Raw genomic sequence first — 126,391 nt, 5'->3', positions numbered from 1 at the left:
ACACACTTCACTATACATTAAAGTTATTTGCTTTAGAAATTGAAAGAATCAGTAGATTAACAACTTCAACGTTAATTATCCGCCTATGAATGCACAAATGTAAAATCAGTAATAAATTCAGTCGGCCTCAGGATCGCTGTAAAATAAAAATATTTCGTAATTCACTACTAATTTTACCTGCTCCCGATTTACGGGTTTGGTTAATTTTATTTTTTTAAATGTGCCGCAACTGCAAATCTTTCGGTCGTGGCACAGCCCAGCAACACCAACGATAATCGCTAAAAGTGCTGAAAATTCTTTACAGAAATATTATAGACGACATGGACAAGCTAGTAATACACAATTTTGATAAATTATAATGTATTTAGACCATAACAATAACACAAATAACACACCTTTGTAATTTCTCCTCTAATGGCGGCTAAAGATAGATACAGACAAACGAAGTCTACTCATTCATATAATGCTACGTCACAGGTTCCTCTCTCTCTCTCAGCTCTCGAGGAAGACGACAAAGAATGCACATTATGTAGCGCTATTTATATTATTGCTGATTGCGAATGTCTCTTTGTAATCTTACAACATTATTTTCCTCTGTGGCTATATTTTACATTTTTTCATCACAGATATTAACATATTTCTTAATTACATTATGAGTATAGAAATATTACAATCATAAATACATCGAGAATATTATTACAGAAAATATTAGAATAATAACCAACGTCCTTTACACAGAATTAAATAACATTTTTTGTTAAACAATTACAGTACATACGAACTGCTGCATAGCGGCGTACATAGTACAATTAAATGCCATTTCATTTTATTAAATAGTGTGTGTTCTGCCAGGGAACGTTACAATTCTTAATAGCTACTTTATGTAAACAGGAACATAACTGAGCGAGAATTAGATGTACGGAACTTATTCTGAGATAATCTTTCCAATGTATGGTGAAAATAAAGCAGGACGTAAGTAAAAGAAAAATAGGAAAAATTTATATTGGTCTGAAGCGTTCTTTTCACAGCACATGCTTGAAACAGGGCTCAGTGCTCGAAACCTAATTCTTATAAGCGAACTATAAAGTACCATAAAACAGTTGAGGTGAAGTTATTTCCTTGTTTTGTACATTTCATTTCTCTTAGGACCGACACCTGGCGTTAATGTTGCAAAACGACCATGCCTCTGTGAGATGTTTCTCACACACCGTGCTGTGATCGGTGATACAGAAATCATAGAGTAATGTCTTCAATGGCTGGGGCATTAAAACGCAGGTAAGTAATCATCGTGCTAAATGCTATGTAATGTGACCGGAATATCTGCATGTGCGCCAAAGGCTTGTGATGTATATCCCTTACGAACAAACGAGCGCATGCTGAAAAGTAAAGCCTCCGAATGTTCTACCTGAAAACTTTTAAAACTTTTTAAATAAAACAAACCTCACTAGTATTCTACATCTTTATTCTTCATGTGTACACGTTTGCAGCCCTCCGCCGCAAGATGGCTCCCAATGGTGGTATGTAACATGACGGTCTATAAGGTAACTATATTGGTGAGTGATAAACAGGGCGCTGTAATCGGGTTTCGAATTCTTAGAGTGCGTCCACACATGGAGCAGCCTCTCCTTCACCATGACTATGTCAGAGCACACACGACGGCTGGGATTCACTGTGATCGATCATCTTACATACAGTCCCTACTTCGTCCCATCTGTTTTTCATCTGTTTCCAGAACTTAAAGAACACCTTCGAGGACTTCACTTTGACAGCGATGAAGCCTTGGAAGCAGATGTGAAATTGTGGCTCCGTAGTCAAGTCAAACATTGTGCAGTAATGCTTTCAAGAAACTGGTCCATCATTTGGAGAAATGCCTTCGTCCCCAGCGTAACCATGTTGTGAAATAAATTTGTAGACATAAAGAATAAATTGTAGAATGTTAATGACGTTTGTTTTATTAAAAAGCTTTAAGAGGTTTCACGTAAGGAATTTGTAGGCATTACGTTACAGCATGCTCTCATATAACCTTAAAACTTTCCTGATATTTTGTGACACGGACACAACAAATAAACTCGCAACGAAGCAGCAGAAGATTCTGACAGGTTGTCCGTTGGTAGCAGGGGGCTGCAGTTAGCACCACTGAATCCTTAACAGTTGCCCTGACACACACACACACACACACACACACACACACACACACACACACACACACACACACAGACAAGGTCGTGATAAGTCGCTGCAAGCAAGCACATTATTTATCACAGGTACACAATCAGAGTTAAAAGCTAGCTGCAGTCTACATGAACGAGCCAATGACAGACTGACAGTAACCAACGTAAGTCCTTATGTCACTATCTTTCGGATACTGCCCTCGCTTTAGTAGCACTGAAAACAGACAAACTTAGAGAGCGATTTGTTTTCTTTTCTTATCATTTCATTCCCGCATTGGTGAGGGGAGGGAAGGAATGAAGGCAGTTTAGTAGCAAGAATGCAGCTGTACCACACCACAGTTCTATCAAAAATTGGACATACAGCATTGTGCAGATGAAACGAACAAAGTAATGAGGATAAAATACAACAAAATTATTATTTCTGTACAATCATAGTCAGTGGTGGTTTAGCGGTGTTATGATGTAGATGGAGATGCTGCTTGTGGGCACTCCCTGGTGATCATTTTGTCGTAAGGGCAAGAAGGAACAATGAGGGACTGTGGGGAAGCATCTGTGTCTGAGAGCGGCCGTTAATGTTCGACTGGTATTTGCCTGGTTGATATGTGGGGGCTGAAAATGAGAGGAGTGCGGCTGGATTTACACTTCTGGAAATTGAAATAAGAACACCGTGAATTCATTGTCCCAGGAAGGGGAAACTTTATTGACACATTCCTGGGGTCAGATACATCACATGATCACACTGACAGAACCACAGGCACATAGACACAGGCAACAGAGCATTCACAATGTCGGCACTAGTACAGTGTATATCCACCTTTCGCAGCAATGCAGGTTGCTATTCTCCCATGGAGACGATCGTAGAGAGGCTGGATGTAGTCCTGTGGAACGGCTTGCCATGCCATTTCCACCTGGCGCCTCAGTTGGACCAGCGTTCGTGCTGGACGTGCAGACCGCGTGAGACGACGCTTCATCCAGTCCCAAACATGCTCAATGGGGGACAGATCCGGAGATCTTGCTGGCCAGGGTAGTTGACTTACACCTTCTAGAGCACGTTGGGTGGCACGGGATACATGCGGACGTGCATTGTCCTGTTGGAACAGCAACTTCCCTTGCCGGTCTAGGAATGGTAGAACGATGGGTTCGATGACGGTTTGGATGTACCGTGCACTATTCAGTGTCCCCTCGACGATCACCAGAGGTGTACGGCCAGTGTAGGAGATTGCTCCCCACACCATGGTGCCGAGTGTTGGCCCTGTGTGCCTCGGCCGTATGCAGTCATGATTGTGGCGCTCACCAGCACGCCGCCAAACACGCATACGACCATCATTGGCACCAAGGCAGAAGCGACTCTCATCGCTGAAGACGACACGTCTCCATTCGTCCCTCCATTCACGCATGTCGCGACACCACTGGAGGCGGGCTGCACGATGTTGGGACGTGAGCGGAAGACGGCCTAACGGTGTGCGGGACCGTAGCCCAGCTTCATGGAGACGGTTGCGAATGGTCCTCGCTGATACCCCAGGAGCAACAGTGTCCCTAATTTGCTGGGAAGTGGCGGTGCGGTCCCCTACGGCACTGCGTAGGATCCTACGGTCTTGGCGTGCATCCGTGCGTCGCTGCGGTCCGGTCCCAGGTCGACGGGCACGTGCACCTTCCGCCGACCACTGGCGACAACATCGATGTACTGCGGAGACCTCACGCCCCACGTGTTGAGCAATTCGGCGGTACGTCCACCCGGCCTCCCGCATGCCCACTATACGCCCTCGCTCAATGTCCGTCAACTGCACATACGGTTCACGTCCACGCTGTCGCGGCATGCTACCAGTGTTAAAGACTGCGATGGAGCTCCGTATGCCACGGCAAACTGGCTGACAGTGACGGCGGCGGTGCACAAATGCTGCGCTGCTATCGCCATTCGACGGCCAACACCGCGGTTCCTGGTGTGTCCGCTGTGCCGTGCGTGTGATCATTGCTTGTACAGCCCTCTCGCAGTGTCCGGAGCAAGTATGGTGGGTCTGACACACCGTTGTCAATGTGTTCTTTTTTCCATTTCCAGGAGTGTATGAAGGTCAGGAGGCTGAGAAGGGTATTGAAGCCTTCATATAGGATATTTGGACGAGTGATACAGCTGATGGAGTGAGTAAATTTTGTTTCGGTGTTCTGAATTAGGAAGATGTAGTCTTAAGCTGGAATATGGAGGTCGTGGCACTGGACAGAGACTGGAGGATTGGCACGGGCTCATCAGAAGCTTGCGCTTGCGCAGACTTAAGAGAACGTAGGAATATAGGTTTCAAATTTACAAGATGTATGAGATTTACGCAAGAGTTTCTTCAATTTGAAGGAAGGATGAGAATTTAATCAACTGTTAGACAACACGTGTGCAGCAGGTGCTGTGGCGCGTTTCTTTCCGTCCATTACCTGCACCTACCTGTGAACTCGTTGCAGCAGATCGCCGGTTGGAAAGCCGAGCAGAAACCTACCGTACTGCAACTCGCACAAGGCTGCATACAACGTAATTAATCCAGAAATCTGGAAAAGATCTTAATTTTTAATTAAAAGTGGAAATCGTAGCAAACTTCGTTATATTCTGAACCTTGATAAGTTACTCGTTCACTACCAAGCTGTGCTAAACGTAACACAGCCATTCACAAACCCTTTCATTCATGTTAGCAAGTTTATGGTAACATACGCGAAGTCTGAACAGCTACTAAGCAAGGACTGTTCTTAAAGGAAAATGCTCGCCATACTATTAAGTTTATCGGTGCCTAATGCACTCAGGTTTTTAGTCATCGATCTGCTCAATATTCCACGAGGAATTACTGTTTTTCCTCATACACAAAAACACTTGAAAAATTTCGTACTTTGTTAAAAAAAAAACACGTCGCAATAAATATGCCTTCACATTAAATCACTTTTGAGGCATGTAGCACAACTAAAACCGGCAAACGATAACATCCTTCAGAGCTCATACTACACACGAACGGCTTGGCTCCGACTACTTAGACTGCTGTAGGTATTCTATATCCCAAGGCAAAAGACGTGCAAAGAATACTCCGTCCTGATTGGCCGGTTTTCTTTAAGGCCAATAGAAAAACATTAATCTCCCGCTTTCGTCCACGCTTTTCATGACTAACCAATCAACAAATAACACACCTTCGAACTTTACTAAATGGCTCTGATCTATCATCTGAGGTCATCAGTCCCATAGAACTTAGAACTTCTTAAACCTAACTAACCCAAGGACATGAGACATATCCATGCCCGAGGTAGGAGTCGAACATGCGACCCTATAAGTCGCGCGGTTCCAGACTGAAGGACCTAGAACCGCTCGGCCACGAACTTAACTTTTTCCCGGAATAAATATTTTACAGACTAATATTTTGTTCATACTTTACGTTTTTAACTACTTTCATTTGCACTCGAATTAGCTTCCCTTTTACCATAAACTTACTTAACATATTATGATACAAAATTCCTCGTCGTTTGCATTGACTGTCTTAAAAATTTCTCACGCTAGTTCGTACAGCTTTGGATATCTACAAAACCTTAGACCACATTCACGCAAAATTCACACTACTAGAAGCACGCACAAAAATGCACATGCACAAATAAACAAAAAAGTCTTCAAGAAATAAACAGAAAAATTCACAAAAACATTCTCTTGATCGGTTTCTTGAATGTCTCTGTCCGTTACTGTCCTCTATCGGATGCAAATTAGAACTACGTACTCGATTGATCTCGCTTCAGACCATATGTTACTGACTACGTGCGAATCAGTTTCCCGAAACACAGGCTCCAGACAGGAGCAATATAAGGCGCCACGCCTCACACAGACGACTTATTAGAAGTCGGAGAAAATTATACGGCGTTCTAGGCTATGTAAGATGTGGTAATATTCTGAGGAAGTAGAATACGAGCTTGGTAGTGGCATAGAACAAGAAGAAAACCATTATTAAAAGGTAACTAATGAGTTGATGACTGAAAGATTTGTAATGAAGCCAGAAGTTAGACTGCTAGTTCAGCTATGGAAATTCAGTGCCTCTTGGATATCTACAGTAGACGTATTCGTTGCCGAAATCTGCGTCACGCTACCTGGAAACGTTATATTCTTAGTTAAATCCAACGAACACCTCAAAGTTTAGGTCGGTGCTCTTTCCACAAATAATTCAAAACCATTGAAATCAATTTTATCTATGCAAAAATATCACAGATTCTGACCAATATTCCGTTAGAAACAAGGATATATGGATATTTATTCCCTTTTTGAATGCACAGCAGACGGTAAAGACATCGCTCACATATAGATATTTGACGACGAGGGGACCCCTAGCAATAATATCGCAGACCTCTCTCAAAAAGTTAGTAATATCTAAATGTAATCGTTTTTATCATTTGTAGGATAAAATGTCACATTCCCCAAGAAAATAAGGAGAGATCTCTGCAGATGGGATCGAACTTTTGCAATCATCTGTATGGTGATGTAGATTAGGTTCTCAGTTAGAGTATCATATGCTACATTCATTCATCATTTTAGGCCCTAGTTTGCACTTAATCGATGAAAAAGCATTTCGTTTGATCGTCTATTCTATTTAGAATCTTACTTATCCATTGTAATATTTAAATGTTAGAAAAAGCCAATCTAGGGTTTGAATGACCAAATACGAAATAATTTATTTACATTGGCTGTTAAATGATGCACAAAATGTATTTTCCTTTACAGGATGTATCTTTTTTGCATGGTAACCTTCATACAAACAATTAAAACAAAAATTATTGTTGTACCAAGCACAAAAGATACAGATCAAGATTTACACAAAAACAAAAGATTACAAAGAAAACGAAATTCAAGCAAAATGAGAAACAGAAATGACATGGACATAAATACAGTATGATAAAGTGGAAGAAATTAAGTCAAAGTTAATGCATAACAGTATTTAAAATCCCATGCAGAAAGATTCCAAATGGAAAAAGTATCTGAGGAAGAAAAACTGACACAAAAATAAAAAGTCAATACGATAATGAAAGTGAAGTTGAAAAGGGTTATAAAAATTTCATTTTAACTTATTAATTGAATAAAAATAACTATATAAGTTATTTGGATCAAGATTTAATAATAAAACTTACCAATGCACGTGATGAGATTCGAACCATGAACCATTTCCACATCTGGAGTTCATCTTAACCTCTATGCTACACCACTGTTCTGTAAGGCATTTTAATTCTGTAAATAATGTAGATCTTCACACGAAATTCTTGAAGACCCACAGTAATGGACGGCTGCACCTACACCAATGTGCAGATGGTTTCAAAATGTCCATTTCGCGCTTGAAGACCTCTGCTTGTCAGTTAACTGCTTGCCATAATTTGGCAAATGCATCAATGAGAAGAGTGTTCCAGTAGCGGCTACATATAAGAACTGTGTTTACAGATTCTACTACAAAATGCAGCGATTAGGCGTTTTTGCACTTCCGCTAAGACTCTGCATGTTTGTTGAAGTAAGCACCTGTTTATAGCAGTAACTGCTCATTTTGGAAGTATTTTCTCCTAAACTAGGACAGAATTTTTGACAATAGAAGTAAATTTACTGTGAAATTGTCAGGAAGTGATGACTGCGAGAGCTATTGAAGAAACTATGATTCGCCGAAGGATGAGCGTGACATACAAATTCGAGTGATTAAAGCTGAAGTGCTGGAGAGTTATTATTTTCCATTTACAGATGTCGTCTTCGAACGTAGCTAGTCTGACTCCATTTCTTTTCGTTGTTCTCACTTTGATTTAGGTTCAAAAATGGTTCAAATGGCTCTGAGCACTATGGGACTTAACTCCTGAGGTCATCAGTCCCCTAGAACGTAGAACTACTTAAACCTAACTAACCTAAGAACATCACATACATCCATGCCCGAGGCAGGATTCAAACCGGCGACCGTAGCAGTCGCGCGGTTCCGGACTGAGCGCCTTAACCAGGAGACCACCGCGGCCACCGATTTAGGTCTCATCTGTGCTAACTTCCATGTATTGTCTCTCTCTCTAGGTAGAAAAGTAACTTAAAGCCGTTTTAAAATTGTGTTACCTATGAGGGTAACGTTAGTTGAACCTCCGACGTTCTTCTATTTACTTAAGCAGATACAAAAACGAAATAAATGAATTCAAGTAAAATTTTTGCAAGCACCCTAATATGAGCCTACATTTTTTCTAGCCCCACATAATATTTTAACTGTCTGTGTACTTCATGCTCAGTATTACTCTGAACAACACCAGGTGATTTGGGAAAATGGGTGATCGACAGACTTTTGCACCTCACAGGCTTGTGTATATGGATGATGCCGTGTTTTACAGTTACCACTCTCAGAGAAGACTTGGAATTAAAGGAAAACCATACAGTGGAGTGCAATATATTCCACCTGCACGCACGAACATGGGTCATTTTCCAGTTGTCACCCACTCTGAAGACGCAGTAGCGGTTTGCCCTAATCCTTAGCTCCAACCCACTTAGGAATGTAGTATTGAAAACTGATTAGTCACAGATCAGTAGGAAGGCAGCTTGTCGTATTTTATTAAGTCAAAACAGAAAGAAAGTTCTTCTGATGAATCAATCAACTCAATTGCCGTAATGCATACCATTAGAAGAAACAAAATTATTTGGCATTAGATATTATGATACCAAATTTTGTCAGTGCCCTTTTGGCGTTAATTGTCGATGAAAATCTGGGCTTTCGATAACAGCCACAAATGTCAATTGCCAGGTTGGCAACTAACAGTCGAAGATGAAGACGAATTTGACATACATAACTGATGTAGTATTCACAGCAACTAGATATTACAATTGACCCAATGATGTAATCCCTATTCGCAGTAGACACTCCTACATCTACGTAATTCCTTAATTTCATCGTCAGTCGAATGGCTTTCTGACAATGACAATGCTAGATTTTTATCGAGAATTAACGGAATAAGTACACCGCTATCTTTTAATGCAAGAGATACCTCGCGAAAGACTTAGTGGTTGTATTACAAACTGGTATTTGAGGATGCAGCGTTTGATTCGATAACGGTTCCTTTCAAAGAGAAAAGGCTAGTTTAGTGCGCTAACGTAGTTCCTTCTGAGTACAACTTGCACTGGAGTGCAGGACATGCGGGATAGCCCCCACGGGGCACATTGTGCCATTGTTTATTGATTTATTTATTCTTTCCTTTATTGATTTTCGATTCCCCCCCCCCCCCCCACCTGGGGTGGGGTGGGCTGACAGCAGCTTAATATGCTTATCTACAGCCAAGAGAAAAGCTAAACAAACAATGGTGAGAGAACAAACGATATATAAAAAGGCGATAAAACGATGACTTCGTTAAAAACAGTAAAATGGCGGAACGCAAAATACAAAAACATGGCGTTGATGATGCTGATGAAGACACACAGGAATGAGACATGCACAATAAAAAAAACATGGCTACAGTCTGGTTCTGTTCACATGAGATAAAAACACAAATATTGACAATATGGTGGCTGCTCGCGACACTGACAGGGGACGCACAACACTGAACACTCACTTAAACCAGCACTGGAGAGGCGACACAGCGGCAGATGGGGGGGGGGGGGGCGGACCGATGAGGGGAAAAGGGGGGGTGGGAGGAGAGAAAAGGAAAAAAAGGGGGCAGCCGATGGAGGGAGGGGACATAGAAAGAAAAAAGGGAGCTGGCAGACGAGATAGGGAGTGAGAAAGGCAGTGGAGGGTAGAGAAAAAGGACACGGGGGAGAGAAGGGAGGCAGAGAGAGGGTACGCGGGGAAAAGCAGAATAGTATGGGGGGAGAGGGAGCCTGGGAAAAGGACAGAGGAAGGGAGGGGCAGGTGAGGATCAGAGTTGGTAGGAGTAATAAATGGAGAGAGAGAAGGCATCATCTGGGAGGGGGAGTCGATGGAAGCCACCTTGAGAAAGTAGATGAAGGGTGTAGAGGTGGAGAGGAGACATAATGGTGAAGATGCGGCTGAGGGCGGAGGTTGGAGAGGACAGGAGCAGCCAGGGGACAAGGGAGATCAAGGCAGTGAGTGGTGTAGAGCACAGGGATATGTTCGAGGATGTTTATTTTTTATGCTTATGAGAAGGAAAAACTCTTATACTTTTGAGTGGCCTTTACATATATTTCTAGATGGCTGTTTCATTCGATTCATTACGCCATCAGTCAGGCATAAGTAGAGATCACGAGGACGTGCTGAAAAGTCATGCCTCCGAATATTTTATGTGAAAACTATTCAAGCTTTTTTAAATAAAACAAACATTATTAACATTCTACATCTTCATCCTTCATGCTTACATATTAGTAGCACTCTGCCTCTAGAGGGCTCTAAAGTGTAGCTTGTAACATGGTGGTGTGTAAAGTAACTATCTCCATGTGTGAGAAACAGTTTCCTGTAACCGAGTTTAGAATTGGAAGAGTGCGTCCAGACATGGAGCACCCTCTCCTTCGAACTGACAGTGCCAGACATCGGCAGCAATTCGACGCTTTGGCTTCACTGTCATCGCTCATTCTCCATACAATTCTAACTTGACCAAATAGGCTGTAGGCAAAGATTAAAGAACACTTTCGAGCAGTTCTGTCTGATAGTCTCGAAGGGGAGCAAGCAGAGGTGAATACGTGGCTCCATGAATAAAGTAATTCATTCTACAGTGACGGCGTGTGAAGAATGATGAATGAAATGTTTGCATTTGCAACACTATGCACACAGATACTGGTAAATGTGTTTAATCTCTTATCCTTGTGTTTTGTAAATGACCTAAAATTTGACGCTGTGTACCATATTGAGCAGCACTCAAAAATAACAAATATAATCAAATCCTGTAGGCTACAATTCTAATGCTCAGTTCGTCGACGGTTTGTTACCTGTCCTTCCTATCTCGAATATTAATTAACATTTACACGTATCTCTTGCTGTCTTAACATTAATTTCATTGCGTCTTCTGGAACGATTCAAAGTAAAGTAAATGGCTTATGAACGCCAACAAATGTTTGGTACGAAACGTTGCAACATCCAAACTGGTTGAAACCTACATTCCTGTTTTGGAATAATGCAGTGAGGCACTAAAGGAAGTGAATGTAGCATCACTATGTCCCTATAAAAAGTCAAAGCTGTGCCGTCAGCAGGCAATGTGATGCTCACCGTCTCTTTCAAAGTACGAGGTCCGATACTCATGAATTTCTCGAGAACGGAAAAACCGCTAGCAGTGGCGTCTACTGCGAGACACTCCGTAGCCTATGCAAGTCCATCAAGAGCAAACGGCCTGGGCTGTTCACGGAGCGAGTGATTCTGCTACCAGATAACGCTCGTCCACTGCTCTCCAACCAAGGTCACACAAAGTGAACTGCCACGTTCAAGTGGGAACAGTGGGAGCAGAAAAAGAAAGTTTCTTAGGGAAGCTCTTCAACTCTAAACTTCGGCTCGTGAAACAGTGAGATACTTGTGCTCAGGCCCCTAGTGATTACTTTTGAATAAATACTGCAGTTATACCCACAGCGCTGTTTCGTCCCTTTTATGTCCCTGTTATGAAAACGCAGGCATTCTCTGCGAATTCTATAGATGAAACCTCTCACGTTAGCAGCCGGCTGAAAATGTTTCAACGAGTTTCCTAATACTCATGCTCAGAGGATAGACTGCATCTAAAAATGACGAGTAGGAAAGTCACAAACGTTTCTTCGAAACGACGTTGTCATCAAGCAGGCAACTCAAGAAGATTTCATTGTTTAAGTAATGTATTGTTAGGTCACCAACAGGGTCAGGATAGGCACATAAGTGGTGTAATGCTGGCCTGGAACACTGGACGAACATCATAAAATCGTTTCTAGCGCATCGTATTTCTCTCACTGTGTAGTGTTCAAGACACCAGGAGCTGCATTAATGTATTTTAAGAATTTCCTGTTGCATTGGCAAAATAAATAAGTTAAACTCAGCAGCTGCATTGTTTTAGCGAGACATGAAAACGTGTGGGACACAATAGAAATAATTTTATGCCAGTCATTCATGTGAAATTAAATCGACACCATCCTCTTTGTAGATGAATACTGTGTAATGGACCGTGAGTCGAACCTGAACTCTTGCCTTTTTCAGAAAGTCTCTTACCTACTTTGCCAACCACGAACGCGGAAAGCGATTACGAGACATTGATATATTGAACACAGACAGATCACATTAAGATATATACATGTAACATGGCACATTATGGAATTTCAAGTTACAGATATAAATGAAAATTGTAAAACTTGCCATACCAGTTCCGGGGTTACATACCGCTTTTCCTTACCTAGAGCGTTGATGAAATGTCCAACCTGGGTTCGGTTTGTGTTCCATCCCCCCCCTCCCCCTCCCCCACTTTTCGATTTGTTTTGTTTCGTTTTGCGATATTACATACGGAACCAAGACATTTGCTTATGTATAGTTACATCCATTGTACACATAATTTATAACACATTGCTCTGCTTTCACTATGTGAATTCTGTATAATGAATTGCAACGAGCATGTTTCATTTGCACCACCTCTCTGCGAGCAACTATCTATTAGATATACTTTCAGCGGAAAACATTAACAGATTCACAACGTTTGTTACTACAGTTACAAATTGACTTAATTAATTAATTAATTAATGGCTTTGCCTTAATCATTCGCTATAAAAACAATATATATCCTTGATTTCATCCACACATCACTAAATGTAGAATAAACATGGAAAATGGAACAAGTCATATTTTTTTCTAATTGCTAAGGCGAAAAGCAGAAAAGAACGAATATACATTACAGAGGGGCATGGCACAGCTTAGTATGAAGTAAATAGAGGCAGAAATAAAAAGGAATGCCTTTCGGTACTAATAATTAATGTGGTTGCGGATCTGAGTGCAGATTCACTATTCAGATCAGTGCAGCAGCCGGGGGTTTATTTAATAATGCATCATAGAGTGTGTTTATAACTGATGGACGATTTAATCAGGCTATATTTTTACTAGGCCAAAATACTTAACATGATATCACTTCACGTCTCGAAAGATAAATTAATATTCACATATAGTGACATTCTGCACACTTTTTCTATTTTTACAAAAAGAAAAAGAGACATACAGATGTATGAACCTATTACAATAACAGAAATTTCTCTATGGAGTAGAACGAGTTGTCAAAGAGAAACATTCCCCCTTTGTTATCAAATTCTACTTTATATCTGTCAAACCTTTTATTTCACTGGATAAATGAACAAAAATTTTTGTTGCAGTATTGTGCACCCCCTTTTGTGCTAAAGACAATCTAAATGTTACGTAATTAACGCCATTTTTTTCTTCTGGTATTGTAATTACGTACCTCACTGTTCCTCTTGAACTGAAGTATATTATTTACAACCAGCTTCATAGGGGATCAAATATACTGTGAATCAGTAGTCAGAACGCCCAACTAATTAAACAGATGTCAATAAGATTATTATTCTCATAGCACGTTTTGGCGCAATGAAGAATTTATTTCTTAAAAATGAGTTACCCCAGAAAGTTATTCTATATGACATTACTGAATGAAAATATGTGAACTTACTGACTTGTCTCTGCCCAAAATTTCCTATGATTCCAAGTGCAAATGTGTATGAACTAAGTTGTTTTAGGAGTTCCTAAATGTGTATTTTCTAATTTAAATTTTCAGTATGGACCACTAAGAATTTTGAAGTTTCCGCCCTATTTTTTATTTATTCACCCTGTGTTACACTTATCATTGGTGTTACATCTAGGTGTGCAGAACTGAACACGTTGGGTCTTCTTAAAACTGAAGATGAGACCAATGGCAGAAAACCAGTCAATGATTTTTTAAGAACTTTGATTACAGTTGCTTCTGTTGCTGCAACAATGCTTGGATTACAACAATACTAGTGTTCTCTGCAAAAATTACTATCTTCGGTTGTTGTGTACTAGACAGAAGATCGTTTATGTATATATGAAGAACAGCAGTGGACTTATGATTCAATCTTGGGAAACCCCATACGTGATTTCTCGGTCACAATTATGTCTCTGTGCTATACTGCTTGAATTACTTATTACAGCTTTTTGCATGTTTCGATTAGATATGACATTATACATTGGTTTACTGTACCATCAGTTCCATAAAACGTTAATTTATCTAAGAGAATGCAGTGATTTATACAGTCAAATGAGAGGTCGTAGAAAACGCCAACCGGTGCTATTTTATTATTTAATTCTTGTAAAATCCGGTGAGTGACATGCAGATGGCGTTCTCAGTAGAGCAACCCTTCTGAAACGCAGACTGTAATTTGCTAAGGATACTACTGTTGCTAAGGCAAGACACTATTCTAGATGACACCACCTTCTCAAAAAGTTTGGAAAACGATGTCAGCAGTGAAACAGCTTGGTAGTTATTGACATCTCCCTCATAAACTTTGTTAAAGAAGTTTTTAGCAAAGGCATATTTTTGTCTCTTTGGAAAAATACCTTGAATTAGTGATGCATTACATATTTAGGCTAAGTATGGGTTTATTGCACAGGAACAAATTTTCAATACTGTATTGTAAACACCATCAGAAGCAGATGACCTTTTGCTTTTGAAAGAACGTATAATTTTCTTAGTTACAGGAGGCAAATTTTGTGATATATTCACATGAGTCAATTATGTGAAAGTTACATTTTCAATATACTGCTTTTGCTACCTGTCACTCATCATTTATAAACCTTCCATAAGCTCAATAGTGCTGTTGTGTTGTTCTGTGGCTGGTTGACCTGTCTACCGCTTCACCACATTCCACACTATCTTATGTTTGTTGTCGGAAGTACTGATTTCTGCCATTATGTGAACGCTCTTGGATTTTTTAATAATCTTTATTTGTAATTTTGAGTATTTTTTGTATTGTGCAATTACTGCAGGATTCCTAATCGTTATTTCCAAAATATACATTTTCCTTTTCCTTTCAGAAGATACTTTAATCCCTCTAGCGATCCATAGATTTTTAACTTGCTCTTTAGAATCCTTTCTGACTAGCTTATGCAGGAAGCTATTTTGAGCTTCATCAAAGAATACGTTATCAACTGGGGTCCTACAGTTTTCATTCAATGGTGTTGGGACGTTAATTACTCAGACCAAATTGTAGGATCAAATTAAGTTTTCCACAGCATTTTTCGTATCAAAATCCTTTAGAAAATCAACATTAAAGTTACCACAGACTATTAAATGGTTTACTGCTCAATGACGGATAGCACAGTAAAGAATCCAGCTACGTCACAAATAGTTCAAAATTTCCCAGTGGGAATCTATATACAGTTACAATTAACAAGGAATTGTTTTCGAGCATTAATTATAAACACACCCTTTCATGAGCTAGTTACTACAAAATTTATTTCACTCGGTGTTTTTGAACTTGTGTTGTGTTTAAACAACTTCACCTTTTCTTATGTTATTTCTGAATGAATGAGTTGCAATGGTTTTATCTTTTATATATAACTTACCTGACACTGTGATTATGTAGTGTTCAAACACAAGATGTCTCTCTTTTCAGAGATTTCTAAATTTTCCAAACAGACAAGAAGCTCTTCTATCTTACTACTCTATCCTTTAATATTTTGATAAAATAAGCTAACCTTATTTTTCTATAATCACCAAATCCGGGTAATAGGTCTGCCAAAGTACAGGTCCACTGTGTCCAATCCAAAGATCTGTAGACAATTAGTGAATGTATGCTCTAGTATTTCGTACGCTATGCGCTGGACAGCTGTCATGTTGGTAAGCACAGGTTCCTCCTAGTCTGCAGAGGAACATCATTTAGCATCCGTGGAAGATGATCTATTAGGCGGCTGAGGCACTTCTGCACGTTCAGTCTTCCATTTATGAAAAACTGGACCATGAGCTGATGGTTCATTATCCTATACCATTAAACTGCAAGGTTGCTGATGTTCCTCCTGATGAAACCAACAAGGATTTTCAACTGACCAATAGTGCATGTTTCGGCGGTTTACCTGGCCATGACTCGGAAACGTGACTTCACGACTGAACAACACACGATACATCTGGATACCCTGTCTTAACGTTCATATAAGGAATGCGTCTATGGAAGTGGAAGAGACTACGGAAAAGGCAGAGAGTGTTAGTAAAATCATCGCCGCAGAGCAAGGGAACGGAATGTAGGGCGACATAGCGAACAATCAAAGTAAATTAGCACGTCAGGCTGCTATCATCCTCATTGTCAGCCGGCAGGAGTGATCGAGCGGTTCAAGTCGCTTCAGTCTGGAACCGCGCGACCGCTATGGTCGCAGGTTCGAATCCTGCCTCGGGCATGGATGTGTATGATGTCCTTAGGTTATTTAGGTTTAGGTAGTTCTAAGTTCTGGGGGACTGATGACCTCAGATGTTAAGAGCCATAGTGCTCAGATCCACTTGTTATTCTGTACATCAATAGTGACTAGTTCCGTAAATATGAATAACAAATCGAAAAAAAACTAAAATATGTAATATATGTTTATAAAACAAGAACTACCCTTATATTCGCTCCACAGATATTAAGATGAATGATCTTTAAGGGTGCGGAAGGAACAGTGAGTATAGCATTTGGAGTGGCGTCCCTTCTTACGCCAATGTACTCCTAATTATGTGTATTATTAAGTACAAAGAATCCAGGGATGTGCAGAATGAGAAACGAGTGAGAAACACAGTGCTCAGAACATCAAAATCAATTTCTTACCAAAAGTAAGCAGTCCAGAAAGCATGCGTAATAACAACTGCCAAAGAGCTCAACGCTCAGAAAATAAAATATGACTTTTGAACTAACACTTTCCCCAATACAGTGAATCAACGTTATAATCAGGAGGCAAAAATTAATATACAAATTACCAGGACATTATTACTTAATACAGTAGACAGACTGTCAATAAATCGGAACATCTGAGTTCATTCAGACTAAACGCAAGTCTATGAATGAAGATACACGAATATCAATGCACCATAAAAGAATAGCAGCACTCACCCCAAAACCAATTTCCAGAACTAACCAACCAAAGCCAACACTAAACAGAAGGATTAAGAGAGACAAAATCCTCAACGGAACCCGCTATCTACACACTTTGCAGCTCACAGAATATCAGACCGGTGAAGCACTGAAATCCATTAGCCATGACACAATTTTAGTAGATATCCCTGCTTCAGGTAGTACACTTTCAGGTGAATACCAAGGATCCGGCAACTGCCTTCTTGTGCTTTACGACGTTATCAGTAGGCCACTTAAGCAGACCTGTTGTGCGTCACTCGTTATCACTACAGCCAGATCTTATCACAATAGGCAGACACTTCTCTAACAGTTATATTCGGAAACACTGCAGCAACCAACTCTCCACTCCCGGGTGCTCTGCATTACTTGCATCCGCGAAAACCCAGCGCCGACCGCTGCTCCAGCTGGAACGATGCCCCGTGTTGACAGCAAACATCTGCCCGCTTTGGCTGTTAGTCTGCCAGACTTCGTCGCTGCTCCGCCTTACGTTTCCCTCCTCGTGTCTCCAGGAGGCGCTCCTCATCCCCAAATTCTAGTAGTGTTCCGTTCACTGGCCATTTCTCAGGTGCCTCCATTCCAAAGCCTCTACCTTTAGGTAACTGGTGGTGGTGCTCCGATTACTTGTCGCGCTCTGTTCGTGACGTCACGCATGTTTAGCTGCCAAACCAATCTGAACACGCACTGGTGGGAACGACGAATCTGCCTCAATTCACGGTACACCCTTTCTCGGCGTAACTTTTCACCATGACGGGATTCAAACTCATATAAGGAAATCATTTACATAAGAGGCCAAAACAATACCTTACGACCAAGTCACACAAGCTGAAATTATACAGTAGTTCGGCGTGGTTACATGTTGATTTTAGCCGGGATACGTAGACCCTGCACTGCTTTGCTGAGGCTACATCCTCCAATGTGACTGTGACCGAAGTCACAATAATAGTGCTTGGTAGGACCTCTGAACGCGTGACAAAAGCTTATCCATCAGTTTCGCATTTGCTTTTCTCAACATTCTGAGATTCCTGAGATACACCCTACCTTCCACCAAAAACATATCTGGCCGTCTCCTTTGAAACTTCCCCTTTGAATGTAAAGGACTCTGCTGGAAAACTTCTACGTTATTTGACACAGAAACAGCTGGTTAAAACTGAACGTATTCAGACAGTTTTCTCTTTACTTAATCTGATCATATATAAACTAACACGCAATCTGACTTTAAATAATCCCAAAAAAATAGCCTTGGCTACAAATAACCTATACCCTTCATGAATCACTTGCCACACAAAAAATCTTCGTTACTCGAACTACTGCAATAAAGCAAGCGCCAATACTCCCAGCTACTTAAAAGATTCTAACTACTGAAGGCGCTAACCACTGATAGGCATATAGTTAGCAAATGAAAGTTTTTGATAGAGTTCAACAAAGTATTTCCCTTAATAGTACTCAATAGTCATTATATATACAGGGTGTTACAAAAAGGTACGGCCAAACTTTCAGGAAACATTCCTCACACAAAAATAAAGAAAAGATGTTATGTGGACATGTGTCCCGAAACGCTTAATTTAGATGTTAGTGTTCATTTTAGTTTGTTCTTCCACCTACGCTCAATGGAGTACGTTATCATGATTTCATACGGGATACTCTACCTGTGCTGCTAGAACACGTGCCTTTACAAGTACGACAAAACATGTGGTTCATGCACGATGGAGCTCCTGCACATTTCAGGGGAAGTGTTCGTACGCTTCTCAACAACAGATTCGGTGACCGATGGATTGGTAGAGGCGGACCAATTCCATGGCCTCCACGCTCTCCTGACCTCAACCCTCTTGACTTCCATTTATGGTGGCATTTGAAAGCTCTTGTCTACGCAACCCCGGTACCAAATGTAGAGACTCTTCGTGCTCGTATTGTGGACGGCTGTGATACAATACTCCATTCTCTAGGACTGCATTAGTGCATCAGGGAATCCATTCGGGTGGATGCATGTATCCTCGCCAACGGAGGACATTTTGAACATTTCCTGTAACAAAGCGTTTGAAGTCACGCTAGTACGTTCTGTTGCTGTGTGTTTCCATTACATGATTAATGTGATTTGAAGAGAAGTAATAAAATCAACTCTAACATGGAAAGTAAGCGTTTCCGTCACATGTCCACATAACATATTTTCTTTCTTTGTGTGTGAGGAATGTTTCCTGAAAGTTTGGCAGTACCTTTTTGTAACACCCTGTGTGCAGGGTGAGTCACCTAACATTACCGCTGGATATATTTCTTAAACCACATCAAATACTGACGAATCGATTTCACAGACGAAACGTGAGGAGAGGGACTAGTGTAATTGGTTAATGCAAACCATAAAAAAAATGCACGGAAGTATGTTTTTTAACACAAACCTAGGTTTTTTTTAATGGAACCCCGTTAGTTTTGTTAGCACATCTGAACATATAAACAAATAAGCAATCAGTGCCCTTCGTTTCATTGTAAAATGTTAATTACATCCGGAGATATTGTAACCTAAGGTTGACGCTTGAGTACCACTCCTCCGCTGTTCGATCGTGTGTATCGGAGAGCACCGAATTATGTAGGGATCCAAAGGGAACGTTGATGGGCCTTAGGTACAGAAGAGACTGGAACAGCAAATTACGTCCACATGCCAACAACTTTTTATTGGTCTTTTTCACTGACGCACTTGTACATTACTATGAGGGGTGAGGTACACGTACACACGTGGTTTCCGTTTTCAATTACGGAGTGTAATAGAGTGTGTCCCGACATGTCAGGCTAATAGATGTTCAATGTGGTGGCCATCATTTGCTGCACACAATTGCAATATCTGGCGTAATGAATGTCGTACACGCCGCAGTACATCTGGTGTAATGTCGCCGCAGGCTGCCACAATACGTTGTTTCATATCCTCCTTTAACGTACCCCACAGAAAGAACTCAGGAGAACGGGTTGGCCAATTTATGCGTTCTCCGCGTCCTATGAAACGCCCGTCGAACATCCTGTCAAAGGTCAGCCTAGTGTTAATTGCGGAATCTGCAGGTGCACCATCATGCTGATACCACATACGTCGACGCGTTTCCAGTAGGACATTTTCGAGCAACATTGACAGATCATTCTGTAGAAACGCGATGTATGTTGCAGCTGTTTTGGCCCCTGCATTGAAGTGAGGGCCTATGAGGCTTTTGACGATGTTGACTGGAATAATCTCTTTCAAATTCTGAAGGTGGCGGGGGTAAAATACAGGGAGCGACATGCTATTTACCACTTGTACAGAAACCAGATAGCAGTTATAAGAGTCGAGGGGCATGAAAGAGAAGCAGTGGTTAGGAAGGGAGTGAGACAGGGTTGTAGCCTATCCACGATGTTATTCAATCTGTATATTGAGCAAGCAGTAAAGGAAACAAAAGAAAAATTCGGAGTAGGTATTAAAATCCATGGAGAAGAAATAAAAACTTTCAGGTTCGCCGACGACCTTGTAATTCTGTCGGAGACAGCAAAGGACTTGGAAGAGCAGTTGAACGGAATGGACAGTGTCATGAAAGGAGGGTATAAGATGAACATCAACAAAATCAAAACGAGGATAATGGAATGTAGTCGAATTAAGTCGGGTGATGTTGAGGGAATTAGATTAGGAAATGAGGCACTTAAAGTAGTAAAGGAGTTTCGCTACTTCGGGAGCAAAATAACTGATGATGGTCGAAATAGAGAGGATATAAAATGTAGACTGGCAATGGCAAGGAAAGCGTTTCTGAAGAAGAGAAGTTTGTTAACATCGAGTATTGATTTAAGTGTCAGGAAGTCGTTTCAGAAAGTATTTGTATGGAGTGTACCCATGTATGGAAGTGAAACATGGACGATAAATAGTTTGAACAAGAAGAGAATAAAAGCTTTCGAAATGTGGTGCTACAGAAGAATGCTGAAGGTTAGATGGGTAGATCACATCACTAATGACATGGTATTAAATAGGATTGGGGAGAAGAGAAGTTTGTGGCACAACTTGACTAGAAGAAGGGATCGGTTGCTAAGACATGTTCTGAAGCATCAAGGGATGACCAATTTAGTATTGGAGGGCAGCGTGGAGAGTAAAAATCGTAGAGGGAGACTAAGAGATGAATACACTAAACAGATTCAGACGAATGTAGGTTGCAGTAGGTACTGCGAGGTGAAGAAGCTTACACAGGATAGAGTAGCATGGAGAGCTGCATCAAACCAGTCTCAGGACTGAGGACCACAACAACAACAACAACAACATTCTAGGTAATTGTTCGTTCGGCTCCTCAGCGCTCATGAACCTCAGTATCTAACATCAGAAACAGGTAACACGCCTTCTCATAATCGTAAAAGACGATCTCGCATATCTAGTATCCTAGTGGTAATCTAGTTAGATACAATATACCTCTACCGTCAGTTGTAAGGATCTTGGAATCCGTCGGAATATGCTTCTTGTGAAATGGCTTGCAGCACTGTGGTCAAGCGTTGTTGGGCATCCACAGCGTCTTTGAAGCGCAAGCCTTCCAGCTATTATTTAAGGCAGGGAAACAGGAAGAAATCTGTCGGCGCCGTATCTGCAGAATGATGAGCATGTTGAAGAAGTTTCTTCTTGATGAGCGTGAAAGTTGAGCACACGGATCGCAGTGTGCGGTCGGATGTTGTCGAAGAGAAAATTCCACGGTTGGCTCCAGAATAGTTCAGATCTAAATCGTCAGGGGCATTGGCGTAGTCGTTTGAAAACTCACTTGAAACCATCGGCATTTCTGACCCTCAGTCAAGCTATTTTTGTCGAAAACTGCGATCAACATCGTCTTAATCTTGAATTTTGTCAGAAAACGTTTTTTGGGAGGAGGGGGTGGAGGAGGTTGACGATGATGAGATGGTGCGGGGAGGGGAGGGGGGCGATAAACACCACGGCGATGACCGTCGCTTGGTCTCCTCACATCAAGTCTGACATGTAACGTTGGTTTCCAGAAACTGTGGATTCCGGTCGGACATGTCGATGAAATCTCTGTACCTTTCCATACACACATTCAGTTCTGCTCGTCCGTCATCACGTATGGCGCAAACCGGATACAGGTCTTCCGCCTTTTCTAAATTTTCGCAAGCAACTGTGATTACATTGTCTTTTCTTGTCTTTAACTCTTCAGCAGTAATTTCTAAATGCAGCCGCCGATCATCCGTAAGCATCTGTCGCACTCGTTCGATTTTGTCCTGCATTAAGAGTAAACAACTGAAAAAAAAATATTTCACACACCGATCCAACACTGCACACTTTTACTAACATTCCGTGGGCCTCAATCCCGTTTTCGATAATTTCAAGAAAAATCCCACATGGCTCCGTTTTGTGCTCAATTTTGCAACGACACGAGTTCTCACACTGACTGTGTTACCTTGGCAGCAACGTGCACCACTGCTACAGGTCGGTGATCAGCATGACAGGGGGCGCTCGTTAACATGTTTCTCTCTATGCGTGTGTGCTGGTGCCTCACCTCAACCAGCACATTTTTCTGACGCACCTTCCACTGCACCAGTGCTTCACACATCCCCCTTGACGAGCTTACCCCCCACGGAACTCAAGAAATTATCCTCCTCTCTAGGCTTCTCAGTGCCCTTAAACAATGCCGGAAAATGTCCTAATATAGGGTTAACTACACCAGCTTCATATTCTTGTGCTCTTAGTATCTCAGTTTCACCCTCAATAAAATCTCTTTCGAACAATCTGCTCAATCCGTCCGTTATCTGTTCCTGTTACTTGCTTATACCAAACTGAAGCGCTGAAAACCGCATCGATCATCTGCCTATTCTTTCCATGTGCCTAGGACTCGCTAACACCAGCTCAAAGTCTCATAAAACTTCTCGATCACAATCAATACATCCAAGGCTTCCAGCTCATAAATGATTTTTTTTTCAAATGACGATAATTCAGTTGACTCATATGATACTAGCCACCATCCTTCTGGACAATCCGGTACACATATAGCTGTCGCCCTTGACAGGGAAGCAGTCATCTGAAAAATGAACGTTGGAAATTGCCACTAAGGAAGTGCATACTATGGTATCCTTCAACACTCAAAATTCACATATTGTGTTATCCTCCACTCAAATTTTCGCCCCTTGTTGAGCTTTTCATTTTACGATATGGCAAGGTGGGCAAAATTCAAATTAATTTTCCTGAAGAAATTCACTATCTCGAAAAATCTGACCACTTCTTTAGAGTACCGAGACACTAGTCAATCTCGAGTCACCTGCGTGGGTTCTGAGTCCATTCACACTTCCGCAGGCGGCAGTCCCCGTCATAAAATGTGCTAATAGATTTCCATTCACTGGCCAGTTCCCATCTGCCTCCTCTCCATCACGATTGCCTGTCGCCGATTGTTTGTGGTACTGTGATGTCTTGTAACATACAGTTCACACGTCCCCAAAGTCAGATACTTGTTATTTGATGTTATGAGTAATATGAGCATCACTTGACTGTACTGAGAAGTGGTTGACCAACAATATACCACTAGATTCTTTTTAAATTGTACTTCATTAGTACTTAAGCGTTTCATGGTTCCTAACAAGCTACTGAAATGGCGTGACTTACAATACGATGTGGGTTCTTTTTATTTACAGAATGAGATTCATGATCTGAACTGTGGTTTAACGTCGCTTCTTGAGTTGCACAAATAGATTATCCAACATATGTATAACTCTCTATAACTCCATTTATTCTGAACTGTCCATCTTAAATACGCAGCACTTACGGCTTTCTTCTCCCTTCGCGCTTTTGTCAGTAGTTCTTTGCTATGTACATGCTTGCAAGGAAATATTCTTAGCTGTTTCACGCTGTAGGAAGTAAAGACGGTTCATCCAGAAAGGGGTGTATCTTAAGGGATTCGATCGTTGATAAATACAAATAAAACGGTTTTCTGCGTCTGTTACTTATTTATTTTGCCACTGAGCATTTAGGTCGTTCACGCCATCATCTCCAGTTGGAAAATTGTTTAGTTACGTCGCTTGTGCTAGTGATGAGCACAGACGACTTTTCACAGCAGCTGACCAAGGGCAACATTACTTATATTGCCTAATTTAGAGGGGCAGTAGAGTCAGAAAAAGTCAGCATACTGTGACTCACTTGCAAGATAACTGAAACATATATTTTATTACACTTTTTTCACAAAGAAAATTATCTGACGCAGAATCGCAGAGGATATTGCAACATACATCAAACACTACTGAATGGCCTGTGAATAATAGAACCTCCTTAGCAACAAGAATGGATTCTGCAGACATTATCCACCCAAAAGGTGGCTCAATGTGGGACTGAGCACTGAAGTCGTCTCTAATCTTGAGGGCGGTTATGAGATGCCTTTTGCACAGGGAGGTTGAAGACTTTTTGGTACTGGCCGGATGTTGTGCCTATTTTCCACGCGGTAGACTCAAGCTGTTGTTGCTGTTTGCGCTGGGATCATACGTCTTTTATTTGAATATAGATTCGATAGGTTCAGTTGGGTCAAACACAACGCTATACAGAGTCTCAATGACGAGCACCAGAGAGGTCATGCACAGGTCGGTCGCACAGGATCGTGCAGTCTCGTCACGGAACTTCAGTCGGGAAATGGTCTACTTTGCAGCAAGTATCGACACAAACAGCATGGACCATCAGCACGACTTCCTTTTTTAAGCTTTCCTTGACACGGCAACAGACAGGGACAGGTGTGGTATAACACCAAGGTCACTGGTCTGCGTATATCTCCACGATGGGCGTATCTATATGTGGGACTCCGAGTAGAAAAAACGTCGGCCTGGTGGTTTGTGCTGCTATTGGTTACACACCACGATCTATCAAGTTAAAATAGCCGATATTTGGAGAACAGCAGTGACATCTCTGATTTATTAAGGGCACTTGTGGTGCACTATGTCCTAAGTGTCCCTGACATATTTCTATTTCGTAACCTAAGACTGAATGTTGGCCTCTTGTCTTATATCGGTACAGACCATGTGTGACTATTTGCCTGTGTAGCAAGTTCTCCAGAGCTCTCAACCATTATCATATCGGGTCACCGTTTGCCAAGGGTCGTCCGAACAGCGAGGTACTGTGGCAAAATTGGTACCTCACAACGGAACTACAAGGAAACATAACCGCTACCAGAAGCAATGGTGAATGATTGACGGAGGTAGAGACGTGCGGCACTGCCTCAGCTCGCTTACTTACGTCGGAGCGTATTGCCGCTTAGCCAAGTCATGAGTCGTCGCCGAGGACGACAGTACCGTCTTCTACCGAACCAACAGTGCGATAAAGGCATTAGTCAGAACTCTGGATAAAAATTTATACCCAGTTGTACGACTACTGCTCAGTGTCACAGTTGCTATCTCAGAAAACAGCTAGCCATCGGTTCTTGCACGCAAGTTTCAGCGGTTCAACGGTAATGAACAGGATCGGTCAGAATATAACGTGCAGATGGAGTTCCATTTCGTCTCATACAACATTGCAGATTTGGCGCCCAATGCTTTTCTTCTTTCGATGGTCGGAGCCCAAGTGTACCTCCTGAGATAAGGACTACGTCCGATTCTCATCCAAAAACTGTTATTTACGACGAACTTGTTCGGTTGCTCAGTGAACATTATACTTCCTGCTGCAGGAAGAGTTGATTTTTTCGACTGAAGAAGCAGTCTGTATAAAGTCTGAAGAGGACTTGTGTGGACTCAGTTACAGTCATGTTACGGTATGTGATGATATACAAAACATCCCAGACGTCTGTATTCGTGCTGCTATTCTCTAATTGCCAGATCCCTATCGGAAAAAAGTTTCGCCTGTTGGGGAGTCTCAAGCTGTTGTGGACCCAACGCAATTGAATTTGAAATCCTGTAAACTGATGTTGCTAAAAGTACGCGAGACACTATCTAAATAGATTTGCAGCATGCTGGTTTATTGGACAACAGCAACTTGTGTTAACAAGTTCTTTGCAGAAATAGCCAAAGTTTCAAGATTCAATTTTTATTTAATTGATGACTAGTTTCGGGTTACATGAACCCATTTTCAAATCATCCAGACAGGCGAAAAGTATTTTTCAAAGTGACATACAGACCATATCAAGATTATACATATTAGAAAGTGAAGTTAAACTTTGAACTGTGACACTTACACGTATAATCTGTCAGTGATGATGTTTACAATTGACTTTGGTATATGTATATGTGTAACTCTTCCAGAGTCGGTCTCAAGCCCTGCTGAGGAAAGAGGAGTAACACCTCGTTAAAAAAAAATCATGGTTCACCTGGGCCAGGTGATAGTACCTCGTGAGAGCCACTAGCCAAGACAACGATGAAGATCTCAACAGCAGTGATGACGGAGAGGAAGGTCATCGTTCCGGATGAACTGGTGGAAGAGGCAGCCACAACCATTAGCGTCCGTTCTGGTATCCAGCGGTTAGTTGTCAGCGTCTGTTTACCTAGTTGGTGCAGCTGATGCGTGCTCTTCTTGATCTCAACAGTTAAGATGTAAACATGTGACCTTCACAGAAGACCACTACTAAACGAGTTTCAACTTGAACAGGCATGATGTAACTAAAGGAAAGAGTTCAGCTACCCTGGGTATCAGTCTCCAGACTGAATTTTCCTGGTCACTGGGGGCTGAGGAACAGCAGGCACAGAAGAATCGAAGTTTCTCAAAACATCTACGACTAAAACAGAATAACTTAATAGAAGCCAACAACACGAAAACTCTCTCTATGGTAGGTAAACTCAAACAACTCACAAACACGATGGAAAAATTTCAAATAGAAATGCTCGAGATTCAAGAAACACGATTTACCAATGAAAATAATTTTGATTCAGGAAACTTCAAAATCGACAAAGGAAAACCTGCAGTCCAGCTTAGCAAGTGACCCAAACAGTTTAGCACAGCTTTTGTTGTGCTCAAATCAATTATAGAATCAGTAATAAATGCCACTCAACATCAGAAAGAACGCCAACAATCTCAGTGACATCCGCAAACAAGGCATACACACAGATAAATGCAAATGCTCCCACGAATGACAACAGAAGAGATCCACAGGTAACGGATGACTTCTGGGAACGACCGCCGGAAACCTCAAAATCTGTGCAAATCATGTGAAAATTCTTTTAGTAGATTTCAATGGACAACTGGGTAAACAGAAAAAAATTAAGGAAAACAACAGGAATTCACACGGCTCATAAGAGAACAAATAAAAATGGTGAGAGACTAATCAACTTCTGCGAAAATTTTGACTTTAAAAGCATGTCCACATAATTCCTAAAACAGACTTACGAGATCGATATCACCAAATTCGGCTTTGGGTGAGTGTCGGATGGACCATCTTGCAATATCCAATAAGAATACCAAAGAAATACTCAACGTAAGAAAGGGAATTTTTTGACTCAGAACACCATTTGCAGCAAATAAAGATTAGAATTCAACCTAGCAGAAAAAAGTACAAATGAATGAAACATTCAGAACTGATCCAGAATGTCTGAAACTCATCAAGAGGGAAATTCTTCGGGAAATTAGGCAATCAAACAAAACGAACTTGAAGTAACTTGCAGGAGTAATGAAAAACTTTATGAGATTAGGCAAGCTCTCTCGCCCCTACACCCTAAAAAAAAAAAAAAAAAAAAAAAAAAAAAAAAAAAAAAAAAACGCAAGTGGTGTAACAGTGCATTTGATCGAGCAATAGAAGAGAGAATACAAACATGAAATACTTACAGTAGCAACTAAACTCCAGAAAAATGAGAGGAATTTTTGAGAATAGAGAAAAGTTCATCTAAGGCCGTACTAAGAGCAAAAACGTAGATATGGTATAAACCGGATTAAGTAAATTGAATAAGAACTTATTTTTCACGAAATTTTAGAGAAAACCTTATAGAATATCAACCACCTAATCTGAGCTTTCGCCGGCCTGACGGATCACTGGGAATCAACACCAGAAAAAACTGTCAAATTTTAGCTAAGTATTTTCACTCACTTCACAGCTGCGAGCCTTCAATAGAACAACTAGATTTTGAGAAACCCCCATCGAATCGGGATAGAAACCACCATATCGCAAAGAAGTAAAGGAAATAATCAACTCTTTGAAGAACGACAAGTCTCCAAGGGGAGACGGAATCATAGCAGAAATATGGAAATTAAATGACAATAATCTCACAGAAGCAACTCACAGAATAATATATAACAGTTGGGAACTGAACAAATACCTGCAGATTTGAAATGTGCTTTAATTCATCTTCTCCACAAAGGGAACTAAAAAGGAGCCAGACAATTACACGAGAATTTCACTCCTACTGGTAGTATACAAAATTCTTGCAAAAGCCCTGTTAAGTCGACTGGAAGAACAGGCGGACCAATTAATAGGAAAGTATCAGACAGGGTTTCGCAAAGATCGATCTTGCGTTGAACAGAGATGGAACCTACAGACAATCTTGCAAATGAGAGGGTGTACAAATACTGTGGTAATTTTTGTCGATTTCAAAAAGGCTTATGATACAATAGATAGGCAAGCATTATTGCACACTTTGGAGGAATTGAAGACTTACAGGAAAAGAAAATCAGTTATCCATCAGACATTCACAGGTACAATTTCCAACGTTAAATTCATTCGACGTACATCAGAAGCATTTCATATTCATATTGGTAATCGCCAAGGAGATGGCCTCTCCTCCCTTCAATTTCACATGGTTCTGAAAAAATTGTGACGACATGGGAAAAGGAAATAAAGGGAATTCAGCTCGAGATTAAAATGGAGCACAGAGTGAATATGAAGTGTCTGGCTTTCACGGACGATCTTACCATTCTGATGAACAATACAGAGCCAAACTTGCACTGGAGAAGCTTGACGAAATCTCACAGGAAAGTGGCCTACTTACTGGCCTACAAATATCCTACGAAAATACTCCCCCATTACAACTCACTGCGGGAAAGTGGCACGAGATGCGTGCTTCAAATATCTAGGAGAGGTAACCCGACCACCAGGGTCAATCAAGAAAGAATCTACAAATTTCAGAAAGAAAATAAGACCACTTGGAATCACTACAATAAAAAAATCTATTTCAGTACATGCAAAACTAAGGCATTAAAACACAGTGGTTCTACCAGAAGCGCTTTACGTTGCAGAAACTACAGTGATTCATGGTCATATGAAAATCAGAGAGAAGAAAAATTCTGAGGAATATGTATGTAGCAATGTTTCGTGAAGGAATTTGGATAAAGAGACCAACAAGAGAGGTCTACAGGGAAATAGAAACAATAACGGACATATTTAGAAAGAAAAGGATGAAATTTTATGGACAAACAGGCTAACGAGACAAATCTCTGTGATAGCAAACAATATTAAGAACAAGACAAAATGGATCACTGAAGCATATGAAGGCATTAAGGAACTGAGAATCACAAGAGACAACTTAAACAATCGAGAGTAGTTCAGGAACATTATAAAGAAACACACACTTAAACAAAACAAAACAAAAAACACCGAGAAAGGAACATGAAATAAATGGCCAGGAGAGCGCAAGAGAGAGCACAGCGAGCACGTGAGGAGAATTTGGGAAGGTCGATGGAAGAAGAAGAAATTATAGCTACTCAAGTTCAGTCGCTTTCTTAAAAGGGAGTAATCGAAAGTAAATTTGATAAATATAATCTCGACTCGGTTTATATTTCATTTCGGAAAATACTGTTTTGTCTGTCTCGATGATTTTAAAATAGGTTCAGATAACTGGAAATTAGTCTTCACTTAAATAAGAAATGTATGTTGCAAATTCGACTGTTTCTTTATCGAACTTCGTCTAAAGTTCACGTTAATGTTAAGGTGAATAAAAACAACGAATAGACTAGTAGTAAACATAGAGATAAAAATTTTCAGCCTTGTGATACACAAAATATACCTCAGAATGCAGTGCAAAAGTCTTGTTTTCCAATCACAACAGAAAAGTTTGTCCTGGTCATGATGTCGCAAAATGGTTCCAGTGTGGTAGGCAAAGTTACTTTCAAACAGTGTGTTTACAACGCAGCCGGGGCTTGGGCCAGATCCGTCGTTAGACAGAGTCACGTTATCAGCGAAATTATCAACATGTGTATGCTGTGTTTGCACTGCCATTAGAGCCGAAGCAAGCTAAGGTTTGCATTTCCGCGTCGCGGCAATCTTCTGCTATAGTACACAGACAGGAGAACAAACCTCTTGTCCAATAAAGATTTGCTCACGAGACAGTTCTGAGTTAGTTAGCCCGACGTTCTTCTGTTTCTCTTGTCATTAAACATTCATATGAAAGGATCGGTAGACGACTGCTACTGAAGCCTAATTGTGTTTGCCTATAACACAAATAGAACACCATTACTTGGCGTTTGCAGTATGGCGGCAGCTTTTCATGACATTACGAAACGTTTCATGTACTCAGTTCTAGGAATAGTGCTCATTCTTTTAGTTAGACTTGTTTGATTTGTCCAACCTCTGCATTGCCCGCCCCCGCTCGCTGAGTGGTCAGCGCGACAGAATGTCAATTCTAAGGGCCGGGGTTAGATTCCTGGCTGGGTCGGAGATTTTCTCCGCTCAAGGACTGGGTGTTATGTTGCCCTAATCATCACCATTCCATCCCCGTCGACGCGTAAGTCGTCCAAGTGGCGTCAAATCGAAAGACTTGCGAACGGCCTACTCGATGGGAGGCGCTAGTCACACGATATTTACATTTACCTCTGCATTCAAGGCAATGTAGTACAAAACCAATGTTCCAGTGACTGACACTGACTTGTATAATAAATAAGTGAACAAATTTGGGAAAGGCTAACAGCTCTGAAACACACATCACTGTTAAAGACCATTCGCAGCTGCCATTTGTTTGCACATGACCTGTCCCCTATGCAGTATATGAGCTATCAAACCCATTTCTGCAAATCTGTTGGCATCACCTTTGGTCATCCTTAAAAAGCCATCACTATGTTTAAGTATGTGTGCTGATTTTAAAGTAACAGCAAATTCACAAACTTCTGTGGATTTATTTAGGACACAGAGGAGTTAATGGACAGATTGGTACAGGACAAAATCTTTTAAAATATTGACTTACGTGAGACGTACATACAGTTCCTATTGCACGACCAGTCCAAGCGATGTGTCGTGGCCAACACTCACTTAGTCTTCTTCCAGTTTCAAAGACTGCTATTAGGAAGTGCTTCAGCTCCAGCCGCTATTCAACGGTTCTTGGAACAATTATCAGCAAAATTTTCTTCCTGTAAAAAGTATTTCGATAATATTGTCTCTAGTCCTACAGCAGCTGAACGTTTGGCAATTTTAGACTGCTTGTTTCAAGTTCTTTCTGCCGCTGGCTAATAGAGTGCAATGAGGAAAAGCGCCCGTTCTTCCAAAACTAACTTCAGAAGTTAGGACATGATGTAAATGCTAAATATATTCATTCTGCTAATTCGAACTTGTCTGAGGCTAAATATCTGCCACTTCCCCATGATATTCAGGAGCTCCGAGCTGTGACGGGGAAGCTTAGTTATTATATTAAATTCATCGCAAACGCTGCGCAGATTACCGCTCCGCTGAACCGGCTGGTTTGAGAAGGTATTCCCTTTGTCTGATCCAGGACTCATTTCAGCATTAAAGGACACATTATGGAATCGAGGTTGTTTTATTCATTTTTAAACAGCTAAGCCTGATGTTTTAGCTGTGGATCATTTTCTTACAGTACTGAAGTATTTCTCTACCATGCAATTGGTTCTTCTCATAGTCCTGTAACCCTTTCTTCGAAAGACCTAAGCAAAGCGCAGTTGATTAGTCAGCTTTGAAAGATACGGTGCCCATTATCTAAGACATTACCAAGATCTACCCTTACTTATATGGTAGGAAGTTCTATTTGTTCACCTCTCTAATGGCCTTTTACGATCCTTCCAAGCCAGTCTCATCATGGAAAGCGCAAAAATTGCAATATTGGGCCCTGATATTGTCTAATCATCAGAATGAGTTGTTGTACAGGCGCCTGTACAATATTCGACCGCTGAATTGTTGTCTCGGTTACCAGTCAGTATCGACACGGTGTTTCATTCATCTGAGTAATCATGTCATGAAATCGGTACTCAGGATTTTAAAACTCTTCAAAATATTTCTTTCGATTTTCATTGTGCTTCACAGTTACTGCTTCTGTTTTAGATATGCATTTTGTTCCACAATCGACCGCCGCATAGTCTGAAAGAAATTTCCTACACAGTGGTGTGTCACTATTTTTCGCATCGTCACGCACTATCCGCGCGAGTAGGTGTTCTGCTGTTGCCTAGACGGTATGACGATGCACGTGTTGTAATTCCTCTCTCCCTCCAATGGGAAGTTTTGTCTCTACTCGACAAAGTTCGTTGCCGCATGTTTCGCATAAACTGCATCGCCTGACTTCATTGTATTTAGCAGGACATCGATGCTCAGACTGAGCAAGAGACCTCTTGTTAAAATGTTTCTGTGGATCATGAATCAGCTCAGCCACAATGCTCATTTGAGTGGTAACGTCCGTCCAGACTATGACAACGCATCCCTATTGGTCATGCACGTTCGTTCTAGAACATGCGGATCGCTGTTCATGGTAGATGCAGACAGTAAATTTCCTTTTGTTGTCCCCACGCTGTCCCTTACTACTGCTGGCACGCTGTCGGCTTTGCCTTCTATTCTTTGTCTTGAAGGTATTCCTGAAGTCCATCTCTCAGACAACGGCTCACAAATCACATCATCCACTTTTCAACAGTTCTGTGCCCCCAATGGCATACAGGATTTGGCTACTGCTCCTTTTCACCCTCTAACAATAAAGATGGACGTTAAGTCTGAATGTTCAAGAGTCTCATAGGAAACCGTATTCCTTCCACATACGGAAGCAAGCCTTGAAGATTTTTCTTTCCCCCTACCTCGCCTTGCCACATGAGGGGTAAAGACAACAGAATTATTTCACAGTTGTTCCTAGCTACCCAGTTGAATCTTCTGCAGCTTCCGCAGAAACTATTCGTTCCACCTGTTCAGGAAAAATTTCAGCCGCAAGATGAAATCTTTTTTAACGTTTGCGGCAAGAAGCAGCATTAGGAGCACGGTGTTCGTAACAAAAGCTTTAGGACGTTCTTCTTTCATTGTACGAGGTTCTACTAGATTGGATCAGCGTCACCAAAACCAGCTGTGGCTGTGTTATGAGTATGTCAGTGAGCCCATTGCAGAAATTTTGCCCTCATATCCAGCGTGCCGACGGGGCACTCAACGGCAGTCACGTGCCATACCCGCCACTCCGCTACCGACAGTGGCTGGCACCATCCTCAATAGTGGCCATGCGGACTGACGTTGCACCGCCGTCCGGTGGTCATATCCGGATCTCCAACAGTCATGGCTGGCACCACCTGGAGTGGAGCCCTTGGGGATCAACGGAGCACCGGCGCAGCCGTCGCTGATGACGTCGAGTGATCCGAAGAGTGAAGGACCGTGGTGAGGTGGACTTCTCCAAACGGAACCACATGGAAACATGTCGCTGCCAGCACCAACGAGTGAATGACAGACGATACCGCAGACACGCCCAGCCAATTTTTCCTACGCGATCACAACAGTTCGCTTACTTACGTCAGAGGGCAGTGCCCAGTCATGAATCATCGCTGAAGACGAAAGCATCATCTCTCTAACGAGCCAGCAGTGCGGTAAATGTAGTCGTCACAACTCTGCATGTAAGTTTATAGTCAGTTGTACTCTGTGAGGAGAGACTAGTATCTTGTTCTGTATCAAGTGGCAGCGATAAATACTCATGAAATTCCTGTGGGCATGGATTGTTACAAAGTTAAGTATTTCATCTTGTTCATATTTTACATGTTGTAGCATCATATGGGCCCTCAAGGAGTAAAGCAAAGAACCCACAACTGTATCAACAAGTGTTATTTCGTCTGGTAAAACAAAATGCAAGATGAATTTCTCGTTACAAACAATCAAACTTCTAGATAAATCATCGGTGTAATGAGATCTCACGGTAAAATTTTTACTTCGGATATCAATCGATAACCCATATAACGAAGGTGTCACGAAGCTTACATCTTCTCGCAATGATCTATTCTTTGGGAATATCATATGTCCGTCAGTATTAAGACATGCCTTACGGAAAGATTGAGAACACAACAGGGGTTTAAGAGCCCCTTCACTACATTTGTGGTCATAATACTGGAGTATGATTATGACAATACACGTTCGTCAGAATAAATAGTATGTGTGTCATATGACTGTACATCACATGATCTGATGTTGAAAAGTAATGTATGTTAGTCTGTACATTATCTTGAGATTTTGTCGTCAGGGAAAACTTGCAATTAATCTTTATTTTCAGAGTACGATAAATGGACAATAATTGATTTTCTGATAAAATTATCCACTGTAAGTGATATGTTGATGGGCGTCGCTGGTGACTCACACATAGTTACGAAGTCTGATTGCTGATGAGCACTTCAGAATTATCTGAGGTGACGTGACGTTACACAGCCAATTGGATCGGTGGAGTACGTAGGGATGTCTGTAGTGACGGAGGCTGTGACGGTTTGTGCTGGCAAGAAATGTTGGCTCTTAATTGGAAATACCGGAACTACGTGCCACAAATCTGTCAGTTTGCTCAAACACTGTATTTGTCAGCTGTAGACGACGAAATCCTTTTGTATTTCTGAATCGTATGTCGAAAAGTCTTCAGAGCTGTGTGAAAGATGGATTAGTTAACGGTTTACACTTCTCTGGCTTCCATCCGCGTTAGTCTGCATATATGGCACGACGTTTGGTGGAAGTCACCGCAGTAGAAATGAGAATTCTTTTAATTCAACTCGACAGGAATGAGAGAAAGTTAAAATTATACTATACAACATATCGCAAGCTAAATAAAACATATTACTTTATAACTGCCTCTTGTAATACCAAAAACAAAGATGAACAAATCGGAAAAAAATCCCATTACTTTGTGCCTCGTTCATCTCACAGAAATACAATTAGGTCATATAAGTCTCATGTAGTTGTTAATACTGAATTCGCATAACCTTTTATTTCCACGAATGTGCGTATTCCTCGGTATTTAGGTGAATTAGATCGCCTCTCCCTGACATTTTCATCAGAAAAAGCAGTCTTGATCATCTGTTTTCCTTATCCTGCTGTGTAACTATTCTCCGAAACTGGAAGTGCGGCAACGCAGCATTGGCGTACAGTATATTGCGATAAAATTGTAGCTCGGCTTGAGTATCGTCAAAGTGCTGTACCATGTTGCATCAAAGTATAGAGTTTTGCAGCAGTCAGACCTTCAGTACACAATTAGAGATAGGTAAAAGCCTTTCGACTTTAACTCATCGTCATTTAGCGCAACAGTGTTTACTTCTTGTTGTTAATATTGTCTTCAGTCCGAAGAATGGTTTGATGTTGCTCTCCAAGCTACTCCAGCCTGCGCAAACCTCTCCATCTCGCCGTAACTACTGCAGACTACAACCATTTGAACCTAATTACTGCATTTATCCGTTGGACTTCATGTACAAATTTCACATCCCACAATTTTCCGCATTTTGACGATTACTTCATGTCGCAAAACGTGTTCTAGCAATCGATCTCTCCTTTTTACTCACGTTGTCCCATAAATTTGTTTCTCCCCTGTTGGATTCAGTACCTTCTTCTTACACAGTCTATCCATCTAATCTTCACCATCCTTCGGCAGAATCACATTTCAGAAACATAGATCTCTTCTTGTCTGAGTTGCTTATTGTCCCCATTTGACACGCATATAGGACTACACCGCAGAAAAATACTATCAGAAAAGACTTCCTGACGATTACGTATATATTAGATGTTAACAAATTCACTCTTTTCAGAAATTCTGTTCCTTCTACAATCAGTATTCATTTTGTATCGTCCATACTTGGGCGATCATTTAATTTGCTATCCAAATAGAAAATATCATTTATTGCTTTCCGTGTCTCACTTACTAATCAAATTCCTTGAGTGTCATCTGATTTAATTCGACTACATTCCCTTATGTTTGCTTGAATTTTATCGATGCCATTCAGTTCAACGCCCTCCTCCTTCCTACTGAAATTTCTGGGGTGTTTTGCAATCTATATGGCTTCTCTGTATAGCCTTTCATGGTACCCGCTTGTAGCTGCCAGTACTAGAGCCCTATCAAAATGAATGTGGTGGTCTCATGATTGTAAGGCATGTTCCGCAACAGCTGACCTGTCAATCTCCCCTCTTCTGCAATTTCCATTGAAATCTTCGAGTCGTTTTTTGACTTCATTTTGTAGTATCCACCCCACAACTACAAGGAATCCTATTAATTCCAGCTTTATTCCAGTGGCTGGAGAGCATCCTTGACCGATTTTATGCGGTGAGTCACGTCCTTAATAAACGGCAAGAAAACTCGATTTAACCGGCGCTTGAGCATAGCTGTAATTTCCACACGGTGGTCCTAAAACTCTTTTCATATCAGTGAACGAATAACCATTCTTGAGCAATGCATTAGTGAGATGTTTTAATTCTGCGTCAAACAGCTCTGATTCGCTGATTTACTTTGCTCTGTCCGCCAACAGCTTTATGATGTCTCGCTTTTGTTGTGGGTGGTGACTTGAATCCCGGTGCAGGTAACGGTTTGTGTGCGTGGGGTTTCGATAAACCATGTGACCCAAGCTACCATCTTCTTTCTTGAAAACTAGTACACGAAGAAAATTTAGTCCTCCACCTGCCTACTGTTCCTTGGTAAATTGAATCTTCGTATTGATCTCTTTCAGATGTTTGCGAAAACGATCCAGTTCCTCCCTGCCATGCGGCCACAGAACAGGTATCGCCCACGTAACAGAACCAGATATTCGGTTTCTTGTTTGCAGATTCCAGTGCCTGATTCTCAATTTGTTCCATAAAACGATCGCTGTAACTGGGCTTAAGGGGCTCTCCCTAGCGACACCATCCGTCCCTTAGTAGAACTCTTCTTCCATTTGAAATACGTGGTTGCGAGCCAATATTTAAACAGTTCTGCAACATCGGGAGCAAAAATCGGATCACCTGTTGCAACACTTCATTGAGTGGGACCATAGTGAACAGCGACTAAGAAGGAGTAGGGGGTGAAACTGAATGACATTTGGATTCCGTTGTTGAAGAATATGTGTACCTATCTTCCACCATGGGATTACAGTAACAGTGGACGACGGCAGTCGACAACGGACAATTGCGCTCTCGTTTTCAAAACATGTGACGTCACGCCACTACTCGGAAGCCCACGGAAGCGAATTTTTTACTGCAGTCAGTAACTAGCCAGGGTGTGAATCGGAAATACCAAAGCTACGATACACCTTTAAAATGTTCACAGATTGGGACGAAACGTCGGGTTTTAAAGTGAAATCCATTCGACCACGGCATAATAGCCAGGAACATTTTATTAGTTGTGACATTTCCGGCTGTGAAAGTTTACATTTTGGAATCAGTCCACCCTATTAAATGAAAACTTTTAAAAAAGAAACGCTAATGAAACAAGATGAGATAAACCGTTAATTAAGAACTAATCACATAAGCTTTTCAATTCATAACTATTCACATGTGCAAGTTGTGAACTGCCGCTGCTTCAGATGACAATGAAGCTACTTTGTTTCGTAAATATCAGTATCTTCCTTGCAGCAATTTTATTTTAATTCTTAATTTTTCTTTCCTGTCAGTTTGAGCTAATCAGTCAACTTGCACAGAAACAGTCGTTATGAGACTCTGCAGGACTTTCACCATTTGTATCAGTGCTGCAGTTTTCATAGATGTTTTGAAAGCAACAAATAGGTATTACCTTAAATAAAGACAGTAGATCGTATTACAATTTAATTAGTAAAATAGTTTGAACTAGGCCCTTAAGTTCACTCTAACATGTATTATGAATCATATTCATTTAATAATAATATGGCTGAGAAATGACTCAAAGAAACTTTTGACAGATTTTATCCTAAATGAGATGCATTTGAGCTTTTCCATAATGCTACCGTTAGTAGGGAATTTCTTCTTCTTCACGTTCTTACAGCAGCAAGTATAACTATAAATCGCGATCATTAATTTCAGGAATGTGCAACTACTCGCACGAAATGTTCACGACTCAGATGCAGGAAACTTCCAAATCGCACTGTGAAGCAGAGTGCTAGGCGCCAGTGCGCTCAAATTAAATACTTCAGCACCACGTTGCCGTAAGAAGAGGTTTTCCTTTCAGTTTTAAAAACAAGTTAGATATGTAAGATACATGTAGTGGACAGCAACGTATCATCTAAAATGAATAAAACGCAAAGCAACCAGTGACCAAAGTTTTTACTGTACCTTCTCCAAATTTTATGCTTCAGAAAGATATGAAAATATAAGATACGAAAGAAATCAGTTTGTATGCCAAATAATTTCCTCAGTATCGAATGAGAGATGATATACAGTAGTGAAGAAAAACGTGTAAATGCGAAAAAAAGTCATTTTAATTTTCTTATACCAAAGGGAGAACCTCTACTGAAAAACTAAATCCAGGAATTATGTAACTTTCCTTCATTTACGTACATTATTTTTTGAATTTTAATCAGCCTTTTCTGTCTACAGCAGCAAAAGTTGGAAATTCATTTTTCTCATGCACTGCTATGATCCGCTTTGTGGGAAATTTCCGTTACTTATTTGTTTCTAACTTTAACAGTACATCAAACAATGGTTTACTTATAGGTAAGCCTAACAGCTAAAATGCACAATTAATAAAATAAGCAAAATGTGTACGTTCGCCTAATGTGCACTAAACGTTTTTGCCGCATGGATTGTAGCCGAATTTCCGTTGTGTATACTCTCCATACTGTCGTACTGACGTCCTGTCTGAGATCCTGATATTCAAACAGCTGATGCTGTGCTCATCAAACGTCTTTTTGATTTCCGTATAGGCGTCTTGTATCTTTCCCCTAGTAAAGCAAATTCCTACAACTTTGCGTTTGTCCTCTAGCCATTCCTCCGTAGTCTTCTTCCCTTCTAGCTGCTTCAAATGCAGCATTTTTATGTTTTCTCCTTTCGTGTGTTAAATTCGGTACCTCCCGTGTTATCAAAGAGTTTATACTAAATTGTTTGATTTGGGCGAGGGGACCAGACAGCGAGGTCATCGGTCCCATCGGATTAGGCAAGGATGGGGATGGAAGTCGGCCGTCCTCTTTCAAGGGAACCATCCCGGCATTTGAAATCGAACATAAATACCAGTGACATTTTGAACTCGGATTGGACAATGTTTAGGAAGGATAGGACTGATGCTATGGGAGGTGGTGTGTTCAATGCAGTTAAAAGCTGTTTAAACGCAGTTGAGATCGATACTGGGTCGGACTGCGAAATAGTCTGGATAACGCCGTCATTCAGACAAGGAGTGACCATTGTATTAGGATATGTTTATAGACAACCAGCATTCGCAACAAACGTCGCAGAACATGTCAGGGAAAGTCTTGAGAACATAGGAAATAAATATCCAGAGGCTTCTGGGTTCAAACGGGGACGCACAAATGACGACAACCGACGATTAGGTGGGATTCTTGCGCCTGTGAAAAGATCAATTCGCGAAGCATACAACAGCTACCCGATTTTAGCAAAAGATCTCTCAGAGAACCCGAGAAAATTCTGTCAATATGTAAAATCGCTAAGGTCTAAGGCTTCCACTGAATCCCTGGTTGACCAGTCTGCTGTGGCAGTTGAAGATAGCAAAACGAAAGCCGAAGTTTTAAATATCACGTTCAAGAAATCATTTATGCAGGAGAACAGCACAAACATATCCTCATTTGAGCATTGGACAGAGTCCCGTATGCACGACAAAGAAGTAGGCATACCTGGAATAGGGAAACAACTGAAAGACTTGAAAACAAATAAATCACCAAGTCCGGGTGGAATCCGAGTTAGATTTCACAGAGTACTCTAAGGCACTGGCACCTTACCTAGCTTGCATTTATCGTAAATCTCTAGCCCAGCACAAAGTCACAAGCGACTGGAAAAAAGCGCAGGTGACTCCAGGATATAAAAAAGGTAAAAGAACGGATCCGCAGAATTACAGACCAGTACCCCTAACTTCTGTTTTCTGCAGAATTTTTGAACATATTCACAGTTCGAATATAACAAACTTTATTGAGATTGAGAAGATTATGTCCACAAATCATCATGGTTTTAGAAGGCATCGGTCGTGCGAAACTCAGCTTGACCTTTTCTCACATGATGTACTAAGAACTGTGGATGAAGGGCAACAGGCAGATTCCTCCTTTCTAGATTTCCGGAAAGCATTTGACACGGTGCCCAACTGCAGGCTATTGACGAAGGTATGAGCATAGGAATAAGTTGATAAATATGCGAGTAGCTCGCAGACTTCTTAAATAATAGAACGCACTATATTGTTCTCGACGGTGAATTATCATCAAAAAAAGCGTATCGTTACGAGTACCCCACACAAGTGTGATAGGACTGCTGTTGTTCTCTGTATACATAAAGGATTTGACAGACAGGATGGGCAGCAATCTGTGGTTGTTTAGGGGTGATGCCATGGTGTCCGGTATGGTGTCGAAGCTGAGTGACCGTAGGAGGATACAAGACGACATAGACAAAATTTCCAGTTGGTGTGGTGAATGGCGGCTAGCGCTAAATGTGGGAAAATGTAAGCTAATGCGGATGAATGGGAAGAACAAACCTGTAGTTTTCGAATGCAGTATTACTAGTGTCCTACTTTCCACAGTCAAGTCTTTTAAATATCTGGGCGTAGCGTTGCAAAGCGATATGAGGTGGAAGGAGCGTGTGAGAAGTGGGATAGGGAAGGCAAACGGCCGATTTTGGTTTATTGGGAGAATTTTAGGAAATAGTGGTTCACCTGTAAAGGAGACCTCATACAGGAAGCTAGTGCAACCTATTCTTGAGTAGTGGTCCAGTGTTTTGGATTCGTACCAGGTCGGATTGAAGGAAGACATCGAAGCAATTCAGAGACGGGCTGCTAGTTTTGTTACCGGTAAGTTCAAACAACGCGTAAGTGTTACGGAGATTCTTCAGGAACTCAAACGGGAATTCCTGGAAGGAAGACAACGTTCTTTTCGAGAAACGCTGTTGAGAAAATTTAGCGACCCGGCATTTGAAGCTGATGTGTGTGTGAAATCTTATGAGTCTTAACTGCTAACGTTATCAGTCCCTAAGCTTACACACTACTTAACCTAAATCATCCTAACGACAAACACACACACCCATGCCCGAGGGAGGACTCGAACGTTCGCCGGGACCAGCCGCACAGTCCATGACTGCAGCGCCTGAGACCGCTCGACTAATCCCGCTTGGCTTTGAAGCTGATGCCGAACGGTTCCACTGCCCCCAACATGCGTCGCACATAAGGGCCACGAAGATAATATATGAGAAATTAGGGCTCATAAGGATGCTTATAGATAATCATTTTTCCCTCGCTCTATTTGCGAGTAGAGCAGAAGGCAAAATGAGAAGCAGTGGTACAGGGTGCCATCCGCCACGCACCATGCGTCGGTTTGCGGACTGTCGATGGAGATGTAGAAGATGAAGAAGAAGAAGAAGAAGAAGAAGAAGAGGAAGAAGAAGAAGTCAAAGAATAATATGTTGGTCTAGAGTGTACATTCCTTCATCTTCCTAATAGTACTTCCGGTAACCTGCAGCTCGCCAGATGCAATTAATGTAAAACTTTGAAATGAGTTAAAATAGAATGACGGTCACAAATAAACCTCCAGCTATTAGAAAGAGGGTCATAATTAAACGACTATCTTGATGGACACCACCATATAATATTAAAGCTCCTGATAACCACATCAACGACTTGATATTTAAAGTAATATAGATAGAAGGAAGAAAAACACAAGAGGATGTTTTCAAAAGCGTCATGCGTGAAGCTTTACGAGGATATTGTGCAGTCAAATAACGCCATAGCCTGTCTAAAGCTCAAAAGCATTCGTGTTAGTTGTTGCTTCCGTAGAAAAGTCTTTTGTACAGAAGCTTGCAGAAGGAGACCGTTATCAGAGGTAGGCTGATACCCACTGAACGCACACTGAAAGTGAATACAGCTCAGGCCAGATCCTAAGACCCAGATACTGTCGATAATGCACTGTCGATAATCCCCTCCATCTTTACCGGGCGGCATACAAGTGTAACACTACGATAGCTACTTGGCATCTGCGGTCCTTCAAAGGCTTCATAAAGATAATTAAAATAACTTGCTTCCGTGAACCAAGAAACCATTTTTCTCATAGTGCGATAAAAATTGTGCAAACGATTCCTGTAGCATTCTCAGCAGAGCACAGGATCATGCTGTATTGGATTTTGTCGCAACTTGGGCCCGTGCTCGTGTTGTGGGCCGGCCGTTGTGGCCGCGCGGTTCTAGGCGCTACAGTCCGGAACCGCGCGACCCCTACGGTCGCAGGTTCGAATCCTGCCTCGGCATGGATGTTTGTGATGTCCTTAGGTTAGTTAGGTTTAAGTAGTTCTAAGTTCTAGGGGACTGATGACCTCAGATTTTGAGTCCCATAATGCTCAGAGCCATTTGAACCTCGTGTTGTGGTAGACACAGAATCCAGCTTCCCCATAATAATAAGGGCCAGTTTTATCAACTTTATCATTCGTGAAATCAAAGACTCAACTGTCCCTCTTAACAGAAAGTCGGCACTGACAGAAAGCCAGATCCGACTGGCAGTACCAGTGATCTGAAAGAAATTCTCCGCCATGGTCTCGAAAATTGCTCACTCGCTGGTAAGGAGATTTCCATTCTTTATCACAGCATTAGTATGTATGGCACCACCCACTTCCCTGTAATACCCCTATACACTCCCGGTGCATAGTATAGTAGAACGTTTGATGGAGTCCAAAAACTGTTGCCACGATCTCCTGTTGCCGTCGTCAACTATACGCCATCCTTTACGTCTCACCACCCAGAAAACTGCGAGGTTCTTATCAAATGATCTCCATTTGAATCATTTGCACATCCACACAGCTGCACGCACGCCAAGCGACATTCATTATACCTCCAAGAGACAGGTGATCTTTGGCATGCAGGTACCAGTAGCGTCAAGCATTGTTTTCGTAATATTATCCATCCATATTACCGCTCGTGGACTCTACTCCGAAGCATAGTAAGCAGGCTGTACCGCTCCCAGCTCGCCTTGCAGAGCATTTACCTGGGCTACGGTATCTACAACTTCATTAGGGAGCATCTGTAGGAAGTATACGCTCACAAGAAGGGCACATACACTGCTGCTGTAACTACTTGCACACTAGTGTGTGGGAAGGAATCGAGGACTGATGTTTTTCTTTGATGCTACGACCTCACCGTACAGAGGCTTGAGATAAATCTCGTGGAGATAAAAAATTTCGTCCTCTTCATAAATGCCAAGGTCTGGTTTTCTGCTACATGTATCCTTAATCTATTGAAATTCCATTGGTTAAACTTTTCTACTTCTGGCCCCTTTTGTTGCCAAGTTCATAAACTTCAAGAAAGGACTGGTTGCTTACCTCCCGTAGGCTTCAAGCAAACCAGACTTCGTTGGGTTCGTGTGACATCATCGCGCAAAATTGGTCAGAGGGCTCTGGAGCTCTGGGTGTTAGTTTGTCGGTTTTCTTTCCGCAGCGAACTTGTATGCGCTGAACGCTCTGGTACAACACCACAGAGGTGAAGCTGCGACATCGACTGCCTCAGCAGCTCACTTGGTGAGGGCATTGTCTGCGAGAGTCAAGATACTGGCTTCACGGATCGGTCTGACACAAAGTTTTCATCTGCCCACAAGTTTTAAAAGCACACACATTCCGCCGCAGAGTGATATATTCATTCTGGATTCTGGTTGAATGTCTCGCAGTTTCTTGTCGGATTGCTGTAGGCACCTTCGTAAGGCTGTTAGTGCCCGCTTCAGCAGAACCGATGGATAACACAGTGGAAGCAGTACCCTAAAAAGTGTACAGGAGAGCATAAATATTTGTATTGGTACTACTAGTTTCTGTCTGTTCGGCTATGCCAACGATTGTCATAGGTATTTTTCATATAGGAACTAATGATGGCGGCTTTAATGAACTGGACATTTTGTCCACTTCGTTATAAGGAAGCCTCTATGTGATTTTAATCTACTGCAACATCTTTTCTTCAAGGTTTCGAAAATTGGTTTATGGTAGATTAACACACCCATACATTCCTATAGGTACAATGTGTTACTGCTGTCTAAATATTGTTTCTCACACCTTTGATTGTGAAGTGTGGTAATGTGGTGAATCTCTTACAATAACATTACAGTTTGTGGGATTTGGTGAGTTCCTAAATTTGCCCCAGATACGAACATTTTGGTGGGTTGTGGATATGCAGACATTTCAAAGCTAAAATTTTGCAGTAATGGAAACAAAATAAAGGGATATTTTATTTCAACCAGTGAGGGCCAGTGTGTTAAAATGTTATCATTCAAGGTATTAGAATTTTCTTTTATACAATACTTATACTCAGCTGCTCGTGCTGTTGTTTTTTACAATTCCCTTATAAGATACCTCTTGCTGTGTGGAGGCGTAAATGATACTATGTCTTACATTCTTAGTAAAACAGTTCGTTATTTATCACTTCTATTTAATTCAGTAGAGGAGCACATTTTCGAAGGCACTCTGTTAGTAAACATGTATTCTTTGTTACAGGTCGATTATATAACAAATCTTCCTTCTGTTTCACAAGACATGCAATAATGTGATAACATGATAAAACTTTATCTACTGATTACTTCAAAAGAGCCATCTATAAAAGGAGAAAAGGAACGGGACTGGCTAACTATTTCATCAGATCGTCTCTTGTTAACTAAAGCCGAACAACATCGGTTATTTTCATTATAGATATAGATTGTTTCCTTCTCTTCTTGTTATCGTTTGGTTAAGCGCATCATTACTGAAGTTAGTTTTTCTATGAAGACTCAGACAGAGTTACCCAGTTAGGTCACCAACAGCTATCGTTGAAGTAAAGGAGATCGCCAAGACAATGGCGACACTTCATTTATTTGCAGTTTTACACCTCTGTTTAATGCCAGTCGCCATATCAGTAAGTACATTAATTTATTCAGCATAACTAATTACTTTTCGTACAACGCATTCTGCATCACACAGTGTGTGTATTTGTTACAACAAGAAAAACACACTTTGCTATGTCGCTAAAAAGAATCGTTTTTTAATCGCTACGTATTTCAAAAAATGGTTTAAATGGCTCTGAGTACTGTGGGACTTAACAGCAGTGGTCATCAGTCCCCTAGAACTACTTAAACCTAACTAACCTAAGGACATCACACACATCCATGCCCAAGGCAGGAAACGAACCTGCGACCGTAGCAGTCGCGCGGTTCCGGACTGCGCGCCTAGAACCGCGAGACCACCGCAGCCGGCGCTACGTATTTCTCAGGGGTTTAGTTTCAATTTCACAAAAGAATCTAGAATTTTAGTTCGTAGCTCTTTTCAACGAAAAGTAGTTCGACGTTTTAAAATGTATTAAATGAGACCTTGAAGGCCGCAGAGGAACACTAAATTCTCAACAGAACCTGCTTTTTTTTTTCTTTTTGTGAAACAATGTAACTTATTTTATAGCCTATTAAAAAGATATACGCGACAGGAAGCTTCGGAAGTTTCTTTCGGTAACCTTTCTCTTCTGACAATATTTCTGCGACAGTGAAATAATCATTGCACATTTCGTCTTTCCCAATTTTTTTACTCGTTTTCCACGAGCTCTGATGATCATGTATTCACACACTCTCTAAAGTACCTCGTGTCTTGCATGCAGTCCGCTACTGCTTTTCCTTGTACTTCAGTGAAACCACGTTTAAACGTTCAGAGCGATACTTCGTAACTTGAAAGGGGTCACCAGTCTGCTGTTTGATATTTTCAAGATTCTTATTAACATTATGTAATTTTCATTGTTTTCCTTAAATATTTTACAGGCTGTCGAGTATGTTACAGTGGAAACAGAAGAAGGCACATTGAGGGGTCAGATGTCCGAAACGTTAACAGGCAAACCGATGTTCATGTTTCAAGGCATTCCGTTTGCGGAGGCGCCAGTTGATGATCTCCGCTTCCAGGTAAGTAGCTGTTATCACACACTTAGTGCTCCACAATCTGTGTATTTGTCTTGTGGGGAACTTTACACATACAAATGAAAACACTGACAAATGTTATGACCGTAGCTCCAGATGGGCTGTTTATTAAAACACATAACGTTTTAATGTCACAGACGCCAATGGGAAGTTTGAAGAGTGAATAATTATCCGGCACAAAAACTGTTACTGTTTTGACTATACAGGTGTCATAACTGTTGACAGGTTTTTAAAAGCGACACTGGAAAAATTACGACACGTATCGCAATTACACTCTCACATATGAAGTACGAAATTACAATGAAGTTAATACCCTTAGCTGGATATAGGCACTGATATAAGCTAACGGGGACAGTTGAAAATGTGTGCCCCGACCGGGACACGAACCCGGGATCTCCTGCTTACATGGCAGACGCCCTATCCATTTTATTTTGTTTGTTGTTGATCGTTGTATTTGGTTGCTGCCGACGTCACACGACATCCGTTCAAGTTCTTTTGTTGATTCTTCCACTCAGCTCTCTGAACGAACACGCTGAGCTATCGTGCCGGCAATCCATCTGAGCCACCGAGGACACAGAGGATAGTGCGACTGCAGGAACTTATCTCTGGGACGTCTCCGGTGAGGCCCAGATTCTCAGCTTATTGTCCCGCACGATATTCATAGTTACCCTGTCCATCACAGTCATTACTCGCGGCTTTACCGCCGATTCCCGAAAGAGTTCGGACACTGTTTGTGCGTCTGCATAGAAGAAGATGGTCAAATGCCCGGTGAGCCTTAACTATATATCTGTGAGGCTGGTATGCGTTCTTTCGGACATGTCCCAAAGAACAGATACCGTCTTCATATACCTATGAAGTATCTTTGCTAGTCTTCATATACGGGGAAAATCACCGAAAACTATACACAGCAGATATTGTGGAAATGTGAATTGCTATTGATGAGCAGTTTTCACAGAATGAATTGGCGGTCAGGGACTTGCACTGTTAGTCAACAACCAAATGATGATAATACATAGAAAGTGTTTTTTTTTTTTTTTGTAAATACACACTTCTTAATGAAACACCAAGAGGCTGAAAATAGGGTAAACTAGAATGTCAGCAGCGTTTGGTGCATGATTCTAGCGAGAGTTGTTTATGATGTATCGTATTCTGAAAAGTATCCACACCAATACTTGTAAAAAAGCTGTAGTACCGCACACTAAAGAACAACACGAGTGCACACACTAGTTCTGTGGATTCTGACGGGTAACGAGACAACTGACCATCTCTGGTTGTGTTCAAAATGGCCAACGGCAGCGACAGTACACGCTTGCAGTTTGGTGTGGAGCGAGTGTTGCACACGTGCTAGCATTTCAGCGATGTCCGAGGAGGCTGCAGTAATACGTCGTAGCATATCATCGGGTGTAGTAGGTGTGTCCTTGTACACAGCGTATTATAGGGGCCGTCGAGCACTGCAGAGGGTGGTAGTACAAAATCACATGAAAGCCGAAGGAATCACTCGGGAGTTCCAAAGTGCCACCAGCAACAAGCAATTCAGACCCTCATAAGCCACGCGTTTCTGTAGTCAGTACAAACTGACGCTTCAAGTGGTAGCGCTTGATAGTGGATGAATGGAAATGAGTGACGTGGGGTGAGGAATCAGTCTTCACGATGTGGCCATCCGACGGAAGGGTTTGAGTTTGGCGAACGTCTGGAGAATCTTATGGGCCAAAATATATAGAGTCAAGAGTGAAGTGCGGAGGCGGTGGTCTGACGGTATGCAGATTATTTTCGCGGTTAGTGTGTAGTCCTCGTATTGTGCGTATTTTCCGTAGACAGTAGCGAGCCAGGGTGTGAATAAGGCATTCAACAAAGCTACGATCCACCTTGAAAATATCCTCCGCACACACTTTACAGCACTTTGTGCTGAGTATAGAACAGTTCAAAGATGATGACTGTTTGTACCATCAAAATATTGCACCGCTGGAAGATACTGGAAGTTATAGGATTCCGTGAAATTGTGGGGAGGTGCACGAGGGAGTTGCACTACAAAAAGAACTGTCAAAAAACGACTCTAACGGCACAAAGGCAATTGCAGAAAAGGGGAGATCGGCAGATCAGCTGTTGCGGAACATGTTTTACAGGCAGGCGACCACCACTTTCATTTTGATAGGACTCAAGTACTTGCAGCTACAAGCGTAGAGATTGTGAAACACCCCAGGAATTTCAAAAGGAAGGAGGAGGTCGTGAAATTGAACGAAATTTAAATTCTGGTGCTGAAGAAGATGTGTACCAGTCTTCCACCATGGGATGATAGTAATAGCGGACGACGGCAGTCGCCAACAGACAACTGCGATCACTATTAGTAATGTGTGACGTCACGCCAATGAGCGGAATCTCGCGGAAGCGGAATTTTGCCGTAGTCAGTATCGAGCCAGGGTGTCAAAGGGACATTCACCAAAGGTACGATCCACCTTCAAAATATTCTCCGCAGATGGGGACGAAACGTCGGTTTTAAAGCGAATTCGGCAGAGAAATGGTTATGGGACACAGCCCTCGTCGGCCTATTCACCTTCAATATTCCCGATGCACAGGATCCGTATACCACTGACAAGGTTTGATGTAAACGGAGCGTTTATCCGAGAGCGTACCTGAGAAATCTAGAGACGTATTTATGTGCGAAAGGAAGAATTGAATGTAACACGCTACTTGTGACAAGTCAAACTCTGGATGAAGAAGAGGCGTAAGTAGCACGTATGAATTTTTCTGCACAAAAGTCTTGGCTACATACTGAAAAGTTGGCGAAGAGGCGAACGCAAAAATTAACGTTTCCGGAAACAGCCTGCGCCACTGCAGCGACAGTCAGTGGCAGCTTATGCCGCACGTTACGCTGCTCTGAAGGTAGCGCTGGGAAAAGCTGACTGGTTAAAACCGGTACCGATAGTTTTCAATATTTGTTTGGTCTCGGTTATAACAGGTGCTTCTTATTTTTTACTATTAACCGACTAAAGAAAACCTGCCCTGCTAAAGTCTTTCATTTTTTTAAATAAACTGTATTCGTAAAATATGTATTACCTTGAAATATTGCGTTTTTATACAGAGCCCATACACTCTTTGTCAGCCTCTATCGAGCTATCGAGATTGTCGTTCGATTTGAGTCACGAGTGTGTTGTAGTATCGTATTTGGCTCTACAGTACTTCGATCTCGGTATTGACAAAACAATATGGCTGGAGCACGCTTGACATTCGAGCAGCAAAAATGTATTGTGAAGTGGTTTTACAAGTCTGATAATGCCGTTGAAGTGCAACGTCAGTGGGGGCGGGATTTTGAAACAGAACCGACAACCCGCCTAATAATTAAACTCATCATTGACAAGTTTGAATTGCATGGAACGATTCGTGATATACACAAAGGAACGTGCAGCTACAAGTCCTGCTTCGTTAGCTTCCGTGTTTGAAACGTTTGTTAATCCTCCACCGAAGTCTGCTGCGCAGTGTGCACTTAAAGTGGGGGTCAGCAGTACAATTGTACGAAGAATTCCGAAAGCTGCAAAGTAGAAAGTTTACTTTCCACAGTTAATGCATGCAATTAATGCAGATGGTACTGATCGATGAATGCAGTTTTGCGAATGGTATCAGCAAATGGTAACTGATGAACAATTTGTGACGAAGGTAGTGTGGATTGACGAGGCAGAACCGTGAATCGACATAACAGTGTGTACTGGGCACCGAGAAATCCGCATGGTTATGTGGATAAAGCTACCAATCTATCAGGGGTTCATGTGTGGTGTAGACTAAATGGTTCAAATGATTCTGAGCACTATGGGACTTAACATCTGAGATCATCAGTCCCCTAGAACTTAGAACTACCTAAACCTAACTAATCTAAGGGCATCACACACATCCATGCCCGAGGCAGCATTCGAACCTGCGACCATAGCGGTCGCGCGGTTCAAGACTGAAGCGCCTAGAACTACTCGGCCACATCGGCCGGCGGTGTGGACTATCATTCAGGGGCTTAATGGGACCCTTTTTTCTATGATATTACTGTCACTGGAGAAATGTACTTGGAAATGTTACGCACATAAATTTTGCCAGGTATACGTGCGCTTTATGGAACTGATAAAGAGGTCTTCTACCAAGAGGCCGGGGTGCCACTACACTATCACCTAGCCGTACCAGGTTTCCTGGATGACAATTTTCCGGGGCATTGCATTGGACGAAGAACGCCCATTGAGTTCCTTCCATGGGCGCCAGATCTAGCACCTATGGACTTTTACTTCTGGGGCACTGTGAAACACAATGTCTATCGACGTACGCCACGCAAGCTGGACGAACTTCGCCAGGAGATTAACAGCGACATGTCAGCGATCTTCATTCCAACATTGTCTGACGTAGGTGCGGCGACCACTCGTCGTTCTGTTATGTGCACAGCCGCCAACGGTGACCATTTATAACATGTTAAGTGACCATGTGCTAAACTGAAGGTTGTACAACATGTGTGTTGAATTAATAAATGTAAAATAAACACAAAAGGAATAGTTTTCGTTCCTTAAAGTGTGTATACATTTTTTCCGGCGTACTCTGTAGAAAAGGGTAAAATCTATCGCTGTCATTTAAATAATAATACCGACGGTGACGAATAACAAACACATAGCATAGGAAATAGCGTTCCTGAGACAATAATTTACCTGTTACCATGAGACGTGGCGTATGTGTTTGTACATGTGTATATGCAGTGGGCTAGACTTACCCCTTCTGGTCTGTATGGCAGTTCCTCACTGTCGTCGCCGGTCAAAAGAATGGCACAAACCGTAGTCAGGAAATATTTTACGAAGTGACGTAATAAAAGAGGAAGCAAATTCTGGTAATATTAATAAATTGGAAGCATAGCAATTCATTCACAGTTTCAATACAAATGGAAAGACGATTATCTACTGCCTGTGTCTACATAATATGCCTTTATCTGCTTATATCTCTTGAAAATGGACAAATTAACAAGAAAAATAGAGTTCTTCAACCCAACTTTTCACCCTATAGCATTGACTACTCGCAATGCTTAAATAGTTGTATGATCACCAATTACAACATGGTTTTTGAGCAAAGATTTAAAATGTTAGAATCAGTAGGAGAATACCATTTGATTTTGGAGTATTCAAGCACTTATCACTTTGCGAGATAAGCGGCAAACGGTGGAAGTACTAACTTCTTCTTCCTTTGCTTCTCGTATTTTGATCCTATGTGTCTTGAAACTGAGGAGGAACCACTATAACAGTAAACGGGATAATCGCCATTCTTAACTGGAGAGCTATCTAGACGGTGGAATGATGTGCTGGGACTGGCGTTGCACTTCGTGTTCACACTTCCCTGTAGATCAGCCAGAATACGATGCCGTGCAGTGACGCGCCATATCGGCAGAATACCGCGGATGGGAGGAATGACGCATTTAGGTGAGACTGAGGACGACATCGGAATCAACGCTTGCGCGATGCACATGGAAATGATGTGCCGGATCATCTCCGAGGGTCACGAAACTAGAGACGCCGTAGGTCCGAAACAAGGAAAAGGCAATGCTAGCGGCAATAGGGGTTGCCAGAGATGTTCATGAACCGGAATTACCACATCCGCGAAGTGTGATACTGGCGACCATAAGCACAGCGGGATGTGAATCAGTATTGTGATGATCTAACAATGCCGGAAGTGGCAGAAAGCCACTTTTTCCTCGTAGGAATATCTGTGGAAGTGATTGAGATCTTGTCTCGAAACGAGTTGTGACGAAATTTCCATGTCGTTCACGCTTATAGGAAACTACTGGAGAGCGGCAGGATATTAACGGAGACTCCTGTTGAGAATTCTCACTTAATAAAGCGCCTGGTGAGGGGGTTTACGCAAGTTCCTCTTTTTTTTTCTTTTTTTTTTTGAGTGCTCTTGCTCAATGTGCTGACGTGCTGATGGAAAGAGGCGCCGTAATGAAGTGGAGCACGAGGACGGTATAGGCCTATATTTTGCTTCCGAGCCTGATCATATGGGATGCAAACATCACCGAGGGTGCTGTCTGTGCAGTCAAGCGGGAAAATGGCGAAGAAGTATTTATAAGTGGGCCACGGGAGCTGACTGGTAACATTAAAGAAGGAGTTCTTTGATGATGCCAGTATTCCTTCAATAGGACGTGAGGTCAGTTCCACGCAGCCGGGAGATACGGAGGAGGCTGATGATAACTCTGTTGCGACAGGATAGAGCGTCACAGAGGTGTCAATAAAATTCAGAGGGCCGGGGACAGGACATGCATATGCTTCCGTGCAACCCCACGTCGCCCTTACGAGATAGTATGTAACGAGAAGGGAGACACGTGCAAGTCCACAACAGTCACTCCGAAAGCTGAAGAATCTTCTAATGAACGCGACGAGACGACTTCTAAAGCCGGGGAGACAGCTGTAACGATGTCAGTGCCAAGCAAAAATGTTTCAAATGGCTCTGAGCTCTATGGGACTTAACTTCTGAGGTCATCAGTCCCCTAGAACGTAGAACTACTTAAACCTAACTAACCTAAGGACATAATACACATTCATGCCCGAGGCAGGAGTCAAACGTGCGACCGTAGCGCCTAAAACCGCATGGCCACTCTAGCCAGTGCCAAACATATGGTGAAAAATGCACTGAAGTACGTGATAAGGTAACAAGACACGAAGAGGTGCCTTATCTATAAACAGAGTGGGGCCACACGCCAGAATCACGAGTGAGCGTTATCTCGAACACGTAAGAGACGATCACAAATGTGAGATGGTTATCAGGGACCGACTGTTGTTCCACGCATCTAATTGGTGCGAAAAGTTTTCGACGACAGTTTTCGACGTGGAGGATATTCCGTGCGGGAGTGACTGTAAAAATGGAGCAGCACCAAAAAATAATAAATGTAGAGTAATGAAATTTCGGAAATACCTTTGTCTACATAACATATTTAAGTGATTAACACTGCAAGATCACAGGTTAAAGTAAGTGCTAGATAAACCACTGAGGATGTGAAATGTTGCTACACAATAGCTTGTGTAATGGCCAGAATATTGAGCTCAAGCTAGCAGACATGCATACATTGTGGTGTTCACGTGCCAGAATCAGATTGCGAGACGGAGCTCCATGGCTGTTGCACTTGTGCGATCAATACAGGGACTATTAATGCCGTTTTTGGATGATGCTGCAGTTGCCGTACGATGATGTCCCACATGCTCTCGACTGGAGACAGATCTGGTAATCGACCAGAACCAATCAAAATGTCGCCGCTGTGTAGAGCACGTTGTGCAAAAACAGCGGTATATGGGAGAACGTTATACTGCCGGAAAACACCCCCTGCAATGTTGTACGAATGGCAGGGCAACAGATCGAATCACCAGAATGACGTACAAATTTGCACTCAAGGTAAAGACAAGAGCACTCCTGCTGCCATACGAAATCGCAGCCCAGGCCATAACTCCAGGTGTAGCCACAGCGTGTCTAGCACGCACACAGGTTGGTTACAGGCCCTCAATTAGCCACCTCTTAACCAACGCATGGCCATCACGGGCTCCGTGGCAAAACGAGCAATCAACAAACACAACAGACCTTCACCCTGCCCTCCAATGAGCTCTCGCTTGACGCCACTGACGTCGCAAATGGCGATGGTTTGGGCTCAGTGGGAAGCACGCTACGGGCCATCTGCGACGGAGCTGTCCTTGAAGTAACCGAACTGTATCAATTCGTTGTGTCACTGTGGTGCCACCTGCTGCTCAGACTGCTGCTTGAGATGCAGTGCGATGCACCGGAGGCACGGCCCGGACACAATGGTCTTTTCTCTCGCTAGTGTCGTGTGGCCGTCCGGAGCCTGGTCTTCCTGTGACGGTACATTCTCATGACCACCGCTGCCAGCAATCACGTGCAGTGACTAGATTCCTGCCAAGTCTTTCTGCAACATCCCAGAAGAAACATCCAGCTTATCGTAGCCCTGTTATACGACGCCTACAAACGCCTTGAGATGTTGATAATGGTGTAAATGCATTTTTTCTAACATCAACTCACTACGTCCATCTCAAAGGTAATTGACGCTGACGATCGTTACAGCATACATTTAAAGGAAACGTGATTTGCTTTCTGATAGTGGTGGTCCGATATTGTTCCATTAGTGTAATGACACGCCAACCATCCTGATTTAGGTTTTCCGTGATTTCCCTAAATCATTTCAGGCAAATGCCGGGATGGTTCCTTTGAAAGGGCACGGCCGATTTCCTTCCCAATCCTTCCCTCACCCGAGCTAGCGCTCCGTCTCTAATGACCTCGTTGTCGACGGGACGTTAAACACTAACCACCTACCTACCTGTAATGACACGCAAACTGTGATGGGAGGTTTGCCTGCATGCAAATTATTGTCATAACACAACTCTACTTCAGTGTCTGCAAAGTCAGTACTCGGATGTTATGTGCCGGTATGTACATGATCGGAAGTAGGATGCTTGTGTACCATAATGCTGTTCGTTTTCATTGGAGACGAGCTGTGAGGAGGCCAACCACTCACAATAGCAGCAAATGGTCAGAAGGCAGAGGAACCTTCAGGTCACTGGGCACTGCGGACAGAGTCTCAACCTGTCCATGGCTGGCGGCTTTCTCTCTCGATGTCTGGTCTCAGGCGACAGAGCGAAGGGTGCATACTGTATTCAACGTGTCTCGGGCGGTTTTCTCCTGTTTTGGCACCACAGTTGTGCTATTCTTCGGAATGTATCGTAGAAATTGTGACTGAGGTCCACGGAATTGCCGACAGAACGCCACCACACTTAGCACTCCGGTTATCGTATTTCTTTGGCGCCCGTTGCCAGAATGCTGCCTGCAGAAAGTCCTAGCGGAGGCTGTGACAGGCTGCTCGACTGCTATGTCAGCACACGTTTGCGGTCATCATCAGCAATTGGAATAAATTGTGTTTACGCCCTGGTTGACAGAGCGTTGTGGTGGGAGTCTAGATGAATTTCTTGTAAATCCGTAATTGGCGGGAGTTTTCTTTACCGCCGACGATCGGCCAAGTTCTGGCACAGCGAAGCGGACCCTCTCTTGGCGGGGGACAGAAGAGAAATGACTGGAAAGGAATCGATCGTGTATTTTGCCAGTCTTGCTATGGACTAATTTCATTCGCAGTTTCACTTGTCAGGCCACCAGAACAAACGCAAAATTTTGTTGGCGGTCGCTCTTCCATTGGTCTCCAAGGTGGAGGCCACCTCCATGCAGTGGAGCTGACCATTTGTAGCAGCCGTCAGTGTGTCAGCAATATAGGCCTCTAGGATTTCGATTGATTTTTCAGTCGCCAAAATTTCGAAATGTGGATTCTCAGCGATGCCATCGACAGAACCACTTTGTCTCCTTTGGTGAGAGTAGGTTATTGCCAACACCTCCGTCAAGTGAGGACTATTTATATGTTTGGTTGACCTTAAATATATAATTATTTGTTGTAAATATTCAAGACCAATTTAACATTCCATTTAAAGGAAATATATTTGTAATTATAATTTTTTTGGACGGCATTTATATGTTTGGCTTACCTTACATATATAATTATTCATTGTACAAATTCAAGACCAATTTAGTGTTCCATTTAAAGGAAATATATGTAATTGTAAATTTATAGGACGGCATTTATCTGATGAACAGTCACACTCATCCAAACTCCTTTCCCATAATTATTTTTGGAGGGGTTTATTGATCAATTAATTCGATGAATAAATTGTATCAGAGGCTAGAAACACCAAGTAGGTTTCTATCAGAGCCGATAGAAGACTACGTTACACACTTTGTGCAAATTCAGTATCAACGCACTCGTCTGCAGATCGTGCTCTAGTGGATAGCGTTGCTGTGTCAGGATCACAGTGTCCTGGATCCGATTCCCGGCCGGGTTGATGATTTTCTCTGCCCAAGGACTGGGTGTTTGTGTTAACCTCATCATTTCATCTTCATCATCATTCGTGACAGTCGTTGGACTGGACTGTGCACAAAAATTGGGCTGTGTAAAAATTGTGATTTGGTACGGAGACTGATGACCCCGCAGTTGAGCGCCCCACAAACCGAACATCATCATCATTATAAACGCAACTTGTGTGTTCTCTGCATAACATCATGATTCTGCCCCCTAGCTTGTATATCAGTTAAGGGTCCCACGATAGCAACCACGTATCTACTTTTCAAATGCACCTAGCTGATAATAAGCAGCTGGCCTCTGTTACCAGGTATTGATGTGCGTACTTCCTGATAAGATACCACAATTTTTCTGGTGCATTACACTTTCCATACACAGCAGCTACAACATTTGGAAACTCTTATTAAATATGGAAACTGATAAAATACAAACAATAAAACGTATGAAAACAGTCAAGGTATACAGCGTGCTTATTAGAACTTAACGGTAAATACAAGAAACCGTTTCAGGATTCTACTAGCTACGCGCTACAAGCTAATACTATTAAATAAGGGAACATTAAATAGATCCTTCTTAATGCAAAATGTAGCTATCAACGGGACTAAATTTAGATAAGTACCTTAGAATAGGCAGCATCGAAGAAGCACTACCAGTACAGTGCGCTTATATGGGTACATATACATACATGTAGAAAGAAACACCTATCAAAACCACTCATAATTTAACATACACAAATCCTTTTACGTTCTGGCATGGAAACTATAAACATTATCACGGAAAACACAACCAAAGCCAGACAGCGCTGCAACGACACTGAAACGGCAAATGAAACTTGGCAAGCAAAATTAAGAAAAGTTTAGTTATTGCCAATCATACATTGATCACGCACAGAAGCACACAGGTCACTCCAGTGTGGCAAACAGATAGCGTAAAGAATTTGTTATAAAATGCTTCTCACAGTCTTAAATTTTCTTCGGTATTCCACTCATGGTGCAGTGAATGAAGAAGACAACTATTATAATTGCGTAGGCTTCCGCGGACAGAGTCAGTCTGCATAACTATCGTTGGCGCAGCTGCCATCAGTCGGCTGCTAGACCGACTTAACAGGTTATAACACCTTCACGCCCATGTCTCCGCATATGCCGTGTAAAACGTGCGCCTCCTCCCACGGTGTCACGAGAAGAGAGACATGGCGGCGGGCATCACAAGGAAAAGAAGCACTTGATTCGACGTCTAATTTGACTCAAAGCCGCTAAACGGAGGACACCATTCAGAGCGAGACTTTGCAGGCAGCACCCTTTTAAATCAGACAAATGGAGCGTGGCGCACACTCTAGAGGGACTCCGTATCTCTCGTTGCTAGGTTACAGCGTGCAAAGATACTGTAGCCCAAAGATTACAACTGATAGTAAGTTCACGAGCTTATAAACGAGTCAATGTTTGTTTCTGTGAGCTAATCCCAATACTTGAAGTGTATCGATAACACATTTCATGTTGTTGTGTTCTTTATGTTCTCTTTTATTTATGATGTCGCAATCTTATTGTTGGGCTTTAAAGGTACAGGCTGACAATTATTTAACTATGTGAAATAAACTTCTGAACGGTTTGCATTAGACGTTCAAACTGCACCACTGGTCTTGGGGCATGATGATAATCAGTTGCGCATGCGCATGGTTTAGTGACGAAGCCCACTTTCATTTGGATGGGTTCTTCAATAAGTAAAATTAGCGCATCTGAGGAACTGAGAATCTGTATTACGCGATGGAGAAATCTCTTCACCCTCAACGGATGGTTGTGTGGTGGGCAATGTCCTGTCCCGGAGTAATCGGTGGGATATTCCTTGATGGTACGGAGACTATCGAACTGGACGGGAAGGTTTTGGAAGATGATTTCACCCTCAGTATCCAAAGTGACCTTGGTTTCCACAAGATGTGGTTCTCGCAAGATGGAGCTCGACCCCATCGCGGAAGGAGTGTCTTCGATGTCCTGGACGTGCACTCTGGAGACCGCGAACTGGCTCTGGGGTACCGAGAGACCACTGGCAAGGGCCTCGATTGACGCCATATTCTGCGGATATGAACACATGCGCCTGCTTTTCGTGGGGCTGTACTGCAGACAAGGTGTACGGCAATAAGCCCAAAACCACTGCTGAGCTGTGAACAGCCATTCAGGAGGCCATCGACAGCATCGATGTTCCGACGCTTCAGCGAGTTATGCTGAATTTCGCTGTTCGTCTGCGCCACATCATAGCCAATGATGGCAGTCATATCGAACATGTCATAACCCAAAACTTCTGTAGTGACATTTACATGTTGAGTAAAGTGTGTGCACGTCATAGATTGTAACTAATTTACGTTTTTTTTTTACAGCGTTCAATAATTGTCTCCCTGTAAATGAGCCACATCTATTTCTTGTTTATTGTATTTATATGACATTTATTGCTTGCATTCCGCTTATCTGGCTATTGGGGGTGTTGAAAATCGCATTTGACAAATTTATGAGTTTCGTATACGTTATTTATCTATTGTGTTTGGTCTACCTTGTATATTGTCAGTATATTTTCAGATCTTTCTAGGATACAGTTTGTATTGTTAACATAATGGGCGTGTCACACTTTAAATCCTTCTTCGGTATGGAAATGAATTACAAATTGGCATGGCTCTGAACACTATGGGATTTAACATCTGAGGTCATCAGTCCCCTAGAGTTAGAACTACTTAAACCTGACTAACCTAAGGAAATCACACACATCCGTGCCCGAGGTAGGATTCGAACCTGCAACCGAAGCAGCAGAGCGGTTCCGGACTGAAGCGCGTAGAACCGCTCGTCCAGAGCGGTCAGCTGAAGTGAATTACAGCTATTTATTTTTGGGAAGAAATGTGTCTACTCACAGGAAACGAGCATGAGAGACCAAGTGTATAATATGTGAGCTACAATACCGTAACTCATTCATTCTCTGTGCCAGAAACTAAAGAGTGATTCCATAGAACGATGTACTGAGTAAAACAGGCTCAAACCTGACGGATGCCACACATATAAGGAAGCCTTACGTGTTTAATGATGCGGTCCAACTACTTCGTATCTCAGAGGAGAACAAAATGCAGACAAAATGCTAAGGACTGTACATGCCGCAAAGCTTTGTCGAAGGGACTGTAGACCTCTCGGCTCGAGTAAAGAAAACATCTTCATTAGTCCCTCTGCCACGAGAAACAAACACTGCAGATGCGAGACAATCCGGAGTTTTCTCCGAAAAGCTGAACTTTTTGGTAAACAATCCGTATGCTGGAAGCTTGCCGGGCCGTGAGAATTCCCTAGGCGCGCAGGCAGGAATGGAACTTTAGCTTCGTGCGCCTTGTAATCCAGAGAGACGGGCAGCTAAGTAGGTATCTTCTATTGGCTGCCAGTAGTATTTCGCCAGCCAGTGACAACAAGTGTTACATACACTCCTGGAAATTGAAATAAGAACACCGTGAATTCATTGTCCCAGGAAGGGGAAACTTTATTGACACATTCCTGGGGTCAGATACATCACATGATCACACTGACAGAACCACAGGCACATAGACACAGGCAACAGAGCATGCACAATGTCGGCACTAGTACAGTGTGTATCCACCTTTCGCAGCAATGCAGGCTGCTATTCTCCCATGGAGACGATCGTAGAGACGCTGGATGTAGTCCTGTGAAAAGGCTTGCCATGCCATTTCCACCTGGCACCTCAGTTGGACCAGCGTTCGTGCTGGACGTGCAGACAGCGTGAGACGACACTTCATCCAGTCCCAAACATGCTCAATGGGGGACAGATCCGGAGATCTTGCTGGCCAGGGTAGTTGACTTACACCTTCTAGAGCACGTTGGGTGGCACGGGATACACGCGGCCGTGCATTGTCCTGTTGGAACAGCAAGTTCCCTTGCCGGTCTACGAATGGTACAACGATGGGTTCGATGACGGTTTGGATGTACCGTGCACTATTCAGTGTCCCCTCGACGATCACCAGAGGTGTACGGCCAGTGTAGGAGATCGCTCAACACACCACGATGCCGGGTGTTGGCCCTGTGTGCCTTGGTCGTATGCAGTCCTGATTTGGCGCTCACCTGCACGGCGCCAAACACGCATACGACCATCATTGGCACCAAGGCAGAAGCGACTCTCATCGCTGAAGACGACACGTCTCCATTCGTCCCTCCATTCACGCCTGTTGCGACACCACTGGAGGCGGGCTGCACGATGTTGGCGAGTGAGCGGAAGACGGCCTAACTGTGTGCGGGACCGTAGCCCAGCTTCATGGAGACGGTTGCGAATGGTCCTCGTCGATACCCCAGGAGCAACAGTGTCCCTATTTTGCTGGGAAGTGGCGGTGTGTTCCCCTACGGCACTGCGTAGGATCCTACGGTCTTGGCGTGCATCCGTGCGTCGCTGCGGTCCGGTCCCAGGTCGACGGGCACGTGCACCTTCCGCCGACCACTGGCGACAACATCGATGTACTGTGGAGACCTCACGCCCCACGTGTTGAGCAATTCGGCGGTACGTCCATCCGGCCTCCCGCATGCCCACTATACGCCCTCGCTCAATGTCCGTCAACTGCACATACGGTTCACGTTCTCGCTGTCGCGGCATGCTACCAGTGTTAAAGACTGCGATGGAGCTCCGTATGCCACGGCAAACTGGCTGACTCTGACGATGGCGGTGCACAAATGCTGCGCAGCTAGCGCCATTCGACGGCCAACACCGAGGTTCCTGGTGTGACCGCTGTGCCGTGCGTGTGATCATTGCTTGTACAGCCCTCTCGCAGTGTCCGGAGCAAGTATGGTGGGTCTGACACACCGGTGTCAATGTGTTCTTTTTTCCATTTCCAGGAGTGTAGCTACAGTGCTCTGTTAGCACAGAAAGGGATGGACGGGAAACAAAACCAACAACTTGTAGTCTTATCTTATTGATCTTCACCTATAAAAAGAGAACGGGTACTCGCTTACGAACTCTATAGCAGAATCTGAAGAATACAACTTTGTCGTGCGCAAATCTGTAAGAGGTACAGCCATAAATGCTGCACTACTGATGGCATGAGCATCAAAAGTAGTGGGTGAAATTTACAGGAAGTGGTACACGTCAGCGTGTTACACCGATCTTTGACACAAAGCACAAGTTTGGGAACGATGAAGCCAGTGGAAATTCTTACTTGGGTCAATATCTAATAACTTCTCCTTTCGTGAATGAAATAAAGCCAATAACTCGAGATTTACAGTACACAGAACGCCTCAGCAAATATAACAGTGGCTGCATTCGTAATCGTAATGAATTGTTCGGTAATATCATCTCGATCCACATTCCTAAAAATGTGTTTCTTGATTTAAAACCAACGATGTGAGACGTAAACGATACTATAATTTTATTTAATGATGCCATATTAAAAATATTAAAAAGTCTACACATCGAATCATATTTTAATACAGTCAGAAGTAATAAAATACCAGTCATACATCGCATACAGAAGGCCCAAACACTCAGTCTCGATTAAAAACCAAAGACGCAGGGGTAGCAAGAATAAGAAAGATATGAACATGAGGATTCAGATCAATTTGGTTATGATTTCGACGATAAAATCAGTAGAGGAATATTAACGGAGACTAATAATAAAATGCAATTGAACATTTTTCACCAGTTTCACTGCTGAGTAAGGACAGTGAGTATTTCAAGTTAGTTTCACGTTCCATGGGTAATTTGTACGACTAATCATAATGATGTGGAACGAGTCATTTTACATTCAAATTAGACAGTCATTTCTGAATATGATTACATACTTACCTTTTGCAAGGCTTTTCTTTTTGTTTTTTGTTTTTTGTAACACAGATGTGAGTTAGTAATTTCCACGCACAGTGCTGCACATATTAAAAAAATATAACTTCTAGGGAATTACAAGAGTTATCAAGTTGAATCTTTTAAAATTATTATAAAGTTTCACTTTACTGTCTGTATCACAGGGTAAGTGACCAAAAATTTGAGCTGCAGAATTGTGTTCACCTTTATATGCCAAAGACAATATTAATGTGGAGTAATGAATAATACTAAACAGACCTGATGACGCTCGGGTATGGGTAGTATTGGCAATTGGTATGAGGATTGTACGCTGCAACCTCTGTCTGTGTTTACAATTGCTCTCAAACAACATATTCAGTTGTTGGTTCTGTCACAGGCTTCACATCTACAGAACAGCTCCCTTCTTTACCTCTGCCCCTAACAGTTAATTTGCAATTTTTTCGCTGTTTCTTATTTTCATTTTATTTAAGTCTCTCTAATACTGTCGTATAGACTTATCTCGGTCAGTTGTAAAAACATTATGGCGTCACATAAACAGGCGCTGTCTTTCTGCAGCCGCCGGTGAAAAGGGCGCCGTGGACTGGTGTGAGAGACGCCCTGAAGACGCAACGCACTTGTGTACAGCTACACAGCAGCGGGAAATCGACTGGTGGAGAGAACTGCCTGTACCTCGATCTTTATGGCCCAGGGGTACGTATTATGTTGTAACAAACAGCTATGAGCCAACGAGCTTTTAATTTTCTTAGACTAACATGTAAAGAGCAAGCGAGAGAAAAAATGCAAGCTTTTGATTGCAATTTACATTCTGATTATTGTGTGTGTTATTGCAGACGTCATCGCGAAACGGGACACTTAAAAGCGTTATGGTTTTCATCCACGGAGGATGTTTCACATCAGGAACTGGTTCTTCTGCGAGACCGTACTACTATGTGGACCAGGATGTCATACTCGTCAACATAAATTATCGACTGGGAATTCTGGGTAACGCACAAAATTGCTTACTCACTTACGTGAAGCGTTAAAATCTTAAAAATTTAGTCCAATGTTACGTAGAAATTACAGAATAAATCAAACTTCGCTCAGAAAAGACTGAAGTCAACTGTGTCAGCCTGGAGTGTGGTATGGTTGATGGTAAATAAACTGTAGTCCGATATGCAGTGGCTCCATAAGGAGGATGGGTTAAGGCAACATGTTAAGCAATAAAAGATAATTAATTGAAACCCAGAGCTGCCGAAAGGTGTTGTTGATGTACCTCGATGAGGACAGTTGAAAATGTGTGCCCCGACGGGGACTCGAACCCGGTATCTCCTGCTTATATGGCAGACGCTCTATCCAATTGAGCCACCGTAGAGACAGAAGAATAGCCCGACTGCAGGGACTTATCCCTCGCCCTAGTGGCTCAGATGGATAGAGCGTCTGTCATGTAAGCAGGAGATCCCGGGTTCGAGTCCCAGTCGGGCCACACATTTTCAGCTATCCACATCGAGGTATATCAACAACACCTGTTGGCACCTGAGGGTTTCAATTAACTATCATTTATTCTAGAGAAGCTGCACGGTCATCAATGGTATCTGTTCTTTCGAGAACAGTTACTATCTATATACATACACATTAAGCAGGAGAGTAAGGTAATACTAGTACCCATATTAGAAATGATAATTTGAAAACACTATCTTCTTCATGCAAACTTCTATTTCTTACGAGTTAACACAAATTTTTCACAAATAATTAACTAGCTTTTAATAAGTCGCTGTAATAAGGTACGGAACATATGGGAATGTGGTGGTGATTGCACTGAATGTTTCTAAACACCAATGTATGCCTCAATATGCTGCGATAGCTCTGATGTGTTGATGGAATTAGGACGTGTGACCATCACTGAAGTTGACCCTTCCCATAACCAACCATTTTCAATTTCGAAAGTGTTGAACGCATTGCCAATACCAATAAAACATAAAACACAGTTCCAGATAAACAATATTTGTTCACGATTCAGATGTTAGACATGTTGCAGTTTAGTGCAGAATAACTATTTGCTACGGCCAACGGTCTTGCTGCAGTGGTACCACTGGTTCCCGTCGGATCAACGTGGTTAAGCGCTGTCGGGCTTGATTGACAGCTGGATGGGTCACCGTGCAGTCTGCCGAGCACTATTGTCGAGCGGGGTGCACTTATGAGGCAAATTGAGGCGATTGAGAAGTAGCAGGTCGAGCCTCACAAACTGATAATGGCCGGGAGAGCAGTGTACTGACCGCCTGCCTTGGGGTATCCTCACCGGTGACACGTATAGGCACGGCGGTCGGTCAGTACCGTTGGGCCTTCCAAGTTCTGTTTGGACAGAGTTTAGTTAAGTTTAAGTATATAGTACACGGAGAGTATCCTGATCAGCAAGCACCACTTAGTGAGGCAGATAATCCTGTGTATGGTGCTGGAGGCTCCAGTTTCTAGATTTCACAAAGGACATGAATATCTCTAACACTGCCTTTTATTTGGAATACCGACAGATTCTCCCTTACCTATCAGTATTCTAGAGCTGCCTTCCCCCTCTTTCGCCTTCATACACATCATCAGGAGAAACGAAACTGGCGTTCTACGGTTCGCAGCGAGCGATGTTAGATTCCTTAATCAGACGAATAGATTAGAGAATTTAAAAAGAAAAATGAATAATTTCAAGTTAGATCAAGTTGGAATTACTGCAGCTAGGTTGCAGGAAGAACAGGACGTCTGGTCAGGTGAATGCAGGCTTATAAACAGCAAAAATAGGGGTAATGCAGGAGTAGGTTTAATAATGAATAACATAATAGGAACATGGATAAGCTACTGTGGACTCCATAGTGAAAGCATTACCGCAGCCAAGATATACATGAAGCTCACACCCACCACCGTAGTACAAGTCTGTATGCCAACTATCTTCGCAGATGACGAAGATATTCAGGAAATGTATAGTGAGATGAAAGAAATCATTCAGATAGTTACCGGAGACAAAAATTTAATTGTGATGTGGGAATGAAATTCGGTCGTGGGAAAAGAAAGAGAATGAAAAATAGTAGGTGAATATGAAAAGGAATAAATGAGAAAGCCGCCAACTGAGCATATTTTAATCATCGCTAAGACTTGGTTTGAGAATCACGAAACAAGGTTGTATACATGGAAGCGACCTGGAGGTACCTCAAGGCTTTAGATTGACTATATAATGGTAAGATAGACCTTCGGGAAACAGATTTTAAATTGTAAGACGCTTCCAGGGGCAGATGTGCAGTCTGCCCAAAATTTATTGCTTGTTGACTGTAGACCAAAAGTGAAGAAATTTCGAAAAGATAGTGAATTAAGAAGATGGTACGAAATAAGTTGAAAGAACCAAGGTTTCTGAGAGTTTCAGAGGGACAATTAGAAAACGATTGACTAAAACAGGAGGAAGGAATACAGTAGAAGACGAATAGGTGGCTTCGGGAAATGCAATAGTGAAGGCAGCGGAGGACCTTGTAGACAAAAAGACAACGCCTAGTGGAAATCGTAACAGACATTTAATTTAATTGATGAAAGCAGAAAACATAAAAATGTAACAACTGAAGCAGGCAAAGCGAAAGAAACATCTAAAAATGGGATTGATATGATGTGCAAAATGCTTAAGCAGGAATGGCTAGAGGACAAATGTAACGATTTGGAAGCTTATAGCTCTAGAGGAGGGATAGTTACTGCCTACAGGATAATTAAGGAGACCTTTTCTGGGAAAGAGAAGCAGATGCACGAATATGAGAGCTGAGCTGGAAGTCTGGTAGTAAGCAAGGAAGGAAAAGCTGAAAGTTGGAAGGAATGTATAGAAGGTCTATCTTAAGGAGATGAACTTGAAGGCAGTTTTTACGGAACTGAAAGAAGACATAGATAAAGATGAGATGAAAGATATAACACTATGAGGAGCATTTGACAGAACACTGAAGGACATAAGTCGAAACAAGGCCCCGGGAGCAGATAACATTCCGTGCAGTAGTTATCCTTGATTCATAAACTGAAAACTACTGTAAACAGTCTACTTCAGTGATAAAATGAAATTGGAATCACGTTGGTTCCTTCACATACTGTATATCCATCTTCCTCTTCAGTGTTTCCCTGTTTTCTTCGACAGGTTTTTATGATAGCAATTGTTTCATTCAGCTGCTTCATCAAAAAAAAAAAAAAAAAAAAAGGTTCAAATGGCTCTGATCACTATGGGGACTTATCATCTATGGTCATCAGTCCCCTAGAACTTAGCACTACTTAAACCTAACTAACCTAAGGACAACACACAACACCCAGCCATCACGAGGCAGAGATAATCCCTGACCCCGCCGGGAATCGAACCCGGGAACCCGGGCGCGGGAAGCGAGAACGCTTCCGCACGACCACGAAATGCGGGCGCTTCATCAAAAATATCCCTTCTATTATAGCTTCTACTTTACCCAAATTTGCATTCTCAACCAATATCGACCTTCTGCTGGGAAACGCCACATTGCAGGTTACTGTAACACCACTATTGCAGATCCACCTGCAGAATTACATCAATGGCTGGCCCACAAATTCCTCGGCTTATTGCAAAGTCCTGCTTGAAGATCAGAGCACAAAACATTCTTGCCTCTCAGTTACTTACCCCTTGTATTTCAAATGTCTTCTTTATTACCAAAATATGTATCCCCAATCGATCTGAATCCGACCTTTACCATGGCGACCTGAGCGAGTTCATGGAGTCCCCGAACCAGCAACAGACTGGTGAAGCCGAACGTGAAAATAGAAATCATTCCACTTTGTTTTACAGTATTTTACTGTTTACTTTCATCTCGCATGGCAGGTGGCTAAACATTTTTTCATTGTTGCATACTTTGTTCCTTTCTGTGCTGGTGTAAAGTTAAGTTGTGGCCAGTATGTGCTACTTGTGTTCTTAGCATTAAATTTATGAATTCTGTGATTATTTTAAAATTGTGCATCATTCTTCGCAAAAAATACGCTAAAAGTACGTGTACGGAGAGTTTCTTGTTGGTATACAAACATTTTTAATGGGTTGCCCACTTTAATTTCTAGAATGGATACCTGATGTTTTCTTTACTAAATTTTATTAAATCTATCTGTGCAACTATAAGAAATGGCATGTATACGTCACAAAAATTTTCTTGAGATAAAGCGTCACTGGTGGTCTGCAATCAAACATATTAAAAATCTAATTTGAATTCTAAATCTACAAACAGTTTGTTCCAAAATATGTTGATTTCACTTACAGTAATTCGTGTCCAATTCTCGCTCAAATCATCAAATGTCGTCTGTTTGCATATTTGTTATGTATCCCATCTTGTGGCATTTCCATAATTCCACATTGCTATTCTGCTGCACACATTTCTTCATGCGAAACGACGACACAACATAGAAGCTCATTTTTTATGGACAGTACTTCTGGTAAAACGTATGTCTGTTTTTTAGGGGAAAAGTGTTGCCATCTACTATCTTTCACTTCCATTTGGTGTAAAATGTTCTGTTTATGCCAACTTAACAGGTAGTTTAATTTTCACCAGACTAAAAATGTTCTTTTCGTGGCAACATTACTCAGAATAAAACACACACACACACACACACACACACGAAAGAAAGAAAACCGAGGGACATGTTTAGCCAGAAATATGTAAACAAAACCAGTAGTGTTACGTTGCGTCATACACTCCTGGAAATGGAAAAAAGAACACATTGACACCGGTGTGTCAGACCCACCATACTTGCTCCGGACACTGCGAGAGGGCTGTATAAGCAATGATCACACGCACGACACAACGGACACACCAGGAACCGCGGTGTTGGCCGTCGAATGGCGGTAGCTGCGCAGCATTTGTGCACCGCCGCCGTCAGTGTCAGCCAGTTTGCCGTGGCATACGGAGCTCCATCGTAGTCTTTAACACTGGTAGCATGCCATGACAGCGAGAACGTGAACCGTATGTGCAGCTGACGGACTTAGAGCGAGGGCGTATAGTGGGCATGCGGGAGGCCGGGTTGACGTACCGCCGAATTGCTCAACACGTGGGGCGTGAGGTCTCCACAGTACATCGATGTTGTCGCCAGTGGTCGGCGGAAGGTGCACATGCCCGTCGACCTGGGACCGGACCGCAGCGACGCACGGATGCACGCCAAGCCCGTAGGATCCTACGCAGTGCCGTAGGGGACCGCACCGCCACTTCCTAGCAAATTAGGGACACTGTTGCTCCTGGGGTATCGGCGGGGACCACTCGCAATCGTCTCCATGAAGCTGGGCTACGGTCCCGCACACCGTTAGGCCGTCTTCCGCTCACGCCCCAACATCGTGCAGCCCGCCTCCAGTGGTGTCGCGACAGGCGTGAATGGATGGACGAATGGAGACGTGTCGTCTTCAGCGATGAGAGTCGCTTCTGCCTTGGTGCCAATGATGGTCGTATGCGTGTTTGGCGCCGTGCAGGTGAGCGCCACAATCAGGACTGCATACGACCGAGGCACACAGGGCCAACACCCGGCATCATGGTGTGGGGAGCGATCTCCTACACTGACCGTACACCTCTGGTGATCGTCGAGGGGACACTGAATAGTGCACGGTACATCCAAACCGTCATCGAACCCATCGTTCTACCATTCGTAGACCGGCAAGGGAACTTGCTGTTCCAACAGGACAATGCACGTCCGCATGTATCCCGTGCCACCCAACATGCTCTAGAAGGTGTAATTCAACTACTCTGGCCAGCAAGATCTCCGGATCTGTCCCCCATTGAGCATGTTTGGGACTGGATGAAGCGTCGTCTCACGCGGTCTGCACGTCCAGCACGAACGCTGGTCCAACTGAGGCGCCAGGTGTAAATGGCATGGCAAGCCGTTCCACAGGACTACATCCAGCATCTCTACGATCGTCTCCATGGGAGAATAGCAGCCTGCATTGCTGCGAAAGGTGGATATACACTGTACTAGTGCCGACATTGTGCATGCTCTGTTGCCTGTGTCTATGTGCCTGTGGTTCTGTCAGTGTGATCATGTGATGTATCTGACCCCAGGAATGTGTCAATAAAGTTTCCCCTTCCTGGGACAATGAATTCACGGTGTTCTTATTTCAATTTCCAGGAGTGTATTTCACATCAAGAAATTTCGAGTGCTGCAAAGTAATGTGAGCGTATGCTGACAGAACGGCAGTGTCCTTCAAGAGAATAATTCATAAATGGGCAAGCAGACAACAATTCCTGCTCCAATGTTAGGCGCGTAATGGGGCCCCTTAGGGATATGGCGGCTAAGGAGGGGAAGTAATCCAGTGTGCACTCCGTGTGCATTCCGGGAGGAGTCATTCCGGATGTGGAAAGGGTCCTTCCGGATGCCATGAAGAGCACAGGGTGCAGCCAGCTGCAGGTGGTGGCACATGTCGGCACTAATGACGTGTGTCGCTTTGGATCTGAGGAAATTCTCTCTGGATTCCAGCGGCTATCTGATTTGGTGAAGGCTGCCGGTCTTGCTTACGAGATGAAGACAGAGCTCACCATCTGCAGCATCGTTGACAGAACCGACTGCGGACCTTTGGTGCAGAGCCGGGTGGAGGGTCTGAATCAGAGGCTCAGACGGTTTTGCGACCGTATTGGCTGCAGATTCCTTGACTTGCGCCATAGGGTGGTGGGGTTTCGGGTTCCGCTGAATAGGTCAGGAGTTCACTACACTCAGCTGGCGGCTACACGGGTAGCGGAGGCTGTGTGGCATGGACTGGGCGGTTTTTTAGGTTAGAAGGCCTCGGGAAAGTGCGGGATGGGCTGCAATGTCAAAGGGTGCTTGCCAATTACAGGACGTGCTTGGATCAAGGAACAGTCGGAATTATAGTTGTAAACTGTTGTAGTTGCGCTGGGAAAGTCCCTGAGCTTCAAGCGCTAATAGAAAGGCCAGAAGCTGATATCGTTATAGGTACAGAAAGCTGGCTAAAGCCTGAAATAAGTTCTGCAGAAATTTTTACGAAGTCTCAGACGGTGTTCAGGAAAGATAGATTAGGCAGAATTGGTGGTGGAGTGTTGGTGTCTGTCAGTAGTGGTTTATCTTGTAGTGAAGTCGAAGTAGATACTCCGTGCGAATTGGTGTGGGTGGAGGTTATACTTAACAGCCGAATTAAGTTAATAATTGGCTCCTTCTACCGACCCCCAGACTCCGATGATACAGTTGCGGAACAGTTCAGAGAAAGTTTGAGTCTCGTAACAAATAAATACCCCACTCATACGGTTATAGTTGGTGGGGACTTCAACCTACCCTCGGTATGTTGGCAAAAATACTTTTTCAAAACCGGTGGTAGGCAGAAAACGTCTTCCGGGATTGTCCTAAATGCATTCTCCGAAAATTATTTAGAGCAGTTAGTCCACGAACCCACGCGAATTGTGAATGGTTGCGAAAACACACTTGACCTCTTGGCCACAAACAATCCAGAGCTGATAGAGAGCATCATGACTGATACTGGGATTAGTGATCACAAGGTCATTGTAGCTAGGCTCAATACCATTTCTTCCAAATCCATCAGAAACAAACGCAGAATAATTTTATTTAAAAAAGCGGATAAAGTGCCACTAGAAGCCTTCCTAAAAGACAATTTCCATTCCTTCCGAACTGACTATGCGAATGTAGACGAGATGTGGCTCAAATTCAAAGATATAGTAGCAACAGCAATTGAGATATTCATACCTCATAAATTGGTAAGAGATGGAACGGATCCCCCGTGGTACACAAAAAAGGTCCGAACGCTGTTGCAGAGGCAACGGAAAAAGCATGCGAAGTTCAGAAGAACGTGAAATCCCGAAGATGGGCTAAAATTTACAGACGCGCGAAATTTGGCACGTACTTCGATGCGAGATGCCTTTAATAGGTTCCACAACGAAACATTGTCTCGAAATTTGGTAGAAAATCCGAAGAAATTCTGGTCGTATGTAAAGTACACAAGCGGCAAGACGCAGTCAATACCTTCGCTGCGCAGTGCCGATGGTACTGTTATCGACGACTGTGCCGCTAAAGCGGAGTTATTGAACGCAGTTTTCCGAAATTCCTTCACCAGGGAAGACGAATGGAATATTCCAGAATTTGAAACACGAACATCTGCTAGCATGAGTTTCTTAGAAGTAGATACCTTAGGGGTTGCGAAGCAACTCAAATCGCTTGATACGGGCAAGTCTTCAGGTCCAGATTGTATACCGATTAGGTTCCTTTCAGATTACGCTGATACTATAGCTCCATACTTAGCACTCATATACAACCGCTCGCTCACCGATAGATCTGTACCTACAGATTGGAAAATTGCGCAGGTCGCACCAGTGTTCAAGAAGGGTAGTAGGAGTAATCCATTTAACTACAGACCTATATCATTGACGTCGGTTTGCAGTAGGGTTTTGGAGCATATACTGTATTCAAACATTATGAATCACCTCGAAGGGAACGATCTATTGACACGTAATCAGCATGGCTTCAGAAAACATCGCTCTTGTGCAACGCAGCTAGCTCTTTATTCGCACGAAGTAATGGCCGCTATCGACAGGGGATCTCAAGTTGATTCCGTATTTCTAGATTTCCGGAAAGCTTTTGACACCGTTCCTCACAAGCGCCTTCTAATCAAGCTGCGGAGCTATGGGGTATCGTCTCAGTTGTGCGACTGGATTCGTGATTTCCTGTCAGGAAGGTCGCAGTTCGTAGTAATAGACGGCAAATCATCGAGTAAAACTGAAGTGATATCAGGTGTTCCCCAGGGAAGCGTCCTGGGACCTCTACTGTTCCTGATCTATATAAATGACCTGGGTGACAATCTGAGCAGTTCTCTTAGGTTGTTCGCAGATGATGCTGTAATTTACCGTCTAGTAAGGTCATCCGAAGACCAGTATCAGCTGCAAAGCGATTTAGAAAAGATTGCTGTATGGTGTGTCAGGTGGCAGTTGACGCTAAATAACTAAAACTGTGAGATGATCCACATGAGTTCGAAAAGAAATCCGTTGGAATTCGATTACTCGATAAATAGTACAATTCTCAAGGCTGTCAATTCAACTAAGTACCTGGGTGTTAAAATTACGAACAACTTCAGTTGGAAGGACCACATAGATAATATTGTCGGGAAGGCGAGCCAAAGGTTGCGTTTCATTGGCAGGACACTTAGAAGATGCAACAAGTCCACTAAAGAGACAGCTTACACTACACTCGTTCGTCCTCTGTTAGAATATTGCTGCGCGGTGTGGGATCCTTACCAGGTGGGATTGACGGAGGACATCGAGAGGGTGCAAAGAAGGGCAGCTCGTTTTGTATTATCGCGTTATAGGGGAGAGAGTGTGGCAGATACGATACACGAGTTGGGATGGAAGTCATTACAGCATAGACGTTTTTCGTCGCGGCGAGAGCTTTTTACGAAATTTCAGTCACCAACTTTCTCTTCCGAATGCGAAAATATTTTGTTGAGCCCAACCTACATAGGTAGGAATGATCATCAAAATAAAATAAGAGAAATCAGAGCTCGAACAGAAAGGTTTAGGTGTTCGTTTTTCCCGCTCGCTGTTCGGGAGTGGAATAGTAGAGAGATAGTATGATTGTGGTTCGATGAACCCTCTGCCAAGCACTTAAATGTGAATTGCAGAGTAGTCATGTAGATGTAGGTGTAGATGTAGATGAACATAAACATGTCTTTGTAGATCCTTTTAGATTTAGAAAGCAAGCCAACTGTAAATATATTTCACTTCAGACCGCTGGCGATATTTTACGTTGATTAAATGTCACACGTTTCGTGACAATAATACACACTTCCTTGCACTTAAAGAGACACATTTAAAATGTCTCCAGGAACTATACGGCAACTATTGACGCTATGACCGCACAAATAAAGCACTGGTATCATCCATATCCTGTACAGTGATCAATTAGTTTGTGTCTGCGTGCGGAAATTTCCCAGAGAATTGTTCCATACCATATCGGTCAACGGAAAATTGCTAAGTAAATTTTCAAATGATTTCATAACCAAAATCACCTATTATACTCAGAGCAAATGTTGCTAAACTCAAGCGTTTGAAAAGATTTGTAAAATGAGATTCAAATTCAAGTTTTTGTTAAATTGCAGTCATCTACGTTTTCGATCGGCGGATGAGCTAAAGCCAAATTCTGGTATAACGTGACGCCGTGGTTTGTAGACAGAGGGCTTCGACTGAAGTGTAAATATGCAGTAGGTGGTGTGGTGCCTCGCCAGCGCCTCGCCACCAGAATTGCTTATATTCGCGACAGTGGGAAATCTCGTAGTTTTCTGCACATCCAGGAAGCTGTCTCGTAATTACATTTTCACTGACTGGGTCAGTCAGCTTTTTCCGTCCACGAAAGCATCCTTCAGCTAGCTTCTAGCGATTCTCAGACTATACGATTCGTTACACACAAGATGTGAAGGCACAATGGCTGAAGAAGGTTTTAGGGCAGTTTCCCACCTAGTGTATCTAGGTTCTCAGTTAGAATTCTCCTTTGCAGTAATGTCTACACGGCTTTATGTAGTGTATTCTGCAATATCCTCGCCGAATACCCTTCGAGTAAAATGCCACTTGTGAGCTGGCCTACCTTCAAGCATCAATTTTACTTTCACTTCTACCCACAGGAGAAGATGTTCCGCAAGTACTCTGTTTTTCAGTATCGTGATTCCACATTTCTCTCAAACAAGAGACAACGAAAATTGAATTCTACTGCAAATCTCTTTAATCTTTTTCTTCTCATCATTACTTTCACATATGCAACGAAACGAACAACAAAAACGGAATAAAGTATTAAAGTTGACACTAGATTAACGTTAACATGATATGGTGTCATGTATGCAATCTAATAGCAAAGTACATAGTTATTTCTAAAGTTGTGTGTGTATATATTCAGTTATGCGGAGATACACGTGTCAGTTTTAACAGCTACATTTCAGAGGTTGAATGTTTTGCTTCTGAAAGTCTTGACTGAGTGCTGGTGTCTAATTTAACTGTAATTCTTCCTGTAATTTATGAAGAACATTAATGTTTGTAAAGTGAAAAAAACGCAGCTTCCGTGTATGTATTGCACAGATCTAATTTGGGTTTATTTCGGCAGATAATGCCACATAAAAAGCACTAACGTAATACAGGGTAAACCCCTTAGAAATATGGTGACAAAAATACTAGATTTCGACTTCTGAGCATTTAGCACATAATTTAATTGTTGTTACCTGTTTTATGTTATCAGTTTGATACTAGGTGTCTAAGTGTGCTCTTTACCTCACAACAATGAATTACCGTAGGTTTCTTAAGCACCGGAGATGATCTGGTCCCTGGGAACATGGGCCTTAAGGACCAGACAGAGGCACTTCGCTGGGTGCAGAGGAACATAGAGGCTTTTAGTGGTGATCCACAAAAAGTAACCATTTTCGGACAAAGCGCTGGAGGTGCATCCGTTCATTTCCACGTTCTGTCTCCATTGAGCAAAGGTAACTGTTGTAGATTTTACAAACTAATTGTTCATCTGGAAGACCTCTTCACAAGAAACGTACATTTACATATTTTATAACTATGTATGTAAGTGTGTGTGTGTGTGTGTGTGTGTGTGTGTGTGCATGCGTGTGTGTGTGTATGTGTGAAGGAGACATAGAGAGGTGGACAGGCACCACTGTTTCGATACTTGGGAAGCGTACTGCCTCATAAAGGAAGTGTACTCGTTGCATTTACGTCAGAAGATTGTTAGGAAGACGATTGATGAAGAATAGAACAACAATAACAGAAATGAATAATGTTTCAGGAAAGTGGACACGTAAATTTAGCACGAAGCAGTCGAAGCAAATTTTGTAGGAAGTTCTTGTGGGGTGCTTCCTGGCAAACTGTGATCCCAATACGGTATTAAGTGGTGGCCTTCCAAAGTGCGAGTGAAAAACGATTAAATACGTTAATAATGTCATATACGTTCAGTGAGCTATATTCAGGTAATGGATTGTTTCACACACGTTATCAGCAACAAATGGAAAGTTTAACAGGAAGAAATTCTCATATTTCTGCGACAGTACGAGCCATACTTCTTTGTTATCGTAGTCATCTATTACCCTATTCTGTTTGATGAAAGAATTAATGCATTACAGACAGGAAATGCTACTAAATCAGAGCTTATTAGAGTAAACTTTACTTAAAAGCTATAAAAATCGATTTCACTTCATAGTGGCAAAAAATAGCTTTTCATGTTTGAGTTTTCAAGCCTTTAAGATAGCGGCGGGTTTCATAATGGGAAACAAGTTACAGCTACTCTCCATCGCGGAGACAAATTACGTTTTCACGAAATGTAACGAGAAGTATCTCCTTATCTGTTACGAAACCGCGAACTTATGCACAAGATGGAAAGTGTTTGATAATCAAAAGATATAAAATTTCATCGTAAGTGAAACATACTCAATCGTCTTGCGTGATATTTTATTGCTGTTACATATGCATCGCCGCATGCCCTAAGCAACATCCATCGTTTACCATGGTCTGATATCAATGAATAGGTCCACATAATGCAAATGTCATAAACAAATATATTCGACATCATATACTGAAATCGTATTAGTGTCTAGAGTTCTGGTTCTTTATAACACTAATGTGTGCCTGATAACTAAATTATAGAAATACAGCGCGCCTATTGCTTAATCTGTTGTTTACATGTCGTCGAGATTAACACTGATGGGCTGAGTCTCATAGAGTTTTTGTAGATTTGTACGAGAAAATTATTTGCAGAAAGAGTCATTTCCTGCAGCTGAAACGAAGGCGGGGCTCGTATCTCCGTATGTATATCTGCTATATGAGTCACACGAGTTCAACAGATGAATTTTTTTTATCGAAACGCTCCTGAAAGAAGTCTAATCTCATCTTGGTGCCCATGGCGTATGTACATCTCTCCCTATCCATCAGTTTCGGAAGATCTTCTCGGGAAAGGAAAAAAGAATACTGATATGAGGCGAATGGACAAAAATGTGGAAACAGAGCGAGATACCCATGCTTCAACAGAAATACAAATACCAGTCAAGCCCGTAGCTTGCGGTGTTGTATTTGATTACGAACGGAACCTGTGCAATGTCCTCAGTACAATGCAAGTGTCCGTCGTCTTCTATGTAGCAGTGAGTGCACTATGAATTCGAATGTGAGCAAATTAATGGTGCTAGTAACCAAGAAAACGGAAGTATTCGCGTGTTTGAATGGTGACTGCACGGAAGATGTATACAGCATACAGGGAGAGCGGAAGAACATCAACCGCCAAGTCACAATGTGGAGGAATATGTGTGTTGAATGATCGTGACACGCGGTCTTTGAAGTAGATTGTGACGAATAATGAGAGGCCGACAGCTGCAGAACTGAATGTTGCGCTTGCGAAACTTATCAGCACCAAACCAATACGATGGGAGCCACATATGCACAGAAATGCATGGCAAACCGCAATTCCAAAACCACACACGGGGGAAAGTGGTACCGAAGCCATAAAACCCTGGGCTGAGAAGGAAAAGGAAGAAAATTAGTTTATCTGATGAGTCTTTTCTTAGACTACTTCTGGCCGAGGATGCGCCTAACGCACGCCGTCCCAACGCTGCGGCGGAGACGGCTTGCTGCCAAAAGTGAAACGCGGAGGGGATTCGGTGATGGTTGGGAACCATATCTCGATATTTAACAGGACTCATGGTGACTCTGCAAAGTGGCATAATGCAAGTGTTATGTGAGCATTTTGTCTGATCAAGTCTGTGGCAATGATAGTTCCAGAATGGAATGCAGTGTTCCAAGACGGCACCTCTCCTGCTTTGCATCGTCCAGTACTGGTTTCCTAAGCGCCATGATGAGCTATAGCATTTTTCATGACCTTCTGAGTCACCATATCTCATTATTTTTGAGCCACTATTGTCTTCTATGTAAACAAGGGTGCGTGATTGCTGTCCATCATCATTACCTGAACTCGATGCTGTTTAGCAGAAGCAATGGTATAAGGTTCCTTGAAAAGCAAACGGGACCTATATTTATCCATTCCGAGACGACTGGAAGCTGCTTTCAGTGATTAGGCTTTCCTACACAATATTACGTGTGGTACTGTGCTGTGATCTTTGTGTTTCCGCGTTTTTGTCCAACCCGTTTATTTCGGAGATGCATAGTCCAATTAAAGAATGTTTTTCTGTGGAAATTACTGAGCCGTGAACATGGCGCAGCGTATATAGATCAGCTGAAGCGTAGAAAGAGATATAACCAGACACTTATTTACCTTGTCACTATGCATTTTAGAGGATTTACGTCCACCGTGAGATGGATTTATTTAAATTAGCAAAATATGTATTTGTCTATACAGTTTTCCTCGATGTCACAATTTATCGATAAACGAAATTATTGCGTTATCAGTTGAAGCTCATAAAAGTCACGATTTCGTCTAACATAAATTGTTTGCATTACAGTATGTAGGTTTGTCTACACGCTACTGTGGTTCTCGAGGTCACTGGATCTAGTGATATCTATAGTTATGAACTGGAACAGCACAATCATCAATAGACTGTCTCGATTGTACTCAATGAAGTGAGTATTTTCATTCCTCTAACCATATAACCGTGCCTCCTGCGTAGACACCATAGATATCGTCTGGAAAGGCAGGGAGGCACAATGGTAAAACTCGGTTCGTAGGTCTGTGCCTATATTTTCTGTTCGGCCGTCTATATACAATTACTTTCTGTTTACCCTACGTGCAGGGGCGGTTCCCCTCTTTACTCCTTAACAGATTCCTCCGTCTATAATGACTCCTATCGTCAGAGGCATGCAGTACTAACCTTTTTTATCTATAATACGGGCATAGGCAGATCATTCTCTTAACGTTGCAACATAACTTCAGAAAAATATTTTCTACGAAGGTGATCATACGACGCAGGCGATCGCACGATGTAGTACTATGAAACAGGTTCACCGGAGACGTAAGCATCTCTACACTACATCGTGGGTTTTGGGCTTCTTCAGCGGTTTCGCAACATGCAAATGGATTTTTTACTGCGTTTCACTAAAGCCTGCAAATGATCTTTTTTTTCGGAAGACAGTCTGTGGTTTCTCTCTTGAACGGAAAATAATATCCTTCTTTCCTTGTCGCCCCTCGGCTTAAGTGAACGGTTGAAGTCTTAACCTTTTCTGCATTAATGTATTCGTTTCTATTCAGTGCTACCAGACTACTGTTTTTAATTGTAAACTTTCACTGCTCATTAGGTCTGTTCAAGAACGCCATAGCGATGAGTGGAGCAGCATCAAACACTTGGGCGTTCAAAAAAAGCGCTCCAGACAGAGCGGTGCGGTTTGCCAAATACCTGGGTTATACTGGCGAAAATTCCACTGATCTCTTAAATTTCCTCAAAACCGCAAAGGCGAGTGAATTAGTGACAAACATCACTGCTGCTCTGTCGGAAGAGGTATGTACTGTATTTTAACTACATTCTTTGACCTAGAGAAAGTGGTTGCACACCCTGAACAAAGATAAACTTATGTCATTCGCATTCATGAATTTTTACTAATACATTTACAAGCATGGAAAAACTACTTACAAATGTTATGTTGGAGCAATTTCTTATCATCGAAATAAATTTTTATCTACACTCTCAGTCTTACTCCTCCTAATTTGCGTCATTAGGCTGTTTTTATACTACTCGTGAACCATTTCCGACGCATTTTGTAGGGAACAATCCATGACGCTCTTGCAGCTAGCAGTACATCTATGTGATGATATTCTTTTTTTCGTTGTGAAAGCAGAGGAACAGGTATAACATTTTGAATATACTGAATATGACATCAAATTGGCTTAAGAATAAACTGGTTCAGGTTGTGAAGGAGACTAACTTTTCATGTGTGTCGTGTATTTTCTTTGGTTTAGCCGTTTTTCCATTCCGTAAATCCGTTCTGTTTTAAAAGAACAACTAATTAACCACACTAAGCTCGTGTAAATGGTTGAATCATTTCAACCACCGTAGGCTATCAGTTTATTCCTGTAACACGCCATGCATATAAATTACACTGCTGGCCAGTTTCGGCCTACAGCCATCATCAATTGTCTGAAAATAATACCAAAAGTACAGTGAATACGTAAGACATATTCAATAAAAATCGCGAGAAACAAACATCAAACACAGAGACAAAGTTATCGTCAGAAGGAGCTGCAGTTATGTGATCTCAGTGTCGTGTACGTGTCGTTAATTCTTATTAAATCTCTTATATGATGGACTTTGACAATACTAATAGGCGTAACTAAACTTTCGTTATTGCTGCAATGATGCTACAGTTTTTGAAAGTTGCGTCAGTTTTATATGAGAGTGTCGACATCAGTTACTGCAGGTGTTATCTACAAAGAGTATTTAGAAATTTAGGACCCTTTTCAAGAGTGGCAGGAAGAGTTTGCGTAGTAGCTGAATAGTCAACAATAAACATTCAGTTCTGAGGACGAAGAAATGGTATGCAATTGGACAAAGTTCAAAATCATTGTACGAACACAATGTGAGCTCACTGGCCTTTCTTCACCACCTGCCATCTATATCCGTTAGTAGCTTCATATCCACCTAAGATTAGGCCGGACGGGATGGTCGAGCGGTTCTAGGCGATACAGTCAGGAACCGCGTGACCTCTACGGTCACAGGTTCGAATTCTGCCTCGGGCATGGATGTGTGTGGTGTCCTTAGGTTAGTTAGGTTTAAGTAGTTCTACGTTCTAGGGAACTGATGACCTCAGAAGTTAACTCCCATAGTGCTCAGAGCAATTTGAACCTAAGATTACAATTCGGATTACTTACCTTAGCCACTCTCTGCGCTTGTCCATAACTTTCAGGAAATTCGTGCACAATTCCCGTAGATGAAGTGTTCTGTTCTGGCTCAGATACAGTCTCATCAGTGGACAGCACCTCGTGTCTGTCAGCAGGTAAAGCTTCAGAGAACAGCTGTGTGACCTGCACTCACATTCGCCTTGTCCACAAGCATTTTAGAACCCGCCACTCTCTCGCCGAGTGCCGACAAACCAGCCAGACCATGTGCATCGGAATGAGAAACTCTCAGGTGACGCCAGGGGCACTAGATTTAAACTACAGCCCTCATCCGAAATGCTGCATAACGCCCCAGCCCCGGTCTGGAGACTCAATACAACGAAATATGAGTAACGGAAGTAAGAAAATAAAATCAAGTTCTGTTTTCTTTTGGATCGCAATAACACTAACGTAATAAACTAGTGAGCAAGCAAGTGACTAGGTTGAGTATTATGTATTTCTGTTTGCCGACTCAGCGGTAAAATCAACTATTTTCAGTGTGGCCGTTCAAATTTTCCCCTTCCGCGGCTTCCACAATTTTTTCCACTGAAATAGTTGGCCCAGGTAGCTAGCCGTGTTAAGGTGCGTGTACACTGTCTCGCAAGCTGGGCATGAGCCGGGAAAAAATTGAGCATCCTGTGTGACACATCGCAGAGCGCGCAGTAGTTACGGGCACGTAACACTGCTGTAAGCACTGAGCCTGACCGCGCCTTTGGTGCTAGCCAGAAAAACCGACAGCACCGAACATGCGAGAGCTGTTCACAAGTGCGAGCAAAGTAATCGCGTGCTGATCAGGAACTCCTCGGTTCGCAGTGTATACGGCACTTTAACTCAAATCTATACCTATCTGTGAAACCAAATCTGTACCTACCTTGTTTCTTCTGCGGAAGCAACCAGAGATCATGTTTGGCGACGAACGGTGGTATAAAGTGTTGTGCTTCAAGACATATCGTGGGGTACCTGTCAAATACGTCCAGTAAAGACATCGGTACTCAACGTGTTAATTTCCAGAGTACGTTGGTTGACTGCCTTTTCTGCTGACTTGTGGTACTAATTGAGAGATACAATAATTTATTTCTCCATTCTCATAAGTGGTCTGATTAACGTAATATGTAATAGCAAAGTTTATGATAAATACAGTATAATACTTAAAACTCAAAACAATTTTTTGCTTAGATGTCTCTATTGTCTTTTAAATGTGTAATTCGTGAAATGTACTTAGCAAACGAGGTACAAAACAGGAATTTGTTGTTACAGGAGAGCCTAAGTTTGTTCGACTGTATATGGACACCCACTGCCGAACCAGAAAACGATGGTGCGTTTCTGACGGAAGAGCCGTGGACCCTTGTCGCTGAAGGCCGCTACAATCTGGTTCCTTTTATGGCTGGTGATACTAATATGGAGCGGCTTAAACAAACACAGAGTAAGATAATATTTACTCGTCAATATGATTAAATATATTTTGATTTTCTAAAATTTTCTATACACGAAATTTCTGCTTTGGAGATTCCACAACAAAAAGCAATTAAAACCGATTCATGGGTAAACAAATCAATGCATGTGCTTAGAATAGTTAGCACTGGTATAGAGTCCTTTCAAGTATTTTCGTAAAGGTAAGAATAAGCCATCAAGATAGATTGGGATGATATGAAATATCTCAAAAATACGTAATTTTTCTTTAGCAAATACAAGTTCCTGTAATCCAGATTGAATTAATGATCGCTTTTTGCAGAGTTTAAAACAACTGTTGGTTGTATTTGTGCTACACGCACACACACACACATACACACACACACACACACACACACACACACACACACACACACACACACACACACACACACACATGAATATGTGCCTTTAAACGTGTACTGGCTACTTAGCCATATGTTATGTGAAAGTAAAGGTCTGCTACAAGCGCTTCAAAATACCTAACAGTAGAAATTAGTTAACAGCACTGATAATAAATCTATTACAGCCTGTTTGTTCCATGATTTATTTCTTAAAGAAAATCCTCTTTGGACAGAAAACTGGATGACAGATTTTATATTGGGTTTTGAAAATTTTTTCTATCGTCAAAGCGATAATGTATGTTTTCATGCATACCGTATTCGTTTCTAATTATTATCCCCGCACCCACGGAACATGCAGTTAACCAGTTCTTCAGAAAATCCACTGAGAAGTATGTCCTAAACTGTGACCCCTTTGACCAAACGTCACTGTAAAATAGGCGAAACATCTCCTTTATACAGGAGAAGTATGAAAAAACGAACTAACAAAATAGTTGTCCCGTATTCTTGAATATATTCACATTTCGAATATGAAAAAGTTCTTTGAGACCCATAAACTTCGGTCCACGAATCAGCACAGATGTAGAAAGCATCGCTTGTGCGAAAATCAGCTCACCGTTTTCTCATACGATATCCTGTGAACCACGGAGAGATTCCTGTTCCGTAGATTTCTGAAATTTACTTGATTCGGTGCACCACTGCAGACCGTTAACCAAGGTACGAACACATGGAATACGTAGATTCCATATATGTGAGTGGCTGGAAGACACCTTGTGCAATGGAACCCAGTACTTCGTCTTCAAAGTCGTGTGTTTATCAGAGGCAAGGGTATCGTCAGGAGTAGTCCAGCAAGTTTGATGGGACCGCTTTTACTCTCTATGGTCTGACGGGCATTGTGAGCAACCATCTTCGCTTGTTTGCTGGTGAAGGCGTCGTCATTGAGTGACCATAGGAGTATACAAGATGACTTCGATCAAATTTCTAGTTTGTCTGATGAACGGCTCTAAATGAAGAAAAATGTAATTTAATGTGGAGGAGCAGGAAAAACGTATCTGTAATATTCGCATACACTATTAGTTGTATCGCGCTTGACATAGTCGCGTCGTTTAGATATCTTTGGGCTCAACTTTGCAAAGCGATACAAAATGGAACGGACATATGAGGATTGTTGTAGAGAAGGCGAATTGTCGATTTCGGTTTATTGAGAGAAGTTTAGGAAGGTGTGATTCATTTATAAGGGAGACCGCAAGCAGGACCGTAGTGCGAGTTATTCTTGAGTACTGCTGGAGTGTTTCGGATCCGTATGGCGACGCATCAAATTGAGACATCAAAGAAATTCAAACGTGGGCAGCCATATTTGTTACTGGTAGGTTCTAACGACACGCAGTCATTACGCAGGCGCTTCGTGAACTCAAAGGAGAATCCCTGAAGAGAAGGCGACATTCTTTTCACAGAATACTATGAGAAAAATTTAGAGAACTGGGGTTTGAAAGTGACGGCCTTGTTGAGTATTTATGTAGATGTAGATATGATATAATTTGTAGTAATGATTAATTGTTTGTAATACGAGAGCTAGTTGTGCAGAACGAGAACAAAATACTGCTATCAAAAACGAATATGAATTTGTTAGCAGCAATTTGATAACTGTTTCATTCTCCTTCACTTTACTCATAATAATTATTCACTCTGAAAGTGGAAATCTCAATCCACAATAATTACGTAACTGGTGATGCAGGATATCTGATGCGACTGAAAAATGAAATGGATGTAAGAGTTTTTCTAGACAATTTTCCGTACTCTTCTTCATTACTGGTCCTAGTAACTGGTATTTAATTTACGAAACAGCAAAAATACACGCTTTCTTCTACTATAATTCAAAATCTGATAAAATAAAACAGTAGATTGGTATTACTCGTCTAAACTGAAGTGTGAAAAAGAATGAGGCGTCAGATGAATTCAAAAGTTCGAAACCAGCCATACAAGAAACTGCTTTACAGTGTATTTCAGAAGCTCACTGAACAGCTTAGAGGGGCAATCTACATCTACATCTCCATGTAGACTCCGAAAGCCACCTTATGGTGTGTCGTAGAGGGGTCATTAGGCATCTCTCTCTCTCTCTCTCTCTCTCTCTCTCTCTCTCACACACACACACACACACAAACACACACACATGCACAGTGTATTATTATCTTTTCTGAGGAGCACATACTTTTAGCTCGTCGGATATGAATTATACACATGACACGTCCGTTAAGTTTCTGAGAATGGAGAATATCTCATTTCCTTTAATTACACGCATACACGTATCGGCTGACAACAGGTGCTCAGGCAGTCTGCTGTGAACCTCATTGCATATGGAATATCTTGACACTAAAGTCTATCCAAGATTCTCCGTAATGTCGGGAAAGGTATTCGGAGGATCAGTGTACATAACACCCTTGGCATCAGAGGGCATTACATCAGTGTAACGCACGAAGACGATCTATCCGTTGCCTCATAATGTGAACACTTGACTGTTCTTGTGCATAACCATTGAAATGTGCTGGGATTCCATCCTACTGGCTCCAGATGTACTTGCAGACAACCATCAATACTTTGCCGAACAGTTTTTTTTTTTGGTACCCGAGATGGGAGGTAATAAGGGAGGAATCACTCTTATGACTGGTTTGACTGGGTCCGGCACAACTCAACCTCCTGTGCCAGCCTCATCTCAGAAAAGGACTTCCACCCAACGTCTTCAAGTAGTTGGTGGATACAATACAGTATCTGTTTTCCCCTACAGTTTGTACCCTCTACAGTTTACTTATTCCCTAATTTCGTAACACATGTCACATCGTTCCGATCCCATCTGTATTGCTATCTTCCAAACATTCCGCTCCTCGCCGATATGAGGAGAACTTCCTCATCCTTTATCGATCTACCTAATTTTCAACATTCTTTTACCGCACCACATCTCAAATATTTCGATTTCTTTCTTTTCCGATTTGCTCATACGTCTTGAGGGGAGAAAGGATACCACAGAACAAAGAAACATAGGATGCATTTAAAAAAATACGACAGTTCATACGTCCGTAGCGAATAAAAATACTAAAAAGACACTCCCCCTTGTAGATAAAGAATATTTGCTTGATACACCTTAGACCGAAAGTTGTTTTCAGTGACCAAGATAATCGGGAAACACTGTATTTAAATTCTCGACTACTACAGGTTTGAGAGTGATGTAGGGGTTCGTGCAGTAACAATGAGAGAACGCGACTGGTGCAGCCGACTTGATCAGATGGCATCGAGTCACCATTCATAGGACGAGTAGCAATAGAGAGTGATTGACACACTGAAGAGAGGTGAAGCTCAGAGGTGGCTAGGTGGTGAAACAGTCGTCTGTCTAAAGTTAACGGATGGTGGCAATATCTTTTAATCACAAGTACGGCAACCAAGTTTCCAGTCCAGGACGGCCAATCGGTTAGCGTCTCGATGACAAGCCGCAGCCTGTTGTTCATCATAGTCAGCAGCACCCATTTTGCTGAGTAAGTGCCCAATTCCAGATTATTTAAAACGTTGCGATCTTCAGCTTACTGGTTCCTTGCCCTACGTCCCTCTTTAAGTCGTCAATATATCTTCCATTGGATCGCCCTTTACTTCTTTTCTTAACGTTACAAATTTAACACAGAATCTCATTGGTCAGTTTCCCATAACTTCATCTGGGTATCTGGCTGACCAACCTTCATTCGTTATCAAGACTTCCGTTGGTCGTCGGGCAAAATTCATTTTTTAAGTCTTCGAATACGAAATCTCCATTTTTCACTTCCGTAAGTTGACACTCACAGCAAATACAATGGGAATTCAGTTTCCCAGAGGAACGCGCACAGCCTATTTATTTTTTGAGTCCTGTTGTTTCCAGTTGTTCTAAGTGACTAAATGTCCATTTAACCTCATTGTTTTCAGGACTGTCATCATAGTAGCTCTTTTCAGTTGCTCTATATCTTTCTGAAGCTTTCCTGGATGCAATGCAAACAAAACAATGCCACCTGAAAATCGAAGGAGATTCAAGTAAAATTCGTTGAAGCATAGTTCTTGTTAGTTCCAATTTAATCTTCCAAGGTTTCAAAAACTCTTTTCTCAATTCTGAACTTTGTACACTCTTGATACAGGGTGTTTCAAAAATGACCGGTATATTTGAAACGGCAACACAAACTAAACGAGCAGCGATAGAAATACATCGTTTGTTGTAATATGCTTGGGACAACAGTACATTTTCAGGCAGACAAACTTTCGAAATTACAGTAGTTACAATTGTCAACAACAGATGGCGCTGCGGTCTGGGAAACTCTATAGTACGATATTTTCCACATATCCACCATGCGTAGCAATAATATGGCGTAGTCTCAGAATGAAATTACCCGAAACCTTTGACAACGTGTCTGGCGGAATGGCTTCACATGCAGATGAGATGTACTGCTGCAGCTGTTCAATTGTTTCTGGATTCTGGCGGTACAACTGGTCTTTCAAGTGTCCCCACAGAAATACGTCACACGGGTTTATGTCTGGCGAATAGGGAGGCCAATCCACGCCGCCTCCTGTATGTTTCGGATAGCCCAAAGCAATCACACGATCATCGAAATATTCATTCAGGAAATTAAAGACGTCGGCCGTGCGATGTGGCCGGGCACCATCTTGCAGAAACCACGAGGTGTTCGCAGTGTCGTCTAAGGCAGTTTGTACCGCCACAAATTCATGAAGAATGTCCAGATAGCGTGATGCAGTAATCGTTTCGGATCTGAAAAATGGGCCAATGATTCCTTTGGAAGAAATGGCGGCCAGACCAGTACTTTTTGAGGATGCAGGGACGATGGGACTGCAACATGGGTCTTTTCAGTTCCCCATATGCGCCAGTTCTGTTTATTGACAAAGCCGTCCAGGTAAAAATAAGCTTCGTCAGTAAACCAAATGCTGCCCACATGCATATCGCCGTCATCAATCCTGTGAACTATATCGTTAGCGAATGTCTCTCGTGGAGCAATGGTAGCGGCGCTGAGGGGTTGCCGCATTTGAATTTTGTATGGATAGAGGTGTAAACTCTGGCGCATGAGACGATACGTGGACGTTGGCGTCATTTGGACCGCAGCTGCAACACGGCGAACGGAAACCCGAGGCCGCTGTTGGATCACCTGCTGCACTAGCTGCGTGTTGCCCTCTGTGGTTGCCGTACGCGGTCGCCCTAACTTTCCAGCACGTTCATCCGTCACGTTCCCAGTCCGTTGAAATTTTTCAAACAGATCCTTTATTGTATCGCTTTTCGGTCCTTTGGTTACATTAAACCTCCGTTGAAAACTTCGTCTTGTTGCAACAACACTGTGTTCTAGGCGGTGGAATTCCAACACCAGAAAAATCCTCTGTTCTAAGGAATAAACCATGTTGTCCACAGCACACTTGCACGTTGTGAACAGCACACGCTTACAGCAGAAAGACGACGTACAGAATGGCACACCCACAGACTGCGTTGTCTTCTATATTTTTCACATCACTTGCAGCGCCATCTGTTGTTGAAAATTGTAACTACTGTAATTTCGAAATTTTGTCCGCCTAAAAATGTACTGTTGTCCCAAGCATATTGCAACAAACGGTGTATTTCTATCGCTGCTCGTTTAGTTTTTATTGCCGTTTCAAATATACCGGTCATTTTTGAAACACCCTGTATATTGAATGCAAACTGTTGATTTGTATATACTGTTAAATAAACTAATACAGATAGATTCTGTTCGTCGTTTCATAAGTGCTACCAGCAAAGATTTTATTGTGACACTCAAATTTTTTCTCATGTTGTAACGTATCATCAGCCAGAAACAGTCACGGAATAGATGCTTTCGGATAACGCAGTGTGAACTTGTATGTACATCATTTTCTCATGGTTTAAGTACAGGGCTACCCAATATCGCATCCCGTATGGAATTTGTGCAATGGGTTGGTATCACAATGCTAATCATGCTACGTTGCACATAAATTTTAGTAGATGATACTCGTGTTTTTCGTGCTAGACATTTTAAATGAAGGAATTATCACGTTCAGTGCTAGGAATGGAAGATCTATTTCTATTATTAGAAAGAGTGTAAGATACGTATGCAATCTTTGTCCCTTACTGTTCAATCCTTACATCGAAGGAGCTATGTCAAAAACAAACCAGTATTCTTAGTAGTGAGATTAAAATTCATGATGGAAGAATATCTGCAACAAATTCTCTGATGACACTGCTACCCTCAGCGAAGAACAAAAATGTGTACTGAAAGGAATGGACAATCTAATGAATAGACTATATGGGCTCAGAGTAAAAAGAAGGAACTCGAAAGTGATGACGAGTGGCAGAAATGAAATTTGTGAAAACCTTAGCACCAAAATTGGGAACCACAAAGCAGACAAAATCTGGAATCCTGGTACACTGGAAACAAACTACCGTCTGACGGAAAGCAGACTAGCACAGGCGCAGAAGACATTCCTGGGCGAAAGAAGTCCACCAGTATCGGACATTCATCTAATTCGAGGAAAATTTTTCTGAGAATCTACATCTGGAGCACAGCATTTCTGAAGAAACATTAAACAGAATGATTGCATTTTTTGTAGCCCGCATCTCGTGGTCGCGCGGTATCGTTCTCGCTTCCCGCGCCTGGGTTCCCGGGTTCGATTCCCGGCGGGGTCAGGGATTTTCTCTGGCTCGTGATGGCTCGGTGTTCTGTGTTGTCCTTAGGTTAGTTAGGTTTAAGTAGTCCTAAGTTCTAGGGGCCTGATGACCGTAGATGTTAAGTCCCATAGTGCTCAGAGCCATTTGAACCATTTTGAATCTTATTTGTAGCTTTACTAGTTATGAAGATACGAACAGGAGTACGTTTTCTTACAATTGGAACACTACATGTTTTATTCCGTGCCCCAATTCTTCTCTTCAGGACCTCTTCAAAAACTTATCACAGAGAACCATTCCTGTAAACACGCGAGATTTGAACAAGTCAGCACAAAAAGACTTTGGCTCTCGTGTTGTAGCTCACATTGTAGATATACGATGTACGTTTAACACGTCCATTTGTGGGCACTGACAGTAAACAAAAGAAAACGCAAAGAAAATGCAAACTGGTCAACCTTCTTCAGTTGAAGTTATGTGCGAGTACAACTATCACCATCTAAGACATAGATGAAATTCCGCTCACCTACAGAGAATTTAAGCTAACAGAACAATAATAAAAAAGCGTTTTCTTATTTTCAATACGAATATACATACGGATATACGTACTATAGTACGTACTATAGTAGGGTAAAAAATTCTTTGATTGCCTTATATTATAGAGGTTAAAGGTAAGCAAAATGCTACTTACGCAGGGGAGCTCTACAACGAGTGATATCATGTGGCACTCCATTAAACGGGAAGCTTTATTCCAAGGAAAAGCAATTGCCTTAGAAATCGCACAGACGAATCCCCGAAGTTACTATTCTCACATTTGTTGCAAGGAATCCACGCTCGAGAAATCGACAGCTTGAACAACAGATTGGCAAACCTAAAACCAGCGAACACCGTGTTCTAAGGCTTCACTATTCCACTCTTATAATGCTAACTTACGCAGAGAACTGCAAGGAAATAATTCTCAGAATCGATGTACAATTCTATCAGTGGGAACAACATCAGGTGCTCTCCAACCTGAACTACTACTCTGATGTTCCTTTTGCTGCTGATGGTAACTTCCCATACAGAGAACAGGTAACTACAAAGGAGATGGATTATTGATCCTACGAATCCCACGATGAGTTAGACAGGTAGAGCATCAGCTCTAATAGAGTGTCAACGTAAGGTGTGGGATACTTCGTGCTCTAATTACTGACCCAGATTCCGGCGACGGTAACCTAAAAGGCAGGGCGTTTGCCAGATTTCTCATTCGAATTCTTTCTCGTCTTCTGATGAAGTGGTGCTAAGAACCAGAATGCTTATGCAGAGCAACATTTTAGACATCCTGTACACAATGGGTTACTTGATCGACGCGTTCTAAACAGAAGGTATACTTCCAGATGAACTGGTAGTGGAGGAACAGTGGATTGCTCTCATCGGTCTCCTGACTCCTACACATATTTTCCTTTGGGGCTGCGTAAAAGGCCTTATCCAACGCAATAATCCAAGAATTCCAGAGAACACGCGGAATGTATTGTGTTTTCTTGTAATTCACTTCAGCAGGCCACACTCGAAGCAGCTATGAATTTCAGCCAACGCTTGGACCACTGTGTCGCTATCCACTGGCATCACTGCCAGTACTTATGAATGTTCTTCACCCACTTTTGCCCTCGGTGGATAACGGTACTGCAGAATCGTAGTATAGATTTCCGTTTCTGTATCGCATTTCACTGAATGCTGAGTTTACGTATGAGCTAGAACAGCTAGAACAGGAGACCCTAAGCCTTTTTGTGCTGCCTTGTTCGTTACGCTATTTTTACATAAACGGTTCTCTGTGATGCGTTTTTGAAGAGGAATTAGGGTACCGAATAAAAAATTTAGGGTTCAATTAAAAAAAAAGTACTACTGTTCATATCTTCATAACGAGTAAATCTACAAGTAAAGTAATCGTTCTATTTAATGTCCTTCTGCTACCTAAAGAATATTTACTTGAAATGTTTTGTATTTTGCTTCTGGACAAAAAATTATTTGCGTTGGTCAAGATAAATGCGACACCTTGCATGTCGCATGCTGATTACAACGTCATTGGTATCCATGTAACAGCTCTGTTCAATAAAATTTTGTGATAGCGTCGGGAATCTGTCTTCAGTTTGTGGAAAACAGTAAGTTAGACGAACTCATGAACTGCACGGAGGAACGTATATCTACGCTGTATCCCTTATTGTAAGAAGACTGGGCGATATAAATACTTAGACCTTGAAACAGGGCGGTGTGTAAAAACGGTTTACGTCCTTGTTATATCCACACATATGTGGGTTAGACTACATGAGGTGGGCACGTGTACGTGACCTCTGGGACTGGAAAACTGATGCCAAGGATTATCAAGGCTCTGAGTTCCATGAAGGTGACCGTATACGTCAGCTTCAGGGTGCAGTATGCCCTACTATGTGTATAGCTTCATATAAGAAGACTGGAGCATCAACCAAATCAGTGTCAATATTTATTTCGTGCAACTGATATGTCAGATGTTACATATTACTTCGAAACAGGCACGTGAAGAAACAAGAATCTAATGCACGACTAATAGATGGCTATGCAGTATGCTAACCTGTTAGGAATCATTCATTTGCGATTCTGTTTAGTAAAGTCAATGTAGTATTGACTGCATAAATCAAGACGTTTTGGCTATAACATGAACTCAGCAAGCTCTGTGATGTGCAGTTAATGGGGCTTTATAATTCCAAGAATATTCAGAAACTAACTAAGGATTTATTTTTTCACAATGTGGAACGCCAGTAAACATCTTACTCCAAGACATTTAGAGAGTTTAGAAAATACATCCAACTACTCACGGACAATTCCGTAATGAACACTGGGTAAAGGAACTGAAAGCCCCTGAGAACTGCGAGAGTTACAATAAGGATGAGCCACGAAACTCCAAAATTAACCCATATATTGCTGCATAAAAAGACACACTAACTAATATTTCCATCGTGCATTATTTTAAAATTCAGAGAGTGATCGAAAGCGACAGGAACGTGCCACAACTCCTGAGTGTAATTCCATAATCAAGACCCATTATGGAATAAAAATCGCAAAACGTTCATAACGGGTGGCAGGGACAAAGAATCCAGTGAAATATTTTTAAGTGCTTTATCTGAAAACTACCTTGAGCAGTTAAACAGAAAACCGACTCGTGGCGATAACATATTAGACCTTCTGGTGACAAACAGACCCGAACTATTTGAATCAGTTAATGCAGAACAGGGAATCAGCGATCATAAAGCGGTTACTGCATCGATAATTTCAGCCGTAAATAGAAATATTAAAAAAGGTAGGAAGATTTTTCTGTTTAGCAAAAGTGACAAAAAGCAGATTTCAGAGTACTTGGTGGCTCAACACAAAAGTTTTGTCTCAAGTACAGACAGTGTTGACGATCAGTGGACCAAGTTCAAAACCATGGTACAATATGCGTTAGATGAGTATGTGCCAAGCAAGATCGTAAGAGATGGGAAAGAGCCACCGTGGTACAACAACCGAGTTAGAAAACTGCTGCGGAAGAAAAGGGACCTTCACAGCAAACATAGACATAGCCAAAGCCTTGCAGACAAACAAAAATTACGCGAAGCGAAATGCAGTGTGAGGAGGGCTATGCGAGAGGCTTTCAATGAATTCGAAAGTAAAGTTCTATGTACTGACTTGGCAGAAAATCCTAAGAAATTTTGGTCCTATGTGAAAGCGGTAGGTGGATCAAAACAACATGTCCAGACACTCTGTGACCAAAATGGTACTGAAACAGAGGATGACAGACTAAAGGCCGAATTACTAAATGTCTTCTTCCAAAGCTGTTTCACAGAGGAAGACTGCACTGTGCTTCCTTCTCTAGATTGTCGCACAGTTGACAAAATGGTAGATATCGAAGTAGACGACAGAGGGATAGAGAAACAATTAAAATCGCTCAAAAGAGGAAAGGCCGCTGGTCCTGATGGAATACCAGTTCGATTTTACACAGAGTACGCGAAGGAACTTGCCCCCCTTCCTGCAGCGGTGTACCGTAGGTCTCTAGAAGAGCGAAGCGTTCCAAAGGATTGGAAAAGGGCACAGGTCATCCCCGTTTTCAAGAAGGGACGTCGAACAGATGTGCAGAACTATAGATCTATATCTCTAACGTCGATCAGTTGTAGAATTTTGGAACACGTATTATGTTCGAGTATAATGTCTTTTCTGGAGACTAGAAATCTACTCTGTAGGAATCAGCATGGGTTTCGAAAAAGACGGTCGTGTAAAACCCAGCTCGCGCTATTCGTCCACGAGACTCAGAGGGCCTTAGACACGGGTTCACAGGTAGATGCCGTGTTTCTTGACTTCCGCAAGGCGTTTGACACAGTTCCCCACAGTCGTTTAATGAACAAAGTAAGAGCATACGGACTATTAGATCAATTGTGTGATTGGATTGAGGAGTTCCTAGATAACAGAACGCGGCATGTCATTCTCAATGGAGAGAAGTCTTCCGAAGTAAGAGTGATTTCAGGTGTGCCGCAGGGGAGTGTCATAGGACCGTTGCTATTCACAATATACATAAATGACCTTGTGGATGACATCGGAAGTTCACTGAGGCTTTTTGCAGATGATGCTGTGGTGTATCGAGAGGTTGCAACAATGGAAAATTGTACTGAAATGCAGGAGGATCTGCAGCGAATTGACGCATGGTGCACGGAATGGCAATTGAATCTCAATGTAGACAAGTGTAATGTGATGCGAATACATAGAAAGATAGGTCCCTTATCATTTAGCTACAAAATAGCAGGTCAGCAACTGGAAGCAGTTAATTCCATAAATTATCTGGGAGTACTCATTAGGAGTGATTTAAAATGGAATGATCACATAAAGTTGATCGTCGGTAAAGCAGATGCCAGACTGAGATTCATTGGAAGAATCCTAAGGAAATGCAATCCGACAACAAAGGAAGTAGGTTACAGTACGCTTGTTCGCCCAATGCTTGAATACTGCTCAGCAGTGTGGGATCCGCACCAGGTAGGGTTGATAGAAGAGATAGAGAAGATCCAACGGAGAGCAGCGCGCTTCGTTACAGGATCATTTAGTAATTGCGAAAGCGTTACGGAGATGATAGATAAACTCCAGTGGAAGACTCTGCAGGAGAGACGCTCAGTAGCTCGGTACGGGCTTTTGTTAAGGTTTCGAGAACATACCTTCACCGAAGAGTCAAGCAGTATATTGCTCCCTCCTACGTATATCTCGCGAAGAGACCATGAGGATAAAATCAGAGAGATTAGAGCCCACACAGAAGCATACCTACAATCCTTCTTTCCACGTACAATACGAGACTGGAATAGAAGGGAGAACCGATAGAGGTACTCAGGGTACCCTCCGCCACACACCGTCAGGTGGCCTGCGGAGTATGGATGTAGATGTAGATGAAAACCTGTCACCAGAATAATTTTTACATATGCAAAGGTCATCATCTTATTCAGAATAATTCACCTATCAGCCAAATTTTTACATATGCAAAGGTCATCATCTTATTCAGAATAATTCACCATCAGCCAAATTTATTACTCAGATTACAACTTGTGTTAGCAGGCAAAAAATGCACTAAGTCAATAAATCCTCAGACATGAAAATTCCGAAAAATAATCAAGTATTCATGCTGGTAGTCATTCGACTCAGATCACGAACTTCACTTTGAAGGAAGTGGTTTGGAAGGAAGCTCCTATCTGGCTATCTGGGGGCACGTGAACAGATCGGAGACCAATTATATATATATATATATATATATATATATATATATATATATATATATATATATATATATATGATTAAAAATTGTAAAATATGCACGTAATGGAAATTCAGCCACATACAGTTATTTGCCTGACTGTACACAATCCGATCTATCCTTTAAGCAACACAGTTAAGGTCTAAACAAACAAAAACTGTGAGTTCATACCACTTACAACTATTCATTGGAAGCTACATACTGTGATCTCGATTGTGTGTTACAGTTCTACGGTCCCATAGATCTTATGATCATGTGGTGAGACTAAGGCTCAAGTGGCTCAAGTGCATATATGAAGACAGCTTCCAGACACAGAATATCAATTACATTCTGAAGAAAAATATTTGATCAAGTGAACATCATCAACAGAGAAACTTATATATAGAATAAAAAATCGGATTCAGTTTTCTGTTATTTCTTAATTTCTTCCACGAAATGTTTCAAAGTATAAAGCTCCAAATAGTTATGAGGAAATAAATATGTGGCGATCGGACCAGTCAGTCTTGGGGGGGGGGGGCTTCATCGATGTCAAACTAACGTGGGACAACCAAACACAGCGCCCGTCTGGATAGCACTGGAAGTGCGTTTGTTTGGCACTGGTGTGATGACCCCACATGACTGTCTGCCACGTCCGCCACACAGTTACGTCCTCGTAATTATCTGGTAGCACATGAAAATAAAGCTTTATGTTTCTAAACCGGTTGTGTAACAAAGTAAGAAATTATCAGTAACTGAATCTGATTTTTTATTCAATAGATATACCAAGCTGTAACATTACAAATCTGACCATGCAGAACAAGGTTCAAACACATTCATGCATTCAGTGAAACATACACAGACACATACCGGAAAAAAATGGGAACGAAGCAAGGTGTGAGCCTCAAGAGGCTCTGTACGGTTGCGACAGAGCGAAAAAGGAATAAAATAATAGACAAACCGACACTGCTCACATGTTAAGACGCGAAGCGCCGTTTGCACTTGTGAAACGGGATTAACAGAACCGTTTTAGTCTTAGCACGAAGAAAAACCGCATAACAACATCTCAGGACGCAGTCTCTCAGGATTTCTCAGCTTCATTGATTAATGGTGTGCTTCCCGGTCCTCACTTTAGTTGTTGTTTCCTTTTTATGGACAGTATTTCTGTGAGTGAGTCAGCGTCTTCTTCAGGTACTGCGAGTTTTACTTGTAATGTGTACCCACTGAATGGTAACCGGAAGGCAGTCACACCACAACTCACAGAACCTGAAGAAGACAACTGTGTAGGCCGTCGAAACGTTGTACATAAAATGGAAACAGCAACTTGGCAGAATACCCGTAAGCACGCCAATAGCTGTGGACGAGTGTTACTCATACCAGTCAAATCCTGGGTCTGAAAATCTCTTGAGAGCATTCACTTCTGCAAATCATTTCTCGGATTCAGAACAGTTTGTTCTGTTGTCAAAGTTGGAACTTGACTCTTAAACAGTAAATGTCTTTTATCACAGGTGGTGGTGCGTTATATACTGAAGAACAAGTAAGCAACTTCAACGAAAACTTCGACGAGATTGTGGGGATTGACATACGACTTCCTACAAGGGAAGAACAGCTGCAGGCAGCTGCGTCCATTAAAGAGTTCTACTACAACGGCAGCGACATCACAGTGCAGGACAACTACACCACATGCCTGGTAAGTCAGAGGACATACAACTACCTTGTCTAAATCTCTACTGGTAAAATATTATAGAAATAATTTGATCTCTCATGTTACATGGAGTAAAAGAAGATAAATCCAGAGGCGGTGGTATGAAATAAATATACAGGGTGATTAAATTTAAATTTAAACTTTCAAACCGCTGTACAATTAACACCACCGGTCAGAATGACAACAAATTGCAACAGAATATTATCGGAGAGGGAGGAAAATGTATGGCACAAGATAAATAAATAGTTACAAAATGTAGCAATAGATGGGGCTGTAAGCATCATAATTTAATAGTGGTCGACTACAGATGACAAATGAATCATACAACAATGTCTAAGGTATACGTTTGACGCTAAACAAACTGCACTATTTAGTGTGCGTGGGCGTACAGGTGTGATACTGTTAGTTAAGTAAGCCCGTCCACCACGGTAAGGTCATATCACATCGGATAGGGAAAGTCGGCTTTTAACTGTTCTGAGGCCAAAAACCGCATAAAAAGCATCACTCACGTCTGTTTTTAATTGTCCTGAGGCCAAAATCCGCATAAAAATCGTCAATCACATCAGTTTTTAATTTTCCTGGGGTCAAAAACCGTATAAAAGCATGAATCAAAATCAAAGCGAATTATTAATTTCCGTGTGACTGGCGCAATACAAGTTCAATATTCTGTCCACCGTTTACTGCAACAAGTTGAAATCGAGAAACAGCGTGTTCCACAACTGTTCAAAGTGTTTCCGGGATCCCGTTCAGAATGTGTTGCGCTGTACATGCTTTTAGTGCAGCTAAGTTTTCAGTCGGAACACTGAACGCAACATCTTTTAGATAGCCCCACAGCCAGAAGTCACATGGGTGAAGGTCAGGTGGTCGGGACGGACAGGCTGCACGGAAATGGCGGGTGATAATTCTAGCATTTCCAATATGGAGCTTCAGCAGCTCCTGAAGTGGAGATGCATAACGATGATCCCACCCACAAATCCACGGTGTTGGTGAGCTGGAATGACGTGGTTCTGCAAAAGACATTCATAGCGCTCACCAGTGACGGTACAGGTAACAGGACCGGAACCACCTGTCTCCTCGAAAAAATATGGCCCTATGATAAATGATGCCTCAAGCCTGCACCACACACAGACCTTTCCAGGATGAAGTGGTACTGGTTGATTTGCGTGTGGAATTTCCGTTGCCCATATTCAACTATTCTGTGTATTGACATATTCTGTCAGATGGAAGTGGACTTCCACTTCCATGCGAGCATGCGAGTGGAAGTCCACTTCCATGCGAGCAGGAAATTCTAAAGCAAAGGTCTCTCTTGCTGCCAGGCCAACAGGAAGCAACGCGTACAAATGGGTAATTTTGAATGGAAAGCAAAGAAGGATGTTTGGTAGGGTTTTACGCACCGTGCTCAAGGGTGTGTCCAATGTTCGGGCAGTTCTCCGTGCAACACACGTTTGCACACCACCACTCGTCTCCTTCTGCCTTTCCGTGCCCACTGCTTCCACTGACGTCAAATCAATTCGTTTCCTCCCTCTACCAGGTTACACACCAAAAGAACCCGTCTTTTTGAAATTCCGAATCATTTTCTGCAGACCCATGGCCTTCATCGGACCAACGCTTGTTTTTCAGACCCTTCAGTGTCCGGAACTTCTACAGAGTGACGTGTGCACAGTCATCAGCTTTACAAGCAGATCGCAGTCCTGCATTGAGACAGTCATGGTGAATGTTGCAGACGCGAAAGGAGGAAAAGCCGTGTACCCGGCGTGTTTATACCAACTTCAGTGGGTCGTGCGAATGACAGGTGTTTTCATTTCCATATTCTGACACATGTAGCACCATGTATTGATCAATTTTCTAACTATTTTTTTCTTCTGTTATACGTTTCCGCCTTTCTCCGATGATATTCCGTGCAATTTGTCATCATTCTGGCCAGTGGTGTTATTTCTATGGCGTTTTGAAAGCTTAACTTCAATTATAATCACCACGTACATAAAATTTATGTGGGAGTTAAAAGACTACTAAAATTGCAATAAAGCGAACATACGCATTTAAAATAATGAATGGAGTATCGATTACAGTGGTATCTCACTGTTCTGTTTTTACGACGCTGCCTTGCTTTTTATGTATGGTTCTGGGCCCTCCTAATTAGTTATATATAATTCTCAAATATCCACGTTGTAATATAATAATTTCATGTTGGTGAACTTTCCTGGAACATCGATGTTAAGGTACCTCGACAATTCTTTGTCTTTGTATTTATTTGGTTCTAAAGCAACTAAAACTCAATAACGAAAACATATGGCTATCATGAGAAACGTTTTACCCTGAACAGAAGTTTCATTCTTTGTGAAGCCTAGTGGAAGATCATTATAAATAAACAACTAGGTAGCGACAGATGATAATCTAGTAATTAGCTAATAAAACGTCGTCTTCACGTAAGACAAAAGATTTCGTTAATTGCTACCAGACTCATTCCCATGGAAGTGGAAAAAATAATAATTTGACAATAGAGGGTTATTTTATACGATTTATGCATTACATTAACCAACGGATACTTCAAAGTACCCCAGATCATAATGAAACACTGACATCTGCTTCTACAAACTGCGGAAGCATGTGCAAACACACTTTGAACTTCTGACACGGTGTGCGACGATGACGCCCGTTACAATACTGTAATGAGCTTCGCGACTGTTCACACTCTTTCCGTGGATCAGTCACATGCCTTGTTATTACTGCCTTGATCTCGGCTTACCATTTATTCAAATTTGTGATCCAATGTGTGTAATACATTAATGGAGGCACTACAGTGGAATATTAATGTTTTATGCAGATTTCACGTTCCTGAACTACTGCAGTTTTTCATGATGCACATATTGCATTTTACAGTTGGAAACACACCGCCATTTTGTGGAAGGAGTGGACGCTGCCGTCAGAAGCATGGCTCGCTATTCCTCGCAGCCTGTCTACTACTACCAGTTCTCGTTCGTTGGTGCTCGCAGTACTTTTCCTCGTGGTCCAGGTAGGATTAAAACACATTACAGTAGTATTATAAGTTTTCCTTGCTACCTATTGTACGATATTCGTCAATTATCAAGACAATATATATATTTTATTACACAAATGTAACTTACTTCCAAGATAATTAAAACATATTTCGTATTACTTTTATTCAATAAGAAAAAATTCTGTAGATGACCTGCCGCTTAATCGCGGAAGACATTACAACATACGAGGTGCATTCAAGTTCTAAGGCCTTCGTTCTTTTTTTTCCTCCGGACTGGAAAGAGATAGAAACATGCGCATTGTTTTAAAATGAGGCCGTGTTCATTGTCAATACGTCCCAGAGATAGCAGCACCGTACGGCAGATGAAATTTTACCGCCAGCGGCGAGAATGAGAACTGTTTTAAATACTTAAAATGGCGACGTTTTCCTTACTTGACCAGCGTGCAATCATTCGTTTTCTGAATTTGCGTGGTGTGAAACCAATTGAAATTCATCGACAGTTGAAGGAGACATGTGGTGATGGAGTTATGGGTGTGTCGAAAGTGCGTTGGAGGGTGCGACAGTTTAATGAAGGCAGAACATCGTGTTACAACAAACCGAAACAACCTCGGGCTCGCACAAGCCGGTCTGACGACATGATCGAGAAAGTGGAGAGAATTGTTTCGGGGGTCGCCGAATGACTGTTGAACAGATCGCCTCCAGAGTGGCATTTCTGTGGGTTCTGTCCACACAATCCTACATGACGACCTGAAAATGCGAAAAGTGTCAACCAGGTGGGTGCCACAAATGCTGACAGACGACCACATCTGCCCGTGTGGCATGTTGCCAAGCAATTTTGACGCCCAACGACAGCATAAATGGGACTTTCTTTTCGTCGGTTGTGACAATGGATGAGACGTGGATGCCATTTTTCAATCCAGAAACAAAGCGCCAGTCTGCTCAATGGAAGCACACAGATTCACCGCCACCAAAAAAATTTCGGGTAACCGCCAGTGCTGAAAAATGATGGTGTCCATGTTCTGGGACAGGGAGGGCGCAATTCTTACCCATTGCGTTCCAAAGGGCACTACGGTAACAGGTGCATCCTACGAAAATGTTTTGAAGAACAAATTCCTTCCTGCACTGCAATAAAAACGTCCGGGAAGAGCTGCGCGTGTGCTGTTTCACCAAGACAACGCACCCCCACATCGAGCTAACGTTACGCAACAGTTAGTTCGTGATAACAACTTTGAAGTGATCCTCATGCTCCCTACTCACCTGACCTGGCTCCTAGTGGCTTTTTCCAACAATGAAAGACACTCTCCGTGGCCGCAGATTCATCAGCCGTGCTGCTATGGCCTCAGCTATTTTCCAGTTGTCAAAACAGACTCCTAAAGAAGCCTTCGGCGCTGCCATAGAATCATGGCGTCAGCGTTGTGAAAAATGTGTACGTCTGCAGGGCGATTACGTCGAGAAGTAACGCCAGCTTCATAGATTTTGGGTGAGTAGTTAATTAGAAAAAAAATCGGAGGCCTTAGAACTTGAATGCACTTCGCACATAGAATACTGTTAACTAAAGTGCACCGAATCAGATCTCCTTAGGACCTAGCATTGATTCTGAAAACATCATTGCCCATCTAGAACGCAGCAGGTCGTTTTAAAACAAGAGGCGAATTGTGATGGATCTAACATCAGACTTTAATTCTGGGCCGACTACAAGTGTGTCTGAACACACTGTGCACCGAACACTCCTAATGGCGGGCCCTCACGGCAGACGACCCACGCATGTGCCAATGTTAAGATTGCGACTGAAATGGACACGTGACCATCGGCACTGGACGTTGACGCAGTAGCAGAGCGTTGCATTATCTGGTGAATCCCGATACTTTTTTTTTGTCATGTCAGTGGGAGTACGCTAATCCGTAGTCTTCCAGGGGAACCGCTCCTTGACACTTGTAGTGCGGGATGGAAACAAGCTGGCGGCGGCTCCATTATGCTCTGGGGAACATTCAGATGGGCATCCATTGGTACAGTGGAGCTCTTGCAAGGCACCATGACGACCAAGGAGTATCGTACACTGATTGCAGACCACGTACTCCCCTTCATGATGGTCATGTTTCCCGACGGCAGTGGCATGTTTCATTAAGGTAATGCGGCATGTCACAAGGCCAGAAGTACGATGGAGTGGTTCGGGGAACACAGTGGCGACTTGTGATAGGTGTCCTCTCCGCCAAATCTCAACCCGATCGAACACATCTGTGGTGTGATTGAACTTTGCGTCAGAGCTCACCCCCCCCCCCCCCCCCCCCCGTCCCCTTCTCCAGAATTTACGGGAATTAGCTAACTCGTGCGTGCATATATGGTGCCAACTCTCTCCACCTACCTACCAAGGTCCCCATAGTTTCATGCCACGACGGGTCGCCCCTGTCATGCCAAAGGTGGACTTACCGGGTACTATGTAGGTCGTCATAATGTTCTGGCTAGTATGCATCGATATGTACATAATTAATATTTCAACACAACTACACGAAGTAGACTGGAATGACGCCACTTGCATTCTTTATTTAAGGAAAGATTAAGCAGTGGGCATCCCGTTCAGAAATCGATTTTTAAGGCTCATTCTTTATGAGACTATCTTATGCGAATAGAGAATCGTTAGGATAAGGTGGACCAAACTGAAAAACATTCAAAATTCTAAGGGCACCCGAGGCTAGCACTCGGGCTGGCATACATTTCTCAGTTAGTTTGTTATTTACAAGTTCCGTAGGCCATTTTAACGATTTTTTTATCTAAATGATGTGGAACCTATCAACTTACGAGATATATATAAATGATTAGCGTTAACATAAATTAACACACAGTCATTTATAGTTGTGCTCATATGATTCCACATAACGTTTTTTAATTGTCTGCAGGTTTTTAAATTGAATTTCGTCGTTGTAATAGAAGGAGTTATCCAACAGAAATGATTTTAAATGAGTTTTAAAACTTGCTTCGCTACATCTCAGGCAATTTACGTTATTGGTCAAACGACCAAAAATTTCTGTTTCTGCATAGATAACAACCATTTGCTGAGCCATTGACAGTTTAAAAATGAGTAAAGAAGTTCATTTTTGCTTCTAGTGTTGTAGGTATGGACATCGTTCTTGTCAAATAGTGATGGATTATTTACGACTAATTTCATTACCGTATAAATATGTGTTGTGATGGTGCAGATAAAATGTAAAGGTCCTTGAAGAGATACTATGCGACGTCCGTGGGTAAACACCACATGTAATTCTTACAGCTCGCTTTTGTGCAACCGACACTTTCTTTCAAAGTTATTGGTTGTCCCAGAATACATTACTAAGAGGAAATTAATAAAATATGTTGGAGGTTGATACGTTTATTTCCTAGTTACTAATTATACAAAGAGCCAAAGGAGTTGAACCTGACTATTTGAGAAGCTCAATAATATACTTCTTCCATTTCAAGTTCCATTAATATCTACACTAAAAATTTGTTGTTCGGATCTGAACGAAGTGAGTGTGTGTGTGCTGTTTCTTTTTTTCAAATTTTAGGGAGAGTCCATTTTCAAAGAACCATTGATTAATTCCTTGGAATACATTTACCAATTCTTGTGTTGCTTTCTCTCTAATAAGATTTGTTGTAATACTAGAATCGACTTCAAAAATTACCCACTTCGCTTGTTGAATGTTAAGTGGAAGGTCATTCACATACACTATTTGATCAAAAGCATAAGGACACCTGGCTGAAAATGTCGTTCGTGGCCCCCTCCATCGGTAATGCTGGAATTCAGTTTGGTGTGGGCCCAACCTTATCCTTGATGACAGCTTCCACTCTCTAAGACATACATCAAGTCAGGAGCTGGAAGGTTTCTTGAGGAATGGCAGCCCATTGTGCACGGAGTTATGCACTAAGGAGAGGTATCGATGTCGGTCGGTGAGGCCTGGCAGCATGCTGGCGTTCCAAAATACCCGAAGGGTGTTCTATAGGATTCAGGTCAGGACTCTGTGCATGCCAGGCCATTAGAGGGATGTTATTGTCGTGTAACGACTCCGCTACAGCCCGTGAATTATGAACAGGTGCTCGATCGTGTTGAGACGCAATCGCCATCCCCCAATTGCTCTTCAACAGTGGGAAGCAAGAAGGTGCTTAAAACATCAATGTAGGCCTGTGTTCTGATAGTACCCCGCAAAAGAACAAGGGTGCAAGCCCTCTCCATGAAAAACACGATCACGCCATAACACCACTGCCTCCGGATTTTACTGTTGGCAGTACACACGTTGTCAGATTACGTTCACCGGGCACTCACAATACACACACCCTGCCATCGGATCGCCATTGTGTACCATGATGAGTCACTCCACACAACAGTTTTCCACTGTTCAATCGTCCAATGTTTACTCTCCTTACACGAAGCGAGACGTCGTTAGTCATTTGTTGCAGTGAAGTGTGGCTTATGAGGAGCCGCTCGACCATGAAATCCAAGTTTTGTCACCTCCCACGTAACTGTCATAGTACTTGCAGAGGATCCCGATGCAGTTTGGCATTCCTGTGTGACGGTCTGGATAGATGTCTGCCTATTACACATTACGATCCTCTTGAACTGTCGTCGGTCTCTGTCAGTCAACAGACGACGTCGGCTTATACGCTTTTGAGCTGGGCGTGCCCCTTTCGTCTCCACCTCGCTATCACAACAGAAACAGTGGGCCTAGGGATGTTTAGGAGTGTGGAAACCTCGTGTACAGAAGTATGTCGCTAGTGACACCCAACCACCCAACCACGTTCGGAGTCCGTGAGTTCCGTGGTGCTCCTCATTCTTCTCTCTCACGATGTCTAATGACTAATGAGGTCGGTAATAGTGAGTACCTCGCTGGAGGTGGCAGTAAATGTAGCTAATATGTGAAAAACGTAAGTTTTCTGGGGTGTCCGGAAACTTTTGATCAAATAGTGTGTATAAGGATAGTATTGGGCCCAAAATGAACCCTGTGTGATACCGTTTCAGACTTTTTTCCCCAACCACCGACATTCACAGCGACGTCTGGAACCGCGCGGTATTAGCCAAGCGGTCTAAGGCGCTGCAGTCATGGACTGTGCGTCTGGTCCCGGCGGAGGTTCTAGTCCTCCCTCGTGCATGGGTGTGTGTGTTTGTCCTTGGGATAATTTACGTTAAGCAGTTTGTAAGCATAGGGACTGATGACCTTAGCAGTTAAACATTTGAACATTTTAGCGACGTCTGGAGAGACATGGACCATTAGCACGGTGATCATCGTCTCGGGTTCCCTTGACGTGGCAGCAGAGGGTGGCAAGTGTCTCATAACGTTGTCTTATGATGAAGATCTTGTAGTCATCATCGACGTCTCTACATGCGTGGACTCCAATGAGAATGAACGTCACCATATTATATACGTCGTCGTCAAAATACAGGCCCAACTGTTGGCTCAGCGGTTTGGTGTGTCATTGGGTACAGAGAAGGCTCACATGTATTCGAGTAGACAATATTCGGAAAGCATCAGGAAGATTTCTCACCTGTTACGGCTGTTTGCAGTGTCTTATCTTCGAGGTCACAATAACGTTATCTTTCCAGAAGTAATCCAAGACCAAACGTTGGCCTGGTCGTCTTGATCTGCACCATTTCAGAGGCTGTTAGACTGTTGCTCCGAGTAGCACATTCTTCAGAACTCTCAGCCATTGAAATGTCTGGTCATCGTTCCGAGAGAACGCCAAGCCACTGTAATGATGAACTGTGGCAATGAGCTGAGCAGTATCTGTCAACCAGGCTCAGTTAGACTTAGTGCCCAATTTCATTGAAGACGGTGTTACTGCCCAAGAAGGCAGCTGCGTGTACTGCATGACACATCCTGTATACAGAGCAACGACAAAGTTACATCTGTATACTTTTTACAATACTGTATTTGATTCTTAGAAATTCAGTTTTTGTTCAGCTTTAAAAATGGAAACGTTTGGGATATTGGAGGCAAAAATCACAACTCCCACGGCATCTTACGTTTCGTGACAATAGACGAATTTTCAAACATAGACATCCAATTTCGCCAAGCTGTCGAAAGTTCCACAACACTCAACCAACCCTGACAGTTCATCGCTGTTGGCTAACGTACGTTCACTTCCGTGTTCAAACGAATCTGTTCCAAGTTTCAAATTCGAGAACTTAACTTGCATGACATGTCATTGTAGATTTCGTTTATTCACTGCTATCCTACTCTCAGACATGTGGTGAATACTGTATCCAGAAACAGCAATAGGACAGAAGACCCGGCAGTTCGCAACTGGTAGTTTCGTGCAGCGGAATACATACACCTACCGCGTAAATTTTTTAAATTTTTTATCTGAGTTATTAGTGTGTGAACTTCTTGTAATGTAAAAAAGTTTTGAAAGTAAGTCCCAAAAGACCTGAATAAATATTTTAGATTGGAAAGAAGTGTAGACAGTGCACTAGCGATGAATGTTGACGGTTATAGAAGGCTGATGCATTCATACATCAAGCTGTGCCCTTTATTGTGTAATCCGTATGTTTCACATTTGGCCAGTAGAAAGCATTTAAGCAAAGTAGTAATGGAAAAGCACTAGCCAGTAACCACTGTCGACGCCAAATAACATATTATCAGCATGTGAATGAGTCATAATAGAGTACAGTGAATAATTCCCAGAAAGGGTTCCATTACAAAGTTACATTTCAGAGTGTACGGGTATTCTGCTACGATAGTGATACTGTGTGTGAGACCAGAGGGAGGAAGAGGGAACAGTGTCTTAAACAGCAAAGTAAAGCGACTGCAATAAGAAAGGAAATATAATTACAGTTTTACTTCTCGGCGGCGACTTCATTAAAGACACAGAAACAGTTGTGACAAAGGATGGACGGGAAAGGAAATTGGCCATAAGCCGGAAATCACATTAAACGATTAAGAGAAAAGACGAGAACCGAAAACTTTATGGTCCGACGGCCACATGAACCACAGCGCTCCATAAACAGAGTCTTACGACAGTACCACTTCCCTCTGTAACCGCACCGTGGGATGGTCACGATAACCATAATGAATACCGAAAACAACGCTCGTATGAAACGCAACTCGCACATTCTCACATTACGTCCTGAAAGGAATGGATGATGGAAATCGGGTACTTGTAGTATCTTTTGGAAGCTGAAAAGCATTTGACTAAGAATCACACAGTAGCTTACAGTTCGATTATATGGAGTACCAGACTAAAGTTGTGGCTCTACTGATGATTTCTTTGTAGAATGCATTAGGTTATCTTAGACAGACGGTCATCGAGAGATGTAAAAACAGTATCATGTGTGTCCCGTGAGTGTGTGTTGAGAACATTACCATTCACCTCAATTACATCCACATGTACCTGTTTACTCTGTAATATACAGGTAAGTGCCTGGCAGAGGGTCGACCGATCGACCTTAATGCTATTTCTCTACTATTCCACTCTCGAAAAGCGCTTGGGAAAAACGAAGACTTTAATTTTCCGTGAAAACTTTGATGCCTATTATTTAATTTTGATCGTCTTTGCTTTAATGAATGCCACCTCTATTCGCGTATCATATCCGTGTCACTCTATCCCATACATAGCGATAATACAAAGAGAGCTGCCCTTCTTTGAACTTTCTCAGAGTCCTCCGTCAATCCTACCTGATGTGGATGCCACAGCAATGCGCCAAAACAGCATAGTCTGTATAGTAAACTTCTTAAACTTTTTGTGTGGTCTGTCGGTGAAACACGACGTTTGGTTTGCTTCCACACAACGTTATCTATACGATCGTTTCAGTTTATATATTCGTAATTGTAATCACTAAGTATTTAGTTTAATTGCAGTCTTTAGATTTGTGTGGTTTCATCTGTAACCAAAATTTAGCGGATTCCTTTTAAACTCCAGTGAATGACTCCACACGTTTCGTTATATAGAGTCAACTGCCACTTTCCGCATCATAGAGATACCTTGTCTAAAGAGTTTTGTAATTTTATTTGATCATCTGATAAGTTTATGAGACGGTAAATGACAGCATCATCTGCAAAATATTTAAGATAGCTGCTCAGATTTCTTACCAAACCCTAACCAGTGGAACGCCTCTCTGCCTTTCGCAACCTCTCCAAGCAACTGCATCATCTGCGAGAAGTGTCAGAGATGCAATCTATCAACAATAACATAGATATAACACATTATAAGTACCGAAGAATCCCAGTAAATACATTGCTTAGCTCCTGGAGAAGCGTTGTTTTATTAACAGATCAGATCTATAGTGGACATAAAGATCGAATTCGCAGACTTCCCGGTCTTTCTCTTAGTTCACTTTTTGAAAATCTTTTCCATCGGTGCTGACATTACTTCAGAACATACACTTGACGTTCTTTCGTTGAATAAATAGAGTATTTCATTTCCGTGCTATATCGTGTATGTAGATTATGAACAGAAGAGGGCCTATATCACTTAATAGGGGAACGCCAGATATTGATGATGAAGGTGATGATGATGATGATGATGATGATGATGATGATGAGTCCCACACTCCGAGGAGCGTAGGGGGACGATGCGAGAGACCCGCACATCCGACTAGGCAGGGTCCTAGCGGAAGAGGTTTGCCATTGCCTTCCTCCGAGCGTAATGGGGATGAATGATGATGATGAAGACGACACAACAACAGCCAGTCATCTCGAGGCAGGGAAAATCCCTGACCCCGCCGGAAATCGAACCCGCGACCCCGAGCGCGGGAAGATCGAACGCTACCACAAGACCTGTTTTACTCGATGACATTCCGTCAGTTACTACAGATTGTCAACTTCCTGACAATAAATCACGAACCCGGTGGCAAGAATGAGGCTATATTCCACAGAAAAGCAATTTGATTAGAAGTCGCTTGTCAGAAACGATGTCTAAAAAGCCTTCCGTAAATCTAAAAGTAGGGCATCAATATCGCATCCCCTGTCGATAGCACTCATTACTTCGTGAGAATAAAGAGCTGGTTGTGTTTTACGAAAACGATATTTTCTGATTCCGTGTTGACTGTTCGTCAGTAAATCGTTTTCTTCGAGGTAACCCACAATGTTCGACCACAGTATAAGTTTCAAATCCTGCTGTAAATCTACTTCAGCTATAGGAGTCCTTAATTCGTAAGTAATTATTTTTGTTTCTTTTCTTAAATATTGTTGTGACTCTGTAGCTACGGATTTGAGTGAGCAGTTGTATATGATTGCTAAATGTGGAGCTATTATATCAAAACACACTGAAAGAACCTGACGGGTATACAGTGTGGACCGGAGGACGTGCCCTTATCAAGTGGTTTAAGCTGCTTCTCTACGCCGAAGATATCTGCTTCTAAGTCGTCATGCTGGCAGTTGTTCTTGGTTCGAATTCAAGAAAATGTGCGTCGTCTTCTTTGGTGAAGGAATTAAGGAAATCTGTGTTTAATATCTCTGATTTAGTGTCACTGATTGCGTCGATAACATCGCCATTGTTATCGGACAATGAAGGTATTGACTACGTTTTCCAAGTGGATTATTTTGCATATGACGAGTATCCCTTCAGATTTTCTGCCAGGTTTCGAGACAGAGGTTCTTTGTGGAAACTAGTAAAAACATCTCGCACTGAAGTTCGCGCTAAGTCACGAGATACTGTATAAGACGGCATGTCTTGTAATTTTGCATCCTTTTGAATTTGGCGTGCTTGTTTCGTTCTGTCTGCACCTGTATTCTGACATGTTTTGTGTACTATGGCGGGTCAGCACCATTGTAGTAGTTTGTTATATATATCTTAGTTGCCGTCGATACTATTTCTTTGAATTTAAATGACGTTTGGTCTATACTTTACAAAGTCGGCCTGAAAATTGTGGAGCCTGCCTCTTAGAAAGGTGTCAAGCAAATTTTTAGCTGCTGTTTTAAGCAGAAGTGTTTTGCGATTATTTGGGCTTTGATGCAACGGTATTTAGTCTTGCTACAGCACCCTTGGTGTCACTAATCCCTCTACACCTGATGATGCTCCCACATTGCTCAGAATTATTTGTTGCAAAGAAGTCAAGTACGTTTTCGCAATCATGTACTCTTCGACTGAGCTCCTGGAGTTATCGTACAAAATAGTTTTCTGAGAAAACATTCATTACGTTTCCGGATAACGTTTCATTCCTACTACCGACTTGATAAACTTGTATTTTCGCCAAGATTTCGAGAGTAAATTGAAGTCACCACCAACTATAGTAATATGAATTGGTTACCTGTTTGAAATGCGTATTAAGCATCTGCCACACAATCTTACAAATAAATTCAGACTTTTCGCAGACGATGCAGTTATCTAAAATGAAGTGCTGTCTGAAATAGCTGCACAAAATCCAGTTACAAGATTTTAGAACAATACAAAGAAGGTCACTTGCTTCCAATGTAAAGAAATAAAACTTGTACGCAGAAAAGTACTATCCCGTTACTAAGATATCAAAGAGTCCTAATAGTCATTAGACTAAGCGTTGAAATACCGTGGTATAACTATTGCTGAGGACAGGGAATCGAATGACAACATGCACTCAGCCTTAGGCAGTGCCAGTGGCAGATTTTATCGTTAGGTTACTGGTGAAATGCAATTATTCTTCAAAGAAAATTTCTTACAATACAGTCATTTAAACTCTCCTAGAGGACGACTCAAGTACGTGCGGAACAAGTAGTCGCAAGTTTGTTCGGAGCCTTGAGAGGATGTCGTTGGAAAGCTGAGCAATCAAAATTGACATGTGCTTGAAGAAAGACGCCAACTATACAGGAAATTCGAGGAACCAGTAATACGTGAGTGACAACGGCCTTCTCGCTATCATAACATAGGTTCCCGTCCTGTCACCGCAGTTACGCGCTGTCGGGCATGGCTAGCACTTGAAAGGGTGACTCCCCAGGTCTGTCGATCGCTGTTGCAAAGCGGGGTGCACTCTGCCCTTTTGATGTCGATTTAAGAGCTGCTTGACTGAGAAGTAACGGCTTTGGTCACGAAAACTGACAACGACCAGGATAGCGGTGTGCTGAAAATATTCCCGTGCACATCCACTTCCAGTGATTCCTGTCGGCTGAGAATGACACGGCGGTAGTCCGGTATCGTTACGCCTTCCGAAATCTATTCCTAAGGAGTTTAGTTCAACAATACGTGAGTAATGATGAAATTACTGCATTCTCTTTCATGTCACTCCGATAGGGGAAGCGAAGGTAAGAGTAGAAAGTGGTTCAAATGGATCTAAACACTATGGAACTTAACATCTGACGTCATCAGTCCCCTAGACTTAGAACTACTCAAACCTAAATAACCTAAGGACATGACATACATCCATGCCCGAGGCAGGATTCAAACCTGCGGCCATAGCAGCAGCGCGGTTGCTGACTGAAGCGCCTAGAACCGCTCGGACACAGCGGAAGATGAAGGCAAGAGTAGATTAATAACAGCATGCACATGTACATTTAAACAGTCGTTATTCCCGCGGTCCAGCGCGAACTGAACAGGAAGAAAACCAGTATGTTGTTCAAAGGGAAGCACACTCCGACATGAACTTCCCAGTGGTTTGCCGAGTGTAGATGTGAATGTAGATATGGTCTGCACTGCCGTAATGGATATTACATATTTGGCACCCCGACACAACCTCTTATGCTGCAATTGATGTACTGATGTCTCCGTCGAGAGCTCAATGGCATCTCTCCCAATCTGGTCGGCTGACATACATACAATTCTGTCGATTTATGTCGTCAAAAACTCGCAGACATCTACGTATGCAACACACGAGTAATCGTAATTCCGGCAGGTCCCACTTTGAACTACGAGGTGTAGTCATAAACTTTCGATTACAACATCAAAAATAAAATTACGTAATGAATTTTGTGTTTGTTTTCAGGAATACGGGGTGTTAATAATTAAAGTTCCACTTTAAAAACGCTGTAAAAGAGAACCACAGTCCAGAATGAAGTAAAGTTCGAACAGCTCATTACTCGTATTGACGCAGAGGGGATCGTAATGGAACAAAAAAAGAAAAACGAAAATTTGATGAATAGGTGACACTGCAAGATTCAGCATACGCACACAAATAGACGCGTCACATCCGTCTGCCCATCACTTTGCGTCCGAGATGAGTGACATGACCGTCTCCATGAACAATCGCGCGCTGCTGCTAAAGTTCTTATCCAAGAACGGTGATTGTGCACTAGTCCTGCTGAAGTGCCGGACGCTCAGGGTTATTAAAGAAGGCACCAGTCCGACGTCTACTATGGGTCTCGAGAAAAAGATAAAGAAAAGACAGTTTTTTTTAAAGTACAATGAGACAGAGGGAGGAAAGCAGCTGATCCGACGTCTGTCGTGGATGTGGCCACAGCACTGTGAGAGGGGTCGAGAGGTGGTGAGAAAATATGCAGTGAAAGAGGAATTGCCAGAACTTCAGAATTGTCTGCAAGCATAAAATACTGCGAAATATCCCGTATTTTCATCCATACAAAATCACCTATGTTCAGGAGTTATTCCCTCCTTTCGTGCCAGTGCGGCACACGTTCGCTCTGGAATTTCTTTCTCACATGAAAGTGTACAATGAAAGCCCATGAAACATTCTGTGAACAGACCATTTCCATCTCCAAGATCCTGTCAATACGCAGAACTGCAGAATACGGGCAACGGAAAATTCGCACGCACATCAGCCGGTACGATTTCTTCTCCAGAGGGGACTGTGTTTTGCGTTCTGATGGCATCGTTTATCGCCGAGCCTTTCTTTTTCTCAAGGAGATGAGTCCTGCGGGTTCTCTTACCCGTACCGTCAGTGGTAAAACGCTGTGAAACTGTTTTGTACACACGCCATTCCAACCCTTCAACTGCATGGATGTTAGGGTCGGATTCTTTGTATGCAAGATGGCGATCGTCCGGGCACTACACAGCCAGTGAAGCAGCAGGCATTTTTTTTTTTAAAAAAAAAAAAATCTTTATTTCTTACAAAAAATATTTTTATACAATAAAACCCACCACCTTATTAATTAGTGGGTCATGATATAATACATTACTTAGGTACAGCTTATACATTTCTAATTATAATCTACAGACAGTGTGTTAGTTGAATGGGCAGACCTACTAATTAACAAATCTGCTACTCCTAGTATTACTACTTAATTACTACTTACACTAGTCTCTACTGCCTGCAGCGTTACAAATATGCCAATAAATATACAATCCTACTTGTGTGCCTTGCTCACCGAGCTAACCCCGGTGAACGCGCCCTGGCACAGGGCAGGCCAATACTTTTATTCGCTGCAGGTTTCTATTTTAATTCCTATTCTAATTTCCTAACCTAATGAACTATTCTAAGTCAGAATCGGTGCGTTGTCAAATCCGGTATGGTCGCCCCTCTCCCCCTATCCTGCGCGTGGCGGATTCCAACTTTACCAGTCGACCAGTCCACGCACAGGCGGTACGGGATTGGGGCATTGACCTAGTATGTTAATTTTTAAGTCTTAAAGCTCTCTCAGATATTGAGTTAGGACCTTTCGTGATACCTCATTTGCCAACTGATTTAGCAGTCGAAAGGTCTCTTCTTGTCTTAATAACATATACGTGTCATAGTTGGGTAGTTGCTGTCTAAGTGTAGTTGCTACATCATCGAAAAGGGGGCACTCGTAGACCACATGGTCGGGAGTTCCCTCCGATGCACCACAGTCACACGCAGGCGTTGCCCTCTTCCCAAACCGACATAGATACGTCGGGTAAGGCCCATGTCCAGTGAGAAAGTGGAACAAACCCCTAGTTGGTTCAAAATAACCCATGCTCATTCTTTCCCTCACATTCGGCAGGAAGCTGAAAGTTCTTCTGCCGGATTCCTCTGCCTCCCAAACTTCTTGCCATAGCTCTTCACCCCTCTTCCGTATCTCGCCCTTATCCCTAACCCTAACTCCCAAGATGTCTTCTACTTTTTCTATGTCCCCTTTCTTTGCCCAATACCAAGCACCCTGTTCCCTGAGTTTGATATCCAGAGGACAAAGCCCCATTATTACTAGTAGGGCCCCTCCCGGAGATGTTCTGTATGCCCCCACAGATCTTAATATCATGTTCCTTTGAACCCTTCTCACCGACATGGCGGGCACAACCCTCGTGAGCCTGTGTGCCCAGACTCCCGCGCCGTAACCCACTATTGATGTTAGTATGCTGTTATGATACAATTTGATAAGGTGAGGGGGAAGATGAAATCTTTTATGACCTATGGTGATAAGGTTATTGAGAATTTGCAGAGCTCTTTGTGTCACGGTTTCAATGTGCTTTCCGAAGTTCCACCTTTCATCGATGATGATCCCTAAGTAACGTCCCTCTCGTCGTCGGAGTACTGGTGTGCCCTCAATTCTTACAGTCGGGTTTCTTATTAACTGTCCCTTTAGTAATAGATAGGTTGATTTAGTCGGTGAGATGGTCATCTTGGTATTACGGCACCATGATAGTAGTTGCGTCATGGCTCTATCTATTTTTGGTTCAATGTCCTCGCGACTTCGGCCGCCAACCAGTAGAAGGAGGTCATCAGCGTAGGCTATCACCTCTAGCACATCTTCATTTTGTTGCAATGCATTTAAGAGTGGCTCCATGTGGATATCCCAAAATAGGGGACCTAAGACGGAACCCTGGGGACATCCCTTTGTTATGGGTTTTCCAATCCTCCCGCTAGGGGATGATAGCCAGACCTCCCGATCTACACAATAGCTCCTAAGGCAACCGTATAGCGGCCCTGGGCACTCTTTCTCCCGCAAGCAGGAGAAGAGCGAAGGCCACCACAGGTTGTCAAAGGCGCCACTAATGTCCACCATGATGCCGACGATGTACTTGCACGGGGCCGAACCACAGACCTCGGCCGCCAGGGCGATCGCATCAGATGCGGAACGCCCAGGCCTGAAGCCAAACTGTCTGTCGCTCATCCCGTGCAGCACTCGGTGGGCAGTCAGCCTATCAGCAAGCAGCTTTTCAAGGATTTTCCCGAGCACATCCAGAAGGCAGATGGGTCTGTAAGACTTTGCCTCAGCTGGATCTTTATCGGGGCCTTTTTTAATGATTACAACGTTTGCTGCCTTCCAGATCCTCGGGAATTTACCTTGCCGAAGGCACTCGTTGTACAGCTGGGTCAAAGGAGCGACCAGTTGTGGGGCCAAGAACTGCACCACCTCCGCCACAATGCCGTCTGGCCCAGGGGCTTTCCCTCTCTTTATTGTCTTTATGAGGGCAGCGACCTCTTCCTCCGAGAAGGGGAGGACTGCCTCATCATTTGTATAGTCGCCCAGATCTAAATCTCGCAACCGTCGCTGTTCCTCAGTATCCTCTGTTCTGTCGTCGTCAGGCAACAGGGATCGGAGTAGGACCTCAGCAGTCTCCTGCCATGAGTCCGTCATCCCATCCCCATGCCTGACTGTGGACAGCATCATAGGGGAGCGGATCTTTTCTCTTACTAGTTTATACGGCATCCCCCATGGATCCAAGGCCAGCTGATTGGTCACGAATGTCTCCCAGCTTCTAACTCGGACCGCTTTTAATTCTTTTTGAAATGTTTCCTTTGCCTCCCGGTATAGCAGTAACCATCTCTGCTTCTCCCACCAGACGACACTGCGCTGGTAGTGCCTTCGCAGCCTTCTGACAGTCTGACGCAGCTCCTGCAGCTCAGGAGACCATGGTGTCGGCGAGGCCGCCATGGCCCTCCTCCTAGTTGGCACGGCCGCCTTCATCGCTCTAGTCACTGCACACACCAGTTCCTCAGCTCTGTTGTCGATGTCAATTTGTCTGTCACCATCCGGTAACGGAGGAATGTCACACTCTCTGGCTAAGCGTTCCCAGTTGGCTTTCCTGAAGTTCAACTGCACCTCCCACCCCATGGCCCAGTGGCACTCCCTGCTCCCTAAGGTAAAAGTGATAAGGTTGTGATCGCTTGTGGTGGCACTGTCTATCACCTTCCAGTTCTGTATTAGGTTTGCCGCATTTGGCGTGACCAAGGTCACGTCGATGTTCGTGCCTTGCCCCCCTCCCGCCGCATAGGTGGGAGAGTTTCCCGGTTTGTTTGCCACCACAAGCTGCAACGACATAATCACTTCTTCCACCTTTCCACCATTTTCGTCCCTTGTGCCACTGTACCATAGGGGGGACTTCGCATTTATATCCGCAGTTATGACAACTCTTCGTCCCTGCAACGCCATAGCCACTCTTGTTAGGTGGTCTAGATGTATGTCGATATCATCTCCATATTGAAAATACATGTTAATGAGTGTTATAGTGCCTGCTGGAGATTGCAGTTCTATGACGTTGCAGTGACTGTTTGAGTACTGCGAAAGTAAGGTTGCCTGCAGTTTTTTGTTGGTGATTACCACAGCTGCTTTGGGGGCATCCCCACAGCTGATGACTTGCCATGTAGTGGCCACAAAAGCAATTTTGCCAGCCAGAGAGTAAGGCTCCTGCAAACAGAGTACATCCAGTCTCCTCTCCTCCACTTCCCTACGGAGTTCCTGCATCACAAGTCGACTGTTGTGCGTATTTAGTTGGCCGACAGATGTCCTAGTCGTCATGGATAATATGTGTGTACACGGTCATATGGCCAGGTCTTGTTCGGATCGAAAGTTATTCTTCCGTTTGCCAGCACTGACTGGACGTATATATCCTCTAAATCAAATTTTTCTCCTCGTCTTTCAAACAGTTTCTTTAGCAGGTCACGCAGGGCTCCGAAGTCCGTGGGGAGATTCACCGACTTTAGCTGTATTCTATCTACAGCCTCCATCACCGAGAAGGTTACCTTTCTGCCGTTCTCATGTCCAATTCGGACCACATGTCTCAAGGCAGTGGTCAGGGTTGCCGGCTGCTCCAGTCTTGCCAGCTGCATCGTAAATTCGAAGTTTGGGTACACCCTCACCGGATCGACAGGCGGAAGCCTGACAATTGATGTATCAGAGGTGCAACCCACACTCGAACTTGTGACTATATTTTCCTGTATGGATGGTTTTTCAATTTTCTCCTTGAGGGTTGCCGCTACCACAGGATGCCCTTGCCGTGGATGGTCTGTTTTCGGCTCAGATCCCCGGCTTCGAGGGGAGGGAGCCATGAGTGGCATGGGAAATTCTGTTTGCTGTCCTTTATCTACCATGAATACCTCTGTCTGGACAGCAGTGTCTGCTGTTTCGACTTCTGAGCTCGATAGCGATCTCAGAAATTCCCTGAATTTGTGAGCCCTCATAGCATCCCTCCTTCTCTTGCTCGGGGATTTTCGCTTTGGCATCCTGTATGTTGTGTCAGACTCAACCATAATCAATTCTGGATATTAGGCGTTGTTCTAACATCCTGTATGTAGGGCAACTCCGTCCTGTAGCTCCACATGGTTTTTTCCCTCTGCTCTTACAGGGAATACAAACACTGGCAGCCTTGCAGTCTTTACGTACGTGTCCATTGTCACCGCACTTGGAGCACGCCGACCCCCTGGTGCAGTGCCTGAGAATGTGGTCCAAGTCCCCACAATTGTGGCAACGAGGTACCACGATGTAATCCCTTACATTAATTGCATGAAACCCAACATATAGTCTGCCCATTCCAGTAATTTGCTTCCACATTTGTGGATTTACCTCGGCCACGTGATGGACAACGTCCCGATCACGGGGTCCTGTTTTGAATTTGAGTTTGAATTTATTATTGAATTCTTCCGCGTTCATGCTTTCAAAATTTTGTCCCCTTATTGTCTCACTTAACTCGTCGTTAGTCATTATAGTTGGCACGTCATATAATATCACCAAAGGATTCCTTTTCCGTGGAGGTTCACATTTCATTACTGCATTCAGTTTTTGGTTTTTTAGTAGTTTTTCCTTATCTTCTTCTGAGGCTACTTCTACTATTACAGAGTTCTTGCTGGGTTTAACTTTCTTAATTCTTATTTTGTCCTTTACAGGATCTATTGTGGTAGTTAAAAGTTCTTGTAGCTTTTTTACACTTGTGTCCTGTCCTGGCAGCGTCCGAAGAAAAACTGCCGTGTCTTGTCTCTTTGCTACCCTGTCGATTGTATCTTTTGTGGTAGTTGGCTTAATGGGCGCTTGCGCAGCCACTGCCGCCCAGGATTTGGCTGGTTGTTTTCGCAGCCTGCTGTTTTCTTTTTCTAGTTCTTCTAAACGGCCTTCTAATTTTGCATGGGCAATAGCCCAGGCCGAAAGTTCATTCTTAATAATGGTCAAGGCAGCCTGACTGATCTTGCCATTTTTCACGTTCTGGTCAATCAACAGGGCGATTCTGTTATGCCTCTGTGCGACGGTTTCAGTATCAACATCTGCCTGCCCCACCTCGTCTTGTGGAGAGGGATCAGGCACAGCGGAAGCCCTCGAAAGCGCACTCGAATCACTCGTTATAGTTGTAGCCATGATTAACGAGTGATAAAGAAGAAAGTGGGAGCCCGTCTCTTGCCCCGGACCGGCTCCTCTGGCATGGGGGGGGACTTCTTGCAGCTCGCCCACCGACCTCGCCCCAAGGTCAAGGGCCCTATCGAACTGCCGGGTTCAGCACGCCGTTGCCAGCGCACTGGTCCCCATCGATGGCTTCGTCATCGGCGATTTCACGCGACGCTCCTCGGCAATTGCACCCCGCACTCCGGAGAGGCGGATGCACCTCTCGCCCTTCGCCGCCTACTAGCCCGAGTTTCCACCTTACGGCCAAGGACCCACTCCTACTCAGGTGGCGGGCCGGTCCCCCAGACGTTCGGCGGTCTGGACCCAGTTAACCTGGCCCAGGCGATGTCACCACCTCCTGGGTTTGGCAGAACACGCCCCGGTTACCCAGGGGCGCGGCGAAGCACCCTTGCCGACTCGCGCCGCGATCCCACGCCGACAAACGAAGTCGCCGGCATGCAGAGCTCCTGCTGGTCTGGGCCCTGCGAACAGAAAGGGACAGATGTTCGTCCCTCGTCCCTCGACACAGCTCCCCCTGTGCCACGCACCCTTCGCTTTCGCATCGGGTTGGGTCGCAGCTCTCCCTTTTGTCGCACGGCAAAATGCCGAGCTTAACGTCTGGCACCACGGGAAGGCGGAAAGAGCCACTTGGGAAGGAGAGGTTGTAAGAGACACATCACTTCCCCTGTGAGGAGTGCCGCGGCACGCCCGTCTGGAAGCGATACGCCCCAGTGCGAGCCTCCGTGCGTTACGGCGCGCCGGCTACGGGCGGGCCCGCGCCGAACGCGCCGTCGAGCGACCGACCTCACGCCAGACAAGCAGCATTCGCAGGCATTTCGCAAATGCTCGAATTATCAGCCGTCATTTCCCTACAGCCTGGCCGTCGAGATGAACTGATCTTAATCCGTGTGACCTCTGGTTGCGGGGTTATCTGAAAGATATGTTCAGTGATCGAATAACGAACGTAGCTGAACTTAAGGCACGAATTGTGCAGCGCATGCTGAACGAGAGCCCCGAGACACTCCGGACCATTGTAGATCATGCTGTTTCTCGATTTCAACTTGTAAGAGGAGACGGTGGATAGCGCATTGAACATGTCTTGCGCCCGTAATATGAAATTAAAAGTTGATTGCATTGTTGCTTTGTAAGCGGTTTTTGGTCCCAGGACAATGAAAATCATTCACTTTGCTTTGTAACTGGTTTTTGGCCTCAGGACATTTAAAAACTGATTTTTGTTCCTATCGAACGTGGTACGAACTTGCCTTGGTGGGTGGGCTTATCTAACTATCAGTGGGACAATCGTTAAATACCGTGTTTGTAGTGACGCTCATTGAGTAGTACAGACGGTACAACGTGCAACTCAAACCATAGCCGTCGTATTGCATTTTATCTGACATGTGTAAAGGCGCTTTCGAAGCGACTGTGGGTAAATTTTACTTTTTTTTGTCCTATAACTTTTTACAGTGCGTGAAGAACATATTACACAAATTTGACGTCATTCTGAGATATAGTGCTCTTTCTACAGCGTTTTGAAGCTGGACTACTAATTATGGACACCCTGTATACCTGCAGTCCTGGCACACATTAAAATCCCCGCGCACAGCCTCGCAGCAGCCAGCAGAGGAGCCAAAACAAAAAATCGCAGCCAGTTGATGAAGTGCGGTATTGAGCGGTAATTCGTTTTCTTCATCTGTAAGGCAACAACTCCGCAGCACTTCGTAGGAAGCTGTTCTTAGTGTAGGGCTATAGAGCATCTCATATGACACAGTGGTTAGGTGACGATGACGTTTTGAGTGTAGTCAGACAAGCGTGAATGAAGAACGAAGTGCTATAAGTGTATGGCTACAAAGCCCTATAATAATACCTTGATTAGGTGACGGAGAAATGGAAACCTTATTTTCATCATGGCAACGACAACAACAACAGTTACGAAATTGTCTCGAATGGAAAACAGCCCACAGTTGCACTAAATTATGTTTATTTTCAACCTTGACCATGGTTTCTGCTACAATAATACAGCCTTCTTGAGAAGTCCTAAAAATGATCAAAATAACATCTAAACCAGTGATACAATCTACACATAAACTTCAAAATTACGCAGCCGATAACATATTACTTACATAAATACTAATCAATGAAAAATGTCTTAGCCCAGCGGCTGCGTCAAGACCAGTAAAATAACTTCAACAGACATAAGCCTGTTTCGAACATAAGTAAAATTACATATGGCACTGTATGTTCTCCGCCACTACTTCTGTAATACTGGGCGCACGGTCGTCAAATGCGAGAGGCGTTCAACAAATTCGGAAGTAAAGTTCTATGTATTGATTTGGCAGAAAATCCTAAGAAATTTTGGTCTGATGTCAAGGTAGTAGGTGGATCAAAACAAAATGTCCAGACACTCTGTGACCAAAATGGTACTGAAACAGAGGATGACAGACTATAGGCCGAAATAATAAATGTCTTTTTCGAAATCTGTTTCACAGAGGAAGACTGCACTGTAGTTCCTTTTATAGATTGTCGCACAGATGACAAAATGGTAGATATCAAAATAGATGACAGAGGGATAGAAAAACAATTAAAATCGCTCAAAAGAGGAAAGGCCGCTGGTCCTGATGGAATACCAGTTCGATTTTACACAGAGTACGCGAAGGAACTTTCCCCCCTTCTTGCAGCGATGTACCGTAGGTCTCTAGAAGAGCATAGGGTTCCAAAAGATTGGAAAAGGGCACAGGTCGTTCCCGTTTTCAAGAAGGGACGTCGAACAGATGTGCAGAACTAAAGACCTATGTCTCTAACGTCAATCAGTTGTAGAATTTTGGAACACGTATTATGTTCGAGTATAATGACTTTTCTGGAGACTAGAAATCTACTCTGTAGGAATCAGTATGGGTTTCGAAAAAGACGATCGTGTGAAACCCAGCTCGCGTTATTCGTCCACGAGACTCAGAGGGCCATAGACGCGGCTTCCCAGGTAGATGCCGTGTTTCTTGACTTCCGCAAGGCGTTTGGTACAGTTCCCCACAGTCGTTTAATGGACAAAGTAAGAGCATATGGACTATCAGACCAGCTGTGTGATTGGATTCAAGATTTCCTAGATAACAGAACGCAGCATGTCATTCTCAATGGAGAGAAGTCTTCCGAAGTAAGAGTGACTTCTGGTGTGCCGCAGGGGAGTGTCGTAGGACCGTTGCTACTCACAATATATATAAATGACCTTGTGGGTAACATCGGAAGTTCGCTGAGGCTTTTTGCGAGTGATGCTGTAGTGTATCGAAAGGTTGTAACGATGGAAAATTGTCCTGAAATGCAGGAGGATCGGCAACGAATTGACGCATGGTGCAAAGAATGGCAATTGAATCTCAATGTAGACAAGTGTAATGTGCTGAGAATACATAGAAAGAAAGATACTTTATCATTTAGCTACAATAGAGGAGGTGAGCAACTGGAAGCAGTTAATTCCATAAATTATCTAGGAGTAGGCATTAGGAGTAATTTAAAATGAAATGGCCATGTAAAATTAATTGTCGGTAAAGCAGACGCCAGACTGAGATTCATTGGAGGAATCCTAAGGAAATGCAGTCCGAAAAAAAAGGAAGTAGTTTACAGAACACTTGTTCGCCAACTGCTTGAATATTGCTCTCCGGTGTGGGATTTGTACCAGATAGGGTTGATAGAAGAGATAGAGAAGTACCAACGGAGAGCAGCGCGTTTCGTTACTGGATCATTTAGTAATCGCGAAAGCGTTACGGATATGATAGATAAACTCCAGTGGAAGACTCTGCAAGAGAGACGCTCAGTATCTCGGTGGGGGCTTTTGTTGAAGTTTAGAGAACATACCTTCACCCAGGAGTCAAGCAATATATTGCTCCCTCCTTCCTATATCTCGCGAAGAGACCATGAGGATAAAATCAGAGAGATTAGAGCCCACACAGAGGCATATGAACAATCTTTATTTCCACGAACAATACGAGACTAGAATAGAAGGGAGAACCGATAGAGGTATTCAGTTTACCCTCCGCCACACACCGTCAGTTGGTTTGCGGAGTATGGATGTAGATGTAGAAATGTGCTGCACCGCGCGCACCACAGGTGGTGCTCACCACATTGAGCTACATCGCACCGTTTATCGCGCAACCAGTCAATATATACGACAATAAATTAATAACAAGCATACATGTGCAAATGAAGGACCATATAATTATTAATACGAATGTCCAACAGATTAAATACTATTGCATACGATCATCATGCAGGAAAGACTCTGTTAAATGCAAACATAACTTCAGACGAACATCGCATACACATGTGATGTGACCCATACGTATCGAGAGTAAACAGGATCCATTTCATCAGCAAGGATTTGGAGCACAGGATAATTACTGACCATCCTTAACGCAGCGTCGTATGTGGCCAGAATTGTGTAATCCCTTTTCGGAGAATAATGTGTGCCAGTCACTACTTCTCCGTACTGCAAGTTCGCCTGACAGGTAGGCTGTCGAACACGACAGTAACACAGCTGGTCGACATCATGTTTGTCAATGACTGGCGATTGATTCTGCGTGGTTTTGCATACAAAGTGAATGGAAGAAGATCCCAAAAAGCATTTTCAGGTTTTCAGGCATTTCTCTAAATCCATGCCATGACGATTAGAATCTCTGCTGCACTACACGGAGGCTTCCCACTGCACCGAATTTTCATAGTTTCGACTTTTTAGTCTTAATGATTTAAATTATATATTTCCATGTGCTTATTATGTGGCATACAGTTTATGTCAATCACATGAAACCTTCTCGGTGTTGCAGTCTTCACTGCATTCATTAATGAACTATAAGAAAACGTTATTACTTATAAATACCAGTACTTCATAAATGTTGTTTCTTCTGCGTAGCTGAAAACAATATAACTCTTATACTAGACTATAAGAATTCATAATGAATATGCTTCTGTACCAAGCCTGTACTATATTTGTTTACTTGCCTTTCATTTACTTTCAGGTGCAGCTCACAACGATGATGTGAAATACATGCATGCAACAGATCTGGATCCTGATTCGGATGGAGGTGTAATCCAAGCTCAGATGACAACAATGTGGACTAACTTCGCTAAATATGAGTAAGTGATCTTCTTGCTAAAGGTTCAGATATTTTTAATAGGCTGTTGTTATAAAGAAAATGAAATGTCTGATAAGCTAATTGTATGACAACACGTCCATATAATTTACTCATCCATGAGTTGTCATACTTTTCATACTGGAAATGATGTAGATGTATGTGATGATTCCATTAGTGTGTTGTGAATTAAACACAGCCTTGTGAATAACTCATATGATTGTTACTGTTTCAGCAATCCAACGCCGGAACAGACCTCCATACTGACAGAGACGTGGAAGGAGTACGATGAATCTTCACCTTACTATCTGGAGATAAATGAACCTCTTACCCTCAAAACTAATTTGTTCGAACCCTACATGACCTTTTGGCACAAGCTGTTGCCTTAAATACCTTATATGTGTCACTAATGACCACATTTAACGATTTGGTACGAGATGGAAGTTGCTTAAATGAAAATTCCAAGAGCAGCAGTTTCAGTACAGTATTACGTATGATAACGGATAGGTGAACTGATTTACTGTGTTGATATTGTAGTCCTCAGAGACATAGAAGTTGTATAAAACTGCTAATATTTGTAAGTGTTGTAGCTTACCCTTTGTTAACAAGCATTCTCAAGGAGATAATGATTATACTGTGAGCCTCTTTTTTTTAAAATTGTACCGTGTATTGTGCTTTCGTCTCTGTAAGAAATATGAAATTAATATGCTCTGGAATACCTTATGGATATGAATTTTGTTAACCTCCTCGTTTTGCTTTTGCCTGTCGAATTATAGCGAAACAACAGTTATTTGAGCTCAGTTTATTTTGAAAACTTTAATGTATAGTTATCTGAAAATAACTATTTACATGTAATTTATGAACAAAAGTATATGAAACCAAACAATTCTGCTGCAATCATTTGATGGTGCATGGATAATTGTCATCCTACAGATTACTGTAGTCATGCTATTTCACAGAAAATATACTATTTGTACAGTTGTAGGGCACAAACATTACGATCCATATTTTATGAAAGACATACATACAAGGCACCAATAAGAGTAATAAAAAATTTTGTAGGAGAGGAAATACTCAATTTCTGGATAGCAAATTCGAAACAGTGAGACCTTCATGATACAAAAAAGTGTGATAAGGCCTTTGACAGATTATTTTTGTTGTATTTCGTTTTATTAGTAACTCTCATAAGCTGTCATCGTACTGATGCTAGCCTCCTATGACGTAGCCATGAACACGGACATTCAAGTACGAATTGACGAACCAGGGCATAGATAGGTGATAACTTAAATTATGTAGTTACAGTATTGTATAGATAGACTGTGCCATATCATGCTGTTTTTCATACAGGATTGCTACTTCACCTATGACCCTATACCTGTCATTTGGCTGCGACGTTCATTATGGACTGTGCGGCTGGTCCGCGCGGAGGTTCGAGTCCTCCTTTGGGTATGGGTGTGTGTGTTTGTCCTTAGGATAATTTAGGTTAAGTAGTGTGTAAGCTTAGGGACTGATGACCTTAGCAGTTATGTCCTATATGATTTCACACACATTTGAACATTTTGAACAACTACCGAATAGCAGTGTGGGGCGCTTGTGGGGTTGTCGCAAACAAGCACAGTAATACGACAGATTCACAACCAGCACTAAAACCCAAAGTCTGCATAAACAAGTAAATAATAGTCTGACAGTGGCCAAAGCAGGTCCTTGTTCAATAGCAGGGCCGTTATCTTTTGACTGTTGATGACGCTTTACCAGCGTTGAAAACAGACGAACTAAGTGTGGATATTTTTTTCTTAATTAATTGTTTCTTTGCCGTATTGATGATAGGAGGGAAGGAGTCAGGGAAACCTCATAGCAGCGAACTGTATTAAAATATACACTTTTGTACACTTACAACGATCAAAAATGAGAGTAATATTCAACAAATGTATTTCTTCTGGTGGTATTCGTACAAAAATCACGGCCAGTGATGATATAAATAGTGTTCTTATGTAACTGGTGATGCTTCTTTTCGATTGTCAATTTTCGTAATGTTAAGAAGGAGTGGAAGCATCTACGTCTGGGAGCATGGTTTGATGCTTAAATGGTATGCGTCTGATCGATAAGTGGAGGCAGAAAATGAGAAGTGGCTTGGAAGGGTACTGGGACCTCTATATAATAATGTGGCAGGCACAGCTACAGCTGATACTGTTGATATGAGTTGCGAAGAGCGTGTCTTAGGGCAGGACATAGATAATGTGGCGCTGGCATTGTGATGGAATGTTGTGCAGGGGCCGGCCCTATTGGCCGTGCGGTTCTAGGCGCTGCAGTCTGGAACGGCGAGACCGCTACGGTCGCAGGTTTGAATCCTGTCTCGGGCATGGATGTGTGTGATGTCCTTAGGTTAGTTAGGTTTAACTAGTTCTACGTTCTAGGGGACTAATGACCTCAGAACTTGAGTCCCATAGTGCTCAGAGCCATGAGAACTATATATATATATATATATATATATATATATATATATATATATATATATATATATATATTTGTACAGGTGCGACAAAAGCCTGAGACAGTAGAGCAGTGGGGACACATAGCTGTTCAGGCATCAATTTCACAAGAGATATCTAATTTGCGTAAAAGCTCTTACATTTTGAGCGGAGATTGAGAATTTAATTAGCTGTTAGAGAATGCATGTGCAAACGGGAAGACGAATAGGGAAGACAGGATCGAGTATAAGGCATTCTTGGCCAATCAAGAGGTAATATTTTGAGGGTGTAGAATTTTAGCTTGGTTGGGATATAGAACACGGTAATAGAGATATATAAATAATCAGTTAATGAGTTTATGACTGAACGACTTATTACGAAGCCAGCATGTAGGCTGCTAAATGGACTATGGGGTCTTGCATATCTACAGTAAAACTATTGCTCACTGAACTCTAGTCAGGATAGTTAGGAGCGCTATATTCTTAACTAAATTCAATATACATCTCCAAATTTACATAGATGACCCTGCCACATATATTTCAAAAAGGTCAAAATCAATTTTATCCCTGCAAGAATACAAACAGTCATGGCTTAGGTACAATTTAAAACATAATAATGTCTGCTTCTTTCTTTCGATTGCTTAGCTCACAGTATAGTGAACACCTACATATTTACATTTAATTACAAGACAACCTCTGGCTACTGTAACACAAGATCAGCTTCATGGACATCTGTCACAAAGGTAATAACAACTGATGTCATCATTTTTTCTTTTGTAAAATAACATGTCACATTCCTTACGAACACAACATAGGCATTGCGATTGCCAGTTACCTGTCATAATTTAACAAATGTGTTCCTGTAGGGCTTACACAAGATCCGTTTCTTCTGCACTCAATGATCCACCGATGCATTCTAAATCTACACCTACATCAATACTCCGCAAGCCACCTGCCAGTGTATGGCGGAGGGTATTTCTGATACCAACAACTGCGCTCCTCTTACTGTCCTCTTCGCGAATGGCGCGTAGGAACGACAATTCTCGGTGAGCCTCTGTATTACCTCTAATTTCTCGAATTTTCTCGTCGTCATCAATTCGCGAGTTGTATGTCGGAAGTTGTAATGTGTTGTCCCGCCGGCCGTTGTGGCCGAGCAGTTCTAGGCGCTTCAGTCCGGAACCGCGCTGCTGCTACGGTCGCAGGTTCGAATCCGGTCTCGGGTATGGATGTGTGTGCTGTCCTTAGGTTAGTTAAGTTTAAGTAGTTCTAAGTTCTAGGGGACTGATGACCTCAGATGTTAAGTCCCACAGTGCTCAGAGCCATTTAAACCATTTTTGTGTTGTCCGACTCTTCCCGGAGAATATTCTCTCGAAATTTTAATAGTAAACTTCTCCGTGATTCACAATGCCTCTCTTGTAGCGTCTGCCATTGAAGTTTGTTGAGCATCTCTGTAACCTCTCGCTCTGGTTAAGCGATTCTGTAATGAAACTCACGGCTCTAAGTTGGATCTTCTCTGCCTCGTTCATCAGTCGTACCTGGTAAGGGTCCCAGACTAATGAACAATACTCAATAATTGGGCGAACAATGACTTCGCCGATAAGGTACTTTTCCTTAAGATCCTTTCTATGGATCTCAGCCTGGCATTTGATTTTCCTACTATTTACTGTATGTAGTCATTCCACTTAAGTTCGCTCTGGATAGTTACTCCTAGATATTTTACTGTAGATATTGTTTCTAGCAAATTTTCGTCAATGGTGTAGTTGTACGGCATTGGATTTTGTCCGCTGTGTGCATGAAATATGTTACATTTTTGTTGACGTTCCG

The 126,391-nt window shown here is 42.6% G+C and overlaps 1 protein-coding gene across 1 annotated transcript; it reads left to right on the top strand.

Moving 5' to 3' along the window:
- Positions 1-45,000: 45,000 nt before the first annotated feature.
- On the top strand, positions 45,001-122,986 carry LOC126320799 (esterase FE4-like). Its single transcript, XM_049994123.1, has 11 exons — positions 45,001-45,186; positions 46,073-46,210; positions 62,499-62,633; positions 62,774-62,924; positions 74,200-74,385; positions 78,140-78,339; positions 80,970-81,135; positions 95,424-95,605; positions 98,501-98,633; positions 121,987-122,104; positions 122,336-122,986. Exons 1-11 carry the CDS (start codon positions 45,127-45,129, stop codon positions 122,487-122,489), a joined length of 1,623 nt encoding a protein of 540 aa, XP_049850080.1. The 5' UTR covers positions 45,001-45,126; the 3' UTR covers positions 122,490-122,986.
- Positions 122,987-126,391: the final 3,405 nt, after the last annotated feature.

Source organism: Schistocerca gregaria, chromosome 2 (genome assembly GCF_023897955.1).
Source record: "Schistocerca gregaria isolate iqSchGreg1 chromosome 2, iqSchGreg1.2, whole genome shotgun sequence".
Classification (NCBI taxonomy): domain Eukaryota; kingdom Metazoa; phylum Arthropoda; class Insecta; order Orthoptera; family Acrididae; genus Schistocerca; species Schistocerca gregaria.
This window is presented reverse-complemented; position numbering and strand designations above follow the sequence as displayed.

Coding starts and splice junctions, on each gene's coding strand:
- LOC126320799 (XM_049994123.1), top strand. CDS start 45,127: ATGGCGACACTTCATTTATTTGCAGTTTTACACCTCTGTTTAATGCCA. Junction 45,187..46,072: donor TAATGCCAGTCGCCATATCA/GTAAGTACATTA, acceptor AATATTTTACAG/GCTGTCGAGTATGTTACAGT. Junction 122,105..122,335: donor ACTAACTTCGCTAAATATGA/GTAAGTGATCTT, acceptor TTACTGTTTCAG/CAATCCAACGCCGGAACAGA.